The sequence below is a fragment of the Manis pentadactyla genome, chromosome 7 (assembly GCF_030020395.1).
Source record: "Manis pentadactyla isolate mManPen7 chromosome 7, mManPen7.hap1, whole genome shotgun sequence".
NCBI lineage: Eukaryota > Metazoa > Chordata > Mammalia > Pholidota > Manidae > Manis > Manis pentadactyla.
The window spans coordinates 29848384-29992562 of NC_080025.1; the positions used below are offsets into that span (position 1 = coordinate 29848384).

General features: G+C 43.3%; 1 pseudogene; it reads left to right on the forward strand.

Moving 5' to 3' along the window:
• Positions 1-12113: 12113 nt before the first annotated feature.
• On the forward strand, positions 12114-80252 carry LOC130684341 (contactin-associated protein-like 5; annotated as a pseudogene).
• Positions 80253-144179: the final 63927 nt, after the last annotated feature.

Sequence of the window (144179 nt, forward strand, 5' to 3'; positions counted from 1 at the left end):
TGTCAGTCTTCTCAAAAGTGCACCATGAGCCCATTTTCTCCTCCATCTCTGCATTCTCGGTGCCTATCACAGGGCCTGGCTCGTCAAAAGCCCACTGAAAGGCTAAGGTGCCCTCAGCTGTGTCTTGAGTCCTGAAGGAGTAAAGAATGAGAGAAGATTTTTTCCAGACAGTTGGGGGAAGGAAAGGCCAGAGGGTAGATTTACAAAAGAGCTGATTCTGCCTCAGCACAGAGTTCAGCTTCCCCATCCAGGGCTGTTGGGTTGTGTCCATCCCGCTAGCAAATGGGAGCTCGCTTATATTTGTCCCACCCATAAAGTCACTATTCAAGCTGGACATAATATCCATTTACTTAACATTTTTTTTTTCGGTCAGGTCTTTAATCACCTGAAATTTTATATTCTAGGTTTAACTGCCCAGAGAGATTACATGTATTTTGGGGATGAAGATTCTGTCTCAAAAAAAGTGGATTTAATGGTGAGCTCCAGAGACACAGCACCTGGGCTGGAGCAACTTAGCAGCTGTCTGTGACTCACTTCCTCTGTGAAATATTACCTGTCTCAGAAGATTATAGTAAGGCTTAAGTGACTTGAATCATGAAACATTCTTAGCAGAGTGTTAGCTTGTTTTAAGCACTCAATAAACATTAGTTTATCTTTGCATTTCACTGATTCTCCCCCAGTCTTAGGAAGAATGGGCTGAGCAAAGTAGGTGTTTAATAGTGACTTGAATAAAGTTAAATAGTAATAATTTAAAAATATTTTCCAAGAAACCTGTATCTTGGTATAAAACTAAAAATAATTCAAAGAAAATTGCAAAATTGCATTTAGTATGTGCAGTGTAACATTTTAATGAATGAACCTTTGATCTGATGAGTGCTTCCTGTGTGCAAGGCCTGGTGCTAGGTTCTGGGTGTCCAGTAGATGAGGTGTCCTCTAGAGTTTACAGACTAGCTGGGCAGACAGACCATAAGCAGATCATTATGCAACAAGGGGATAATGTTTGAGCAGCGATGAGCACAGACAGGAGACCTAGCATGGAGGTGGGGGTGGCAGGGGGCCGTGGGCACAGTGGGGCAGGAAGCCCTCCACAGAGACGTGCTGTCTGCAGAGAACGTGACATCTACAAGACCAGCCTTGCAGAGAGGCTTTTGGCAAAACCTTTAGCTTCCCTCCCCTCCATTTCTCACCGACCTTTGCCTGTGTTCAACAGAGAGAAGTAAATTTAGGTTCCAGTCATCCTCACGAAAGTGTTTATTTGATGTCAAGATGTGCAGGGCTGCAAGACGGCATCAGTGACCTGGATAAGAAACAGGAAGTGGCTCAAAGAGCCAACTTCACTCTTATTTAATCTTTTAATTGCTGAGCTCGATTCATTCTTTAAATTCTGTTTCCTTTAGTGAGTGGGTTTATGATCCAAGGCCAATGTACCTGGGCTGGTGAACCGTGCCACCACGGCGACAGTAACACCCACTGCCACTCATTGAGAACATCCTGTGCGCCAGGCACAGTTCCAAGAACTTCCTCAGGATTAATTCATAAACAACCTGACAGATAGGCACTGTTTTATTTCCATTTCACAGATGAGAAAACTGAGAGGTGCCAAGATAGAAAACTTGCCTTAGGTCATGGTGACCCCAGAGTCTGTGCTCTCACACCCCATTTTTATTTAGGGCCTCTGCCTGATCATCTCTCCTGTGTGTCAGGCCTCACGTTTGCTGGAATGTAAGACAATTCAAGCTCTCAGTTACTTGAAATTTCACATCTGAATATCTGAGGGCCTCCTTATGCTGAGGAAGGCTTTGTGTTAGGGTTTATTTAGGCTGAGTTGGGAGGGGGTATCCAGGGTTCTGTTTGGCCTCTGGTGTCACTGATAATGGCAGGTGACAACTTTGTCAGGGAGATGCATCCTGACTGGGGGCTGAGGGGCGGGGCTGCCACAAGAGCTGAGAGGGAAGGGACGGCCCAGCGGGCGAAGGTCCACATCCTGAAAGGGGACTGCCATCTCCTCAGACCCAGTTTCAAGTTCACCTCTTACATCCTTCAGGTTTGGAAGACTCTTAGCTAATACTGGTAAATACAGGAAGATATACTAAATAGAGAAAAATGGTGAAAAATTCTACTTTTCAAGTTGTATTTTACTTACTATGTGGAACACAGGCGAATTGTGGATACATCTCTCAATTTTCGCTTTCTCACCCACAAAATGAGAATAAACATGAGGCCTTTCTCCCATGGTCATTCTGAGGAGTAAACTGAGAGAATCTATGTCAGTGCTCAGTACAGTGATCAGCAGAGTTCACAGCACCTACGTGCTGCCACTTGTCTTGGTCTTAATGGCCACATTACCACCACCACCACCACCTTTACTACCACCACCTTTACCTACACCACCACCTTCACTACCACCTACGCCACCACTGTCATCACCACCACCACCTTCACCACCACCTACCCCACTACAATCTTCAACACCACCACCACCTTCATCACCACCTTCATTTCAACACCACCACCACCTTCAACAACACCACCTACACCACCACCACCTTCACCATCACCACCACCACCACCATCATCACCACCACCATTATCCCCACTACCACCATCATCTCCACCATAGGTATTCTTGCCCCTGACTAGCTGACCCTGGGTAGTAGGATATGCAGATCCTTTAACAGCAGAAAGAGTCATAGCAGTAGCCCAGCATCAGGGTGGGGTGGGGCCTGTGTGAGGCCCAGGCACTGCCCTTGTGCTTACATCTCCTCACAAAGCACTTCAACCTTCTGCATCTCCTTAAGTAAAATAGAATACCAAGGTCACTGAAGTAGCATGAAGGCTTGTGTCACATGTGTTAGTGGAACATCACAGAAGAGAACACTGGGCTTGCACAGCATGAATCTTCTCCCTGCAGGAGCTGAGCTGCCTAGCTAACCCAGTATCTATGTACTTTGAGGAGGGCACATTTGAAGCTAGAATAACCCCCAAAACCCAGAACCTTGGCCCCGATGCATGTTGACCAGATGGTCATCAGTGACCCTAGTTCCCATCCTATTTCCTGTATTCTACAATGGTATCAGCTGGGCCAAGGAAAGAGCTTGGGGCTTGGCATTTGGGAGTTATTACTACTGATGGTGATTTCAGCCGCAGGCCTCTGAGCACAGTGGCTGACTCACAGTGGTGTGCACCCATCGTCAGGACATGCTTGTGCCCTAAATGCACTGACAACGCCTTCATCTCTACCATCTCCCTTCCTGGTTTCAGCTCCTTCTGAGATCATGTTTGCCATCGATGTGGGGACTGGCCCCGTAGAGCTCATAGCCCAGTCTCCTGCTCTTCTGAATGACAACCAGAGGAACCTCAAGGAGACCTCACTGCAGGTGGACAGCCTCCCGAGGGTCTCCAGGGAGACTTCAGATGAAGGCCATTTCCAGTTGCAGCTGAACAGCCAGTTGTTTGTAGGTAGGGGACGTCTGAAGGCATCCTTTGTGCTAAAAACCCTGAGACCACTGGGTGACCAGGCTCAAAGAAAATTGGTTCTATTTTAGGCCTGGGAAATGATTCAAATGTGTCATAAAGCATTTATGATTATAAATTTAAGTTTATAATTTCTTCCTGAATTCATTAGCAATAACAATACCAGATTATGCCACTCTTTAGCAAATTCTGAGGTGGTCTCAGACCCTTCCTGTATCTTTTTTCCTTGTACATATTAACTTTAGATGTCCAGAGACCCCTATTATTTGTCATTCTTATAAATCAAAATCTACTCTTAGAAAATGGGTACATCAGCTATTTATACCTTAGTAGGTATCAGCTCTAAGTCACTGGGCCCCCCTCCTGACCCCTGCCCCTGATAATCACCGCTAACAATGGAATGAAATATAGCAGGTCAAAGGCATTTCAGCCATAAGAGAAATGGTGGGGAAACGGCCTATTACTTCTTAAACCAGGGGCCTCTGTGATACTCCCTGAAATCATCACATAGGTGGTGCCTGCACTGCACCGAAAGCAGCCCAGGACCCGAGCAGACAGCGCTCCCCTGCCTATTCCCTCCGTGAGACTCAGAAGCAGGCTGTAGACGAGCGGGTTATCAGAAGTGGCTGCCGCTGTTGGTAGTGGGCCTGGGACAGCTCAGCCATCACCACTGAGCCATTTGTCGGTTCATTCATTCATTCATTCATTCATCCATTCCACCTCTTGTCACTGAGCCCCTGAACACAGGGTGGGCCCCTTGTTGGACAGGGGACATTGAAAGATGAATTGTGCAGTGACACTACTTTTCAAAGAACTCACAGTTTTGTGAGTGTGTGTGTGTCCATGTGTGTGTCTGTGTGTGAGACAGACAGACAGACAAACAGAGAGGGAAAGAGAGAATTCAGCCACATTAGTCCAGGTGAGAAATGTCAGCCTCATAGTCATAATTCAGAAAGGTTTTTTTTAAAGTAAGCTGGGCAGGGCTTGAAAAGAGTTAAAGTACAAAACAGATCTGTGAATATTAGGACTGTTGTAATATCAGAGCCAAGAGGCAGCTCTTCTGTAAAACTTGAAGTTCTGATGCTTGAACAGTGATAAAATAAGTTCCAAAATTGCCGGTTGACCCAGATTTAATTTCCTTTCCTTATTTATTTTCACAACACTCACACTCCATAGCTTTACTGGATTAGTGACATGCCATCAGCAGTCAGTGGGTGCTTCGTACCTGTGTCCTTTAAATTTGAGTTTGTACAAATTCTGACTCAGAAAAGTACCCACTAGAACCATGCCAGTTAAAGGGAAGAAGTCACAGAATATGTCATATTCTCTCTTTTCAACAGAAATCATATTTCTGTCTTCATGTGTTTTTCTACATATCTAGCAGAAGCTAAGATATAAATGATCAAAAGCATTTTTATGATTATGAGGCATTTACTTAACAACTTACACAAGTGATATGATTTACTCTTAAAATATTTTTAAAAATTTATATTGCTGTTTTAATTCTATTTAAACATCACATTTTATTTATCTGACGAAGTTTGCTAGGCATCAAGATTTAATGTCTTTTTTGATGGAATCAATTCAAGTAGTTTGCAATTTTCATAAATTATAATCAGCCAAAGTTTAAATCTTCAGGCAGCATTTATGAATCTTTCTAGCTGAAAGGTGTGTATAAAAATGGAATTTTTTTATCCTTTCATGCAAATTTCATGTAGCTATGAAGTTATCATATAGGCTGAATATGTGGTAAACTCTGTGCAAGTCAAGAGGGAAAGAGACAGCTGTATCTCAGGGCAGGTTTCTCCTCCAGACATTTCGGGACACGGGTCACAAATGCAGCGCGCTGGGAGAGCGCGTCGGGGGCCCGGGGAGGGGCTCACACGGGCTGCAGCCAAGGTCGGCTGCGGGAAGAGCACCAGCCTCTCCTGCAGCTGCCGCCGTAGGTTCCATCTCAGCTGTTACTCGCTCGGGTGACTTTGTTTTTATGTACGTGGAGAAGAAAAAAAAATTGCTATTGCAGGTAATTTTTGCCTGTTGGTTTGAATTCTGTTGTTCAGTGTTCAAAGATATGCCCATTTAGAAATTTCATGCAGCCAAAAGAGCTGAACTGCCAGTATTCCCACTTTGCATGATCTAATGCCCCTCCCCCAAATGAAAAACAAAATACACACACAAAAAAAAAAAACTCAAGAAACTCTATTTGGCTATAGCAGCTAAAATGAAAATTTGCATTCCCAGTCATTCAGAAATGTAGAAACACTGGGTATTTGTATTTGGTGGTCAGAAAAAGATATCATTGGTATGGACTTCTTTCGTGGGATAGACTGAATGTGGCAGCTGTTGCATATTAATTTGCATATGTCCATCTAGACACCTTTGGCCACTGAAAGATCTGTCAATCAAAGCAGTGTCATTCAGCCTTGTGACCACTGGCCTGGCTTCTGGGCCCTTGAGTGCTTCCTGGGTGTCAGGAATGGGTGGGATTTTATAGGAGAGAATGTGCCTCTCAGCATTGCCCCTGTCACTGGGATGTGACAAGTTGAAGTGTTTATACATGAGTCAGTGCATGCTGGATTCCCAGAATCAGGACTGCACCTTCAGGCCTCCATCCCCAGGTGGGTAAGGGGCATGTGCAGCCGTCCATCTCACTGGCCACTTTTCCTTAACAGAGTACAAGAAACTTCCTAACACAGAGCTTCTGAAATGCATGCTGCAAGTTTCATGTTGTCTCCTCTCTGAAATTCTTAGTTTGGCCCCAGCACTTCTGTTCGCTACGAATGTGCCAGTCCATAGGATAATGAGCAAGAGAAATCCAAGAACCAGCATCCATTGCCAGAAGTGAAACGAAGGGACCTGGGTGTGCGTGTCCAGGTTAACTGCCAAGAAGCCATGGGATCTTGCTAGGAAAACTGCTAACCTAAGTGACCTCATGGTCTTTATCTGCAGAGTAAAAATGAAGAGTAGTAACTGATCGTGCATGACTTGAGGATCTCCTGTCTCCAGGTGTATATTAGGAATGACAGTCACCCTTATCTACATGCCCATGTGAATGTAACAGCAAGGAATATGTCTCATTCTCCCCAAATCTGACATCACGTCTTTACAAATGTGCTACAATTACAGAGTGCACATTTTGTAAGGAGGTGGGACTGTGAGTCTCATTTTTGTGTTACTGTACTTCCTTTTCTCTTGTTTTGTCTTGATTTCTGAAGTCCCATAATAGTTAAATAAGACTAATTGCCCTGATTAGTTTGAGAAATTGGGGGAGAGACCTCACAATGCTAGAAGGCAAGTTCCATGGGGCTTTGATTTGTGCCTCGTACCAAGTACCCAGAGGAGCACCCGGTAGTCACTCAATAGCTGCTCTGCAATGAAGAAAACAGTGCAGGCCACCTGGTTCCTCGTGGATTGCTCTTCCACAGCACCAATGCTGCACAAAATCTAATTGTTACAGCTTCAAAGTCTTTTGAAAGAACATTGGTTCTGTTTGATTTTGAGAGAAGTAAATGATTAAATCATCCCTTTTGCAAAATGGTATCTCTTCTTGAGCAGGTTGAGAATTGAATATATTTACCCAATCTCAATAGTCCGTTTAGTGTTTTCTGCCTCCTAATATTCCAGAAACTTTCTTTTGACGTCTTTATCGGCTACTTCTTCTGTTTTAGCTGAAGCTCAGTGCACCATATACCCGGTCCACATCGAATAGATAATGAGCAACTGAAGGAAAATGCAGTTTTCTTGTTGTTATTTCTTTAGTGCTTGCCTTGGCAAAACCTACCATGAATCATACTGTCTTTTTTTAAAGGAAGATGCCATATGGCACCGAATTTTCCTGCAGCCCAGGGGCATAGACCACGCAGATCCTCAGCGTTAGAGGCAGCCATTCTGACTCCTCTGGCACTGCCAGTCACCTGAATTTATAACTCAGGAAAGAAATAAAAAATTAGGACAGAACTGTTTAGGTACAGCTGGAGTGACAATTATAAAAAGAAATACAAGCCAGATCTTTTTGGAAAATAAAACAGTGCTCTGTGGGTGCTCAAGGACCCAGTCTGAGGAGTGGGAAGTTGCACCTTTTCCAAAGGCAAGAGGCCCTTGCGCCCATGTGGCCAGGACAAGCGGGATCAAACTCCAGGCTGGAAAGCAGAGCACCCAAGGGGCAGGGCGATGCCGGGAGCTTACCTGAAGCCCGCGGCACCTGTTTCCATATCCCCAGGGATTCAGGGCAGAGTCACCTGGGGGATTCAGGGAGGAGGTGAGAAAGCTCTTGAGCAGAGGGACAGGGGAGACGGGATATGATGAAAATTCTCGGCCAAGTGTGACTGGCAGATTGGCACTCTGCTCTCATTTTGTCACCATGTTCCTCTGATCCAGGGGACAGGGATTTGGCTGCAGAGCCTCTTGAGGAGGGAAGAGAGGTTGTAGAAGAGGAGAGAAGTGCTACGTTAATTCAGCTCCCGGCTTCTTAGTCCACATCTCAGGCTAAAGGGTCAGGGGCTGCCTTGGTGTATGGAGGCTTGAGAACCTGTGACAGATGGTGGGATTGCTGACCAGGGTCCCTCTCCAGACAGACTTGTCGCCCTGCCGCTGGGAGTCTGTAGGAGGCTCTCTGCCCCCCTGGACGGAGCAGTGCCTCACAGCCAGACCCTCCCCAGGGGTCGCATGCAGTGCCAGCAGAACCCAGGGCATGCGGGCCAGCATTTGGGCCCAGCTCGGGTAGTGGTCCTGGCTCCCGTACTCCCATGGGCTGCACAGCCGTGGTCTAGCCTGTGCCCAGCTCACCCTCCTCTCTTGCCCTCTTCCCCCCTCCCATCTCGGGGTGCATTCCCAAGGCTCCCCTCCAAACCTCCTGCCCTTTAACTCCATCCCGTAGCCTGCTTTCTGGGGAACACAACCTGAGGCCAAATCAGGTGGGTTGTTTTACAACATACACACGTGCACACACACACACACACTTTTTGAAATCAAAGTAACTTTCTTAAATGACATTTCTTCTTCCTCCCTCCTGAGGAGTAGCCGTAGAAGAATGCCTCCTCTTCTCCCACCTTCTCCTCCAGGACTCTCTGTAAAGTCAGTGGGTTCCTTGGAGTTGGGTCTGCCCTGTTCGGCTCAGCCCCTTCCGGGGGTCCTCCCCCACTAACTAGGATGGGAACCCCAGCCTGGCAGACCATGTTCCTTGAGGATATAGCCTTTTGCTCATTCAAATTAGCTGTGTTTCCACAGGGGTGTTTGTTCCCCAGCCCAGCCCTCCGCCCTTGTGAGGAGGCCCATCGTGCTGGATGGTAACCCCCTGATCATGCCTCTCGGCCCTCCACTGGTTTCCTAGTGGGCACACATAGCCTCGAATATCTTTAGTCCAGACCCCCGTTGTAGGTTCTCTGGTGTATTTAGTGTTCAATAAATGTCCAGTCAGTTAATGAAAGTGATCAGATGCAGCGCTCCAAACGCTGGCCCTTCCCTTACCAGATAATTCATAGTCCAAGTCATGTCCTTTACCTTTTCTGGCCTCAGATTTTCCGTCTGCCCTTGGGCTTCATACTCAGTGCCTCCCAAATCAGTTGAAAGTTGACTATGGCAGAGGACGTTTCTCCTCCCAACTGGAATTTCCTATGAGGAGTTATTAGAGTGGAGTTGCAAGCAAAAGATCCTTTCAAATGGGAGATTGTGTTTCTGGCTTGGTGGGATAACGAGGCACTCCCTCCCCTAGAAATTTGTGATATTTGACATTCACAAACACAGTCACCTGCTGCAATAGCTCTCAGGGGAGGCATCCCGCCCCACCCTGGACGCTGTCCTTTTGCACAAGTCAGAGAAGCGGCCCCCCACGGCGGCGCGTCGGATGCGGGATGTGCCGCGGCCGCAGCTCCAGAGGCAGAGGTTCCCCCGCCACAGTTCCGGGCGGCGCACGGCACCCCAGGCTTGCTAATGAGCTGTCCCTGCGGACTCAGCGCCCGCCCCACTCAGCCCCCGGCTCCGGCTCAGGAGGGTGGGCTTCCTTTACGCGGGATGGAGGAGGAGGCCTGGCAGTGACGGCCTTGCCCAGGCAGGAGAGGGCCCTCCCCGGGGAGGGGGTCCCGCCGCCAGCGCCAGGGTGCCCCCTGCGCGCCCAGTGCTCTCCCCTCCTGGCCCTCCCTCGGCCTGCGGCTGGGACGGAGCCGTGGCAAAGGCCAAAGGGCCTCCCAGCCTTCCTGACCCAAGTGCTCAGTTCTCGGGTAAGACGCCCCCTTCATTCCGCCTGGCATCAGCCGCGTCCCCTTCTTCCTCGGCCGGAGTCTCCCTAAGGCCGGGAGTGGGCCCCTCACAGCCCAGCCTGCACCATTTTGCTGGACTGGCAACTGCACGCGGGCTGGGGCGGCTCAGGGGGAGGCCGCTGCCCGCTGGCCAGGCCGGCGCAGGCCCCGGAGGGCTCGCCACGCAGGCCTGGGTAGGAAGCGGCTCGCGCGCGGAGGAGCCCCGCTCCGTTCCTTCTCACAGCCCCTCGGTAGGCTGGAGTCCCCGGCCTCCGAGCTCCACTCCCCTCCAGAGCCGCTGCCTTCGTGTTCCCTCTGGATCCATCATTTTTTGTGCCTTGTGTGCTCACTCTCATTTTTCACCTCCTTCCTTTTCTGCAATGTCACGTCGCTTCCTTCCTCTTCGTCCTGAAGGCCCTTTAAGCTCCGTGGGCACCTGGCGTTCCCAGCAGGAAAATGTAGAGGATAGTGTGTCTGGCTTGCTGCAGCTTCATGTTTACAAAGGACTAAACACTTCTATTTTTACTGTTATTATTATTGTCTCTGTAATGGTGCATATGGAATCAAGAGCTTTCCATCACAGTTTTATACTTTCTAATAATAAGAAACACTGTTTTAATTGATACAGTCTATATTCAAATATAATCTTCAAAAAGGCAAAATCATGAGTCTCAGGCAAACAGAAAATGAACATGTGTTTAAGATTTTATATAACTTGTTAATTAATGAGGGTGTCTGTAAGATGTTACGACCAGGCCAGAGAGCATCTGAAAAACTAGGTATGTAGAGGCAACTTAACAACAATGAAAATGTAAGGATTCAGTTGTCAGGTTAAACACAAAACTGCTGTTCAACAGGCCATCTTTAGAATTATAAATTGTTTCCATCGTAATTATCCTTCTATTTTCCTGCTTTGTTTCCAAGTTGTAGGTAATTTTTCTGACAAGAGTTGCTTCTCACTTTTGACTATGTGTCCCTAGTCACACTGCAGCCATCAGCTGCAGGAAGAAAGCTCAGAATAAGAAAAGCCGCCAAGTGGCTGTGGCATAAATGCATCCCGATGTCGTGAGGGCACTAATAGTCTGGACTGTGAGATCTGGCCAGCCCTGGCCTGCCACAGATGTTTCCTTTTAGTGAATTGTAGGCTCTTCTTACAGTTCAGGGTCTCCTGCGTTCATCCGTAAAATCACTCTGGGTCATGTCGACTGTTAGGGAAAATTCTTTAAAGCTTGTAATTAGAGGCTTTTACTTTATCTGGTTGTTTCTTTGAATGAGTCTGTGGGTTAGCTGCTGGGCAATACCTTTGCTCAGCAGGGCCACCCTGAGGAAAACTATTCAGAGTGTCTGTCAGGACCCCAGTGCCCAGGAGACACTGGCACTCCTCCCACTGGGCAGCAAGCTGGCAAGGCAGCCAGCCTGGAAGGTGCCAGGTCTTCTCCTGATGCCAGAAAGGACCTGCGGCTCAGCTGTATTTCTCATCCAGTTGCTCTTGCAGGCGCCACAGTCTCTCCTCCTTCACAGGAGTTTGTCTTTTGCCCTTTAAGGCTGTTTGGTCATCACGCAGTTTCGTCCCATCCCCTAGACCTTCGGCAGGAGGGAGCGCCCGGGAAGCGCCGTGCATGGAAGGTGGCTTCTACGCAGGAAGCTCCTGGCTCACACTGACTATCGCTGTCACCACTTTGCCTCTTAAACATCCCGTGAGTGTCATCTGTGTTGTCAGACATTGTGTGTTTGTTGACTCATGAGTAAGAAATCACTCTGTATGGCAACACTCACCAGATGCGTACTTTGTCCTTAAGGAAATCACATTTTGAACCAAAGTTTCCACTAGAATTTCCTTCTGGTTAAAGACTCTGCCGGTCAGAGAGGCCAGGCAAAAACAGAAGGTAACGGATGGTGAGGGTGTCTGTCTTTATCCCTCGTATACATGCCAAGCCTGCTGCCACTTCAGATTTGGAAATCTAGGTGGTAAATATGCCTGTACTTCAGCTGGCTGAAGACTTCAGACAAAGTAGTTCATGTAGAAAGCAGTTACTGACTGTTAAATGAGGAAGCAATAGGCAAGCAACAGAAAGAAAGAAAAAAAGAGGAAGGGAGGGAGGAGAGAAGGGGAGGGAAGGGAAGGAAAAGGAAGAGGAGGGAGGGGAGGGAAGGGAAGAAAGGAAGTCACACTGCTCGTTTCTGTGCAACAGTGGCCCGAGGTGGCACATTCAGTGTTTTCCAGGGAAAGGGCCCTCCACGTAAAAGTATGGCTTGCGTGCGGCCAGGAAGGCAGGCAGGCCCACAGGAGAGAAATACGGGCTCTTGCACTTGCGCTCAAGAAGGGCCCAAGGAACTGAGATGCTCTCTGGAAGCAATGAGCGTGTGTCGAGCTGACACGTGGAGGTTTTCTGAGACGGGCGCAGAATGATGATAGTGATGTTTTTAACAGTTGATTCATACTCAGTCCAAGGAAACATCATCATCATAAACACGCTGGATGCCAAGGGCCAGCTGAAGAGCTTCATGCAGAATTGCTTCTGGCTGGGTGAGCCGACTAGTGGTGTGAGGTGTCAGGAAGAGTGATGGGGAGCTGAGAGGATAAACGCACACGTGCACGTTGCCTGGCAGGAGAAACCATCTGAAACCAGAGGAAGGAGGCAGATCATCCCTGCCGATGGCGTTGTGTCGTCAGATCGTTTGTTTTAGTAGGATTTTAGGGCTCCTAAGGTGTGCACGCTTGGAAGGCCAAGAGATCCCAGCCTGACTCCTGATTTTCAGCTTTGGAGAAGCAATCTTTCTGACGCTGCTTCCTCATTGTGCAACATGAGTAATATGAACGACACCTTCTTTCCCGCTGAGTATTCAATGCAGAATTAGCAAGTTTCGGCATACCAATATATTTTTTTAGAATTAGAGGTACAGTTCTGATTTTCAAGCAGCTTGCAGATTAAGTAGGAGCCTCAAAAAACATGACTTCCAGTTGCTCTAAGAATAATGTCACATTTCTGTTGTTGCTTTTCCAGCCTTACAGTGAACTCTGGACAAGATGCAGACAAGTAAGGAGAAAAGCCATTCTATTAGAGCAGCAGTTGCAAAGTCACAGGAAGGCCATGTCCACTGGTTAAGTGGTCCTGCTGGGGGTGTGGCCAAGCACAGCGCACACCTGTCACCCCAGCTGACCCTGGTGCAGCTGAGGCTGAGCTCTGCCATGCAGGACAGCGGCGTGAGCAGTGGAGGGCTGGGGGAAGACAACACGCCACCTAAGTGGGGCACAGGAAGAGCCCAAAGCCAAAGCTGACCTGGGGCTTGGTGGGGCCATTAGTTCAGGGTGCCCGGGGCACTGAGGTCAGAGCAGAGAGTGTGGGAGGAGGCCAGATCTATCACGCTCCATCAGCTCTGCTGAGAGAGCTGAGCTCACTGCTCCAGACAAGGACTAGTCACTCCAGGACATTAAACAGGAAGGACAGAATCAAATGTTCACACTCAGTTGGTTTTCTGATTGCAAAGTGGCACATGATGAGAAGTCAGGGTAGAAGATGGTTTACAGGGTTGCTGAGGGCTCCAAGGAGGCCTGAGGGGGTTGCACTTTGACCTCACCTCTGGGTGTGGGAGGAAGCAGAGATACCCCAGAAAGCAAATGCCCAGGCTGGGCAGGCCAGGGAGAGGGGCTGTGAGCCAGGGGGAGGGAAGGCTGTGGCTGCCCTGCTCTGCAGAATTCAAGTTTCAGACAAAGAGTCATGCCTCCAACTACAAGTAGTAGGTAGCGTCAGGAAGTAGAGACCAGGTGTGAGTGTGGGCGCCAGGGGCACCTTTTCAGATTATTCTAGCCTCAGTCATGTGCTACCTCTCCATAAAGGAAAAGGAGCTGGACCTCTAATTTCTCCTTTGTAAAGAATAAAAAACAGCCTGGTGAAAACTAAAATACAATTCATTGTGCAGTTTAGTTCATAGTTCGTTGTGTCATGGTGTTTTGTCAGCGACTGGGATTGAAAGGATCCCCGAGTTTTGGGTCATTCTCACTGTACTTTAAATGTCTCAGACCTCAAGGGGTACATCGCTGCCAGAGAAAATGCCCCTGCCACCTTCTGCTCCTTTTCTAAACGTGTTGACTGTCACCTGTGAGAAAATGTGCAGCGGAGTTTGCATTTTCCACATCTGCTGGAAGAAAAATGCCACTAACAAGATATATGAAGAATTATTCAAATCTACCACAGGGAAAGACTGAAAAATAAGGGAAAAAATATTTAAAAAACATTTGACTCCATAAATCCTCCCCTCTTTATTCTACACAGTCTCTGGAAAAGAAATAATGAACCTTACTTTATGATCTGCTTGTATTTGTAATTGATTTATCTTGTGGTTAAAAGGAGATTTACTCACCAAAACTGAGACAGACAGGAGGATATAATTTGGGTTTGACCTCCTGGCCTGCTTGGGTATCACTTATCAGAACAGAAAATTCAGTGGTGTTTTAGCATTACTTTAGAATAAGGGATTCGATTAATTCTTTAGGAATGGCCTTTCTCATTTTTTTGGTGCAGACAGTAACTGTTATACATATATGTACAGGTCCAATGACCTGGTATGATTCAGGGAAGACGGAATACCTCCTGACCCCCTTATATCCACCCTATGCCCTCACCATCCCCATTTCCAATTATTTCCTTGTCCACGTTGCTAGGGTGACTGATGCCGGAAATCTTTTGGTCACCCATTTATTTCTTTAACTTAGACTTAGTTTCCTGTTTAACATGGAGACTCCTGGTCTCATATAAATCCTTCGGAATTCTCATCTGTTCCCACCTTGCTAGGACTGTATTTTTATCTGGTAGTTTTCTAGGCCAGGATTTAATAAAGTTTCAGGCTGATGACCTAGAAATGACTGAGGCTAAGAAAGGCCTGAGGAAGGAGATGACAAATGACAAGAGGGTCCTGCTCCAGACATCTTCCAGCACCTCTCCTCTCCAGGGGTGCCCTTTGCAGCCTTTAGGACCACAGTGTGTCCCTCAGTTCTTCAGGAATGTGGACCTGAGCCCACGCAGTTGGATTTGTAATAGAACTTAAAGGCAGGCTGGACCTGTCTTCTCTGGATCACTCAGCATTCCCAGAACCCAGTAAATATCTGCAGATGGGATTCGGCTTAATTTCTTGGCTGTCATTTCTCAGTACACATCATTTTACCAAAGGGCTAACCTGGTGGGGTCCTGGCTTTCTAACAGTTATGGCTTCAAGCCTCCTCTGTTCTTGAATAATTTGCTAAGGTATGTGAATCTCTCTGGAAACTTCAAGGTGTGCCCTGGGCAGGAAGTTGGGTTACAGTCCTATTCTGTGTTCCAGAAGGAGAACCTTCCCTTCTAAATAAACATTTGGACCAATTCATCTGCACAGCTACATTGACAACCTCTGGTCCCAGCCGTTGTGAGGGTTCAGGAGAAGGGACGTGTAGAGCGATGGTTGAGCATGCACTGTAGTCACGGTCTAACCGAATCTGTAGCATAAACACACGAAATAGACTCATTCTTATTTTACATCTCGAGTAGCTGGGGCTTGGGGATGTGGTGGCCAATGTGGCTAATCAGCCAGTGACACAGAGCTTGACTCCCTGCTCTCTGGCCATGAGGTCCGCCCTCTGCACAGCACACCGCTCTGTGTTCCATGAGCTTTACAAAACTTATCGCAGTTTCCTAACTTGGTGCCCCGAATAGTTTGCTTCTGACTTTGCCATGAGGGACAATCTGCATGTGTGTTCCACTACCAAAAAGTCTGTGACAGACTGTGCAAGAGCATATTTTATCTCATTTGCAAGGAACATGGCCATCTGAAGTTTCATTCTTAACCATGTAAAGTTCAGGATTCTGCATGAACTAGATAGTCTTTTACTATTTTTTCAGTAGCAGGATGAAGAGGGGGTTTCCCAGTCTAGAAAGACATACTCTTTCCAGGGCCCCTGAATTCCTAATGGGGAATTCCTAACTGGGAACTTTAATAGAGAAGTTCAATACAGCATGACAACAGGACACTAATTAGCTGTTACCAATGTCAACATTGAACTAAAGGCATCGAACCCTGTGAGACCTGATGTGTATTCCTTGTATTTTTCAGGGGGAACATCATGAAGACAGAAAGGCTTCCTAGGATGCATACACTCCCTGCACTTGAATGGGCAGAAACTGGACCTGGAGGAGGAAAGGGCAAAGGTCACACCCAGCGTGCGGCCAGGATGCCCAGGCCACTGTAGCAGTTATGGCCACACCTGCCACAACGGGGGCAAGTGCGTGGAGAAGCTCAGTGGGTACTTCTGCGATTGCACCAACTCGTCCTATGAAGGGCCCTTCTGCAAAACAGGTACGATAGGCACTATGGTTTCCACACATGCTGTCATGTGGTGCCTGCAAGCCACGGTCAGGCTGTGCCCTTAGTCCCATGATGCATCACCTCCCTCAGTCTCCTGGGTGAGACGGGCAGAGCTCCCGGCCACGATGACAGACACTCATCACAGTTGTCGGGCATGGCACTGCCGCTGAGCTGGATGGAGGGTAACAGGATGCCATCCTAGTGCCAGGAGCCAGCTGCCCACTGGGAGAGTGGACTCATTTCTGTCAGCCAGGCAGTGAGGGTTGATCTTCTATTTCCAGTTCCATGACTCAGTCCACAAGAGCAATCACAGAGCCAAGACTACAGCCCTGGAGGGGCCTTAGAGATACACAAGCCACCTTAAATCCTTTTTTGGTAGGGAGTATGTAGTTAAGTTAGTGACACGTATCAAGCATCTAGTAAAATCGGTTCTGCAGGTGACACAGGTGGGGTTGGAAGATTTAAAAGCCCTGCTCAGCGATTCACTTCAGGTCATGGGGGGCTGGAAAGGGATGGAACAAAGAGCCAAAATTCCTGCCCCAGTGTCTTTCCACACCCCTCCTGACCTATGACTTTGTTGCCTTGACCAAAGCTGACCCTGAGGGTATCTGCCTTGGGCCAGGAGTGATAGTCATGGTGTGAATTCTCTAGATAATTTCATGATGACTCTGTAAACTATAAAATTTCATCATTCAGTATAAATGCTCAGTGTTTCTCAAATAGAAGGGCAAAGATGAGGCCCAGTATCAACCTGAATTTTTAAGTTTACTTTGTTGATGTAAAAAAAAAATGTTTGTTGACCAAAGAATGTAAACGGTATTTCAAAAGCAGCATTTAAACTATCAAAATGTTTTCATCACTTTGGAACACCATTTACATACAAACAATGATGGCAATTATACATAACTCTTCTCAGTCCACTAAAACACATTACCTAACACCTCTCCTAGATGCTTTGTTTAGTCCACGTTACCATTGGAACTTTAAAGCACTGGGGAAAAAAGAGCCCCCAAAAAAGTGTTCGCCTTGAAGGGCACGTAATCGAAGCTCTTCATTCATTCATGCTGGTCTCCCCAGTTAGACTGAATCACTTGCTGCTTATTGTGGAGAAGCATTGTGCTTCTTGGAAGGAAGCCGCACAAATTCTAGGGCCAGTTGTATGTTGGTCCCCATGTGGGAGCTTAAAATAAAGTCGTCCCACCCCAGTAGGCTCTTACAATGAGCTAAGACCAGCAAAGCACGACTTGATTTTCACACGGGGAGGTCTGAATAACTTGCCTTGAAAACATTAAATGCCGCCCTTAGTCTGGTCCCACAACCCAGGAGGGGCAAATGCAGAAATAAACCCAACCAGGCCCATCACTGAAGGACGCTAGCATTGTTTTGCAGGATCTATACCCAGCTCTTCTGTTTGGGAAGAACAAAAACAAAAAAAGAACAGTGGACCTCTGCATTTCTCCAGGGACATGATTCAAACATCTCATAGATCATGTTGTTGTAAGTTTAGCCTAATTTTTCACTGGCTCCTTTCTCCGCACCAACCCCTATGAATTATCTTCTGTCCCTGGCGCCGTGTCGTCTGATTGCTGTGTTGAAGTATCCTCTGTGCCCTCTCCCCACTTTTTATTTTGATCTATATGTGACACAGACAAATATGTGCTTAGCCTTTTCAGCTTGCTTCATGATTCAGTTTCCAAACTTCTCCCTCTTCCTCCGACCCCTAGGACATCATTCTCTTTGTATTCAGCAGCTACAGAGAGTCTAAGATGAACCTGTTAACCAGGTCTCTGGCCATGCCAGCTGCCGCTGGGAAACGTACTTTGGGAGCACAGTGGGAGACCTTAGCCCCAGGCCGGCCCTGGACAGGCATGCTCTCTGGTGGGGCAGTCTTCCCTGTTAACTTGCTATGGCATGGGCGCTTGAGGGTGTGCAGGTACCGGAAACATCTGGAGTGGGATTAGGGACATACGCCCCTTACCAGTGCCTGGGCCAGAACCACGGCCCAGCGAGGTGATCCGCATTCTTTTGATTATGGTACAAAGGAATAATGATCACAAAATTAGCTAGTAATTGTTGACTGCATCAAATAACCCCTACCCCCAGCATAGTAGGGAAAATATTAATATCTGCATTTAACATGTGAAAACACTGACATTCACAGAGGCTTAGGGACTTGCTAATAAATGTCAGGCCTGGAGATCCATCCAGCAACTGTCTGGTTCCTTTTTCCCCTTAGGACCCCAATTCCAGTCTGTATAGGAATATAGTGATAGGATTCAAATAGGTATTTTTTGTTGTTTTGTGTGTTTCCTCTTTGTTTTATTATTGAAATGTAATTTATATACCATAAAATCCACCCTGTTAAAATATACAGGTCAGTGGTTTTTAGCATATAAATATAGATGCACAACCATCACCACTAATTTCAGAATATTTTCCTCATACCCAAAAGAAATCTCATGCCCATCAACAGTGGCTCCCCATTCGTCCCTCTCCCCCAGTCCCTGGAAACCACCAATCGACTTCCTCTCGCTGTGGCTTTGCCCCTGAGGACATGTCATATGCATCAAGTCATATACTATGTGGTCTTTTGTGTCTGGTTTCTTTCACTTTGCATAAAGTTTTCAAGGTAGCATTTTTCATAATTTATTCCTTTGTATTTCCAAAGATTATTCCATTGTGTGGATGCAATATATTTTGTTTGTTCATTCATCTGTTGATGGACACTGGGATCAATCCTCTGGTTTTTATGAGTAATGCCAACACTCTTGTGCGTGTTTTTGTGAGGGCCTGTGTCTTCGTTCCCCTGGGTGTACCCCTGGGAGGGGGACTGCCGGGTTGAGCGGTACCTGTGTGTTTACTTTTGGAGGAAACTAGCAAATTGCTTTCCAAGTGGCTGCTCCGTTTTACATCCTCGCCAGCAAAGCAGGAGGATTCCAGCTTCCCCACATGGCCGCCGGTACTTGTTCTCTGTCTGCCCGAGCCATCTTCCCGTGGGTGTGCGCTCTGGGCTTCTACTTCCCTGACGACTAAGGGCCTTGCACGTCTTTTCGTGTACCTGTTGGCAGTTCATATGCCTTCTTTGGTGAAATGCCTATCTCAATATTTGCCCATTTTTTTGGTTGAGTTATTTTTTTTCTTTTTTTTGTTCCATTGTAGGAATTCTTTGCATATTCTGAATATAATTCCCATATTAGATACATGCTTTGTAAATATTTTCTGTCCTTTTCACTTTCTTGTAGTATCTTTTGAAACACTAAAGTGTTCACTTTTGGTGATGTCTTATTTCCTATTGATTCCTTTCTGTCCTGCTTTTGGTGTTAGGTCTAAGAAATCCTTGCCTAGCCAAAGGTCATGAATATTTATTGCCAATGTTCTCTTCTAAGAGTTTTGTAGTTTTAGCCCTTACATTTAGTTTTAAGCCATTTTGAGGTAATTGTTGTGTACAGTATGAGGTAGGGGACCAGCTTCATTCTTGTGCAGGTGGACATCCACTACCCCAACACCACTTGTCTTTAGTCCACCTCCACCTTCACCACTATACAAAGAATCTGGGTAGGACTGTCATGGTGTTAGCATTTAAATTACTTTTTAATTAAACGTTAGATAATCAATTTGGAATTATATTTGGAAATACAATTGGAAGTCTAGAAAAGTAAAAACCCAATCCAATTACTCAATGACAAGCATTAAAAAGAAAATCTGATTTCCTTCTTCCTCTTTTCTTTCCATTTAGTAGAGTTGAGGTAATTCTGTTGGCTACATCTCATAACCTGAATTGTCTTTATTTCAATGCATAGACATTCCTATTGAACTCACCAGTTGTAATGATTGCAATATATTCCATCTGGTGGAGTTGCCTACTATTTAACCCATTCTATCACCAGAACACTTAAGCTTGGTAGGGTGGTGGGACTCGGCCTGAGTTCAGACCCTGGCTCACCCATAGTCTCTAGCGCGTGACACTGATTATGTAACTAAGCCTCATGATTCCTTCATTTTCTTGTCTATAAAATTTGAACAATTCAGGAGTATTTCACAAAAGGATTATGGTGGGCATCCAGTGAGCACTTCACAAAGACCTTGGGAAAATGTCTGCCAAGGTTATCATTGCTCTAATTATTCCTTTGGAATTTTAGATTGGCCCAGATATTGCATGCAAGTAATGTGGTGATAGACACATGCACTGTTTATTTCCTTAGCAATGAAATATCTGTGAAAAAGATATATTGTATATTTAAGTACTCTTTGCCAATTGCCAAATCCTGTCAAAAACTCTGTAATGTTTTCTTCCTGCCAACTAATACATATATACACACACACACATATATACATATATATATATATGTATGTATTTCACTTTTTACTACAAAAAAGTCAATCATGTGCCGTGGGAGAGAGAAGGACCTCAGAAGCCCCTGGATCTACTGTTTAGCTTCAAAAATCATCAGCTTATGGCACTCACGTTACATTGACAGTAGCCCTCTCCTCTCCTTTATTACTTTGAGTCAGTCTTGGAAGGTTGTATTTTTCTAGGAAGTTGTCCATTTCTCCTAGGTTTCGCAGTTTGTTAGCATATAGGTTTTCATAGTAGTCTCTAATAATTCTTTGTATTTCTGCGGGGTCCGTCGTGATTTTTCCTTTCTCATTTCTGATACTGTTGATTTGTGTTGACTCTCTTTTCCTCTTAATAAGCCTGGCTAGAGGCTTATCTATTTTGTTTATTTTCTCGAAGAACCAGCTCTTGGTTTCATTGATTTTTGCTATTGTTTTATTCTTCTCAATTTTATTTATTTCTTCTCTGATCTTTATTATGTCCCTCCTTCTGCTGACCTTAGGCCTCATTTGTTCTTCTTTTTCCAATTTTGATAGTTGTGACATTAGACCGTTCATTTGGGATTGCTCTTCCTTTTTTAAATATGCTTGGATTGCTATATACTTTCCTCTTAAGACTGCTTTTGCTGTGTCCCACAGAAGTTGGGGCTTAGTGTTGTTGTTGTCATTTGTTTCCATATATTGCTGGATCTCCATTTTGATTTGGTCATTAATCCATTGATTATTTAGGAGCGTGTTGTTTAGCCTCCATGTGTTTGTGAGCCTTTTTGCTTTCTTTGAACAGTTTATTTCTAGTTTAATGCCTTTGTGGTCTGAAAAGTTGGTTGGTAGGGTTTCAATCTTTTGGAATTTACTGAGGCTCTTTTTGTGTCCTAGTATGTGGTCTATTCTGGAGAATGTTCCATGTGCACTTGAGAAGAATGTGTATCCTGTTGCTTTTGGATGTAGAGTTCTGTAGATGTCTATTAGGTCCATCTGTTCTAATGTGTTGTTCAGTGCCTCTGTGTCCTTACTTATTTTCTGTCTGGTGGATCTGTCCTTTGGAGTGAGTGGTGTGTTGAAGTCTCCTAGAGTGAATGCATTGCATTCTATTTCCTCCTTTAGTTCTATTAATATTTGTTTCAGGTATGTTGGTGCTCCTGTATTGGGTGCATATATATTTATAATGGTTATATCCTCTTGATGGACTGAGCCCTTTATCATTATGTAATGTCCTTCTTTGTCTTTTGTTACTTTCTTTATTTTGAAGTCTGTTTTGTCTGATACCAGAATTGCAACACCTGCTTTCTTCTCTCTGTTGTTTGCTTGAAATATCTTTTTCCGTCCCTTGACTTTAAGTCTGTGCGCGTCTTTGGGTTTGAGGTGAGTCTCTTGTAAGCAGCATATGGATGGATCTTGCTTTTTTATCCATTCTATTACTCTGTGTCTTTTGATTGGTGCATTCAGCCATTTACATTTAGGGTGATTATTGAAAGGTATGAATTTATTGCCATTGCAGGCTTTAAGTTTGTGGTTACCAAAGGTTTAGGGTTAGCTTCTTTACTATCTTACTGTCTAACTTAACTCGCTTGTTGAGCTATTATAAACACAGTCTGATGATTCTTTATTTCTCTCCCTTCTTATTCCTCCTCCTCCCTTCTTCATATGTTGGGTGTTTTGTTATGTGCTCTTTTTAGGAGTGCTCCCATCTAGAGCAATCCCTGTAGGATGCCCTGTAGAGGTGGTTTGTGGGAGGCAAATTCCCTCAACTTTTGCTTGTCTGGGAATTGTTTAATCCCTCCTTCATATTTAAATGATATTCGTGCTGGATACAGTAGTCTTGGTTCGAGGCCCTTCTGTTTCATTGCATTAAGTATATCATGCCATTCTCTTCTGGCCTGTAGGGTTTCTGTTGAGAAGTCTGATGATAGCCTGATGGGTTTTCCTTTGTAGGTAACCTTTTTTTTCTCTCTGGCTGCCTGTAATACTTTGTCCTTGTCTTTGATCTTTGCCATTTTAATTATTATGTGTCTTGGTGTTGCCCTCCTTGGATCCCTTGTCATGGGAGTTCTATGTACCTCTGTGGTCTGAGAGGCCATTTCTCCCCCTAGTTTGGGGAAATTTTCAGCAATTATTTCTTCAAAGACATTTTCTATCCCCTTTTCTCTCTCTACTTCTTCTGGGATACCTATGATTCTTATATTGTTCCTTTTCGTTTGGTCACTCAGCTCTCTTAAAATTCTTTCATTCCTGGAGATCCTTTTATCTCTCTCTGCATCAGCTTCTCTGCGTTCCTGTTCTCTGTTTTCTAGTCCATTAATGGTCTCTTGCATCTCGTCCATTCTGTTTTGAAGTCCTTCCAGAGCTTGTTTTATTTCTGAATTCTCCTTTCTTAGTTCTTGCATATTTCTCTGCAAGTCCATCAGCATGGTTATGACTTTTGTTTTGAATTCTTTTTCAGGAAGACTGGCTAAATCTATCTCCCCAGATTCCTTCTCAGGGGAAGATGTAGCAGATGCTGAAGCTGTCTGGGTTAGTCTTGTCTGGATCATATTTTTTTGCCTTTTCATGTTGACAGGTGCTATTGACTGTCAGCTGGGAGGACCAAAATTTTCACTTGCTACTGGCCTTTCTTTACTGGGACAACTGCGACCCCTAGTGGCTTGTGTTGGGTAATTGCGTGTAGAGTGGGTCTTTGTGTCTTGCCTGGCCGGGAGGGAGAAATTTCCCTTTCTGTGGGCAGAATTTGTGTCAGGCTGCTTCTGTGCTTTTGCAGCGCCCGGTGGGGTAATGGATGGGGGGGCTGCTTGACTGTTTGCCTCCGTGAGGGGTCTCAGAGCTGTTGCCCAGGGGGTTAATGCACCCGGTTTTCCCTGTAATTTGCAGCTGCTGTACTGTGACCTGGGTTGTTTCCGTCAAGCTGTTAAGTCCCTGTCCCTTTAATACTTTCAAAAAGTCCCCGCTTTTCTTTGTCACAGGGGCATCAGCTTCGGCACCCGCTCAGAGGTCTTACTCCCTGTTCCCCCAGTATCCAGGGCCCCCTGGGCACGTACTGTGTCTGCGCTCTGGCCCGGATGGCTGGGGCTGGGTGTTTGGCAGTCCTGGGCTCCGTCTCCCTTCCGCTCTGCCTATTCTTCTTCCGCCGGGAGCTGGGGGGAGGGGCGCTCGGGTCCCGCCGGGCCGGGGCTTGTATCTTACCCCTTTCACCAGTCGCTGGGTTGTCGCTGGTGTAGCTGCAGTCTGGCCACTGTCCTGCGTCTTCTGGTCTCTCTTTTAGGGCTAGTTGTGTTTGCTGTATTTTCAAAAGTATATATGTTTTTGGGAGGAGATTCCCACTGTCCTACTCACGCCGCCATGTTGGCTCCGCCCCCTCCTTTATTACTTTGAAGTAAATTTGAAATATCACAACATTTCACCTATAAATATTTCAATATATATTGGTAAAAGATAGAGTCACTAAAAACACATATCCCAGGAATAACACTCTAAGAAGAATTTAATAACCCTTCTTAAACTATTATAAAATGTCCACTCAGCATTCAAATTTCCAATTGTTCCATTTAGTTTTGATGGATGTTTTTCTGAATTAATAGCATCCTGTCTGATTCTAGGCAGCCAGTATCCTTATCACCCAGGCCTGTCTAAACCCTTACTCTAATTCTAAATCTAATTCTACTGTTATTATTAAGACCAGCTTTGTTTACTGCGTCCCTCTTACATCCCATGATTTGACATAACTTCTTCCAGTCGTCCTACCCACCACAAGACCGACTTCATTTCTGCCTTCCCTTGAATGGCCTGCGGCTTGGTGGCATGTGCGAGGAGGCTGGAGGCTGAGACATGCACCCCTGCAGTGTCACCGTGTTTCTTAGCGACGCCTCCTCCTTCCTGCTGGCGGGAGGCCCAGCCAAGCCCTCCGCAGGGTGTTCTCTGGCTCCTCGGGCACCTGGAGACATGGCTGCCCAGTGGCTCACATATCACACCCTGGGGCTTTTCCACTGGGTTGTTAGAATTATTTTTGATGTGTGTCCTGTCTCCTCAGACTGCACCCAGCCAGCCCTTCTGCCAGGCAGGCCCTCAGGGGACGCCTCTGGTACTGGTCCCAGCCCTGCAGTAGCTTCATGGTTCTGCAAGATCACCTCCATGCTAAGGGTTTTCTCCCATTTAGCCCAGTGGTTTTGGATGTTCTGAAAAATCAGTCAGGGACCTGAAATACCATCAGTGAGCTTAACCTCTTAAATTATAAAATATAAGAAATTGAGAGAATAAAAGAATGCAGGTGTTTTGCCGAACTGAGCTTCTTGAAATTTACAACATCCAAGCATTAAAAATAATTAGAACTGAGACTAAGGGAGGAGGGAAGACAGGAATTCTGTAGGACATTTCTGGTTTAAAAATTCCTTTCATTTTAATTTCCTGTCCAAAGTATAAAGAAGAAAATATAATATATATGCCCATATCTAATGTGCTATTCATAATAAATGCTCTGAACTGTAGTTACATTTGAACACACACCAACCTCAAATAAAAGCCATCATTCTGTTAACTGGGAGATAGTGTGGCTCAAAATGTGGACCAGAAGGTGGCAAGGAAATTCACATGTAGAACGTGCTTGAATCAAACTGATGATCCCCGGCAATCCTCGGTCAGGAGTCTCTGCATCTCTCTGTAATCAGGAGCTCTGATGTTGGAACCTGAATGATAAATGCAGAACACTTTCTCTGAAATGTTAGTAGAAAGCAGCTGGTATTCCCAAACTGCTGAGCAGTATACATGAATATGCAATGTTAAGTTTTTTGGCATTGGTACAGGCTGTTGCAGAATTTTCACAAAAGTAGAACCAATTCGCAATGGAATTAGGGAGCTAAAGCCACATTTGGTTATGTCCTGGGGGCCACCAACTCAATAGAGAATTTCCTAGGGAATTGGGAATATTCCATATATCCTTCGGGACAAAGAGGAACTGTGGCAGAGCGGCCTCATATTACTGCCCGGTCTGTATGTCAGAGGTTCTCAGTATGTTGCTGACAGAAGAAGCTTTCCCCCTACTCTGATACTGTACAGCGATAAAGGTGAAAGTGAGCCTTGAGTGAAAGAGAACAGCTTAGTATTTGGACAGATGTGCATCATTAAACAGATATATTTTGTGAAGAAAATTGGAATGGGTTCAGGGCAAATTCTCCAATCTGGAAAGTGCATGATTTCAAACTTGCGACTAACCCTCGTAAGTGCTGCGTGCACATCTTCTCATCTGTCCACGGGGAAGCACTACCGAGGCGAGTGTCTTCTCTCCATCTGTCAGATGAGGAAACGGTCCCCACAGGCCCTGTCACTTGCCTGGGACCACACAGACAGGGAGAGATCGAGTGAGGCTTCCGAGCTAGTGCCTCTGATTTAGTGGCATGGAATTAAAATGATGACAGCTGGAGTGAAGACACTACCCAGGTGGGCTGGGTGAGGCGTATGCTCCTGATGATTGAACAGCACCAGCTCGCAGGTGCCACCTGTCTTCCCGGGGGCAGCAGAACCCTATCTGTTGTTGCCCTAACAGCATTATTACTCTCCATAGAAAGGCCGATTTGCCCAAGTCTTGGCTTTTTTTTTTTTTCTTGGAAAAGAGTATCAATTCCTAGACCTCTAAAAACTTGAGTACCAAAATGTTTTCTAATGTTTCCACAGATTCTCTCTTCTGTTTCCACGAGTCCTCACACTTTGCCTAACACCACAGGGAAGTGCTGCTGGCCCCAAGGGTCCTGTGCTCAGGAGTTTAGGGACCGCTCACAGTCCTAACGCACCAGGCAAACACAGAGCTGTTAGGACTGCAGTTTGGAAAGTAAAAGGCTGTAGTAAAATTCTCTGTACTATCCTGGAGGCAGGGACATTTTCTCTTTGCATCTCGAGAAATCAGCCTGTCCCATGGTGGTTATTCTGCAAATGTATATTAAACTGGATGTGAACTTCTAGATACAAATCTGAGCTCTTTTATCAGCTGTGCAAGGTACTTAACCTCTGCAAGCCCCATGCTTTGTCATTTGAAAATAATAATAACATCTTCTGCTTCAAAATGATCATGGGAGGCATGTGATTCCTGCAGTTTCATAGTGGGGGAAGCCTATAATTCAGGTGCAAACTCTCATACAGAGCTCCATGGGTCACCAACAATACACAGTTACAGCTCTTCTGAATGGCCCACTGAAGGGTTCAGGGTGCACTTCCCCCTCTTGTGTTTTGCAGAGGTTTCTGCTGCATTTGTTTGAGGCTGGCACTTCAGTTACTTACATGTTTCAAGAACCGTACCCGGTGACCAAGAATGAAAGCCTCCCATCCTCAGTGATGTATGCGGATGCAGCTCTATCCAAGGAAAACATTGCAGTTAGCTTCGTGACAGCCCAGGTGCCCAGCCTCCTGCTTTACATCAGTTCTTCTCAGGATGCCCTGGCCGTCCTGCTCTGCGACAATGGTGAATGCCGACAGCAAGAAGCCCAGGCATTTCAGGTGGGCTGGGGAACAGTGCGAGCGTCCTGGAGCCCCACGTGACTGCCACCTAGATTGGGTCCCACTGGGCAGCTTCTCCCACATGTCCAGCCAAACCCTAGGTCGTATTTACGTTGGGAGTTGGTATCGATGTTCAGAGCCAGTGTCAAGTCATGGCCAGTCTCAGACGTATGCACTTGAATTTGTCTCACTGTGTAATGTAACTCTTTGCTATTTATTTGGTGCTGGAATCCACAAGTGTAAGGGAGACGATCGTCAGCCACCTGGATTTCAGAAGGACACTCGTCCCATGTATCGTGTCACCTTGCTGCAGTCTCTTTCCCGAGGGCTGTTGAACCAACCCGCCTAAACCCAGGCTTCTTTAGCAGAAGCTGAGTGCCTGGGCCTTAGATAGGTATGTGAGTCATAACCTTGTAGAATATGGGGCTTGCTTCTGCAAGTCAGATTTTGAAAGGACTGTGCAAAAATGGACCATGGGGAGGTTAAGAGTGATACGGCGTGTCCAGGACACAGAGAATGGGGAGGGCTCCTCATTAGACAGCTGTTGGGAGGAGCTGGTGCTTCTTCCCTCACTGCTTCATCCCACCCTGCAATGGTAGGCTGTCGGTACAGTCACGGCCACGAGCTCTGAAACGGAAACCCAGGGGATGGAACAACGTCTGACAGGCAGAGAGGGCACGGTCTGGTCCCAAGGACCCTTGCCTGTGATCAAGGATATGTGATTTCCTGATAGGATGGGGTGAGTCTGGGCTTTGGAAGCATCCACCGCAGGCTGGACTGTGGGGGTGCCCAGGAGAAAGGGGCCCAGATGCCCACACACACTGTGCCACCCCTGGGCCTCAGGCAGACTTGGCCACTGCCCCTGCTTGCCTGTCCTCGAGGTTGTTCTTCCTGACTTCATCTTGCTTTCTGACTGCTTACAGCACTGAAATTAAAGAATGATGGGAAGGCCTAAATCAAGCATCAAAAGTAGTGGGCCTGGGAGTGGAGTCACAGGGAATCATCAAAGTACAATAATAATAATGCAGTAACAATAGTGACGTCCTGCTGGGCAGAGAGAGAGCCTGGGATGATGACTGGTCACTCCCAGACGCTCTGGTGGTGAAGAGCCTGCAAGAGAGAAAGGCTGCATTATGGGTCATCAGACCTCGTATTTATCGGCAGACATCTGTATGATTGGCACCGTTATAGTGCCCTGTCAGTCCCTGAGCTCTGCCCTTGTACTGCCTCTGTGAGGCTGGTAAGGCCGCCTGAGGGCTCTGAGGCACTAACAAACTCACTGACACGGTCCAGCGGCCAGTTCATGACCCGGCTTGGGCCGGACACTCAGCCCAGCAAACTTCCCCTGCAGTGGTGCGGTCCGACTCTGATCAGGTGGACCACGGAGGTGAGAGTGATTCCCGACAGCCCCTTGTGGGCATGGCCCCTGCCAGGCTGTGCCTGCAGATGCAGTCAGCACGTAGGAGTGACTTCGTCAAACTGTGTGTATGTAATTACTCCATATGCTGTTATTATGTATAATTATATTAATATATCTATTTATTAATGTATCTCTCTAGATAGGTATATTACTCTGTGCTGGGCACTGTTCTAATTAATGTACACAGCACTTAATCCTCACAACAGCCCTGTGTCATCGGTGATATTAATATATACCCAGTACCTTATAGTTGTAGGAATTAAGATGCTATATATGGAAGTTAAATAACTTGCTTAAAATCCCACAGCAAGTAAGGCAAAGAGCTGGAATTCAGTCCTCCCCTGCAGAGGCTGGTGGCTTATTCTGTATTCTTGCCTAATTAAGAGAGGTCCTGACTTCTGCCCTCCCCCCAGTTTTTATGCACTGCCTGCTTGGCGACCCTGCAGGCACCTGCACCTGAAACTCCAGCCCAGTGCAGGAGATTCTTGTGCCTTGTTTGCTCATCTGTGTGAAGCTTGGATCTCAAGGCAGGTGCAAAAGGGCAGGTCTTGCAGCTGCTCTAACTCTTGGGAACCAGGTGTCCAAGCCGTGGTGAGCAAGGAGGGACCCTCCCTCCCCCAAGTGGCCCCAGGGGATCAGCACCTCACCACTGGTTCTGGGGACCTCTCATCGCAGTAGGCAGGGCTGGTGACCCAGGGTCTGGGGCCCTGGGCATTGCTTGCCACCTCCTGAGACCACAGAGACACAACTAAGCGGCCTGCCATTGAGTCATTCTCTTGCTGACTCACTGCATGTTTACTGAACCCACTTCACAGCACCCGGAACTGTGGGGACAACAAAGAAAAGTAGGATGCAGTTCTGTCTAAACATGAAAAGAAAAAGACTCAGAAAATGCCCTCTCCATTTTTGAAAAACAAACTAGACACATTAGGACATCAGGTTGCCCAGATTTCTCAAGCAGTCTAACCAGCCGTTAGACTTTGCCTAACTTTAAGGATGAGTCTCCTAGGAACTCAGGAGTCATAACAATAGAGGAAAATAGCTTGAGTGGCAGTTCTTGCGATGGAGGTCATCAAGTAGTAATTAAGTGATGATTTTCAGAGAAGTTGTAACTAAGAATTTGAGAAGTGGACAGTGGAGAAAAGTAAGGTCCGAGTTTCTTCCCAGGCTATGGAATTCGTGATTCTCTAGCCCTTTCCTGGCAGTGTCCTCTGCTAGGGCTCTACCTACACACATGGAGATGCTTCCCTGGGAATTAGGAACTGCTGTCTCCTTAGGTTGTTGCCAGCAGGTTTGTGGCAGAAGGCCACTGGCCCGCCTGTGGTGAGTAGCACGGGGACACTGCATCACCAGGACATAGGAGTGTTGTTAGTGTGACTTTGATACATTTACCACGGAAATGAAACATATGTCACTGAAAATACTAATGGGAGTTTAGAAGACTTACAGATTGAGAACAAAATTCGGCAAGCAAAGATGGTAAAGGTCTAACTTAGGAGAGTTTACCTGGAAGGATTTTCTAAGACTGGTTCACCTCCCTGAAATGGAGTTAGGAATCTTCTGTTCATACAGGTTTCTTTTTTTTTTTGTAGATAACTATTTTTTATTGAAGGATAGCTGACACACAGTATTACATTAGTTTCAGGTGTACAACACAGTGATTCAACATTTATATACATGATAATTCTAGGTACCAGCTATCACCATACCAAGTTGTTACAATATTTTCACTATATTCCTTATGCTATATATTATATCCCGGTTACTTATTTATTTTACAATTGGAAGTGTGTTCTTTTTTTTTTTTGTGTGAGGGCATCTCTCATATTTATTGATCAAATGGTTGTTAACAACAATAAAATTCTGTATAGGGAGTCAATGCTCAATGCACAATCATTAATCCACCCCAAGCCTAATTTTCATCAGTCTCCAATCTTCCGAAGCATAACAAGTTCTTACATGGAAAACAAATTCTTACATAGTGAATAAGTTACATGGTGAACAGTACAAGGGCAGTCATCACAGAAACTTTCGGTTTTGCTCATGCATTATGAACTATAAACAGTTCAAATATGAACACTCATTTGATTTTTATACTTGATTTATATATAGATACCACATTTCTCTCTCTATTATTATTATTTTTAATAAAATGCTGAAGTGGTAGGTAGATATAAGATAAAGGTAGAAAACATAGTTTAGTGTTGTAAGAGAGCAAATGTAGATGATCAGGTGTGTGCCTGTAGACTATGTGTTAATCCAAGCTAGACCAGGGCAATAAAACATCCAGGTATGCAGAAGATTTCTCTCAGAACAGGGGGCAGTGAGGTTCTAAGCCTCACCTCTGTTGATCCCCAATTTCTCACCTGATGGCCCCCCTGTGACTGTGCCTGTCTTAGGTTGTTCCTCCCTTGAGGAATCTTACCCGTCTCTGGCTAACCAGTCATCTTCCGGGGACATACAGGGAAATGTAAAGTAGGTGAGAGAGAAGCCTTATTGTTTGAAAAGGTTAGCTTTTTTACATCTTTGCATATTTATGCCCTGTGGCTTCTATGTCCAGCATTTGTTTTGAGGTATCTTTACCACTTGGAAAAATTACGATACTCGGTAAGTTTGATATGAGGCACGAATTCTACTTAAGGGTTGTAATTACGAAGGAAGAAGAAAAGCTATAGAAGTAGTAGGCGGCAGAAAACATGGGAAGATTGATTATTTCTTTGACATATCTTCTTGTAGAGTAACTTCAGCATGTATAAGTTTTAAACTACTAATTGAATTGCGCACACACATTAACATAATAGGAGTACAGTTACATAACCAAAGCATACCTGTAATTACCAGCCATCTCCAGTGAAACCAAGAAAACCAGTTAGGCACCTTAGGCATTTGTGAAAACTTATCTATGATATGGTGGATATTGTCCAACTGAACTTGAACAGTCTGAGAGAAATCAGACAAATTAAAACAACACATTCCTGGGGACTGTTCACATCCCATATGTTCTTTTAACAGTAAATAGTCTGTAGTTGTAAGATTTTGGAGCGCTACAATTTGCACTTCTCCTAATTCTTGGTTGAGTTCCAACAGTATAGATCCAGTCAAATTTGTTGTTTTACTGTATGCACAGGCCAGCTTAGATATCTCCTTCCTCATTCCCATGGCAAGTCCAGGAACTGGTGGGATGAGTCCATCTACAGCTGTAGCAGTGCGTGGATCATTGTTGGGGTTTTTTGATGATCATCTTCTGGCATGAGTCTTCCCGAGAGTGCTGATGTTGGAAGTTCTCTTTCATATCGTATCTTAGTTCATTTTCGGGGTAGCGAAATTATGCTTTGATCCTCTGTATAAACACAAACAGACCCTTTGCCTACACTTTTATATGCCCTTTATACCCTTGTGTAGAACTCATTGGAGGTCACCACACAGGAATTGCCTTTTTTGTGTGTGTGGTATCATTAATCTACACTTAAATGGTGAATATTATGTTTACTATGCTCTCCCCTATACCAGGTCCCTCCTATAAACCCGTTTACAGTTACTGTCCATCAGCATAGCAAAATGTTTTACGATCACTACTTGCCTTCTCTGTGTTGTACAGCCCTCCCTTTTCTCCTACCCCCCCATGCATGTTAATCTTAATACCCCCCTACTTCTCCCCCCCCCTTATCCCTCCCTACCCACCCATCCTCCCCAGTCCCTTTCCCTTTGGTACCTGTTAGTCCATTCTTGAGTTCTGTGGTTCTGCTGCTATTTTGTTCCTTCAGTTTTTCCTTTGTTCTTATATTCCACAGATAAGTGAAATCATTTGGTATTTCTCTTTCTCAGCTTGGCTTGTTTCACTGAGCATAATACCCTCCAGCTCCATCCATGTTGCTGCAAATGGTTGGATTTGCCCTTTTCTTATGGCTGAGTAGTATTCCATTGTGTATATGTACCACATCTTCTTTATCCATTTATCTATCGATGGACATTTAGGCTACTTCCAATTCTTGGCTATTGTAAATAGTGCTGCGATAAACATAGGGGTGCATTGGTCTTTCTCAAACTTGATTTCTGCATTCTTAGGGTAAATTCTTATGAGTGCAATTCCTGGGTCAAATATAAGTCTGTTTTGAGCATTTTTATGTGACTCCATACTGCTTTCCACAATGGTTGAACTAACTTACATTCCCACCAGCAGTGTAGGAGGGTTCCCCTTTCTACACAGCCTTGACAACATTTGTTGTTGTTTGTCTTTTGGATGGCAGCCATCCTTACTGGTGTGAGGTTATACCTCATTGTAGTTTTAATTTGCATTTCTCTGATAATTAGCGATGTGGAGCATCTTTTCATGTGTCTGTTGGCCATCTTATTTCTTTTTTGGAAAACTGTTCAGTTCCTCTGCCCATTTTTATTGGGTTATTTGTTTTTTGTTTGTTGAGGCATGTGAGCTCTTTATATATTAAGACGTCAAACCTTTATCGGATGTGTCATTTTCAAATATATTCTCCCATACTGTAGGGTTCCTTTTTGTTCTATTGATGGTGTCTTTTGCTGTACAGAAGCTTTTCAGATTAATATAGTCCCACTTATTCATTTTTGCTGTTGTTTTCCTTGCCCGGGGAGATATGTTCAAGAAGAGGTCACTCATGTTTATGTCTAAGAGGTTTTTGCCTATGTTTTCTTCCAAGAGTTTAATGGTTTCATGACTTATATTCAGGTCTTTGATACATTTTGAGTTTCCTTTTGTATATGGGGTTAGACAATGGTCTAGTTTCATTCTCCGACATGTAGCTGTCCAGTTTTGCCAGCACCATCTGTTGAAGAGACTGTCATTTTGCCATTGTATGTCCATGGCTCCTTTACCAAATATTAATTGACCATATATGTCTGGGTTAATGTGTGGATTCTCTAGTCTGTTCCATTGGTCTGTGGCTCTGTTCTTGTGCCAGTACCAAATTGTCTTGATTACTATGGCTTTACGGTAGAGCTTGAAGTTGAGGAGTGAGATCCCCCCTACTTTATTCTTCTTTCTCAGGATTGCTTTGGCTATTCGGGGTCTTTGGTGGTTCCATATGGATTTTTGAATTATTTGTTCCAGTTCATTGAAGAATGTTACTGGTAGTTTCATAGGGATTGCATCAAATCTGTATATAGCTTTGGGCAGGATGGCCATTTTGACAATATTAACTCTTCCTAGCCACAAGCATGGGATGAGTTTCCATCTGTTAGTGTCCCCTTTAATTTCTCTTAAGAGTGACTTGTAGTTTTCAGAGTATAAGTCTTTCACTTCTTTGGTTAGGTTTATTCCTAGGTATTTTATTATTTTTTTGATGCAATTGTGAATGGAGTTGTTTTCCTGATTTCTCTTTCTGTTGGTTCATTGTTTGTGTATAGCAAAGCCACAGATTTTTGTGTGTTGATTTTGTATCCTGCAACTTTGCTGTATTCCGATATCAGTTCTACTAGTTTTGGGGTGGAGTCTTTAGGGTTTTTCATGTACAGTATCATGTCATCTGCAAATAGTGACAGTTTAACTTCTTCTTTACCAATTTGGATTCCTTGTATTTTTTTGTTTTGTCTGATTGCCGTGGCTAGGACCTCCAGTACTATGTTAAATAACAGTGGGGAGAGTGGACATCCCTGTCTAGTTCCCGATCTCAGAGGAAAAGCTTTCAGCTTCTCGCTGTTCAATATAATGTTGGCTGTGCATTTATCATAGATGGCCTTCATTATGTTGAGGTACTTGCCCTCTATTCACATTTTGCTGAGAGTTTTTATCATGAATGGATGTTGAACTTTGTCAAATACTTTTTCAGTATTTATGGAAATGATCATGTGGTTTTTGCCTTTCTTTTTGTTGATGTGGTGGATGATGCTGATGGACTTTCGAATGTTGTACCATCCTTGCATCCCTGGGATGAATCCCACTTGGTCATGGTGTATGATCCTTTTGATGTATTTTTGAATTTGGTTTGATAATATTTTGTTGAGTATTTTTGCATCTACGTTCATCAGGGATATTGGTCTGTAGTTTTCTTTTTTGATGGGGTCTTTGCCTGGTTTTGGTATTAGGGTGATGATAGCTTCATAGAATGAGTTTGGGAGTATCCCCTCCTCCTCTATTTTTTGGAAAACTTTAAGGAGAATGGGTATTATGTCTTCCCTGTTTGTCTGATAAAATTCCAAGGTAAATCCATCTGACCTGGGGGTTTTGTTCTGTGGTAGTTTTTTGATTACCGCTTCAATTTCATTGCTGGTAATTGGTCTGTTTAGATTTTGTTTCTTTCTGTGTCAGTCTTGGAAGGTTTTATTTTTCTAGGAAGTTGTCCATTTCTCCTAGGTTTCCCAGCTTGTTAGCATATAGGTTTTCATAGTATTCTCTAATAATTCTTTGTATTTCTGTGGGGTCTGTCATGATTTTTCCTTTCTCGTTTCTGATACTATTGATTTGTGTTAACTCTCTTTTCCTCTTCATAAGTCTGGCTAGAGGCTTATCTATTTTGTTTATTTTCTCAAAGATGCAGCTCTTGGTTTTATTGATTTTTGCTATTGCTTTATCTTCTCAATTTTATTTATTTCTTCTCTGATCTTTATTATGTCCCTCCTTCTGCTGACCACAGGCCTCATTTGTTCTTCTTTTCCCAATTTTGATAATTGTGACATTGGACCATTCATTTGGGATTGTTCTTCCTTTTTAAAATATGCTTGGATTGCTATATACTTTCCTCTTAAGACTGCTTTTGCTGTGTCCCACAGAAGTTTGGGCTTAATGTTGTTGTTGTTGTTTGTTTCCATATATTGCTGGATCTCCATTTTGATTTGGTCATTGATCCATTGATTATTTAGGAGCATGTTGTTAAGCCTCCATGTGTTTGTGAGCCTCTTTGCTTTCTTTGTACAGTTTATTTCTAGTTTTATGCCTTTGTGTTCTGAAAAGTTGGTTGGTAGGATTTCAGTCTTTTGGAATTTACTGAGGCTCCTTTTGTGGCCTAGTATGTTTTCTATTCTGGAGAATGTTCCATGTGCACTTGAGAAGAATGTGTATCCTGTTGCTTTTGGATGTAGACTTCTGTAGATGTCTATTAGGTCCATCTGTTCTAGTTTGTTGTTCAGGGCCTCTGTGTCCTTACTTATTTTCTGTCTGGTGGATCTGTCCTTTGGAGTGAGTGGTGTGTTGCAGTCTCCCAGAATGAATGCGTTGCATTCTATTTCCTCCTTTAGTTCTGTTAGTATTTGTTTCAGGTATGTTGGTGGTCCTGTATTGGGTGCATATAGATTTATAATGGTTATATCGTCTTGTAGGACTGAGCCCTTTATCATTATGTAATGTCCTTCTTTGTCTTTTGTTACTTTCTTTATTTTGAAGTCTGTTTTGTCTGATACCAGAATTGCAACACCTGCTTTCTTCTCTCTGTTGTTTGCATGAAATATCTTTTTCCATCCCTTGACTTTAAGTCTGTGCATGTCTTTGGGTTTGAGGTGAGTCTCTTGTAAGCAGCATATGGATGGATCTTGCTTTTTTATCCATTCTATTACTCTGTATCTTTTGATTGGTGCATTCAGTCCATTTACATTTAGGGTGATTATTGAAATGTATGAACTTATTGCCATTGCAGGCTTTAAGTTTCTGGTTACCAAAGGTTCAGGGTTAGCTTCTTTACTATCTTACTGTCTAACTTAACTGGCTTGTAGAGCTATCGTAAGCGTGGTCTGATGAATCTTTATTTCTCTCCCTTCTTATTCCTCCTCCTCCCTTCTTCTTATGTTGGATGTTTTGTTCTGTGCTCTTTTTAGGAGTGCTCCCATGTAGAGTAGTACCTGTAGGATGCCCTGTAGAGCTGGTTTGTGGGAGGCCAATTCCTTCAACTTTTGCTTGTCTGGGAATTGTTTAATCCCTCCTTCATATTTAAATGATATTCGTGCTGGATACAGTAGTCTTGGTTCGAGGCCCTTCTGTTTCATTGCATTAAGTATATCATGCCATTCTCTTCTGGCCTGTAGGGTTTCTGTTGAGAAATCTGATGATAGCCTGATGGGTTTTCCTTTGTAGGTAACCTTTTTTTTCTCTCTGGCTGCCTTTAATACTTTGTCCTTGTCTTTGATCTTTACCATTTTAATTATTATGTGTCTTGGTGTTGCCCTCCTTGGATCCCTTGTCATAGGAGTTCTGTGTACCTCTGTGGTCTGAGAGGCCATTTCTTCCCCTAGTTTGGGGAAGTTTTCGGCAATTATTTTTTCAAAGACACTTTCTATCCCTTTTTCTCTCTTCTTCTTCTTCTGATACCCCTATAATGCGGATATTGTTCCTTTTTGATTGGTCACTCAGCTCTCTTATAATTCTTTCATTCCTGGAGATCCTTTTATCTCTCTCTGCATCAGCTTCTCTGTGTTCCTGTTCTCTGTTTTCTAGTCCATTAATGGTCTCTTGGCATCTTGTCCATTCTGTTTTGAAGTCCTTCCAGAGCTTGTTTTATTTCTGAATTCTCCTTCCTTAGTTCTTGCATATTTCTCTGCAAGTCCATCAGCATGGTTAAGACTTTTGTTTTGAATTCTTTTTCAGGAAGACTGGCTAAATCAATATTCCCAGGTTCCTTCTCAGGGGAAGATGTAGCAGATGCTGAGGCTGTCTGGGTTAGTCTTGTCTGGATCATATTTTTTTGCCTTTTCATGTTGACAGGTGCTATTGACTGTCAGCTGGGAGGGCCAAACTTTTCACTTGCTACTGGCCTTTCTTTACTGGGACAACTGCGACCCCTTGTGGCTTGTGTTGGGTAATTGCGTGTAGGCTTGGTCTTTGTGTCATGCCCGGCCGGAGTGGAAGTATCTCCCTTTCTGTGGGCGTGGTTTGCCTTAGGCTGTTTCTCTGCTTTTGCAGCGCCCGGAGGGTTAATGTATGGGGTGGTGCTGTTTGGCTGTTTACCTCCGTGAGGGGTCTCAGAGCTATTGCCCAGGGGGTTAGTGTGCCCGGTTTTCCCTGTAATTTCCAGCCACTGGGCTATGACCTGTGTTATTTCCATCCAGCTGTTGTGTCCCTTTCCCTTTAAGACTTTCAAAAAGTACTCACTTTTCTTTGTCACAGGGGCATCAACTTCGGAACCCGCTCAGAGGTCTTGCTGCCCTATTTCCCTAGTTTCCAGCCCTCCACCCATGCACTGTGTCTGCGCTCTGGTGTGGGTGGCTGGGCCTGGGTGTTTAGCAGTCCTGGGCTCCTTCTCCCTCCCGCTGGAAGCTGGGGGGAGGTGTGCTCGGGTCCCGCCAGGCCGGGGGTTGTATCTTACACCTTTTACCAGGCGCTGGGCTCTCGCATGTGTGGATGTAGTCTGGCTGTTGTCCTGTGTCTTCTGGTCTCTCTTTTAGGATTAGTTGTATTTGTTGTTTTTTCAAAAATATATATGTTTTTGGAAGGAGATTCCCACTGTCCTACTCACACCACCATGTTGGCTCCGCCCTCCTGCATACAGGTTTCTTAACTTTTCTTTGATTTACAACATCTTTGGGGATCTGGGAATGTGATGAGAGGGTCACTTTTCGAAAGAACCCTTTTGGTTGTCCCCAGGAGAAGGAAAATGCCCCAGCCAGCCACGTCACATGGCTTGGTTCCAGGCTCTGCCCTCTGGGTTTGGATGCCTCGTGGAGGACCCGGCTGGGTGAATGCTATGAACACTGAACAAAACTCTTGGCTTCAAAATGGGTCTCATATGGGTCTCCAGGCCAGGGGAGAAGAGCAATGTGATTCCAAGTCATGCCTCCAAGTCTCTACCTGGCAGGGCTTTGATTTGCCAGGTCTGCTATTCTTTGCCCTTCATTATTTTTCATGAAATTTCTCCAATTGGAGACTTACTCAGGTTAAGCTGCTCCTGTCTTTTCAATGTTTTCAAAGGAAAAATGATCCCTTTTCCTAAAGGAAGAAAAGAGATTTAATTTCTGGGATGGAAGATGAGAGGCAGGAAGGCATTTGGGGTCAGAGAGTCCTTGGGTAAGAGAAGGCCTGCATTTCCATGGCCTGGGGTGGTGTCTCAGAATGGGGCTGGTGGGGCAGGGGCATCTGGGGGAGCTGCTGAGAGCACCCCAAAGAAACACCTGACTTGCACAGCACTGTTGGGGGGTGGCTCTGCCTTCTCCACAGTACAGTGAGCTCTCAACAATCTTGCCCTTTGCCACAGACTCAGAGCATCCACCATGTGTCAGAAATACTTCCCATCTGAGAGACAGAGATAGACAGGATCCTGCCCTGCCCCAAGGATGTGGTCTGGGGCTAGACACAAGGTCACAAGTAGATCCACAGCAGGTCATAGACACTAGGATAGGGTCTGTTCTAGGTGGAGAGAGGCAAAGAAACAAAAAGTAACTAGTTCCTTCTAGGAAGGAGGGTGCGGAAGACTTCACAGAGCTGGTGACCCTGGAGTCAGGCCCCGAAAGATGTCAGTATTCTCCAGGCAGACATTTTTTTAAAAAAATAAAATGTGTCTTTGATTGGTCCTCATTTTCTCCATTTTATTCCCATTGCATATGAAATACATATTTTCCTCAATGAATTTCCTTCTCTATTCTTTTGTCATCTGCCTTTCTTGTCTCCTTGACGGTAGACATAGAAGAGTCAAATTTAGACACGTACTGACTCTGCGGCCTTCAGTCTATGCCGGAGTCATTTGGGCCCAGAGTCGGCACAGGGTTTACAGGTCACCTTCCACAGCAGCTGCTCAGCTGCCCTCCAGCACCAAAAGGTTTGTCCCATTTGCTTCAGAATTTCCCTTAATCGGTCTTTTCTTAAACATACGCATTCATAAGATGCACTGCGATTACACACACCTTGGAGGGGGTATGGATGAGCTCAGACACCACATTCCCAGCTGCCCAACTCCAGGGAGAAAGCATGAAGTAGAAAACCAGAAGGGGAGCGTCTTCAGTGGGCAGACCTCGTGCTAGCCAGGCTGAGGGGCCCTCAGACACGGGCCACCTCCACTGCTTCCTCACAGACGACCCTCACACTTTAACTCTGTCCCCTGACATCCCCTCTCTAACTCCACCATATGCTGGGGTTCCTCAGAGCAGCAGGAACCCTGCTAAACAGCCAGAGAGGAGACAGGGAAATGCCCCATGTCCCCTGCCTTCTGCACCCTGACCCCTTCAGTCTCCAGTCTTGTGTCAGGCAAGATTTTGGTGCTTTGGAACGACTGACCACTGTGGGAGACCCCAGGCCCTGCTGGGTGCCGGCCTCCATCCCACAGTCATGTGGTGGTGACCCACTGTGGCCTCAAGGGGCAGCCAGGAGGACTCCCTCCTGCCTCCTCCCTCTGGGATAGGACGGTGAGATGGGTGGGAACAAATGGCGCCTCCGGTGTCACACAGTCAGTCCACTGCGGGGCTGGGAGGAAAGGGGGAGGCGTGATGAGTGACAAGGGGTCTGGGCCACCTCTCCGGTTTCTCTTTGTCGTGCATTCCTTGTTTCATGGTGTGCCCGCGGGTCCGGGATTGCTATGGGCTGGGCTGTGTCCCCTCACATCCCGATGTTGAAGGCCTGACTGAGTGAGGCTGTGTTTAGACCAGGAAGGTAATCCAAGCTAAGTGAGGTCACGGGGGGGAACCCTGCTCTGACAGAGACCTTGCTAAAGGGGACTCTTGAGCATGCTCTGTCCCCCCGGAGACGGGGCTGGCTGGCCCCCTGATCTCACCGGCGTCCAGAGCACTGGGAACGTCTGCCGTTTGGGCTGCCCAATCCATAGTATTTTGTTCCAGCGGCTCAGTCAGCTGACACAAAGATCCAATGAGATAATGCAAGTAGACCGGCTTCGCAGACTGTAACATACTAAACAGTGCGTGTTGTTATTGACAATAACATGAATTATCTGCATGCTTGGGTTATCAGAACACAAATGTGAAGATGAGGGTTCAGGTTAATGGGATTAAAATGAATACAAAGGGTATGACAACTGCGCATTGCTATAGGCAGAGTCCCTGCAGGTTGGACATGACCTCAGGAAGGAGGAAGATGAGGCACAGGCAGCTCGCTGGATATGCCAAAGCTTGAAAACAAGACTTTAAGAATGTTGTTCTCAAACCTGCTGTACAGCAGGCCTTTGGGGAGCTAGAGTGACGTCCCTGAAAGGCAGACACACAGGAATATGAAACCAACTGATCAGCCGACTCTGCAGGACTAATGCTGAGCTCTGCTCCCTGCCAGGCCCAGCCAGAGTGGGGCCGATGCCTCTGCATCCTGCACACTAGGGCTGTGGAGCTGGCATGTGCCCCCACCAGGGAGACCAAGGATGGGTGCCAAGGACACCAGAATGGGGGACTGGCAGCTCCTGAGTCGGCTAACCCCCTGGGCAAGGAGCAGTCATCAGAGGCTGGTGTGGAAATGAGACCAGAAGATAACAGACCACAATGAACTCTACAAATAGCTATGTCATACCTGCTGAGTCGTCTGCTGGGGCTGCCATAACAAACTACCACAGCCTCAGTGGTTTGGTCTGCAGAAACGTATTTTCTCATGGATGTGGAGGCTGGAGGTCGGTGGTCAGTGTGGGGCAGGGCTGGTGGCAGCAGAGGCGCTCGCCTTGGGTTGCAGCTGGCCCCTTCCCACCGCACGCTCACGTGGCCCTTCCATGCTGCCTGTGCGGACAGGGAAAGCACTCTCTCCTCTTGTCCTCTCTGCAAAGGCCGTGCATCCTATCAGCTCAGAGCTTCACCCTTCATGCTTATTTAACCATAACCACTTCCTTAGAGGCTCTGTGTCCACGTGGAGCCACAGTGGGGGCCCAGGCATCAACATAAGGCTTTGAGGGGGACAGAAACATCCTCGCTGTGGTGCCTGCCATGTGGCAGGTGCTGGGCCACACACTCACAGCTGGAGAATGGAAGTTAGGTAGGAGCATCTTACGGCTACGTTTCCTATGCATTTCCCCTGTGAAATGTCAGCATGTAGCAGAGTTCCCAGAGCACGGTGGGCCCTGGTGCTCTTGGACTGTAGGAGGAGGTCTGCACCCAGCAAGTGTGGGATCTGCCCACGCTGTCCATGGGAAGACTCCCTAGGATTAGTGGGGTCTTCTGGGAGAGACGGCAGCCCCTCTCAGCACATCGCAAAGGGCTTCCCAGTGAAAGTGGGCAGGCAGGTAAGTTCCCCTGCCGAGTATGAATGATCTTAACTCTTCCTCCAGAGGACCATCATATTATCACCGTTAAGGCGCGTGTAAGAGGCAGTGTGCTTTGGAAAGAGGGACTCTATGGAGCTGGCATTCTTCAGTTTTATTTTCTGAGGGCCTTTGCGGTTGTCTCGCTTCGTACTTCTCCAGTTTAAACAACTCTTCAGAAATTTTCCAAGAGTTGAGCAGCTGCTTGTGTTCTCAAAGGGGCTGCTTGCGTGCAGCGGTAGCATGACAATCAGTTACCACCCACTCGTGTATCTGTAAACACGGGAGAGGCATGCATGTGCCTGCGTTTCTACCTCTGTAAATCTGGCATAATCATGATGGTTGAGGGCCTCACAGGAGTGCTGAGGGTTAATGAGATCCTATTTGAAGGAACTTGATGAAAGATGTGGGTAAATAAAAAAAAAAAAGGTTATTACAAAACAGAGCAAAGACCCGGCTGGGTACCGAGCTGCCTTGATTTCTTTTTTTAAGCCAGGGGTGGAGAAAGTGGGGTCTGAATGTAGCTTTTGGCCTAGAACTCTAATTAGAGGCTTAAGGATTAAGAAAGTAGTTGAAGTCTGTGTGAAGAAAGCTTTTCTCAGAGAAAAGACATGGTTTTATTCTTCTTAGACCACTTGATCTTATAAATACTCAGAGCTTGAGATGTGGTAGCGAGTCAGCAGAGCCCCGGGCTCAGGGTCTCTTCTGCTCTCCATGTAGTTAATCACCTTTCGTGCAACAAGGAGGCCTTTGTTATTGTGGGTCCTCCTCATTCACAGTTACTGAAGGTGTGTTTCCAGTTTAATAAGTAGTCTGACCTCTCAGTGCTTAGACATGAGGACTGAAAACTGAACCCCCTCAATTCTAAAGCTGCAGTAGGGAGAGGGTGAAGGGCTTCCAGCCTTACTCCAACTGAGTCCAGTTCAGATTCCTGCCCCCACCGGCGGGAGACCCTCCTCGGTCTCCCAGTGGGCTGGTGGAGGCTGACTCCTGGAGGTGCTTCCCATGTGCCGAGGTGCAGGTGAGCGCTTTGTGCGTTTGCTCATTCAGTGTCACACGCACGGTGGCTGTGGGGTTAGAATGGGCAGGTCAGGAGACAGGCTGGCCGGCAAGTCCACGAACACATAGCAAGGAACCGTGTGGCCATGGTCAAAACCCACGACTCACTCTGTCACTCGCAGGCTGTCGGGCTTCCGTGTCCAGCCTCTCGTGTCATTCATACTACCTGGTAAGTGCCTGTCATTTCCCTCCATTTGCTTCCCTGGAGGGTGTGCGCTCTGCCATGGCCTGTAGTTCCCAGCAGTACCTTTCTGCAGAACTGCCTAATGGTGGGCCGTGCGGAATGATGGGGTGCTGAGGGCACCGAAGGCATAGCCAAGGAGAGGGGCTGCCAGCTATTTCCTTCTATTTGGCCAGTTGTATGTTGGTGCCCAGAGAAGCCCAGAAACTGCCTAGCAGGAAAACCCTGTTGCTGCCAGTGTCTGCAGTGCTAGTCGCAGGGTACAGCGAGAGCCCCCAGCTCAGAGGCCGGGCAGCGTCAACTAAAATTTCAGAGTGAAATAAATAGCACTGGGGAAGGGCTACTTTCCTGAACAAGTAATTTTAATGTTATTAATAGGGCTCGAAGAATGTTTCAGGGGTTCAGAAAAATCACATGTAGTAAATGCATGTTCTTATTTAAACATGGAGGATGGATGCACAAGGCTGTTGTCACTGTTCTTAAACTCCTCACAAGGACATAAAGAAACCAGGGAAAGGAGAGTAGAAACCCAGAGACAAAGAGGAGCGCACCGAGCATGGGTCAGGTGAGTATCCACACGTTGGAAGTCTGGCCACAGGCAAGGAGTGGAGCTGGCCCCGGGCAGGGCTCTGCACGGTGTGCCGAGGGGCAGACATCCGGGAGGGGCTCAGCCTGGGCGCTCCGTGTACCATGGAGTCTGGATGGAGCAGGAGGCAGAGGCACAGGTGGTGACATTCTTACAGGAAGCCATTTGCTGTCGGCTGCACCAGACCCACCCTCCCCTCTCCAGGCAGATAAGCCAGTTCCTTTCCGCCCCAGCCCAGAAGACCAGAGCATGAAGAGATGGAGCCAGCTTCCGAGGCTGAGGACAGGTGGAGCTATGCGGCTGTGGACAGGAAAGGGGCGACATCTGCACACCCACTGGCCTGTGGTGTCCCAGCCTGTTTTCCTGCCTGCCTTCAAGAACTCGTACAGGGAGCCTTGCCATTCCTCATGCAGGAGACAAGAGGGTTTTCCCAGAGAAGAACTGAATAACCCCACAAAAACTATACCTGATAACTAGAATTTTAGAGGTGCCCCGCTGAAAAAAATTGTTTTACCCCTACGATCAGCAGTACATCCCTTCTGTCGACAAACTCAGCCTACACATGGGATCTCAGTCCAGTCTGTAGGGTCTCGGTGGTGTAAACAGGGAACCAGGCCCACCAGATAGTCCCCAAAACCTCCAGAATGAAAGGCAAGGATCGAAGCAAATGAGCAAATCAAGTGGATAGAACTCAGATAATGTAGGAGGCAGGAGAAGCATTGCAACTATAAACTTCAGAGACGTAGAATATATCAATGCATGGAACAAAGACATGGTTCTTCACTAAACTACCAGACAATAATAAAGAACTCTTGGAAATGCAGAAGGGGAAATTACTGAAAATCTACAAAGTTGAAAGACAAAATGTGAGAAATCTAGAAAGTTGAACAAAAACACAAAAAACTGGACAAAGAAGAGAAAATCAGAGGGTTGAAACATGATATACAACATGGAGCAGGATTTACAGAAGAAGAAAACAGATGGGAGAGGATATGATCAAAGATATAATGGAAAATTCTTCATAGAATAAAAGAAGTATGACATAAGAGTGTATGTCCCTACCCAGCGCAGTGAGCAGAAAAAGACTCATTCAGCAACAAGGCAAAATCCTGACTCTGCTACAGATGGGGCCAGGACACAGGCTAGCACAGAACTTACCAGAAGCACTGGAAATCCTGACTCTGCTACCGATGGGGCCAGGACGTGGGCTAGCATAGAACTTATCAGAAGCGCTGGAAGTTTGAAGATAATTGGAGCATCTTGACAATTCCAAGGGAAAGTGGTTTTCAAATTAGAGTTCTGTGCTTAGCCAAATTATTGGTCATGTGTGATGGAGGAACAAAAGCAGTGCCCTACATAAGGGGCAGAGGTATCTCAGGTCATCATTTAAGGTCCCAAACACCTTTATTAGGATGCTGCTTGGTATGCATGCATTATTGACTTAATGGTGTATTTAAAAATATCCTAAAAGTTAGCACCTTAAAAGAACATTCTCACCTACACAATTCTGCGAGAGTTCAGGATTCTGGAGTGGGTTTGTGTGCATGATTTCAGGCTCTTGGAGAAGGTCACACTCTCAGCCTGGGCTGCAATCACCTGAAGGGACTCCACACCTGCTTCAAGCTCCATGGAGCTGTTGACAGGAACTTTCAGCCTTTTATCCTTTGACGTCCAATAGGGCTGCACAGACAGCATGTCAGTTGTCTTTCCCCAGAGACAGGGTGAGAAAGGCAGGGAGGAAGGACAAGAAAGGGATGGAGGGAGAGAGATACACAAAAACAGAGAGTGCCCAAGACAGAAATCAGAATCTTTTAGAACCTGAACTCAGCAGGGACACCTGGTGCAGTGTTTGGTGGGAGGAAATTAAACAGTGTTATGCATAGAAGGCAGGGGGCTTCCTAGAGCCCCCCTGCCACAGTGTGCATCACCCAAAGACATGTATAAAAAGGAAAGATAGAGTATCCAGGACACTGTTTCCCACTGCAGATCAGGCCACATAACTGCAGGATAACAGCGATGCAGAAGTCCCCAGAAGCAGCCAGTCTTGGCCGGTGACCCTCAGCTGGCGGCATGGTCCCCCACCCCACTGCAGGGGACTGTTGGCAACCTCTGGAGACATTTTTTGTTATAAAGATAAAAAGTGCTACTTTTAAGTAGTGGATAGAAGCTAGGGATGCTGCTAAACATCCCAGGGACCCCGGGCCGCCCCTCCGCCCACACACAGACACACAGAATAATCTGGCCCAGAATGTCAGTAGTGTTGAGGTTGAGAAAACCTGGCTTAGGAGGCAGCACACTGACAAGGGGTAGATGCCTGAAAAGGGGGGTGTTTACAAAGGACATGGCAATATAGTCTTTGGAAACCATCCTCACCAGGACTGCCCTGCACTCATGTCAGAGGCACAGGATGGGTGGCCATGTGTGATGGGGTCCCAGGAAGGTAATCCTTCACCTGTCACTGTGGGGAGGCAAAGAAGAATACCTACACTTGATAAATTAGGGAACAGCAACATATTTAATAAAGTTGAAGGGAAATGACAGAAAGACTAATAGGACTCGCTAGATGTAACGCACATGAGGAGGAGGGTACTGGGGGGGAGGCTACCAATAGGGAGGAGTTGCTTTCTCCTGTTAAGTTTTTCTACAGTATTTGACTTTCAAAATGTATTGTTTTTAAAAAAAAAAAAGTAATAATTGGATGCTTGGGAAGATGGCGGCGTGAGTAGAGCAGCGGAAATCTCCTCCCAAAACAACATATATCTATGAAAATATAACAAAGACAACCTTTCCTAGAATAAAGACCAGAGGACACAGGACAATATCCAGACCACATCCGTACCTGAGAGAACCCAGCGCCTCACGAAAGGGGTAAGATACAAGCCCCGGCCCCGCGGGAGCCGAGCGCCCCTCCCCCCAGCTCCCGGCGGGAGAAGAATGGGCAGAGCGGGAGGGAGACGGAGCCCAGGACTGCCGAACACCCACCCCAGCCATCTGGGCCAGAGTGCAGGGCCCTGGATACTGGGAAAACAGGGCAGCAAGAACAGTGAGCGGGCACCGGAGGCCAGGCACTGGAGGACATAAGAAAAGTGAGCGACCATTTTTTTTTTCTTTCTGTTTTGTTTTGGAGAGCGCTTTTTGGAAGTCTTAAAGGGATAGGGACCCCAATACTAGGGAAACAGGGCAGCAAGACCGGTGAGCAGATGCCTGAGGCTGGCGCCAGAGAATAAAGAAAAACAAGCGGCCACCTTTTTTTTTTTTTTTTTTTAAATTTTTTTTAAAATTTTTAATTTTCATTTTATTTTTTTTTGTGGTCGTTTTGTTTTGGCAGGAGCTTTTTGGAATTCTTAAAGGGGCAGGGCGGGACACTTAATACAGAGGTAGGGAATCCAGGGATCTCTGGGCACCCTAACCCCTGGGCTGCAGGGAGCAGGGAGGCCCCTTACAGAGATAAATAGCCTCCAGGCCGCTCCTGCTCCAACGCGACTCCACCACTTTGGAGCAGAGGCACGAACCAGGCCACGCCCACAGCAACAGCAGAGATTAACTCCATAGCAGCCGGGCAGGAAGCAGAAACCCTGTCTGCGCGCAGCTGCCCAGCACAAGCCACTAGAGGTCGCTGTTCTCCCAGGAGAGGAGGGCCACAAACCAACAAGAAAGGAAGTCCTTCCAGCCGTCACTCGTCCCAGCTCTGCAAAATATTCCTATCACCATGAAAAGGCAAAACTACAGGCAGACAAAGATCACAGAGACAACACCAGAGAAGGAGACAGACTTAACCAGTCTTCCTGACAAAGAATTCAAAATAAGAATCATAAACATGCTGACAGAGATGCAGAGAAATATGCAAGAGAAATGGGATGAAGTCCGGAAGGAGATCACAGATGCCAGAAAGGAGATTGCAGAAATGAAACAAACTCTGGAAGGGTTTATAAGCAGAATGGATAGGATGCAAGAGGCCATTGATGGAATTGAAATCAGAGAACAGGAACGCATAGAAGCTGACAGAGACAGAGACAAAAGGATCTCCAGGAATGAAACAATATTAAGAGAACTGTGTGACCAATCCAAAAGGAACAATATCCGTATTATAGGGGTCCAGAAGAAGAAGAGAGAGGAAAAGAGATGGAAAGTATTTTAGAAGAAATAATTGCTGAAAACTTCCCCAAACTGGGAGAGGAAATAATCGAACAGACCACGGAAATACACAGAACCCCCAACAGAAAGGATCCAAGAAGGGCAACACCAAGACACATAATAATTAAAATGGCAAAGATCAAGGACAAGGAAAGAGTGTTAAAGGCAGCTAGAGAGAAAAAGGTCACCTATAAAGGGAAACCCATCAGGCTAACAACAGATTTCTCAATAGAAACCCTACAGGCCAGAAGAGAATGGCATGATATATTTAATACAATGAAACAGAAGGGCCTTGAACTAAGGATACTGCATCCAGCACGACTATCATTCAAATATGATGGTGGGATTAAACAATTCCCAGACAAACAAAAGCTGAGGGAATTTGCTTCCCACAAACCACCTCTACAGAACATCTTACAGGGACTGCTCTAGATGGGAGCACTCCTAGAAAGAGCACAGCACAAAACACCCAACATATGAAGAATCGAGGAGGAGGAACAAGAAGGGAGAGAAGAAAAGAATCTCCAGACAGTGTATATAACAGCTCAATAAGCGAGCTAAGTTAGGCAGTAAGGTACTAAAGAGGCTAACCTTGAACCTTTGGTAACCACGAATTTAAAGCCTGCAATGGCAATAAGTACATATCTTTCAATAGTCACCCTAAATGTTAATGGGTTGAATGCACCAATCAAAAGACACAGAGTAACAGAATGGATAAAAAAGCAAGACCCATCTATATGCTGCTTACAAGAAACTCACCTCAAACCCAAAGACATGTACAGACTAAAAGTCAAGGGATGGAAAAACATATTTCAAGCAAACAACAGTGAGAAGAAAGCAGGGGTTGCAGTACTAATATCAGACAAAATAGACTTCAAAACAAAGAAAGTAACAAGAGATAAAGAAGGACACTACATAATGATAAAGGGCTCAGTCAAACAAGAGGATATAACCATTCTAAATATATATGCACCCAACACAGGAGCACCAGTATATGTGAAACAAATACTAACACAACTAAAGGGGGATATAGACGGCAACGCATTCATTCTAGGAGACTTTAACACACCACTCACCCCAAAGGATAGATCCACCGGGCAAAAAATAAGTAAGGACACGGAAGCACTGAACAACACAGTAGAGCAGATGGACCTAATAGACATCTATAGAACTCTACATCCAAAAGCAGCGGGATATACATTCTTCTCAAGTGCACATGGAACATTCTCCAGAATAGACCACATACTAGGCCACAAAAAGAGCCTCAGAAAATTCCAAAAGATTGAAATCCTACCAACCAACTTTTCAGACCACAAAGGCATAAAACTAGAAATAAACTATACAAAGAAAGCAAAGAGGCTCACAAACACATGGAGGCTTAACAACACGCTCCTAAATAATCAATGGATCAATGACCAAATCAAAATGGAGATCCAGCAATATATGGAAACAAATGACAACAACACTAAGACCCAACTTCTGTGGGACACAGCAAAAGCAGTCTTAAGAGGAAAGTATATAGCAATCCAAGCATATTTAAAAAAGGAAGAGCAATCCCAAATGAATGGTCTAATGTCATAATTATCGAAATTGGAAAAAGAAGAACAGATGAGGCCTAAGGTCAGCAGAAGGAGGGACATAATACAGATCAGAGAAGAAATAAATAAAACTGAGAAGAATAAAACAATAGCAAAAATCAATGAAACCAAGAGCTGGTTCTTTGAGAAAATAAACAAAATAGATAAGCCTCTAGCCAGACTTATTAAGGGGAAAAGAGAGTCGACACACATCAACAGTATCAGAAACGAGAAAGGAAAAATCACAACGGACCCCACAGAAATACAAAGAATTATTAGTGAGTACTATGGAAACCAATATGCTAACAAGCTGGGAAACCTAGGAGAAATGGACAACTTCCTAGAAAAATACAACCTTCCACGATTGACCCAGAAAGAAACAGAAAATGAAAAAAGACCGATTACCAGCAACGAAATTGAAGCGATAATCAAAAAACTACCACAGAACAAAATCCCCGGGCCAGATGGATTTACCTCGGAATTTTATCAGACATACAGGGAAGACATAATACCCATTCTCCTTAGAGATTTCCAAAAAATAGAGGAGGAGGGGATACTCCCAAAATCATTCTATGAAGCTAACATCACCCTAATACCAAAACCAGGCAAAGACCCCACCAAAAAAGAAAACTACAGACCAATATCCCTGATGATGCAGAAATACTCAACAAAATATTATCAAACCGAATTCAAAAATACATCAAAAGGATCATACACCATGACCAAGTGGGATTCATCCCAGGGATGCAAGGATGGTACAACATTCGAAAGTCCATCAACATCATCCACCACATCAACAAAAAGAAAGACAAAAACCACATGATCATCTCCATAGATGCTGGAAAAGGATTTGACAAAGTTCAACATCCATTCATGATAAAAACTCTCAGCAAAATGGGAATAGAGGGCAAGTACGTCAACATAATAAAGGCCATCTATGATAAATGCACAGCCAACATTATATTGAACAGCAAGAAGCTGAAAGCATTTCCTCTGAGATTGGGAACTAGACAGGGATGCCCACTCTCTCCACTGTTTTTTAAGATAGTACTGGAGGACCTAGCCACGGAAATCAGACAAAACAAAGAAATACAAGGAATCCAGATTGGTAAAGAAGAAGTTAAACTGTCACTATTTGCAGATGACATGATACTGTACATGAAAAACCCTAAAGATTCCACCCCAAAACTACTAGAACTGATATCAGAATACAGCAAAGTGCAGGATACAAAATCAATACACAGAAATCTGTGGCTTTGCTATACACAAACAATGAACCAACAGAAAGAGAAATCAGGAAAACAACTCCATTCACAATTGCATCAAAAAAAATAAAATACCTAGGAATAAACCTAACCAAGGATGTGAAAGACTTATACTCTGAAAACTACAAGTCACTCTTAAGAGAAATTAAAGGGGACACTAACAGCTGGAAACTCATCCCATGCTCGTGGCTAGGAAGAATTAATATCGTCAAAATGGCTATCCTGCCCAAAGCAATATACAGATTTGATGCAATCTCTATGAAACTACCAGCAACTTTCTTCAATGAACTGGAACAAATAATTCAAAAATTCATATGGAAACACCAAAGACCCCGAATAGCCAAAGCAATCCTGAGAAAGAAGAATAAAGTAGGGGGGATCTCACTCCTCAACTTCAAGCTCTACCATAAAGCCATAGTAATCAAGACAATTTGGTACTGGCACAAGAACAGAGCCACAGACCAATGGAACAGACTAGAGAATCCACACATTAACCCAGACATATATGGTCAATTAATATTTGATAAAGGAGCCATGGACATACAATGGCAAAATGACAGTCTCTTCAACAGATGGTGCTGGCAAAACTGGACAGCTACATGTAGGAGAATGAAACTGGACCATTGTCTAACCCCATATACAAAAGGAAACTCAAAATGGATCAAAGACCTGAATGTAAGTCATGAAACCATTAAACTCTTGGAAGAAAACATAGGCAAAAACCTCTTAGACATAAACATAAGTGACCTCTTCTTGAACATATCTCCCCGGGCAAGGAAAACAACAGCAAAAATGAACAAGTGGGACTATATTAAGCTGAAAAGCTTCTGTACAGCAAAAGACACCATCAATAGAACAAAAAGGAACCCTACAGTATGGGAGAATATATTTGAAAATGACACATTTGATAAAGGTTTGACGTCCAAAATATATAAAGAGCTCACACGCCTCAACAAACAAAAAACAAATAACTCAATTAAAAAATGGGTAGAGGAACTGAACAGACAGTTCTCCAAAAAAGAAATAAGATGGCCAACAGACACATGAAAAGATGCTCCACATCGCTAATTATCAGAGAAATGCAAATTAAAACTACAATGAGGTATCACCTCACACCAGTAAGGATGGCTGCCATCCAAAAGACACACAACAAATGTTGGTGAGACTGTGGAGAAAGGGGAACCCTCCTACACTGCTGGTGGGAATGTAAGTTAGTTCAACCATTGTGGAAAGCAGTATGGAGGTACATAAAAATGCTCAAAACAGACTTACCATTTGACCCAGGAATTGCACTCCTAAGAATTTACCCTAAGAATGCAGCAATCAAGTTTGAGAAACACCAATGCACTCCTATGTTTATCGCAGCACTATTTACAATAGCCAAGAATTGGAAGCAGCCTAAATGTCCATCGATAGATAAATGGATAAAGAAGATGTGGTACATATACACAATGAAATACTACTCAGCCATAAGAAAAGGGCAAATCCAACCATTTGCAGCAACATGGATGGAGCTGGAGGGTATTATGCTCAGTGAAACAAGCCAAGCGGAGAAAGAGAAATACCAAATGATTTCACTTATCTGTGGAATATAAGAACAAAGGAAAAACTGAAGGAACAAAACAGCACCAGAATCACAGAACTCAAGAATGGACTAACAGGTACCAAAGGGAAAGGGACTGGGGAGGATGGGTGGGTAGGGAGGGATAAGGGTGGGGGAGAAGTAGGGGGGTATTAAGATTAGCATGAATGGGGGGGTAGGAGAAAAGGGAGGGCTGTACAACACAGAGAAGGCAAGTAGTGATCGTAAAACATTTTGCTATGCTGATGGACAGTAACTGTAAAAGGGTTTATAGGAGGGACCTGGTATATTGGAGAGCCTAGTAAACATAATATTCGCCATGTAAGTGTAGATTAATGATACCACACACACAAAAAAGGCAATTCCTGTGTGGTGACCTCCAATGAGTTCTACACAAGGGTATAAAGGGCATATAAAAGTGTAGGCAAAGGGTCTGTTTGTGTTTATACAGAGGATCAAAGCCTAATTGGGCGACCCCGAAAATGAACTAAGATACGATATGAAAGAGAACTTCCAACATCAGCACTCTCGGGAAGACTCATGCCAGAAGATGATCATCAAAAAACCCCAACAATGATCCAAGCACTGATACAGCTGTAGATGTACTCATCCCACCAGTTCCTTAGACTTGCCATGGGAATGAGGAAGGAGATATCTAAGCTGGCCTGTGCATACAGTAAAACAACAAATTTGACTGGATCTATACTGTTGGAACTCAACCAAGAATTATGAGAAGTGCAAATTGTAGAGCTCCAAAATCTTACAACTACAGACTATTTACTGTTAAAAGAACATATGGGATGTGAACATTCCCCAGGAATGGGTTGTTTTAATTTGTCTGATTTCTCTCAGACTGTTCAAGTTCAGTTGGACAATATCCACTATATCATAGATAAGTTTTCACAAATGCCTAAGGTGCCTAACTGGTTTTCTTGGTTTCACTGGAGATGGCTGGTAATTACAGGTATGCTTTGGTTATGTAACTGTACTCCTATTATGTTAATGTGTGTGCGCAATTCAATTAGTAGTTTAAAACTTATACATGCTGAAGTTACTCTACAAGAAGATATGTCAAAGAAATAATCAATCTTCCCATGTTTTCTGCCGCCTGCTACTTCTATAGCTTTTCTTCTTCCTTCGTAATTACAACCCTTAAGTAGAATTCGTGGCTCATATCAAACTTACCGAGTATCGTAATTCTTCCAAGCGGTAAAGATACCTCAAGACAAATGCTGGGCATAGAAGCTACAGGGCATAAATATGCAAAGCAGTAAAAAGCTAACATTTCAAACAATAAGAGTGATACACACTCACTCTGCTGCTGTTTTGTTCCTTCAGTTTTTCCTTTGTTCTTATATTCCACAGATAAGTGAAATCATTTGGTATTTCTCTCTCACCAACTTTACATTTCCCTGTATGGCCCCGGAAGATGACTGGTTAGCCAGAGACGGGTAAGATTCCTCAAGGGAGGAACAGCCTAAGACAGGCACAGTCGCAGGGGGGCCATCAGGTGAGAAATTGGGGACCAACAGACGTGAGGCTTAGAACCTCACCCCCTCTGTTCTGAGAGAAATCTTCTGCATACCTGGATGTTTTATTACCCTTGTCTAGCTTGGATTAACACATAGTCTACAGGCACACACCTGATCATCTACATTTGCTCTCTTACAACACTAAACTATGTTTTCTACCTTTATCTTGTATCTACCTACCACTTCAGCATTTTATTAAAAATAATAATAATAAAGAGAGAAATGTGGTATCCACATATAAATCAAGTATAAAAATCAAATGAGTATTCATATTTGAACCGACTTTTTATAGTCCATAATGCATGAGCAAAACCGAAGGTTTCTGTGATGGCTGCCCTTGTACTGTTCACCATGTAAGAACTTATTCACTATGTAAGAATTTGTTCTCCATGTAAGAACTTGTTTGTTATGCCTCAGAAGATTGGAGACTGACAAAAATTAGGCTTGGGGTGGATTAATGATTGTGCATTGAGCATTGACTCCCCTATACAGAATTTTATTGTTGTTAACAACCATTTGATCAATAAATATGAAAGATGCCCTCACAAAAAAAAAAAAAAAGTATACACTTCCAATGGTAAAATAATAAGTAACCGGGATGTAATTAATATAGTCAAGGTATTGTAACAGCTTGGTATGGTGATAGCTGGTACCTAGAATTGTCATGTATATAAATGTTGAATCACTATGTTGTACACCTGAAACTAATGTAATTTAATACTGTGTCGACTACCCTTCAATAAAAAATAATTATCTACAAAAATAATAATAATAATAATTAAGCACATGAAATAAGTCCACTGTTTGAATACGCAGTAGAAAATGTATGATTCTGTTAGAAAACTCACTCCTCCCCCACCAGTGAGCTCACACAAGCAGGTGAAGGATGGTCGCCAAAGCACATTAGGGGATCGTGCCGAGTCGCACACCTCCCCAGTGTCCGTGTCCTTGGGCAGTGTATCGAGTCCCTCCATGAATGAATGGAGAAATGAGTGGATGAAACAGTTTAGTTGGGAATATTCAATATAACAAATAGATATTCTACTTCCTCAGCACTTTGGCGCACTTCATTCAAACAGTCCATGTGGAGTCCGCCAGGATACGGCGCCGCTGGCAGGTCTGCCCGGCCTGGGCCCCGGGGCCTGTCACACTGCTGGCTGCTGCCACTCAGCCCTCCATCGGGCACCGCATCCTCAGCCTGCTGGCTTTCTCAGGGCACTTCTGGCTCTTCCGAGGGAAAGATACACCCGCCCTGAGGTGCATCACCCATTCCCATGACTGCACTTGGTGACTAGGTAGACCTGTGCCGCCTTAAGGAACCTGTCCTATGTGAGGGGACAGCTTCACTTCACTCCACATCTCAGACTGGCCTCAAGCTTCATACACACACACACACACACACACACACACACACACACACACACACACACTCACACACATACACACTCACACACATGCTCTCACACACTCACATACACACAAATCACACACACTCACATAGTCACACACATACACACATGCTCACACACTCTCACAGTCACACACTCACATACACACACGCTCTCACACACACTCACACAAACACACACACATACACACTCACTCTCACACAGTCACCTACACATACACACTGACACACACTGTCTCACACACATTCACTCACACACATACACACTCACACACACACGCACACTCAGAGCCAAATCCTCCCTTACTTGGGTCCTCCTCACCCAGGGCAGGACTCTGCGCCCACCCAGATGCCCACATCAGAAGCATGTGTCAACACATCTCCCTGACCCTCCAGGGTCCATCTGTCCCCTGATTTCATCAGGCCTCCTTCCCCTGCATCACATCCTCTCCCTCCATCTCTCCTGTCTGTCCAAATGTTTATGCGCCCAGGGCAGTTCTTTGTCCTGGACATCTGACTCTCAGCAGATTAGTGCAATGGCGCCCAATATTCTCCTGACCTCCCGGCCTGTGCCCTTTAACTCATTCTCCCTTCTGACCAGGGCCATCTTTATAGAATTCAAATGCATTCAAATACATTCTTTAATACATTCCTGTACTTGAATTTTCCGATAGCTCCCATGGCTCTTGGGCTAATTTCCAAATTCTCTTCAATCCTGGTTGCTTGCTTCCCTGTGAAGCTTCAGGGCTTATTCACACACCCCACTGTCCCTCACCCATGCCGAGTCATGTTCAGACTTTTGAACACGTCACTCATCTCTGGTGCTCTGTGCGTTTTGTTACCCTGGCTTGAAACATTCTTTCCCTTCCTACCATCACTTCTTCCCCTCCCAGTGGGCGCCTGCGGCAGCCTATGCAGAAGTGGTCCCAATCTGTGCCGGCCTGGTGGATGCATAGCTGTGATGCTGATTTGGAGACTCAGCACTGGTCTAGTGCCATTTGGGGGCCCAGTGTCTACGTATGATAAATACTCCACCATTATAGACAACATTTTTTAGTGAAATTGCTTAGAAGCTTTTAACAGCAACAGGACACTTTTTTTAAGCAAAAGAACGTTTTTAGAAGCATATTCTAGTGGTTTATCTTTAAAAGAGTTAGTTCACTGTCATATCTTTGTGTTGCACTAAAGCACAGCTAAGAATCAGGGAGAACAAATTAAAGTGGATAACAACGTAACAGCATGGAAACTAACATGAGAAACTTTAAGAAGTAGCATATAATAAAAATGGACTGCTCTTATCTTCTTATCTCAATTTTGATAGGCATTTTTCCCTCTCAAAGTATTTTAAGAGTCTGCGGAAAAATATCTTCAAAGAGAGGCAATCTGAAACTGATAAATCACTGCATTTAAAAAACTGAGGGAAAAAAATGTTACCGAGTCATCAGCTCCATAAAGGAAACCTGCTGGGTGTCGGCTGTTTGCGTTGCTATCCTGAGGCGGGGCCTCTAAAAAGACAAATGAGAGTAAAGATGAGTCCCTGGTGGTTCAGATGAAAGCCCAGCAATGGAAATCAAAGAGACAGCACACACGTAAATCCCCCTGGAAGGTCCCGATCTCCAGCTCCCTGTAGCAATCGCTAAGTAAGCCTGGGCGACCTGTACCATAGGCCCCGACGTTTGTCAGGCTGTTCGATAAATTGGCAACGAAGGGCCAAAATCCATGCAAGGTGGGAGATAAATTAGCACCCCGCCAAAGGTACTGAAGAAAAATGCACTAGTTTCATAGTGGAAATATTTTTTGATAAAGTAATAATCCCCCATAATCTCTCTGCAGCTCTAAATAACAGCCGGTCTTCGTGCCAGCAGTTTAATTTTCTCGGCTGCCCTTGTCTTACAAATATATTTAGTGGCGTCTGGAAAACCATTTTGTGTTCAGAGCTAAAGCCTCTGTCATGCTGTCGCTGGACACAGGCAATAAATCAAGGACAGAGTGAAAAGGAATAGAAATGGGCCCTCGGGAACTCACGTCCCCGGAGGGAGCAAGCTTCCTCCCAGTGCCAGTGGGCGGGCGGCCGCAGCCTGTCTGCCTGGGAGGTGGCTGCGCGGGGACGGCACTGACTCGGGTCTGCACCGCACCCTGCTCGGCACAGCTCCAAGGTGTGTCCGTGGGAAGCACGTGACGCAAATGGCATCGTGAAGATATACAACCCGTTTTCTTTTCTTTTTTTCCTTTTCTCCCCTAAGATGGTTCTTCCCAGGAAACTGTCCTGAAATGTCCAAACTCAGCTTCTCCCCCTTGTTCCCCATTCGTGTCTGACCAGTCAACCGATGACTTTTTAAAGGTTTATACATTTAAAATGATTAAAACTTGCCTAACAAACTTCATCATCTCCGTTTGCCAAAGTGGTTGTTGCTGAAAATGGATCACGGAGGCAGTGGGATGGGGAGTATGCAGGGAGTTTGTTCAGCCTTCAGCAAAAGGAGGAACACAAATCCCTGTTCCTGGGAAGCCAGAGAGCTGGTCCCTGCACGGGCGGCCCTCTGCCGAGTGACTCCTTCCCACCGACTCCGTGGGCTGAAGGAGCGCTCGCTCTCACCGCACGGTTTCCGGGGTCCAGGAGTCCAACACTCGCTCGGCGTCTACACCTTCTGCTCAAGGTGTCCAGAGGGCAGTGGTCTCCTCAGGGCCCCACTGGGGAAGGATCAGCTTCTGAGCTGCCTCGGCTTGGTGGCTGAACTCAGTGCCTCCTGGTTTTAGAACTGAGGTCTGGGTTCTTGTTGGCAGTCCACCAGGTACTGCTGTCAGCCCCTGACAGCGGCCCACCATTCCTGGCCACATGGGACCCTCCACAGGCCGCACAGCTTACTCCTTCAGACGAGCAGGGGAGCACCCACAGGTGTCTGCTGGATCATTCCGGACCTGCAGTTACAGGAGTGCCAGCCCATCACCTTCACCACATTCTGTTTGTTAGAAGTGAGTTGCAGGTGCCCCTGCCCTCCAGGATGGGGGCTGTGTATACAGGGCATGAACGTGAAGCCCAGCCTAGAGGCCCCTGCTGCATTTCTGGTGGTTCTTGGTCATGAGAAACTTGGCCCTCGTACACATCCACTCAGTGCACAAGAACAAGTGGTTCACATACACATAAAACAAAGGGAAACATCCCACAAACTTGAGACCAGACATAGAAAGTGTATTCTCCATAATTTCAATTTTTATAAATTTCAAAAACATGCAAAATGGAGCAATGCTATTAGGAATCATAACAGTGATTACCATAAATAGGGGGTCACTAGATATGGGGGAGTGACATTACAGAGACGTGAGGGAGCCCCTGAAATACCATCTCCTGAGCTAGGTATATTCCATTTGTGAAGATGTGTGGAGCATGATGCCATATGAAACACGGCTAAGTATCTACACACAGCACAGTTATATGTTATACTTCAAAACAAGCTAAAACAGAACCAAACAGAAGTCCTGGGTGACCTTGGTCTACTCACTTAATGTCTGTGGGCCTCAGTTTTCTGATCCTGACTGTGAGGTTGGCCTTGATGATTTTTAAGGCCTTCTGAGTACAGTGTAGTTACAGTTGTATGAAAGATTGAGGGGCTATAAACTCACTGGATGATTGTGAAGTGCACAGAATTCCTATTGTCTCAAATACGGTTCTTTCACTGCAGGAAAATACCATTCAGTGTACACATTCTTCCACTTACAAAGTATTGGCCTTGGAACGAAAACTAATCCCAAAGATTTTGTGTTTTCTTAAAGTCTCTCTTTTAGCTCAGGAAATACCTGTGGCCCTTCGATTGAGCACTTTCTTCAGACCTGGCATAGTTAGCTATAGTGGGTGTAGGGAGCATGGCTAGGGTGGGGCATGGACCATGGGAGGTCCCTCTTGTGGGGGCAGGCATAACGGGGGTGCCTTGTAGGGAACTTAAAAGAATAATGCAGCTGCGTGGAAACCCATCTGTTTGCACTGGCACCCTGCCCCTGCCATGCCAGAGGATGCCACTGATCCCACATGCCCCTCACTTCCAGGGACCACCCCTCCCCACCCCCAGCTGGGCGGGCCACTGCCAGGAATCAACGCTAAGTGCTGCGCTGCAGGAATAGCTGAGGCATGACTCTCTGTGATGAAAACTGGGACCAAGCAGCTGAGCAGATGCTATGCACCCAGTCAGAACTGATCTACTCCAAAGCCCCTTTGCAAAGGAGGGGCTGGATTTTCAAACAGGGCAGGACGCTCACTGTGTGGCATCCCCATTTGTCACTGGGCTTCCTCCTCCAAACACCACTGACCAGCCATGACCTCTGAGGTGTTAGGTGCCTGTTGGCTCCCCAAGATGCGTAAATTAAAATTAACGTGAACTCATGTCGTGCATTTTCACTTTGACCATTCCCTCATAATTCCCTATCTGTGGCTGCAGAAGAGATTCGGAGTCAAACACTGCTGACCACTTGCACCCCTCCTGGCTCATCCATGCTCCCCACACCTCCCGTCTGCTCAGCCACCGTGGCCACCTCACTGTCCTTCCTCCCGGCTCTTCCCTGCGGCAGCCCGTCCTCCACACGGCGCCCAAAGAGGCCTCCCCCACACCAGGGGGCTGGGCCCGCTCAGCAGAGCTGTGGTTCTCTGGTCACTCCAAAGGGACCCAGGCTCCTTCCTCCCTGGAGGCTGCAGGCCATTCGCCGTCTGGCCCCGGCTCCGTCCTTGACCCCTCACCTTGTCTCCCAGGCCTGCCCGCCTGCCCCTCAGGGTCCCTGGAGGGTGCCTGTAGGCTGAAGCCTCAGGCTTCATGTTAACCTTCGCTCAGCCTGCAGCCCTCTCTCACCAGATGCCAAGTGGCTGTTCACTGAGGCCGCATGCAGATGCCGCCTTCTCTTGAGAGTCCTCCCCTGACCCTGGGAACGAGGGGTGCACGTGCCTGGCTCTACCCCAGACCCACTGCCTCCTGACTTCTGGGGACAGGCTGTGGGTCCTGCATTCTAACCTGTGACCCAGGGGATGGTGGAATGTGCTGAACTTTGAGTACCCAAGGTTTGGGGCTCCAGGACCCTGTGGCCACGCAGAAGGGGTCCAGGGCTCATTCGCCTGGCTCCTGCTCCTCCATGTGTTGTCCGCAGACCAGCGGTGTCTATGCAGGGGCCTTGTGAGAGACGCGGGCTCGCAGGCCCCCTCCAGACCTACTGATCCCTTCTCACGTTCTGGGTTTTCTTCTACTTGGGGAAGACCTGGCTTCTGTCTTATAACCCAGTCATCCAGTCTGTGACAGATGACTGTCTACCTGACTTTCAGTTATGCCTTTACCCTCATGATCATTGGTTCTACGCTCTGTAGCCTCAGGGTGAGCCCTGACTCATCTTCCTGGCTGATCTGGTTCTCAGAACCTTAGCCTAGGTACAGCTTCCAGGCCTGTCCCTGCTGGGGTGCTGTGGGGCTGGGAGAGGGGATCTTGCTATGAGAGCCTCTGAGACTCCTGATTTGTATTTTTCTAGTGAAGTCCTTCGCCTTTCGTTTTTGCCTTGTCCTACTTAACTCTTCTCCTCATCCTTTGAGAGCAGCGTTATGAGCAATTCAACTGATCTATTAAGCAAGCAATTATGTTATTGTGTATTTACAGACACAAATAATCCCAACAAGGAACATGACTGACTTTGCATGAATTGTTCATGAATGTTCATGTAACATTATGTGATTTGCAGCCCCTTTCCAGCTAGATGCATTATTGCCATTTTGAAACATATGTATTTGTGTTTCCAGAAGTTATTTAGTTTTTGCTTTAGACAAGGCTGCAGACAATGAAATCACAGGAACAACACAGATCAACAACTTGAACGATTTCTAGGCTAACTGAGTCATTTCACTCCATATATGTGATATTTATACAGCCAATGTAAATGTGTTTACTCACTTCTAGAGATTTGCTAAAAGTATTAGCTTGTATGGGCAACTTGTGGGATATTCTGTTAGATTGTGCTTGTTTTTCCTGCTGAGAGAAATTTTAAATTAAAACTAGGTCTCTGGCAGAAATTGAGCTAGGTGCATCTTAGGTGAGAACTTGAGGTAATCTTGAGTAACAGGTTGAAATTCACTGAGCCCAAACTGTACCTGCGTGCCCAACATGGTGCTGAAATGTGTGGGTACAGGGCAGGTGGGCATGGAGCACTCTTTCTGTCCTTGAGGAGCCCATGGTCTTGCAGAAGGAAAATAACTCAGAGAAAGAAAATGCAATCATTTATTATAGTCACTGCCCTAATTAGTGCAATCAATACTTTATCACCAGTACAGGGAAACTTCTGACAGTAGGAAGGGGTGTTAATTATAACCTCACCACTGTAACTGTGTCATTCAGGGCTGTCCTGGCATGCCAGTCACATGGCCACCCAGACATAATGGGCAGGCTCTGTGGGGTAAGCTTGGAAACACCCATTCTTGGAGGATGATTGGGGGCCCTGGGCCTGAGACAGCAGATGAGGTGCTAAAGGAGCCAGCTCTCATCAGGGCCACACGGGTCTCCGGAGGCCTCTGGCTGCGTGCTTAGGAGTTGCTGTGCTGGGTGTGGGCACCCCTTTCTAAAGCGGATCCATTATCAGATGCTCAGTGTCCCAGACCCACCAGCAGCCCCTGCAGCTCCCATCGCCACTGCACACTCCACCTTGACAAAGGCCTTCACCACGCTAACATGTCCTGTTGATGAAATGCAGGAATTGCCGAATAAGAGTCACAAGGGTCTGGGTTGTAACTCTGACTTCACTGCAAACTAGTCCTGCTTCTTTTTGCAAGTCAGTGAACCTCTCCATGTCCACAAGTGTCCTCGCTCACATTGCTCTTTGCTGCCCCCATCAGAGAAGAGAAGCAAGTAGATAGAAATGGGGCTTAGGGACAAATCCCAGCTCTGCCACTTACTGGGTGACCTTGGGTAAATCCCTGGACACATCTGAAGACGGACCCCCATTGTCCAGCAGAGCCACAGAGGACGCTTGTGGAGACAGCGGTGGTGAGTGCAGCTTGCCCCACGCCCAGTGGCTCCCGCACGGGGAGGACACGGTGACCAGCTGCCGTCATTACCACTACCACTGAGGAGGCTGCTGACTGCGCCGGGCTGGCAACGGGCCACAGGGCCAGTGTGCCTGCACACAGGCGATGGTGGTGCCCTTTCGCAGACCATCTGGGGGTGGTCATTCCTTTTCCTCCATCTTTGGGTGTCACTTTCAGTTTTCTTGCTAAAATGCCAGGAACAGTCTTCTGCTTATCCCTGCTGTGTTCCCAAATGGCAGGTGGCCTGCTTGCTGGACTGAAAGGAAAAGCACAAGACTGTGATGGCAAGTCTGCCAGGCCGTTCCGTCCATCATGGGCAGCAGAAAGGCCTCATGCATCACCAGCATATGCAGCAGGGTGCCCGAGGCAGGGCACTTGGGAGTACTGGGGCCTGAGAGGATGGGTGTGTGTCCGTGACTTGAAACAGAGTCCAGGCATGGCGACTCTCCTGGCAGCCCCATCGATTAGTGGCTGTCCTGGGAACAGCTGGGAGATGCTTGGCCCTGGCTTGAGAGAGGAAGTGATGAGTGGTGCCCGCCTGGGATGGAGTGTGGAGGGCACAGACGTGCCTACCGGTGAGCCAGACCTCCTCCACGAAGGAACCACCACCTGCAGGCTGTCATGCAGGCAGCAGAGCTGGTGCTTCCTTATTAAGGTATCCGCTTTCCGGGAGTTCTTGTATACCTGGACTTCACACACTTTTACAAGATCTCAGAGATGAAACAAAGGTTAACTTCAATTCATGGTGTAATGCTCCTTAGCCACCCACCCCTTTTTTTCTTAGAAATAATAGGCTTCTACTCATGCAGACATTATTGTCACTCATATATTCTTAACCATTGTACAAACTGGAGAAGGGCCAGCAAAGAAGATAAATGAAGATAGTAATTATTTAAACCACTGATATTTAGAGCTCTTCATAAAAATGCCATGTTCTGCTAATAAGGTCTATCTACTACCCACTTTCACACAGAGCATAGGATATGTATCTCTTCTTAGCCAGAGTTAGGGTAGTAAATGTATACTCTTAAAATCATTGGAAAACAGTAATTTATTTGCCTCCAATAGGAGTTACTTCCTATATTTTTCTCACCTCCACCAAATACTTGCCTTTGTCCGCAGACAGGTATGTTAGCATTGCACATGCTTCCATGTCATTGTTGGTGTGAAATCCATTTAAGCCAACTCTTCTCAGGAAGGGCCCCAGAGGTAAGAAGGCAGAGCTGTGAGAAGCCGCCACAGCTGTTTGATGTGGACACTAGAAGAGCCGCTTGCCCTGTGGTAGAGCAGAGAGAGTAAGGACATCAGAGGACCAAAGGCGGAGGGTTCCGGGGCGAAGCAAATCTGTCATAAAGGCTCCTCCTTGCTCTAATGCCAGCCTCTTCCAAACAGGACAGCCTGAGAGATGGAAACGCTTGGGGGAGTTAGGTTCCAGGGTGGCTGCTGGGCAGAGGTCTCCTGTTGTTCTGGAACCTGGGGCGGAGGAGGAGAGGAGGTGTGTTTTCTGCAGAGGACCTGCTGTGCTACCTGTGCTGGGTGTTTCTGGAGTGGGGCCCAGATGGCGATCCACGAGCGATGTGTGGGAGATTTCTCGGGGGACAGGATGCCCAGCTTTCATTAGAACCTCTAAAGTATCTTTAAATGTAGAAACGTAAGAAGGCTCATGAATCTTTCCAAATCACATTGGCTTATTTAATAAAAGACAGTGAATTAAGGGATTTAAATCTCTATTTTGGGTGTACTTGTCTTTTAGTATACTTTGCTATTTTTACATAACCAAAATACTTGCATAATTATGTTAATTTAGCCAACATATTATTTGCAAATGATATTTTTAAAAATCTGAATCATTTGGGTTTTGGGACACTTTACCCAGAGGTTATGACTGTATTAAATATTAACTGAAAGAGGTACCTTCATTCAGAAAACTTGATGACCATTTTCCTACCTGTTCAGAACATTTCCAAAGTATTTGATAGTGTTTCATCTCATTTCCTGAGTTAATAGTCAAGCTAAATATCTTGAGTTAGTTGGCTGGCTATTTCTCAGGGTCATTTCGGGCCCCTTAGGTGTTCAGATTTGTTGATGGAGGAGGCTTAGACTTGGGAGCTGGGGAGGCTGAGGAAACCAAGAAAGGTGTGTGGTGGGAGGTGACAAGAGAAGTTGGGATTAGCTGGTGAGTAGAGCTCCAGGTCCGAACCCCAGCCTCTCCCCAGACCCTGGCCCTTCCTTCATGAATGCAACCAGGTCTCCTGCTTCTCTCCTCCCCTGTTTTGCTCCAGGGTTAAATTAACCCCATAGGTTCTCAAAGTGTGTGCTCTGCACCAGCCCAGGTCAGCATCACTTGGGAATTTGTTAGAAATTCAAATTCGGATGCCCCCCGGGGCATACTGGAGACTTTGGGGTGGCGCCCCACCTAGTAATCCCCTTTAACAAGCCTCCTGGTGATTCCGATATGGGCTCCAGTTTGTACACCCTACCTTAACTGGAAAATGTTTAACAGCCCCTTGCGATAGGATTCACCTGGGCAGGTGGTTAAATGCATACCTTCCCAGGTCTCTTCCTGAAGACTTGGATTAAGTGGGTCTGGAATGAAGCTCTGGAAATGTTCCTGTTAATGAGAATCTAAGGGTTTTTTTTAATCATCAGGAAGCTGTGACACCATCAGACACGGTTCCCTGCCATGTCCACAGCTCTGAGTTCGGGCAGGTCCGGGGCGGCTGACGTCCCTGGTCCAGTCATCTTGGAGCAGGCCCATGGGGCACCTCAGCATCTCTCCCAGACCTCGCCCGTCGGCCCAGGACAAGTCACCCACAGTGACCAGGCTGCCCCTCATGCTTCTGGGATAGGCTGAAGCCCCTGGATGGCAGCACCTCAGTCCTGGGTCTCCCGCAGATGGAGCGGTATCTGAAGACAAAGGGAGGAAGCCCACTTACATCCAGATTTGATTTGCAAATAAAACCACCACTATTTCAGTATCTGTTTTGTTTAATACACTTTGGTTCTTTATTGCGATTATCCCCTGCATGTAATGCATCCCTTTGCAAGTGGTCGGGATGGTGAACACTGACGTGCCTTGTACGCCGTCACCCAGCATCCTGCAGGCAGCCAAACTGTGTGGCCTGTCTCCTGCCTTCCCTGCTGTCACCTGTCCCAGGTGAAGGGTCTCCCTGAGCAGGTGGCCTCTCGCTGCTGCCTCTAACTGTGCTGCTCTGGGTGAGCCATGCCCTGTGTGTTGGGAACGGATGTGAAGTAGAGTAAAATAGTTTCCTACCCTTAAGTCTGATGATGCTCTCCCCATCTCATTTAAAGAAATACTGTGATGAGAAAGGAGGAACACACAGGGCACCTAAAACCGTGCCTGCCGCAGCACAGGTGGCACAGATACAGGCCCCTGTCAGGCTCTTCTTAGCCGTGTTTCTGTAGCTGGGACTGAGAAGGGGCTTCTCTGTACCGTGTGAGTGTTTGCTTAACAGATGTTCACCAAAGACCCAGTATGTGCCTCACCCAGAGACTCAGGGATAAAGAAGGATGGGAAGGGAGCCAGCCTGGGTTGCACTCCTGCCTGTAGCCACTCACCCTCCCTAGGCCCACCCTGGTGACATGTAGAGAGGCCTTGGGGTCTGACTCAGGCAGGCTGCAGAATCATTAAGGACTGCTCTGACCTGCCACTAAAGGCAGTGTGTGAGTGTGTGTGTGTGCATGTGAATCTGTGAGTGTGTTTGTGTGTGTGAGTGTGTGAGTGTGTTTGTGAGAGTGTAGGTGTGTGAGCTGGAGTGAATGCGTGGGTGTGTATACGAGTGTGTGACTTTGTGTGCGTGTGTGTGACAGTGTGTGAGTGTGTGTGAGTCTGTGAGTGTGTGTGGGTGTCTGTGTGTGTAGATACATGAGTGTTTGTGGCTGTGTGAGATTGTGTGGGAGTGTGTGTGAGTCTGCGTGTGGGTGATTGGGTGACAGTGAGTGTGTGTGAGGGTGTGAGGGTGTGTGTCAGTATGTGTGAGTGTGTGAGTGTAGGTGTGTCTGTTAGAGGGCCTATGTGATTTTCATATGTTAGTGTGTGTCTGGGTGTGTGATGGTGTCTGAGTGTGTGTGTGTAGATGTGTTAGTGGGAGTGAGTGACACCATGAGAAAAGGTGTCAGAGCTATAATGCGAGCAGGACTCTTGAAATCATCTTTGTAAATAGCATTTAGGAAAAACAATGAGAGGAAAATCATGGCCCCACAGGGAGCGGCATCCTTAGGGCACATGCTTTGGTTCCCTTACCCACACTTGTATGAAATATTGCCCTCTGTTTATTTTCCAGGCACCTAGAATCTTCCACTGAACCACAGACATGGACTCCATCCTCTTCAGCAAAGCCTCCCTGCCTCTGACACACCATCTCCTCTAATAAAACCTCTTCTTCCTCTTGTCCGTGTGGCTAATTTTGTGTTCTTCACGACTCTCGTTCAGGGTTTATCGCCCCTGCAAAGTCTTCCCAGGACCTGATAATCCAGTTTCCTTACCTGGGTGTGTCCTCTTCCGTATTTCTCAGTATTGGGATGGTCTTACTGTTCTGGGCCACTCGGCTAGGCTGAGTATGTTTCTCTCCTCCACACTGGCATCCACAGTCCCGTTCCAGGCACATCTTGGGTGGGCCGCCCGCCATCCACATGTGGATCGTATTGTCGGAGGGGCCGCTCTGGCTGAGCCCTGCCTGGGCACCTCAGGAAGGTGGGGAAGTGAACTGGGCTCTTTATTAGAGAAGCACTGGCTCTCAGCGGCACTTGGCCAACCAGGGACACGTTGCAAACCGATGCCCAGGATTTCTGTGCCTTTGCACTGCTTTATCCTCTCAGTATCTGTGGTCATCAAAACTCAAAAAAAAAACGTTCAAATACATACAACCAGCATTAGCTCCAAATATTTGAAAGTTGTGTCATGATCAAAAAATCTATATTCAAAAGCAGTCAGATCATAAAAAGTAAGTATGAAATTTACAAAGCCCACTTTACAAAGACTAATTACTACATTGAGTTCTAGTGACTATTGCTTCAAACCCCATAAATCATATGCACACAAGAGATGAGAATTTTTAAATGTGAGTGAACTCTAGTGGGGTCTCAGAAGAAAGAGAAATCAGTCTTTAGTAGCTCATTGTAACACCTCAACACATGAAACCCCAGCCGGGCTCCCCACAGCTTTTGTGGACAGCCTTGTAGATGTGCTGCAAAGCCCAAAACAGAAGACCAGCCTGAGCCATGGGCATCTGTTTGGTTGCATTCATACATATCAACTGAAAATCTTTAAAAATTTAAAGTTCCTAATTCCCTAAGTCAAGGTATTTTTCTCTTGTTGGAAAAAAGGCTGACATTCCCTATGGCAGATCGTAAGGAAACAATGCAATCTGGGAATCTGGACAGAGTACCGTGGAATGGGGGCCCTTAATCTCCAATTACCCCCAGTGATGGGACTCTTCCTCTATGCAAATGATTTTTGAGTTAAAGGTAAGACAGGTTGTAGGATATTTTGTGCAAACAGAAACAGAGCACTGGAATAAAAGATATTCGTTGCCTATTAAGGTAGGCAGAGAGGCTGAATGAAGTCGCCCAGAACCCAGCACCAAATAGGCAGGAGGATTTAGTATGCTTATTACAACCTCTGAGAGTTTTCTAGATTGTTTTGGAGTAAGAAATGAATTGAGCCCTAGAAAACCACCATAGCTGAGCGAATCTGGGGATGCTCAGTGCACTGCGGTTACTGACGCAGGAGAAATTCTCAAATCACTCAGGATATTTTCTTTAGGACAGTGGATTCTTCTCGGTCTGATCTGCCCTCACCTTGCCCAAGATTGAAACTCAGGAGGACAACTTTAATGTTTAACTTTATCATGAAAATTAGCTGTATCTTCCACGGAGTTTGCAGTTATTTTCAGTGTAAACTGTCTCTTTATGTCCCAGAGAGCTTAAAATATATAGTATTATTTTAAAATTTGGTGCTATCTCATTAAATTTAGCATTCAGTTGTTCAGGCAATGACTTGAGGGCACATTGTGAGCAAATGAATTTAGCCTCAGAATCATCCCAAATTGGAGTTTAGTGTTTTCTCTGTGAAGTCTGGCTACATGGAATTATCATGCAGACATATGCCTTCACCCAAGGGCTTTGATAAAATGCCTTATCTTTGTATGGTTGGTGCTAAGGAGGAGATGCTATTCTTTGGGGAAATGCAGGTCACAGATAAGAGAGAAGATCTGTGGGAAAAGACAGACATGTAACCAGATTTGTCCAACAGATCTGACAAACTTTAATTTCTTCATTTGTAAAATTAGCATCAAATAGCAATTTGTCTGTCATAAATTTTTAAGGTCTAAAGACAAAATGTGAGAAAAACACTTAAGATAGACCCTAGAACAAAATGGGCAACTGATATTTTAATGATACTGATTATAACAATAACAGTGTTAATGTTTATAACTGTAACAATGATAATTATTAAAATTATCATCAACCCTTAAATAATTGCTTGTATTATATATGTCTAAGCATGGGTAAGATAAGAGAAATATTTTTCATATATCACTGAAACTATCTATTCACCCATTGATTCTGTAGAAAAATTAGAAACACTTATTGACCCCATCCTATATACTACACATTTTTCTTTATGCTGGGAGTCCCCAGGAGAAGATAAAAGTAAAAGTTTGTTTTCATGGAGCTTACAATTAAATGGGGGATGAAAATCACTGAACACATTTAAAAACATAAAAATTAAAAAATGACCACATTGGTGATAAGTACTATAAAAACTAGTTATTTGGAAGACCAGACCTTTCCAACAATGTCTGACTAAAATATACATAAAGAAGTGTTTTTACAGTGTCACACCATGGGTTTGTATGACTAAAACAGTATTTTCCCCAAGTATGGTAGAGCATATTCATGTTTTCCTTTCCAGTCTCTTGCATTTTATTAAATCTCTGCCCTTATGAAGCTTACCTTCTAGTGAAGGGTGATGGGCAATAAATAATAAGCATAATAATAAGGAAAATTTTACAAGATTATGAGTTCCTTTGGGAAAAAGAGCAGGGTGAAGGCTTAGGAGTGTGTATGAATGCAGTGGGGATCTTGCAGTTTTTAACATGATCATCAGAGAACTCTTGTAAAAAGTAAGATTTGAGCAAAGAATTGAAGGAGTTGGAAGGGGGATACATTCCAGGCAGAGAAAACAGGAAATGCAAAATCCTGCAATAGATCTGTGCTTATTGTTTGAGAACCGATGAGGGAAGCCTTGTGGCTGAAGCCCAAGACAAGGGGGGGAATGTAGTAGGTAATGAGGTGACAGGTAATGAGAGCCTTAGGACCCTAAAATCACAACAAAGATAGTGCCATCTGCTCTGGGTAGGATGGGGAGCCCCTGATGGGCTTTGAGCAGAGAAGTGAGTGATCAGATTACTTTAAGAGGATTTCTCTAGATGCCCTGGAGAGAATAGCCTATAAAGGACTAAGGGTAGAAGAAAGTTGGTTAGGAATCTATTGAAATAGTCTGTATGAGAAATGTGGGTGTTTGGATGATGGCTGTAATAGTGGAAATGGTGGGAAGTGAAAGAAATGTTTGGACTCAAGATGTATTTTGAAGGGGGGGTGGTTGAAAGTATGTCCTTCCTATTGTACATAGGGTATGAGAAAAAGAGCCATCAGGGACGATTCCAAGATTTTTTTACTGATCACTTGGTAGTATAGGATTTCCAACACTTGAGATGGGAAAAGTTATGAAAGGAACAGGTTTATAAGAGATCACAAGTTCAGTCTTGGACATATCAACTCTGACGTTATCAGGGCAGCCAGGTAGAGGTGTTGGGAAGGACATTGTACAGAGGAGTCTGAAATGGAGGTAAGAGAAACCTGGAGATACAAATTTGGAAACTGCTCTGCACTTAGATAGTATCCTGGGTTCAAAATGTGCATCCACTCAGAACCTCAGAATATGGTCTTTTTGTAAATAAGGTCATAATAGATATAATTAGTTAAGATGAAGTCATACTAAACCCAGTGAATGGAGTCCTTGTAAGAAGAGGGAGATAGTGATACAGAGACTCGGAGTCACACAGACACACAGAAGGCAGGAGGCCACGTGACCTTGTGGGGCAAAGGTTGGGGTGATGAGGCTACAAGCCACAGGGCACCAAGGATGGGCAGGAGCTCCCGGACACTGAAGAGACCAGGGAAGGTTCCCCTAGAGTCACGAATGGGCATGTGGACCAGCTCACACCTTGGTTTCAGACCCCGAGCCTCCAGCCCGCGTCACAGCAGCCCCAGGAGACCCCTTGGGCAGGGGGCCACAGCGCAGCGCCGATGAGCCCATCAGGGCAGCGGGTGTGGACAGGGAATCCCCAGGCTGAGCCCCGGGGTTCAGCATTAGGAGGAGAGGAGAAGTGGGGCAGACAGCAAAGTGGGGAAACTAGGAGAGAGAGGTTCTGGAAGCTAAGCAAAACTTTCATAAAGAGCAGAGAGTGACTTGTGGAATAGTGACGCGTGAGATGCTCACTGAGTAGAAAAGCAGACGTAGCAGGATGACCTTGGGGACAGACACTTGGTGGGGACCCGGAGCTGAGATCTTACTGGCGGGCATTTAGGAGAAAATGGGAAAGAGGCCCCTGGAAGGAAACACAGGTGACACCTCGGGGGTTAGCGTGGAGCCGGCGGGAGCAGATACGGCCATTGCAAGGGCTAAGAAAGCCGAGGCACTTCCCTTTATCATTCCTTTAAAACAGGAAAAGTGTCAATGAGAATAATGCAGATGAGGGATGAAGTGACCCACCGTGAGGAAGCGGGTATTGTCTGAGGGTGTCTGCCAAGAGGCAGGAAGGGTGGGAAGGATGCAAGACTGACGTCAGGTGAGAGCAGGGCACCCCATCTGAGTTAGTGGAAAGGAAGAAGGAACATCTGGGTTCAGAAATTAACAGTCCAGTAAATATGGTGGCAGGCGTTTGAAGCTCTTTTCTGATTGCTTTAGTTTTCTTAGGGAGGCAGACGGCAAGGTCATCAGCAGAGAGTGGGGAGGAAGGCACAGTTGGAGGCCTGGGCAGAGAAGAGGAGACAGTAAGTGGGGGTCTGCGCCAGTGGGTGGATGGGCGTAGGAAATACACTGAGGCGGAGCAGACGGAACAAAGGCCCGCCTGAAGTTGGTGGTGATGAACTCGGAGCGGCTTGCTAGCAGTCTGCACAGCTTGCATTTTTCTTCTGCCAGTGAACCTGTGCAGAAGGCAGGAAGTGTGGGCTGGATCTGAGCGCTCGCGGTTCTGCCAAGCAAATCCCTTCACTCAGTGAAGGGAGAATGGGTCACGGGAAGTAAGACTATCCAGGAGAGTCCACAGGCCCAGGGCGGGCAGCCTGAGCTGTCAGATCGGGAGGACCGAGGGCATGAGGGGGTTGAGGAACATTGCTTGGCGAGATTGATTCTTTCACTAAGGACTGTGGGAGTCTGGGCATTAGAAGAAGAGGACCAGAGAGGGAGGAGGGTGCAGTCAGAAAAGGTGGTGCTTGTAACTGGAATTACGGAGGAGCTACATTGATTTGTAGTAACAAATACTGACTTCTGGCACTGACTCCCCGACACACCAACAAGCCATTGTTTCCTGGAGGAACCGAGGCAGGTGTGCACGCATGGGAGGCGTCAGTACATGGATCACATCTGATCCATGTGGCACAGAGGCTTCTGGCACATTCCAGGGGAGAGAGAAGCTGGGGCAGGGTTCGCAGGCAGCAGTGAACTCGGCTTCTCAGGTACCACAGCGGCTGGAGCCCAGTAAGTGAGGCAAATGTGCAGTGAAAGGAGATCGAGGAGGTGCAGGGGAAGATGGTACCGAACCTCACCAGCCACGGAAGAGAATTTGGGTTTTATTCCAAGTGCACCAGGAAGCGGTTAAATCAGTTCACTGTGTGGCATCGGATTGTAAAGGCTTATTCTGACTGCTGGGGGGAGAACAGATGGGTGCGGGGCAGAAGGTAGGACCTGGAGGCCAGGTCAGATGTGCTGTCGTGCCCCCAGGGGATGGTGGTGATTGGCTGGCTGACATGGGAAGATAGGCAGCAAGGCAGGACTTTGGAGCCCAGGGGCTGGTGACTTGGATATGCAGCCTGTGTGCAGGGGTCCTGGTGCAGGAAATGGGCAAAACCGGGATGACGCCTGCAGTTTGATCTACACAACCAGTGGAGCTGGAATAGCAGCTAGTTGGTGGGGACAGTCGGTTAGTGGCAACTGAAGGGTGCGTGGGGGGCGGCCTGTGTGGGGACGGATGTGGATGGGTACTGTGTGGGCCAGGGTTCCACGGGTAGAAGAGATCCTTTTTTGACATAGGATGATTAAGCAAGCGGCTGCCAAACCCTGTCACCCGGAATGCGGGCTGGTGAGCCGGCACCTTCCCTGCCTTCCCTTGCCTCTGAGTGATGGGAGCCCTCCACGGCTCCCTGTTTGCTCTGACATGCACACTGGGTACCCAGAGACATTTTCTTAAAATACCACTGTGTGCGGCAAAGCCCAGTCAGGCATGTCTTTAAAAATCCTTATGAGATCCCTTTTGTTTTTACCTGTGTTTTTTTACCTCTCTGGAGTTCTATGTCCTCCTCTGAGGATTTAATGGAAAACATTTCATTCCCAGGTTAAATCCCTACACAGGTCAGGAGTATGGTAGTAGGCCAGTATGACATCGCTTCATCCCCTTCGACTAGGTCATGAAGTCTTTGAAGACAGAACTTCAGGATTAGAACTGTTTTTTTTTTGTATCTGACACACCATAGGCATTGAGTAATTATTAGCTCATAATTTTGGTGAGGTGGTGATAACATTGTCTGTGGATATTATATTCCATAAATGTCCCTGGAGCCTGAAGATAGCTGCCCTGTGCTATTATTTGCAGACACAGGATGAATAAGCTGCTGTTCCTCCCAGGGGAGCCAGAATTCAAGAAAGAAAAAGATAATGATAAATAGACCCGGTCACCAGGAGTGAGCATGGTGACTATACAGTAAGAGGAAAGATCATATCAGCCTAAGGGGCAAGTGGGGACGCTGGTCTCACCAGATGGGTCTGGATGAATGATGAGAGGCTTGCAAGGCAGGTACGGAGGTAGGGGGTTGTTTCCTGCTCAGGAAAGAAAACACACAGAGACAAGGAGGAGCATTATTTGGGGGGATTCTGAGTGTTCAGATATCATTAACATATGAACATTATGTATGTGATAAAGCTGGAAAGGTGAGACACGGGCTTTCTGGGTCAGGCAGAGAAGCGGGAATGCATGATGGAGAGTCACGGACCCGGGGAGTGCTCGAGTGCCGGAGTCACGTGGCCAGATACTCCAGGGCCGCGTGGAAGGCGTGTAGAGCAGCACGGCTGGAAGGTGGGGGCACGAGAAATGAGACAAAACAAAACGATGTTCTTGAACGACCTCAGTGCAAGAAGTCACCGAACTGGATTTATTGGAACATTTCAATTCTGAGTGTCTAGTCCATATTTCCCTCATTCTCATGAGCAGGGGACTGTCAGGCAGGAGGAGAACAGTAAAATGTCTTGCTAAATGATATTTGGTTATCGTCTGTTGAGTTTAGAGCAGCCTGAGCACAGGACCAACAGACGCACCTGGGGAGACGGCCTTGCAGAGACAGAGAAGGGCTTGCGGGGCGCCAGGACGCAGCCACCAGCAGCTGAGAGGAGGCCAGGAAGGATCCTAGCCTCGAGCCTCTGAGAGAACACTTTGGGTTTCTAGCCTTCAGAACTATTGTCCAGAACAATACATTTCTGTTAAGGAAGTAGGAAGGAAAGAAAAGAGAGAGAGAGATGGAGGGAGGTGGGCAGGGAAGGCAAGGAAGGATGAAGCAAGTGCTGTATCTCCAAAGGAGAGCTTGGCTTCTCTTAAGCCCAAAGAAGATGCCTTCCCTGGGCAGTCACATCTACATAGGTGTCCAGAGAGAGTCTAGGACTGATCACTGAAAGCCAAATGCAGGGGCAAGCTTGTCAGATGCAATCTCCGGGCACTTGGCGTGTGGGGTCCCCAGGGCCAGGACGGCAGGAGGACACTGCTGCATGGGCTGAGGGCCACCGTCCAGGAGATGTGACTGAACCCTGGAGGCTGAGCTGTCACTTTGCAGGGGCAAGGGTTCCCACTACGCTACTGGGAGTCTGAGGGTTCTGCTGGCCAGTGTGACGCTGTGGGGAGAAGGTGGGGGGGGAGCAGAGTCCAGAGAGAGCCTCCCTCTCCTAGGTCACTTCAAGCAGCTCCACGTTTTCCTCTTCTCTAGAATAGCCTTTGCTGTAGGTATCATTTGGACAGAGCACTCTAATTGAAAACCACTGGACCAGTCATATAAGGCAAACCGAAATGGAAAAGAGATGATCCCTGAACACTAACAAGAAGCAGAAGGTTCAAGGCAGTGGGTGGAAACCCAGACCTGAATGCATCCTCTGGGACATCCCTGACATGAGCCCGGCAGTGAGAACCTAAGGGTGGGTAAGGTATTTCCAGATCCTCAAGTAGTTTACGGATGTGTGAGACAGTCAGCAAGCAGGCTGCACAACCCCATCTGCGTTGGGATAGAGGTGGGCCCAGAGCAGCAGCAGGAGAGGGCACCTTAGAGAAGCCACGGAGGGCTGCCTGGAGCGGGTGACTGAGTTCTGGAGGGGGAGGAGTAGGCTCGCTGAGAAAGGCTGGAGGAGAACTTTCTGGGCTGAGATGATCACCTGGGGTCCCTGTGGCCCACAGGGAAACTGTCCTCCCTGGAGCGAGCTGGACTGCTTCTCTGGAGGTGGGATCTGTACTTCCACGGCTCTGGAAGAAGTGGTTGAGGTCTTTTAGGCATAAAGTGGGATGCTGAGGAAGCTTCTGGAAACTTTCACAGACAGGGTCCCTGTTGAGATTATATCTAAGAGGGATGGTCATGAGGCCGGTGTCAGTAAAGGTGTGTAAAGTAGAAATGATTTCTGAAATGGACAAATACATACAGAATATGTACACAGAATATGCACGTGTGTTGGAATGCACAAGTGTGAGAAGACGGCAAGGCTGTCAGCCCCTCAAGGAAGGGGTGCTCACCACCATGCGTGGGGCCTGGTCACCACACACTGACTCGGTTGTTGGGTTGAACCAAATGTTACATGGAGGGTGGAAGAGGGTGCCACGCTGGGCCCCCCAGGGCACGGGATGGGCCTTTCCCGCCCACGGCCAGTGGGGCTCCTGGCCACGTCCACACTTCTGCAGCGCCGCCCTGCCCAGCCCCTCTCAGCACCAGCCCTGCTAGGCTGGAGAGCTGGTAGGAAGTGTTAGGTGACAAAATAAACATTTGGGAATCTGTAATGGTCACACCCAAACGAAGAATGAGTCAGGACAACCAGGGTCCGCTGTAGGAAGTTCCTTCTGTTTCCTGACTGTTGAATAATGGCCTTACATTCCACTCACAGTTCGACTGTTTTCTCCTCCCAAGCTGTGTTCTCCTGTTCTGCCTTAGATTACATTATGATCTTATTTCACATTCCATATTCTGAAATTCCACGAAGGCAGTTAGGAAGAAAGGCAGATACAGGAAGCAGTAGGGAACAAAGTGAGAATGGCAAAGTATTTAACTCTATATTGGTAAAGTTTTCAGAATCCAATTACAAAATCGACTTGTGGTGGTTTTATTTTCCAGGCTGGTATCTCGGTTCTGCTAACACACATACACATGCACACATGCATGTATATATGCACATATACATGTGCATGCACACACACACACTTATTTCACAACTATTCAGGGTTTTCTGCAGAGAACCAGATGCTACAATAACAGTGTATCTGTTAAACTTTTACATGATGGAAGGGTCGAGACAGACTTAGGTTCCTAGAACACAGTGACAATCAAAAGACAACCTTATCATATTTTTGCATTTTATGGTTCCTATTTTTAATTCTAATTTCTGATATTTTTGTTTCAAGGAAGCTTACAAGTTGGTTATCAGCTAAACAAGGAAGAAACCCAGGTGCTCACCATCAATGCCGAGAACTTTGCCAACAGAAGGATGCACCACTTGAAGATTATCCAAGAGGGAAGAGAGCTTAGCATTCAGGTACCCTACTTCCCTTCTTCTCCATCAGCCAAATGTGCCCTGGTGCACAACAAAACATTCTTGGGCTTCTACCCAAAGCCAAGTGTGGTGCTGAGATCAGGGGATAGACATGAACTGAACTTGGCTGCAGCCTTTGGGCACTAGACAAGGTGAACTGAAGGGTGCTCCCCTCTACCCTCCAGCTTCACCATCTCCCGGGACCTTCTGAGAAACGAAGATTCCCACATCTGACCTACTGAATCAGCAGTCCTTTTTGTGGGGAGTTAGCAGGTGATCCTGATGCCTGCTCAGGTTTGATAACTCCTGGGCTGGTGTATGACAAGGGAGACACACAGCTGGGGAGGAAATCATGAGAGGCTGGCCAGGGCTCGGGAGGAAGTGTGCCCAGGCAGTGCAGGGGCGCAGGTGGAGGGGACGCTGCTCTCCCCGGGGCATCCGTGCTTGATTCCCAGACGAAGTTGGGAGTCACCCGAGTGTGGGAGGGGAGGAGCTGGCTCAGTGGGGAAGAGAGGGAAGTGGGCGGGTGGCGGGTCCATGTGAGCGTCATCCCAGCCGTGGAGGAGCACGGCAGGTGCCCCGTGGGATTCCAGTGGTCCTGGAACAAAGGGCAGGCAGCAGGCGCGGGCACATCTCGGAAGGGAACTGGCAGAGTTCGGCTCATCCTCTTACAGTATGACCCCGATCGAGTCAGCCCTTATGGGGCAGGCACTCAGTAAATACTTATGAACTGAACGAATGACTTCCACGGGCTTACTGTACCCTGTGGAGAAGGTAAACCAGCTCTGTGGCGAGTGAAGGGAAACCTTTGGCTTTTGGGCAGGGCAGAAGCATGGGCAGATCTTCATTTCTCAGGGGTGCTCTGTGATCTCTGCCCAGAGATGCACACCTGGGGGGTGAGATGTCAGACAGGGACCACTCGGGAAGAGCTGAGGAGGCTCGCTGGCGCCATGGGGCAGCCGTAGTGGGGGATTTGAGAAATGGTTCAGAAGTAACATCAGTGGCCGTGGGTGAACTTTTGGATGTGGGCTGTGGGCAAGTGAAGATTGATTTCTAGTTTTTTTTTAAATGGGTGGAAATCAGAAATAATTCTCAGCTATATGGGACAAATAACAATTTCTGAGTGATTATAATTTAATGGCCTTACCTCTAAAATTTACTCTTGAAATAAGAGGAAAATCTTTGGAGCAAGTGTGGGCTGGGCCGGAGTGGAGGGTGGAAGGGATGGGAGGACGGCTTCCCGTCTGCACAGGTTCTGCTAATGGCCCATCTGGACGCACTCAGGTGAGCGTCTGCACATGGCCCCTCCTTTCTCTCCCACCGTGTTCCTTCCTTCCCCATCTAAAGTGTTCCCAGCAGTCGTTAGTTCATGGCACTGGTGAGCATGTATTGCCAGAGCACCGCAGCATGCAGGCACTTTTTATTTATTAAGTTTTAATCAGTTTATGGGGACAGCCACACAGCACGGTTGCTTCCTTGACACGCCCATCCCCTCACCCTATCTAGAATTCTCCTCCCTCCCCACCCCCAGCTTGGGACAAGCCATTCAGTCCAAACAGGAAAGGTTTGGCTACAGCTCCATCCGCAGCCCCCCCGGCCCCCGGGAGCAGGGTCTCAGGTGTTACTCAGGACCAGGGACAGAAAGCGGTGGGCAGTGACCACTGTACTCAGCCAGCAGGGGCTCTGGGACCTAAGAACAGATCCCTCCCACCCACGGCTTGAATTACTTTCTCTGCTTCTCTTTCCTTTGTGGCTCTAGGAAGGAGACCCTGGGGGACTGACCTGTAGCCAGGGGCAAAGACTCCGGGTGATGATTTGAGAATTGAAACTTGGTTTGTGCTTTTTAAGGCCCAGGTGTCTCCAGAAATGTCCGGGTGGTGGGGGTGAACTTCAGTGTCCTGTGTCAAATGCATTGATGACATTAAACCGATTTAGCCAGTTTACCAAATGCCAGCATAACAACAAACTATAAAGAAGGAGGTTCTGTGCATTTTTTTAATTAAGCTAATTATGTCCTTGGAGATGGCTTTGGGTGTGAATCTTGGCTCTCCTACTTACACCGTGCCAAGTCACTCACATTTCTGAGCTTCAGTCTACTTGGTAAATACCAAATGCAGCTGAGCCCAGACAGTTCTTGCAAAGATCATAGGAAGAAACACAGCTGAAGGAACACGCGTGAAGCCTGGCATCTAGGGCTCTCTCAAAACAGCTGTGTTCTGTTTTCTTCTTTTCCATCTCATTTAATGACTTGAGAAGACAAGTGGGAATCGTAGATTCTGAGGTCAGCAAAATATCACTAGGCCAGATTACGAACTTCACACATCCGGGGGGTTTAAAGGACTATGATGCTTCACCCGGAACACCTCACTCACTGTACTTGAAAACAAAAACACTACTAAACCACAAAACTAAGTTAAGGAAGTCTAGTAACCAAATGAATCTCTCACTGAATACAGAGTCCTAAAAATAAATATTTATGCTACCCCCATGTTCTTTCTGTTCTGTTCTATGCCTTTCCTAGGATGTCCACATTGGCAAGCCAGCCCCTGAACCAGTAGTGGTGCCCCTGTCAGGCCAGAGCTCATGCCCCAGCCTCCCATAGCCCTCTAAGAGCATCTCTCCTCTGAGCCTTAAACAGACTTTACATGGGGACCCAAGGCCCAAAACCCTATGTTACACCTGCAGGTGTAGGACCCTCCAGGGCAGCCGAGGCACCCTGGAGATGTGACGGCCCATGCCTTCACAGCCACAGATAGGAAGGGACTCTGTGCAAGACGTGCACCCATTCACTCGGCAAACCCACAAGAAGAGTTACTTTGCCAGTTTCTATAGTAGGCCCCATGGAAAACATATATTCATAAGATGTCCATGTTCTCAAACAGACAATAGTTTTGTGGCAGGGGGAAAGAAAAGCACGTCATCATTTTGAGGCATTTTAAATGCAACATTAGAGACAGAAAAAGTGGCATGAGGAGATCAGTGAAGAGGGCCAGCTGACCTGCCTGAGCCATCGGGGGCATCATTGGGGGGCGCGTCCTGGAGGGGGTGGGCTCCGGGGCCATGGGACAGGGACAGGCACGCCGTATACACTCAAATAACTGTTGAAGGAGTTTTCTAGACATTCAAATAAAAGCATAAGTGATTTATTTATTCATAAATGAAATAGTCATAAAGTGTATGATTACGCTCCACCAGTCATGGCCAGGGACTTGTCCCCCAGTGGAAGCCCCTCCAGGCTGGGGTTTCCGGAGGAGGGTCGGTCTGTGGAGGTGCAGAGGGAGGCGTGGAGAACCAGTGTCTCTCAGGGCCTGGGCTGGGCACACAGCTGAAGGGGTCTTGGCCTCCTGTCCTTCCAGGTGAAACTGTGATAACGAGGATCCTTTTCAAGGATAGCCTCACATGAATATGCAGAGCAGAGCCTGGAAGAAACTGGTTTGACTGGATTGAAGAATGTGGGCAGGGAGGGAGGACTGGGCCTTGGAGTGAAGAGGAGGGGCAAGAGAGGGCACGGGCACTAGCAGTGGGTGGGAGAAGGGTGCTTCCTGGAGGAAGGGCCTGGAAAGGAAGCCTGGGGAGCCCCGGGGGTGGCTTTTACTCCCACTGCGAGGCAGGGTGCCAGCAGCTTGGGTGGGTGGCAGCTGTGAGGTAGCCGGTCCTCCGGAGGCTCAGACCGAAATATTCGCTCCGGAACGGCCTCCCAGGGCCACACCTGAGTGAGACCCGGTCAGGGTGGGCATTGCTGTGGCAGAGGGGCCAGTGATGGCTCTGCGGACGCCTGGGAGGAGGGGAAGATGGGAGCCGGCGTCCGTTTCCCATTTAATGTTCATCCTCTGGGGCACTTCCAGAGAAGGCTTCATTTGTTTTTTTGTTCCCAGCAAAGAATTTGGTGAGATGTCAGTGGGGAGATAAATACGGTCGAAAGTGGTACAGAATTTCCAAGGGAGAAGACTTGTGTGAAGCCTTTATTTCACCAAAAGGAAAGAAAAGGGTTTTCAATGTACATTGTGGGAAAATTAGCAACACATCTCTCAACATCCTGGAGAGAGGATCGCAGAGAGGGGCCCGCTTGCATGCGCTTCGCAGCTGTTTCCAGGTGGGGTCCTTGGGGGCTCTGCAGGCTCCACTGACGCGCTGTTTTCTGTTTTCCTGCAGGTGGACCAGCAGCTCCGACTCAGTTACAACTTCTCCCCAGAGGTCGACTTCATGGCTGTCAGGTCGCTCACCTTGGGCAGAGTCACAGGTGTGTCCCTTGAGTCCGTTCCTTTCACGTGGTCAATGTTAGAATAAAGGACTTTTCTGGAGCCACTTGCTCCCATCACATCCAAGGTCTAGAACCAAGAGTTCTGGTGCAGTAGACGCTGAGACGCATGCCTGGCAGGGTCGAGAACCAGCATTTACATCTACATTACAGAAGCTTGAGTCAGGAACATTAACGAAGAAATGAAGAAAATAAGTTTTAACATATTTTCTAATTAATTTCAAAGGTTTCCTTAATTTTTTTTCTTAAATTTACTTACTTTTTACTTAAAGACATTAGGATTTCAAAAACCAATTATTGGATTGCTCAATTCCTTAATGCCTTCATTTATTCATCAACAATTGAAAAATGGACAACTTTGGATTTTCCCCTCCTCTAATGGTGGTTTTCTTTTTTTCTAACTGCAAGTTCGATGAATTTTCATTTTATATATGATGAAGGTATTTATCAGGTGCAGGCTAGGTTGAAATGCTTGTATCTTCTCGATGAATTGAAAGGTTTTTGTAAATTTTTTTATACCAAACTGATATTCTAACTTTTTAATATCTGTGCTCTAATCGATTCTGCCTGTTATTAACACAGCTAATTTAGTTTTGCCTTATTTATTATTTACCAGGTCTGCCTTTTCCCATATTTTTCCTTCCAATTTTTTTTTTCAGGGCATCTCTCATATTTATTGATCAAATGGTTGTTAACAACAATAAAATTCTGTATAGGGTACTCAATACTCAATGCACAATCATCAATCCACCCAAAGCCTAGTTTTCATCAGTCTCCAATCTTCTGAAGCATAACGAACAAGTTCTTACATGGAGAACAAATTCTTACATAGCGAATAAGTTACATGGTGAACAGTACAAGGGCAGTCATCACAGAAACTTTCGGTTTTGCTAATGCATTATGAACTATAAAGAGTCACCTCAAATATGAATACTCATTTGATTTTTATACTTGATTTATATGTGGATACCACATTTCTCTCTATATTATTATTTTTAATAAAATGCTGAAGTGGTAGGTAGATACAAGATAAAGGTAGAAAACATAGTTTAGTGTTGTAAGAGAGCAAATATAGATGATCAGGTGTGTGCCTGTAGATTATGTGTTAATCCAAGCTAGACAAGGGCAATAAAACATCAACGTATGCAGAAGATTTCTCTCAGAACAGGGGGCGGTGAGGTTCTAAGCCTCACCTCTGTCGATCCCCAATTTCTCACCTGATGGCCCCCCTGCGACTGTGCCTGTCTTAGGTTGTTCCTCTCTTGAGAAATCTTACGCATCTCTGGCTAACCAGTCATCTTCTGGAGCCATACAGGGAAATGTAAAGTTGGTAAGTGAGAGAGAAGCCTTATTGTTTGAAAAGGTTAGCTTTTTACTTCTTTGCATATTTACGCCCTGTGGCTTCTATGCCCAGCATTTGTCTTGAGGTATCTTTAGCACTTAGAGGAATTATGATACTCGGTAAATTTGATATGAGGCACGAATTCTATTTAAGGGTTGTAATTAGGAAGGAAGAAGAAAAGCTATAGAAGTAGCAGGCAGCAGAAAACATGGGAAGATAGATGATTTCTTTGACATATCTTCTTGTAGAGTAACATAAGCATGTATAGGTTTTAAACTACTCATTAAATTGCACACACACATTAACATAATAGGAGTATAGTTACATAACCAAAGCATACCGGTAATTACCAGCTATCTCCAGTGAAACCAAGAAAACCAGTTAGGCACCTTAGGCATTTGTGAAAACTTATCTATGATATGGTGGATATTGTCCAACTGAACTTGAACAGTCTGAGATAAATCAGACAACTTAAAACAACTCATTCCTGGGGAATGTTCACATCCCATATGTTCTTTTAACAGTAAATAGTCTGTAGTTGTAGGATTTTGGAGCGCTACAATTTGCACTTCTCCTAATTCTTGGTTGAGTTCCAACAGTATAGATCCAGTCAAATTTGTTGTTTTACTGTATGCACAGGCCAGCTTAGATATCCCCTTCCTTCATTCCCATGGCAAGTCCAGGAGCTGGTGGGATGAGTGCATCTACAGCTGTAGCAGTGCGTGGATCTTTGTTGGGGTTTTTTGATGATCATCTTCTGGCATGAGTCTTCCAGAGAGTGCTGATGTTGGAAATTCTTTTCCATATCGTATCTTAGTTCATTTTCTGGGTAGCCAAATTAGGCTTTGATCCTCTGTATAAACACAAACAGGCCCTTTGCCTACACTTTTATATGCCCTTTATACCCTTGCGTAGAACTCATTGGAGGTCACCACACTGGAACTGCCTTTTTTTTTTTTAGGTATCATTAATCTACACTTACATGACGAATATTATGTTTACTAGGCTCTCCCCTATACCAGGTCCCCCCTAAAAACCCCTTTACTGTCACTGTCCATCAGCATAGCAAAATGTTGTAGAATCACTACTTGCCTTCTCTGTGTTGCACAGCCCTCCCCTTTCTCCCACCTCCCCATGCATGCTAATCTTAATATCCCCCTTCTTCTTCCACCCCTTATCCCTCCCTACACACCCATCCTCCCCAGTCCCTTTCCCTTCGATACCTGTTAGTCCATTATTGAGTTCTGTGATTCTGCTGCTGTTTTGTTCCTTCAGTTATTCCTTTGTATTTATATTCCACAGATGAGTGAAATCACTTGGTATTTCTCTTTCTCCGCTTGGCTTGTTTCACTGAGTATAATACACTCCAGCTCCATCCATGTTGCTCCAAATGGTAGGATTTGCCCTTTTCTTATGGCTGAGTAGTATTCCATTGTGTATATGTACCACATCTTCTTTATTCATTCATCTATCGATGGACATTTTGGGTTGCTTCCAAATCTTGGCTATTGTAAATAGTGCTGCGATAAACATAGGGGTGCATTGGTCTTTCTCAAACTTGATTGGTGCATTCTTATGGTAAATTCCTAGGAGTGCAATTCCTGGGTCAAACGGTAAGTCTCTTTTGAGCATTTTGATGTACCTCCATACTGCTTTCCACAATGGTTGAACTAATTTACATTCCCACCAGCAGTGTAGGAGGGTTCCCCTTTCTCCACAGCCTCACCAACATTTGTTGTTGTTTGTCTTTTGGATGGCAGCCACCCTTACTGGTGTGAGGTGATATCTCATTGTAGTTTTAATTTGCATTTCTCTGATAATTAGTGATGTGGAGCATCTTTTCATGTGTCTGTTGGCCATCTGTATTTCTGTTTTGGAGAACTGTCGTTCAGTTTCTCTGCCCATTTTTTAATTGGGTTATTTGTTTTTTGTTTGTTGAGGCGTGTGAGCTCTTTATATATTCTGGACGTCAAGCCTTTATCGGATGTGTCATTTTCAAATATATTCTCCCATACTGTAGGGTTCCTTTTTGTTCTATTGATGGTGTCTTTTGCTGTACAGAAGCTTTTCAGCTTAATATAGTCCCACTTGTTCATTTTTGCTGTTGTTTTCCTTGCCCGGGGAGATATGTTCAAGAAGAGGTCACTTATGTTTATGTCTAAGAGGTTTTTGCCTATGTTTTCTTCCAAGAGTTTAATGGTTTCATGACTTACATTCAGGTCTTTGATCCATTTTGAGTTTACTTTTGTATATGGGGTTAGACAATGGTCCAGGTTCATTCTCCTACATGTAGCTGTCCAGTTTTGCCAGCACCACCTGTTGAAGAGATTGTCATTTCGCCATTGTATGTCCATGGCTCCTTTATCAAATATTAATTGACCGTATATGTCTGGGTTAATGTCTGGATTCTCTAGTCTGTTCCATTGGTCTGTGGCTCTGTTCTTGTGCCAGTACCAAATTGTCTTGATTACTATGGCTTTACAATAGAGCTTGAAGTTGGGGAGTGAGATCCCCCCTACTTTATTTTTCTTTCTCAGGATTGCTTTGGCTATTTGGGGTCTTTGGTGGTTTCATATGAATTTTTGAATTATTTGTTCCAGTTCATTTAAAAATATTGCTGGTAGTTTCATAGGGATTGCTTCAAATCTGTATATTGCTTTGGGCAGGATGGCCATTTTGATGATATTAATTCTTCCTAGCCACGAGCATGGGATGCGTTTCCATCTGTTAGTGTCCCCTTTAATTTCTCTTAAGAGTGACCTGTAGTTTTCAGAGTATAAGTCTTTCACTTCTTTGGTTAGGTTTATTCCTAGGTATTTTATTTTTTTGATGCAATTATGAATGGAGTTGTTTTCCTGATTTCTCTTTCTGTTGGTTTAGTGTTAGTGTATATGAAAGCTACAGATTTCTGTGTGTTGATTTTGTATCCTGCAACTTTGCTGTATTCCGATATCAGTTCTAGTAGTTTTAGGGTGGAGTCTTTACAGTTTTTTATGTACAGTATCATGTCATCTGCAAATAGTGACAGTTTAACTTCTTCTTTACCAATCTGGATTCCTTGTATTTTTTTGTTTTGTCTGATTGCCGTGGCTAGGACCTCCAGTACTATTTTAAATAACAGTGGGGAGAGTGGGCATCCCTGTCTAGTTCCCGATCTCAGAGGAAATGCTTTCAGCTTCTCGCTGTTCAATATAATGTTGGCTGTGGGTTTATCATACATGGCCTTTATTATGTGGAGGTACTTGCCCTCTATTCCCATTTTGCTGAGAGTTTTTATCATGAATGGATGTTGAACTTTGTAAAATGGTTTTTCAGCATCTATGGAGATGATCATGTGGTTTTTGTCTTTCTTTTTGTTGATGTGGTGGATGATGTTGATGGACTTTCGAATGTTGTACCATCCTTGCATCCCTGGGATGAATCCCACTTGGTCAAGGTGTATGATCCTTTTGATGTATTTTTGAATTCGGTTTGCTAATATTTTGTTGAGTGTTTTTGCATCTACGTTCATCAGGGATATTGGTCTGTAGTTTTCCTTTTTGGTGGGGTCTTTGCCTGGTTTTGGTATTAGGGTGATGTTAGCTTCATAGATTGAGTTTGGGAGTATCTCCTCCTCCGGTCTTTTTTGGAAAACTTTAAGGAGAATGGGTATTATGTCTTCCCTGTATGTCTGATAAAATTCCGAGGTAAATCCATCTGGCCCAGGGGTTTTGTTCTTGGGTAGTTTTTTGATTACCGCTTCAATTTCGTTGCTGGTATTTGGTCTGTTTAGATTTTCTGTTTCTTTCTGGGTCAGTCTGGGAAGGTTGTATTTTTCTAGGAAGTTGTCCATTTCTCCTAGGTTTCCCAGCTTGTTAGCATATGTTTTCATAGTATTCTCTAATAATTGTTTGTATTTCTGTGGGGTCCATCGTGACTTTTCCTTTCTTGTTTCTGATACTGTTGATTTGTGTTGACTCTCTTTTCTTCTTAATAAGTCTGGCTAGAGGCTTATCTACTTTGTTTATTTTCTCGAAGAACCAGCTCTTGGTTTCATTGATTTTTGCTATTGTTTTATTGTTCTCAATTTTATTTATTTCTTCTCTGATCTTTATTATGTCCCTCCTTCTGCTGACCTTAGGCCTCATCTGTTCTTCTTTTTCCAGTTTCGATAATTGTGACATTAGACCATTCGTTTGGGAATGTTCTTCCTTGTTTAAATATGCTTGGATTGCTATATACTTTCCTCTTAAGACTGCTTTGGTGTGTCCCACAGAAGTTGGGGCTTAGTGTTGTTGTTGTCATTTGTTTCCATATATTGCTGGATCTCCATTTTGATTTGGTCATTGATCCATTGATTATTTAGGAGTGTGTTGTTAAGCCTCTATGTGTTTGTGAGCCTTTTTGCTTTCTTTGTACAGTTTATTTCTAGTTTTATGCCTTTGTGGTCTGAAAAGTTGGTTTGTAGGATTTCAATCATTTGGAATTTACTGAGGCTCTTTTTATGGCCTAGTATGTGGTCTATTCTGGAGAATGTTCCATGTGCACTTGAGAAGAATGTATATCCTGTTGCTTTTGGATGTAGACTTCTGTAGATGTCTATTGCGTTCATCTGCTCTACTGTGTTGTTCAGTGCTTCCGTGTCCTTACTTATTTTTTGCCCGGTGGATCTATCCTTTGGGGTGAGTGGTGTGTTGAAGTCTCCTAGAATGAATGCATTGCAGTCTATTTCCCACTTTAGTTCTTTTAGTATTTGTTTCACATATGCTGGTGCTCCTGTGTTGGGTGCATATATATTTAGAATGGTTATATCCTCTTGTTGGACTGAGCCCTTTATCATTATGTAGTGTCCTTCTTTATCTCTTGTTACTTTCTTTGTTTTGAAGTCTATTTTGTCTGATATTAGTACTGCAACTCCTGCTTTCTTCTCGCTGTTGTTTGCCTGAAATATGTTTTTCCATCCCTTGACTTTTAGTCTGTACATGTCTTTTGGTTTGAGGTGAGTTTCTTGTAAGCAGCATGTAGATGGGTCTTGCTTTTTTATCCATTCTGTTACTCTGTGTTTTTTGATTGGTGCATTCAGTCCATTTACGTTTAGGGTGAGTATTGAGAGATATGTACTTATTGCCATTGCAGGCTTTAAATTTGTGGATACCAAAGGTTCAAAGTTAGCCTCTTTAGTATCTTACTGCCTAACTTAGCTCGCTTATTGAGCTGTTATATACACTGCCTGGAGATTCTTTTCTTCTCTCCCTTCTAATTCCTCCTCCTTGATTCTTCATATGTTGGGTGTTTTGTTCTGTGCTCTTTCTGGGAGTGCTCCCATCTAGAGCAGTCCCTGTAAGATGTCCTGTAGAGGTGGTTTGTGGGAAGCAGATTCCCTCAGCTTTTGTTTGTCTGGGAATTGTTTAATCCCACCATCATATTTAAATGATAGTCGTGCTGGATACAGTATCCTTGTTTCAAGGCCCTTCTGTTTCATTGCATTAAATATATCATGCCATTCTCTTCTGGCCTGTAGGGTTTCTGTCGAGAAGTCTGATGTTAGCCTGATGGGTTTTCCTTTATAGGTGACCTTTTACTCTCTAGCTGCCTTTAAAACTCTTTCCTTGTCCTTGATCTTTGCCATTTTAATTATTATGTGTCTTGGTGTTGTCCTCCTTGGATCCTTACTGTTGGGGGTTCTGTATGTTTCCGTGGTCTGTTTGATTATTTCCTCCCCCAGTTTGGGGAAGTTTTCAGCAATTATTTCTTCTAAGATACTTTCCATCCCTTTTCCTCTCTCTTCTTCTTCTGGTACCTCTATAATACAGATATTGTTCCTTTTGGATTGGTCACACAGTTCTCTTAACATTGTTTCTTTCCTGTAGATCCTCTTATCTCTCTCTAGGTCAGCTTCTATGCATTCCTGTTCTCTGGTTTCAACTCCATCAATGGCCTCTTGCATCCTATCCATTCTGCTTATAAACCCTTCCAGAGTTTGTTTCATTTCAGTAATCTCCTTTCTGGCATCTGTGATCTCCCTCCGGACTTCATCCCATATCTCTTGCGTATTTCTCTGCATCTCTGTCAGCATGTTTATGATTTTTATTTTGAATTCTTTGTCAGGAAGACTGGTTAGGTCTGTCTCCTTCTCTGGTGTTGTCTCTGTGATCTTTGTCTGCCTGTAGTTTTGCCTTTTCATGGTGATAGGAATAGTTTGCAGAGTTGGAATGAGTGATGGCTGGAAGAACTTCCCTTCTTGTTGGTTTGTGGCCCTCCTCTCCTGGGAGAACAGCGACCTCTAGTGGATTGTGCTGGGCAGCTGCACGCAGACAGGTCTTCTGCTTCCTGCCCGGCTACTATGGAGTTTATCTCCGCTATTGCTGTGGTTGTGGCCTGGCTTGGGCAGCTGCTCCACAGTGGTGGAGTTGCATTGGAGGGGGAGCGGCCAGGAGGCTATTTATCTACATAAGGGGCCTCCGTGCTCCCTGCAGCCCAGGGGACTAGGGTGCCCAGAGACCCTGGATTCCCTACGTCTGGATTCAGTGTCCTGCCCTGCCCCTTTAAGACTTCCAAATAGCACCCTCCAAAACAAAATGACCAAAAAAAAAAAATTTTTTTTAATTAAAAATATAAAAAATAAAAATAAAAAATGGCCGCTCGTTTTTCTTTATTCTCCAGCGCCAGCCTCAGGCATCTGCTCACTAGTGTTGCTGCCCTGTTTTCCTAGTATTGGGGTCCCTATCCCTTTAGACTTCCAAAAAGCTCTCGCCAAAACAAAACAGCAAAAAAAAAAAAAAATTGTCCGCTCACTTTTCTTTTGTTCTCCGGCGCCAGCCTGTGATACCCACTCGCCGGTCTTGCTGCCCTGTTTCCCTAGTATTGGGTTCCCTATCCCTGTAAGACTTCCAAAAAGCACTCGCCAAAACAAACAGCAAAAAAAAAAAAAAAAAATGGCTGCTCGCTTTTATGTCCTCTGGTGCCAGGCCTCCGGTACCGTCTCACCATTCTTGCTGCCCTGTTTCCCTACTATCCAGGGCCCCCTGGGCATGTACTGTGTCTGCACTCTGACCTGCATGGCTGGGGCTGGGTGTTCGGCAGTCCTGGGCTCCGTCTCCCTCCCGCTCTGCCTATTCTTCTCCCGCCGGGAGCTGGGGGGAGGGGCGCTCGGGTCCCATCGCGCAGGGGCTTGTATCTTACCCCCTTTACGAGGCACTGGGTTCTCGCAGGTGTGGGTGTTTTCTGGATGTTGTCCTGTGTCCTCTGGTCTTTATTCTAGGAAGAGTTGTCTTTGTTATATTTTCATAGATATATGTGGTTTTGGGAGGAGATTTCCACTGCTCTACTCATGCCGCCATCTTGGCTCCACCACCTAGACACACGTCTTTAAAATCAATTTGTCAATTATTCTAATTTTATTATATGAATTTGATAATTTGATTCCTTTTGAAATTTATGCACATTGTTCAAACTCCAAAATGTCAGGGTTTTTTATTCTTTTAATATTTTCACATTTATTTTAACGTGGCATCTTTATATGTGATTGCATTAATGCAAATGTATGACATTTATATCAATTACTGGTCCTGTAGCAATCAACCAATTGCTATACCAAACATCTAGTGCAGGCAAAGCCTCTCAGGAGTAATAATAATCATATTTTTACTTATATTCATATTGGCTCATCAATATCTATTATGCATGTAATTTATTGGAACACTGTCTGAAGGTATATGATCAGAAATATAGCTAAGATTTTAAATAATGAGTCATTTTATATGGGTTGGTACCAAATACGGCTAATTAATTTAAAGGCAGTATCTTCAAAGAGCTTGTTAAGGGATATTTTTTGACACCCAAAATACACATCTCCTTTTACTGTGATTCATATAAATTGAACATTTATATCCTATCTAAAGCAATTTATCCCCAATCCCAAGTGGACGAGGATCACTGTTACTTTCTTTCTTTTTTTTTTTTTTTGGTATCATTAATATACAATCACATGAGCAAGTTTATGGTTACTAGATTTCCCCCATTATCAAGTCCCCACCACATACCCCATTATAGTTACCATACATAAGCATAGTAAGATGTTATACAGTCACTACTTGTCTTCTCTGTGCTATACCGCCTTCCCTGTGCCCCATGTTATGTGTGCTAATTGTAATGCCTCTTACTCCCCCTATTCTGCCTCCCTTCCCACCCATTCTCCCCAGTCCCTTTCCCTTTGGCAACTGTTAGTCCATTCTTGGGTTCTGTGATTGTGCTGCTGTTTTGTTCCTTCAGTTTTTTCTTCGTTATTTTGCTCCACAGATGAGTGAAATCATTTGGTACTTGTCTTTCTCTGCCTGGCTTATTTCACTGAGCATAATACCCTATAGCTCAATCCATGTTGTTGCAAATGGTAGGATTTATTTTCTTCTTATGGCTGAATAATATTCTATTGTGTATATATACCACATCTTCTTTATCCATTCATCTACTGATGGACACTTAGGTTGCTTCCAATTTTTGGCTATTGTAAATAGTGCTGTAATAAACATAGGAGTGCATATGTCTTTTTGAAACTGGGATCCTGCATTCTTAGGATAAATTCTTAGGAGTGGAATTCCTGGGTCAAATGGTATTTCTATTTTTAGTTTTTGAGAAACCATCTTACTGCTTTCCACAATGGTTGAACTAGTTTACATTCCCACCAGCAGTGTAGGAGGGTCCCCCTTTCTCTGCATCCTCACCAGCATTTGTTGTTCCTAGTCTTTTCTATGTTGGCCATCCTAACTGGTGTAAGGTAATATCTCATTGTGGTTTTAATTTGCATTTCCCTGATGATTAGTGATGTGGAGCATCTTTTCATGTGTCTGTTGGCCATCTGAATTTCCTCTTTGGAGAAGTGTCTATTCATATCCTCTGCCCATTTTTTAATAGGGTTATTTGCTTTTTGGATGTTGAGGCATGTGAGTTCTTTATATATTTTGGATGTTAACCCTTGTCGGATATGTCATTTACAAATATATTCTCCCATGCTGTAGGATGCCTTTTTGTTCTGCTGATGGTGTCCTTTGCTGTACAGAAGCTTTTTAGCATGATGTAGTCCTATCTGTTCATTTTTTATTTTGTTTCCCTTGCCTGAGGAGATGCGTTCAGGAAAAAGTTGCTCATGTTTATATTCAAGAGATTTTTGCCTACGTTTTCTTCTAAGAGTTTTATGGTTTAATGACTTACATTCGGGTCTTTGATCCATTTTGAGTTTACTTTTGTGTATGGGGTTAGACAATAATCCAGTTTCATTCTGTTGCATGTAGCTCTCCACTGTTACGTTTACAACCCATTTCATTCTTGTCCACAACCTTCATTAGTGGCTGAGTTTGGAAAGTAGCAGGTGTACGTTAAGACACTAAAGAAACTCCAGCTAGTCTGCCTAAGTCTTCAACTATATACCTGAAAAATCTGGTCAGAATTGGTGTGTGTATTGGCTGGTATCTGTGTAAAGGACATTGCATTTTACTGCAGCTCTCTCCAGTCCTCTGCTTTCTGCCCTCAGAGCAAGAGTAAGTTTCTTAGAACTAATTTCTCTGTGAAGAAAAACACTTACACATGTTAAAAGTGGGCCATACTTAACTTTATTCTTGAATTTTAGCAAATCTTAGCATTTTCTTAATTCTTGCCTCATAGTTTTCAAAGACCCAAGTAAACTTCTTGGGTCCTGGTTTAATTTCTTATGAAAGTTCAAGTTGGCCTGGTTTCCTATTTCTTTTAAGAGTTCTTTTGTAGAACAAATCCAGAAGAACAGAAAAAGATCCCCTGAATTTGTCAAATTGAAATGAACCTATGAAAAAAGGTAGAAACACTTGTGCAACTGAACTCAAAGTCAGTCTCCCACATTCTAAATCCTGGTGAGCACTCAAAACACTGATGGCTAAGCTCCGGTCTTTGCTTTAGCATATTATCATTTTCTGAACTGACATTTGGAATAACTTCACTGATCTGTAAAGATTCCATTTTCCTCTTTGAGAACTAGATGAAATTCTTCTGACAATAAGGAGCAGAATATTAACACACCTCACAATTGATTGTTTTCCTTTTGGTAAGTGATGTGATTTGAAAACAATACTGGCTAATACTGAGATCGGTCAGTATTCCTGGGTTTTGAGGCTGCTGGCCTTCATATTGGAAGTACACCATCAGGTCCCCTGGTTTTCCAGCTTGCTAACTCACCCTGCAGATCTTGAGACTTGCCAGCTTCCATAATTGTATGAGCCAATTCCTTACAATCTTTGAATAAACATCTGGATATCTGAATGCTCATCTCTATGGAATTTTGAACATGGCCCATATTTTCATGGTGCTAAGAGAAAGATACGTACCAAAATTCTATCTTTTCAGAGCATATAGACAAAATTGGAGTTGTAGAACATAATCTTGGAAGAATGCAGGTCAGCCTCAGTAGATACAGCTGTAGGAAAGGGAGTGGCAAATCTGTTGATCTCAGAGCATTTGGGGCAGAGGGACAGGCCCAGTGCCTAGGGAACTATACAGTTTGGTATAGGGCTCTCTTCCTCTTATTCTTTCTGACTCTACAATTGCATCTCAAGCCTCTATTCCATGACTACTTGTTCACAGGCAAGCTTCTGGTGTAACATCAATGAAAGCAGGGGTTGGCAAACCATGGCCCATGAGTCTAATCTGGCCCACTGCCTGTTTCTGTAAATAAAGTTTTATTGGAATATCACTATGTTCACTCATTTGTAAATTGCCTATAGGTGCTTTGGGGCTACAACAGCAGAGTTTAGTAGTTACAGCAGATATCATATGATCCACAAGGCCTAAAATATTCCCTATCTATCCTTTCACTGAGAAAATTTGCTAACCAAACAGAAGTATCAGCTGATAACTTTGCATTTGCAAGCATTAAGGTATTTGCTGGCTCACAAAACCAGCACTGATCATATACATCACATATACCTTCACTGAATAATACAGCATTTCCAGTACTAGACCATTTTCTCAATTTCACTCCACAGCGGGAACAATGTGAAGCATGTTCAGGAAGAAAATAAAGAGCCCAGCAGGAAGGAAACTCAAATACTTTCTCTCTACATGAGTGACTTGGAAACCCTGAGAATATCATGGATAGCAGTATTCCATGCTTCCTTTCAGCTCATCATTACTGGTGTCACAAGAAGGCACAGACTTTTTGAGACTTGACAGCAGGGTTGGGTCCTTTTGGACACATACACACACACACAAACACACACCTTTGCTGCATGGACATCCAGCTCCTTCCTTCATTTTTTATGTCCACTCAAGTGCTGACCGCCAGCTGGCCTAAGTGACAGATGATGCTAACTTTCAACAGATGTCTTTCTGACCCCAAAGATAATGGAAATGACAAATAATAACTTTGTAATTACCTTAACTTCAACCAAAGTGTAAGCTGAAAAATAACCAGATGAGAACTACAGAGAACATGTGGGGCCGACTTCCCTATTAAGCATGTTTAAGTATCCCCCGTGCTGTGCTGCTCAGGAGCTGTGCCAAGAGAGTGGGGTAGGCAGCCGAACATGCACCCAACCATAAATCTTCTTGGCCCCATGATAAACAAACAAGATTTCAGCATCTGCACGCACAGCTGATGAGAAACAGAGAATTGAAGATTAAATGGGAGCTAGGGCACTGTCAGAGCTTGGCGTTTTACAGTGCTTTGGATCAGATGAAAGTCCTCTAATTAAAAATATATTTTAAAATGCTGCTTCTTTCATCTGTTTGCTGGCTCTGGTCTTGGAGAAGAAAACAATAGGAAAGACAAAAAAAAAAAAAGGCAAACAGAACTTCGAACTGATGAGAGGACAGCTGACATTTTGCTGATACTGTTGGTTTGGGAAGTAGGTCAGGCAGTGATTGTGAGATGCAGGGCACCGCTTCTAACCCTGACCAGTGGCATGGCTGTCTGGGCTTCACGCTTTAAGGAGAACAGAGGGACCTTTGAGCCTGGTGAGACTTTATTTTCAAGAATCTGGAGTTTGTTTGAATGAAGTCTTTTTATAAACATCCAGAAGTGAATTTGTTTAGTTAGACTAAATAGACCATGTTGTCTATTCCTAGATGAAGACCGACCAATCCCCACGTAGAAAGAGCTCTCACTTGTGATGGTTAATCATAAGTGCCAATCTTGACTGGGCCATAGGATGCCCAGATATTTGGTCTACAATTATTTTAGGAATTTCTTTTGGGGGTTTTGGATGAGAATAACATTTAAATCAGTAGACTGAGTAAAGCAGACCGCCCTCTCTAATGGGAGGGGCCACATCCAATCAGTTGAAATCCTGAACAGAAAACAAGGTGTCTGATCCTCTCCTATTAAAGAGAATTCTTTCAGTCTGATGGTCTTCAAACAAGGACGTAAGAACTTTTCCTGCCTGTAGAACTTAAGACTGAAATATCTGCTCTTCCTGGGTTTTGAGCCTGCTGGCCTTCAGACGGGAACTACACCATCAGGTAGTTTTGCAGCTTGCTAACTCACCCTGCAAATCTTGAGACTTGCCAGCTTCCATAACTGTATGAGCCAATTCCTTACAATCTTTTTATGTATATATGTGCATGCACACACACACACACACACACACCTATTGACTGTTTCTCTAGATAACCTCACACATCACTGAATCTGAGGCTAAGCATCTTAGGACATGCATGAATGACAATGATCTTACTGAAATTCTCCCTGTAACTTCCTCCCATTGATAGTAGCTATCTTCCTTGTATTTCTAACAGATTTAACTATATGAAGATAATTGGCATGATCACCTTCTACCAACTAAACATCTCTACTAGATCTAACCACTCCTCATTAGACATAGTTTGAGTTCTTCCTCCTCACAGCCATTCTTCTCCAAATGCTCTGTAATCAGCCTGCCTGTACCCCACATAATGCGTGGCATACAGCCTCCATCACACACAGAGGAGCATTATCACCCCCTACATTTCAGTGCTATATATCCACTAATGCAGCATCTACTGGCATTAATTTTGTTATGATTATATTAGTTTTGACCTACATTAACCTAAATACCTCTGCTCTATTAAATGATTCTGCTAAACTGCATCTTTACCTTTGTGTAATAAAAAATTCCTTCAAGAACAGAAACTTATTAAGCATAGTTTTAACTGTTATCAATAAGCTGTTCTGCCTTGGATCAACATTTCTAGACCAAATCTTTCATCTAAGCCCCAGCCCCAATTCAGTCACTTACTGGGATGTCCAGAGACACCCTACTAGATGTAAACTCCACGAGGGCAGAATTTCTACTTGTTTTATTTGCTGTGTATGCCTAGTACCCAGAGTAGCATCTGGCATCTAGGAAGTAAGTAGGTTTTCTAAAAATATTTTTAAATGAATAAGTAATTGTATCTTAAAGTTAACATGTTCAAATACAGCCTCATCACCTTATCCCATTTCCTGTGAACCCTCAGGAGAATAGTATACCACCTATGCAAGTACCAGAGCCAAAAATTTGAGAATCACTCTATATTCCACTCCTACCTCATCTCACATATCCACTTCAATTTCAAAGAAAATTGATCCCCTTTTCTCTTTCTCACCATCACTGCCTTAGTTTAGGTCCTCATCTTCTCCCTGTTGATATTTTTCAGCAGCTTCCTAAACAAATTAGTGACTCCATGGCAGCCCCTACTCTACCAATCCATCCAATCCTCATACTTCTGCCTAAGCGGTCCTCCTGAAATGCAAATCTGATCAAATTATTATACTGCTTGAAATCCTGTAGTGGCTTCCCATTATGGCCACAGTAAACTCCAAATCCCTTAGTGAGGCGTTCAGCATTCTAAGCTCCCTCATAATCTGACCCATTACTGCTGTGTAGCTTCATTTGTATTTACCTGCCTGCCAGGTGCCCTCTTGCCCAGCTATAATGAGCATGCCACACACTCCCCTCTGACCTGTGCATGTGTTACTGCCTTTGCTTCTTCGCTTTATTTACAGAGTTAACTACAACTCACTAAACCATCCAGGAGGTGCCTGTTGGTCATCCCCAGGCTGGGTAAGACATGGCATCTTCATTCACAGAATACTTGTGCCAGCCTTGAATACAGACCATCACAGTAAAGCGTGATGAAAGCACCCTCTCATGCTTGATTTTAAAACTGTGTGAATTTGTATCCTCAGTGCCTATCCCAGTGCTCAGGACTAATTAAGTGTTTGGTGGAATGAACTGCACTGTATTAAGCATGTTGCAAATGGTGGGAGAGGAAAAGAACCAAAAGGAGGGAATCATTCCAGAACGAGTGATCCACATGAGCAAAGGCACAGAGAAAAGGGAACTGAGCTTTTGTCCAGAGGGTCAGGCACATGGAGTTCAGGAAGGGACGTTGGGAGCAGAGGGTAGGAAGAAAGCCGTTCTTTACAGAGAGAACTTCTGCGGTCAGTGAGTACCCATCTGGCCATCCTGCTGACCTAGTGTTCCATTTCTTGACTTCCAGAAGCAATAAATTAAGAGCATCACACAGACTTCCCTACGGGAGCCCCACACCTCACATTTTGCACGGTCTCCCCTTCATCAGCAATACCAGATGAAGCTGCTGAGGTCAGCACCTATTATCTTGCTGGTGAGTTTTCCCTCCCTGCGGCCTCGTTGCAACTCCATCTCCCTAATGCTGACTGCGAACATGGCATGATGTCCAGATGTAGGTTCAACATCTGAGTCAGGAGCTCTAAAATCTGTTCCAGCATTGTGGAAATGGGCTAACACATGCGTGATAATGACTTATCTCTAGCACATTTATTAGAACATTCCAAAGCCATGAACAAAAATAATTCACATTTACAGAGTTCTTGCCTTGTGCCAGGTATTGCCCTAAGTATGCTACATGCATTACTTCACAAAGTTCCTATGAGATACATATGTTAGCCCCTTGTATGCATGAGGTCACTGAGGCACAGAGAAGTTAAGAAAACTACAAAGTCACACAGCTGACATGAGAATTTTTTAAATGTAGCTCCTAGTTCCATGGACTTAATTATTATTCTATGATACTTCTTTAAAATGAACAATACAGGACCAAGAAAGAGAGTACAGCTTCTAATATTGCCTTTGCTATATATACACTGTGATTTCAGGTAAGTCAGAACCCCATGAAACTTAATTTATTTCTCTGTACAATTAGAGAATTTATGTAGAAGAGATTTCAAACTTTTTCACTTCCACAGCCCCTAACAGAATTTAAAAAAAAATACTATATCCCTTGTACATTTTAAAAGGACATCTAGATTTCCAGTAAGTATAAACATTTGCAAAAAAAAGTACTTTCGAGCACATTAGAAACATAAATTTTGAAATAAAATCTTTCCCTTACCTTCCTACTATGGTACTTCAGCTGCCTTCCAGTTACTGTTTGCACTGTATTTTCCCATTCTTTGCCTTTCAACCTATGTCTTTGAATCAAAACTATGTCTGTTGTGTAAAGTATATAATTAAATCTTGCTTTTTCTTATGTAGATGGATGATTTGTGTCTTTTGATTGGAGTCTTTAGTGCATTCATACTTAATGTAATTATTGATATGTTTGGATTTATGTCTGTTATTTTGCTGTTTGTTTTCTATGTCTCATGGATTTTTGTTGTTGTCATTGTTTCACTGTTTCTTCCTTACCAACTTTTCTTGTGCTAAACCACTATTTTTTAGTGAATCATTTGAATTGCTCCATCAAGATTTTACCTCTGATTGTTTTTTGCTTTAACTTTCAAAGTGGTTTACATTAGAGATTACAACTTGCATTTTCTTTTAATAGAAACTGTATATATTTAATATTTAAGGTTTTTGGTATGTTTTGATTCATACATACATAGGGAAATGACTACCGTAGCCAAGTTAATTAACATATCCATCTCCTCACACAGCTGCCATTTTTTGGTTTGTGGTGAGAGCACCAGAGATCTACTCTCTTAGCAGATTTCCAGGACGGTATTTACACTGCACTAAACATCACTGCACATTAGTTCTCTAGAATCACTCATACTACATAATTGCAACTTTGTATCCTTTGACCAACATCTCCCATTTCCTCCACTTCCCCATCTTAATTTAACACAACCCTCTTCAGATTTTACTCGCCTAATTCTAGTAAAATATACCTCCATTACCCCATCCTTTGTGCTACTATTGCCACATATAATACCTGTACACATGCTATAAACACAGTAATAGTGTTATAATCATTGCTTTAACAATCCTGTGGGTGTTTTTAACAAGTCAGGGGAAAATAAATATATATGTAAATAAAATAGATACAATGTACATAAAATGTATGTATGCCTAGAGAGTCTTCTATATTACCACACATTTATCACTTCTCTGCTCTCATTCCTGCTTTTGTATTTACTTTACACCTGGTGTCATTTCTTTTCAGCTTAAAGGACTTTTTTTGCAGGACAGATGTGCTAGCAAAAAATTATTTCAGTTTTTGTTTATCAAGGGATGTGCTTTTGCCTCATATTTGAAGGCTATTTTTGCTGGATAAAGACTACTTGACTGACAGCTCCTTTGTGTCTACAACCCACTAAGTGGGAGGAAATTAGGACTTGGAGCAGCATTCCCCAGAGAAGTATACCCTGTGGAAATTCAGTTGCTATGGAATACCCATGCTTTTTTTTTTATTAAGGTATCATTGATATACACTCTTATGAAGGTTTCATATGAAAAACACTGTGGTCACTACATTCACCCATATTATCAAGTCCCCCCCAACCCACTGCAGTCACTGCCCATCAGTGTAGTAAGATGCCAGAGTCACTACTTGTCTTCTCTGTGCTACACTGTCTTCCCCCACCCATGGTCTTTTCTAATTGGAAAACACTGGTATCTTCATAACAGGGATATTCACAGTGTTTCAAATGCTAATACAAGTCTTGACTCTTGAAGGAGGAAGTAGAGCTTGAAATGTTTCCAGAACTTTTTTGACAACAGGGAACTTTACCTACTTCACATCTCACTTTATTAGTGCTATACAAACAATATGTTAGAAAAGGTTAATCCGGTTTAGATAAGTAAACCAAGGCACAGAAAGGGATTGACTGTGGCCCAGTAGGATGAGGCAATGGCATAGTGAATAGAAGAGAAGAATGATTATATTTCCACCCTATTCACACGTAGCAGCCTCACAGCAAGGATCAGTGTTACTGGAGAAACAAGTGTTATGACCTTTATTGACAGTCAAGGCAACATGCTGTGATTTATTCTGCGTTTTCACTGTTGCTAACTATTGCCTTTTAATTCACCATACAACTTCATAAGGGATCTGGAACTTAGATTATTATCTTCACCTTAATGCAACTACATGCTTGACTATTATTATATTCCATCCTGATTAGAAAAAAAGAAAAATTTCTGCAGTTGAAATATCCCTTCTTTGTAATTACATTTTGATTGCTGAGGCATTATCAGGGCATCATGCAAAGCTCAACTAATTTAAATCTAATTCTCTTTAAAGCCAGACCCAGGAAGAGTTTAACTTGAAAACAATTTGATTTATTTTTTGAATCTGTAGATTATTTAAAATACTTAGTTGCCATATTTTATGCACTGTATACAAGGGAGAAGACAGATAATTGGAAAGTTCTATGTTTCTTCTCTTGGGAAGGGGCCAAGGAAAGGCACAAAGTGCACACTGGTCAGATATGTAGTCTGGGAGATGACGGCAGAGCAAACGGGTCTACCATTACAAAAGCATACAGAAGCCCCTATAAGATACATGAAAATAGCACTATGCGATATTCCTATAGATCTAAAATTATTAGTATGCTTAACATTTAGTGAGCTCTTGCTATATATCGTTTCATCCACACAACAATCTGATGAGGTAACTAGTATTAATTATCTTCATTATGACGAATAGGAAACCAGCCTAGGAAGATTTAGTAACATGTTTAAGATTCACCCTTGTGCCTTGTCTATGACCCCATATCTATGCTTTAATTACTTTGTTTACATAGCGGTTCTCAAAGTTGGGTCCCCTTTGAGAACCACTCAACAAGACCTATCAAACAGATCAACAAGACCTGGAAACTTGATAGAAATATAAATACTTGGGTCCCACCCAAGACACACTGAATCAGAAACTCTGAGGATGCGGTCCAGCAATTGTGTTTTAACCAGCCCTCCGGCTGATTCTGAGGCTCTCTAAAAGTTTGAGAACTACTGCTCTTTAGCATGATGCTTGGTAAATGTGTTTTTAGTTGAGGTATGTTTTAAGAGACAACGTAAAGGATTTTTTTTACTACACATTAGAAATCCACCTCAAAATTTTAGTGTCAACCTACAAAACACATTATAGCATACATTATAAGTTTTATTTATAAAAATGCAGTGCAAGATTTTGTTTGGTTTCTCTTTGTCTTTCCTCGATCAGCAAGTGTTCTCAGTGCCACTGCATTGTACGGACATCTGATTCTACTGTCCTTTGGAGAAGGCAATCCTACTTCCATTCAAGTCTTCTGAGCTTTAATCTCTTCATGTATCTACCTCACCTATTTACCAGAATTCATCAGTACCCAGCATAGTCTCTGGCACACAACAGATAATTAATAATCATTAATTAAATAACGTTTTAAATTGCTATATTCTAACTAGATGGGCTTACCAGGTGTCACAGGGAAGGCTCCAGTTTGGAAGGTGTAGTGTGTGTCTATCTGGCTCCTTGAACAGCTGTCGTATGATAACTGGGTGCTAATTCCTATGATGCAAATCTTCACAGCTTTCTGGAAACAGTACCAGTCAACATTTAGTCACTTTTCTTAGGCTGTATTAGGAACTTATCTACTTAATGTACAGTGTAACTCAAGTAATAACATTTTAAACAGGATACAAATTTTATCTTTTTTTCTTTCATGGACACTCATAAACATGTTCCCTGTGTTGTTAGTGAAATTTGCAGATTTTAAATGATTATTCTAAGTACTCTTTCCAAAGCAGATTCTTAATACTTGTTGACTATCTGATTGATTTGGGTATAAACAGAGTCTACCAAAGCCAGCCATCATCATATTTCAATAAGGTATACATGACAATTGTGATCATTAGTCTTCAAAGACAGATTCCCCAATGGACTATGCTTCCCAGGAATCATGTCCTGTGTAGTGACATTGTGTTCATTGCAAAACTATGTCATTAAAAACTTGCTGCACTGATGGGCAGTGACTGCTTTGGGGTATGGGTGGGGACTTGATGATGTGGGTGAATGTAGTAAACACATTGTTTTTTCATGTGAAACCTTCATAAGAGTGTATATCAATCATACCTTAATAAAAAATGTGAAAAGAAACTATGTCATCAAAAAAAACAGAGTGTCTGCATTGGTCTCTTAGCATATGGGATCAAGGGAAAACCAGCTGCCATATAAGAAGTCTATTCTGAGATCTTCATGCTGTAAGGAAGCCCAAACTCTCTAGCTAGATGGGAGGCTCTGTGGATAGAGAGAAATGCCCCAACTGTTCTTAGCTTCACAGGTGAGGCATAAGACTTGTGAGTTTAAAAGCTATGATGGACATCAGCTCAACTGAGCCTTCATTAGGGCCCCATTGGCCTTTTGACTACAACTATGTGAATGATCTCAGGCAAGAATAGCCCTTGTGGGCATAGTTCCTTACAAAACAGTGAGGACCAATAATAAATCATTGTTTTAAGTCACTATATCTTGGGATTTGTTATATAGCAATAGATAACTTAACACCAGGTCAGGGTTTAAAGTATTCCATATGTTGAACACATGTCATGCTGCCTAAATATAATACAATGAGCTAAGGGAAAATGATCAGGTCTCTGTATAATTCATTTCCTTTTGCTAGCTTTAGAAACACATTAGTGTTGCTTAAATGTGGGCTGTAAGTGCTCTTATTGTAGGTATAAAAGCTAAATTTGCATGGCAGGCAGTGTTGCATATTGCATATTTTCAGTTGAGTTAGAAATTTCATTAGCAGCACGGGGACTATTTTTAAGAGTGTCCATGAAAGAAAAAAGGATAAAATTTGTATCCTGTTTAAAATTTTATTACTTGAGTTACACTGTACATTAAGTAGATCAGTTCCTAATACAGCCTAAGAAAAGTGAGTAAATGTTGACTGGTACTGTTTCCAGAAAGCTGTGAAGACTTGTATCATAGGAAGTAGCAACCAGTTCTAATACAATAGCCAATTCAAGGAGCCAGGTAGACACACACACCTTCCAAACTGGGGCCTTCCCTGGGACACCTGGTAAGCCCATCTAGTTAGCATAATACAGCTTAGTATTTGTCAAATTTCTGACCTAGCAAAAACTATCTTTTATATTAAAATTCTTTCTTTCTTCCCCACTTCCCTCCTTCTCCAATATATAGAGGGTTAAATGCATACTTTCATATACCACTTACCATTTATCACATAGTATATGTACTAGTTTTATTCTATATACAACTAAATCATACTGTATCTATAGACAATGATGTTTTATCTTTATTGAGATATAATTGACATATAATATTATGTACATTTAAGGTATACAATGTGTTGATTTGATACACATATATCACAAAATGATTACCACCATAGCATTAACTATCACATGATATAATAACCATTTTTTTTGTGGTGAGAACATTTAAGATCTACTCCCTTAACTTTTCATCAATAATACAGTATTATTAACTATAATCACCATGCTGTACATTAAATTACTAGAATTTATCCATTTTATAAATGGAAATTTGTACCCTTTGACCAACATCTCCCCATTTCCCCCAACCCACAGTCCCTGGTAACCATCACTCTACTCTCAGTTTACATGATTTCTCAGATTCCTTGTGTAAGTGAAAACATAAAATGAATGTCATTCTCTGCCTGAAAAATTTTACTCAGCATAATGCCCATGAGGGTCATCCATGCTGTTGCAAAAGGTAGTACTTCCTTCTTTTTCATGGCAGAATAGCATTTTATTATGTATATATACCACCTCTTCTTGATCAGTTCATCTATTATTGACAGACACTTAGAACTGTTTCTCTATCTTGGCTACTGTGAATGCTGCTGCAATGAACATGGGAATGCAGGTGACTCATCAATATCCGGATTTCAGTTGCTTCAAATATACTCCCAGAGGTGGAATGCTGGATCATATGGTAGTACTATTTTTAATTTTTTGGGAAAACTCCATCCTGTTTTCCATACTGACTGCACCAATTTACATCTCCACCAACAGTACATTAAGTGCACAGGTTACCTTTTCTCCACTTTTGCTAATACTTCTCTCCTGCCTTATTGAGAATAGCCATTATACCAGGCATGAGGGGATATGACACTGTGGTTTTGATTTGTATTCCCTGATGATTAGTGATGTCTATGCACATCAGCCATTTGTATGTCTTCTTTGGAAAAATAACTATTCACTTTCTCTGCCCATTTTTTAATCAGATTCTTTTTTTTTTTTTTGCTGTTGAGTTAGAAGAGGTCTTTATATATTTTGAATATTAACTCTTTATCAGATAGATGATTTGAAAATACTATCTCCCATTCCATAGATAGCCTTTTCATTTTGGGCACTGTTTCTTTTTTCTGTACAGAAGCTGTTTAGTCCCACTTAATTTTTGCTGTTGCTGCCTATACTTATCCAAAAAATAATTGCCAAGACTAACATCAAGGAGATTTATCTCAATGTTTTGTTCTTGGAATTTTACAGTTTAAGTCTTTAATCCAGTTCGTTGATTTTTGTGATTGGCATAAGGCAGGGTCCAATTTCAATCTTCTGCATGGGATTACCCAGTTTTCCCAACACCATTTATTAAAGAGACTATACTTTCCTCATTGAGTATTATAGGCTCTTTTGTCAAATATTAGTTGACCTTATATACGAGAGGGATTTTTTCTGGAGTCTTGTGTTTCACTGATCTATGTGTTTGTTTGCCAATACCATACTGTTTTTATAGTTTTGTAGTGTATTTTGAAATTGAGAAGTGTGATTCTTCCAGTTTTGTTCTCCTTTCTCGGGATTGCTATGGCTATACAGAGTCTTTTGTGACTCAATGCAAATTTTAGGAATTATTTTTCTCTGTGAAGATGTCATTGGAATTTGTATTGGGATTGCATTGAATCTGAAGATTACCTTGTTTGTGGACACATTATAATAGTATTCTTCTGATCCATAAAAGTGGGGTAGATTTCCATTTATTTGTGTCTTCTTCTATTTCTTTCATCAACATCTTGCAGTTTTCAGCATACAGATCTTTCACATCCTTGGTTAAATTTATTCTTCAGCATTTTATTGTTTTAGATGGTACTGTGAATGGGGTTGTTTTTGTTATTTCTTTCTCAGAGATTTCCTTGTTAGTGTATAGAAACACAACTGATTTCTGTATGTTGATTTTGCATTATGCAACTTTACTGAGTTCATTGATTAGTTCTCAGGTTTTTGATGGAGCCTGGATTTTCTCTGTATAAGATCTTATCATCTGCAGAGATGATTCTACTTCTTCCTGTCTGATTTGGATGCCTTTTCTTTCTTTTTCTTGCCTAGAGGCTCTGGCAGGGACTTACAGTAGTATATGGAATGAATGGTGAGAAGGGCACCTTTGTCTTGTTCCTGATCTTAAAGGAAAAGCTTTCAACCTTTTTCAAATAGTTGCAGGGGCTCTGGCTGTCAGTGTGCTCTCCCACCGCTACATAGTCTCCCCTGGTGTGTACACTGCAGTAAAGATCAATTGCATGCCTATGCAAACAGCTAGCTCCAAACATGCGCAAAGGAGTGGGGGAGTCAGACGCAGGGGTCTAGGCTGACATCCTGCACTCTCACAGCTGCAGAGGTCCAAGCTGGTTGCAGTTCCTGGGCTCTGGAAGGGGCAGGGGTGGGGAGAGAATGAGGAGAGGCTCAGGCAGCTGGCATTAATGGCCACAAATACCTGTGGAACCAAAGTTGGTGAAAGCTGCTGGGAGCCCAAGGTGGCTATACTGGCCACTTGGTCTGACTGCAGAACAGGGCACTGTGAACCACAGTTATTCCCAGTGCATGGCTGCTACTAGTAGTTCTGCTTTTCTTCCCTCCCCCTAGCAAATTCTACATGTATCAGCTTTATCAGTCTGTCTGAGGAGAAACCAGAAACAGGACCTTTGTTCTGTACCTCAAAAGGCTGGAGAAGCTGGTCCCTGTCCTCACTTTTCCTTTTCTGGCAAGGGGACTCCTTCTAGCTGAAAATGTCCCTCTTGGCATTGAGCAATGCCAGCTTGGGGAGTGGGATGATGTGGGCTGAAGGAAGTTGTCTGACTTGTCTTCTTGTGTGATTATTCTCAGGTTTTTTGTTCCACTGTGTGGCAAAAATTCTTCAGGGGGCTCCAGAGCTCTCCCAGAGCTGTTATTATTTGTGGATAGCAGTCTATTTGTTGATTTTTGATGGAAGTTGGGGTCACCTGTGTTGCCATTTAGGTGTCCTCTAGCAAAGGTTATTTCTGAATTGCCTTTTGTATCCCCGGTAGTACCTAGCTTCATATATTAGAAATTCTTTAATAAGTAATTATTAAATGAAGGAATGGAATTAATGCATGGTATACTTGAAAGACACTGAATTTATTTTCCAGACTGAGATACTTAAAGGATTGTTGTGTCTATTAATTGCTTTATTCTCAATCTCTGGTTTGTCTGCTGAACTCTACACTCTATTTTCAAATTCTATTCAGTCTATACAGTGGACTGACTCTTTTACAGACAAGCACTGATTTTTAATCCTGTGATAGAGCTGTGATCACCTCCACTCACCAGTCCCAGCTTACCTTTTGCCTTAAGTAACAAATATTTCCAACACCCATTTCATCAGTGGTGAAGTCCTCCCTTAGAGGAAACATTGGGGAAATAACATGCAACATAATGTGCAACTATTCAACCCTTCATAAAATATTAAATCAGTGTAATAGGTGACCAGATAGTGACTGACATTTACATGCTTTCTACCCACTTTAAAAGAATCTTAGCATAATGTTTAATCCTGAGCTAAGGGAGAGGTGTTTTGAAACATCTTCTAAATTATTCCCAGAACTTTGCCTCTCAGGTTAAAATGCAAGAATGTTTTCCTGTGAATAACTTATAGAGCTCAGTTCATATGGTGCTGACAAGCCCACCAGCAAAGAAAGGATACCACACAGACAGGTGCTCTGCAATATCTCAGACACTGCATATCCACACTTTGAGATTCACCACCACTAAATAGCTTAATGCTTACAGTTTTGAAATAAGAAATCTCTCAGAAGGTCTCCAACTATTTGAGCAAGTTTTACCAAGTTCTGCACACACACTCTGCTCTCTATAGTGGAGAAGAGAGCCCACCTGACCATGGAGTCTCCTTCCATGCTCTCTTCAAATAGTTTAAGGTCCCTTCATTCCCTCTTGCTTAAATATCACAATGCTAAATCCTCTGTCCTCCCTCCTTGCTATATTCTCACTAATACTTAAAAGGATTCAGAAAAAAGGAATTTAAAAAATCCCTCTTCATTAAAAGGTAGGAGAGACCCAATATACACTTAATTGTAGACCATTTTCCACCAACCCAAAAGAGAGAAAAAGAGAGGGTGGCATCAAGAATGTGTTGAGGGAGCCAAGATGGCGGCGTGAGTAGAGCAGCGGAAATATCCTCCCAAAACAACAGATATCTATGAAAATATAACAAAGATAACCCTTCATGGAATAAAGACCAGAGGACACAGGACAATATCCAGACCACATCCACACCTGAGAGAACCCAGCGCCTCGCGAAGGGGGTAAGATACAAGCCCCGGCCCCGCGGGAGCCGAGCGCCCCTCCCCCCAGCTCCCGGCGGGAGAAGAGCAGGCAGAGCGGGAGGGAGACGGAGCCCAGGGCTGCCGAACACCCAGCCCCGCCATCCGGGCCAGAGCGCAGACACAGTGCGTGGGTGGAGGGTCCTGGATACTAGGGAAACAGAGCAGCAAGAACAGTGAGTGGGTACCAGAGGCCTGGCGATGGAGGACAAAAGAAAAGCGAGCGGCCATTTTTTTTTCTTTTTTTTTTTTTTGCTGTTTTGTTTTGGCGCGCGCTTTTTTAAAGTCTTAAAGGGATAGGGACCCCAATACTAGGGAAACAGGGCAGCAAGACCGGTGAGCAGATATGCCTGAGGCTGGTGCTGGAGAATAAAGAAAAACAAGCGGCCATTTTTTATTTTTATTTCTTATATTTTTAATTAAAAAAAATTTTTTTTTTTTGTGGTCGTTGTTTTGTTTTGGCGGGTGCTTCTTGGAAGTCTTAAAGGGGCAGGGCAGGACACTTAATACAGAGGTAGGGAATCCGCGGATCTCTGGGCACCCTAATCCCCTGAGCTGCAGGGAGCAGGGAGGCCCCTTACAGAGATAAATAGCCTCACAGCCGCTCCCCCTCCAACGCGACTCCACCACTTTGGAGCAGAGGCACGAGCCAGGCCACGCCCACAGCAACAGCAGAGATTAACTCCATACCAGCTGGGCAAGAAGCAGAAACCCTGTCTGCGTGCAGCTGCCCAGCACAAGCCACTAGAGGTCGCTGTTCTCCCAGGAGAGGAGGGCCACAAACGAACAAGAAGGGAAGTTCTTCCAGCCGTCACTCGTTCCAGCTCCTCAAACTATTCCTATCGCCATGAAAAGAAAAAACTACAGGCAGACAAAGATCACACAGACACCAGAGAAGGAGACAGACCAAACCAGTCTTCCTGACAAAGAATTCAAAATAAGAATCATAAACATGCTGACAGAGATGCAGAGAAATACGCAAGAGATATGGGATGAAGTCCGGAGGGAGATCACAGATGCCAGAAAGGAGATTACAGAAATGAAACAAACTCTGGGAGGGTTTATAAGCAGAATGGATAGGATACAAGAGGCCATTGATGGAATTGAAACCAGAGAACAGGAATGGACAGAAGCTGACCTAGAGAGAGATAAGAGGATCTACAGGAAAGAAACAATGTTAAGAGAACTGTGTGACCAATCCAAAAGGAACAATATCCGTATTATAGAGGAAACAGAAGAAGAAGAGAGAGGAAAAGGGATGGAAAGTATCTTGGAAGAAATAATTGCTGAAAACTTCCCCAAACTGGGGAGGAAATAATCGAACAGACCACAGAAATATACAGAACCCCCAACAGAAAGGATCCAAGAAGGACAACACCAAGACACATAATAATTAAAATGGCAAAGATCAAGGACAAGGAAAGAGTTTTAAAGGCAGCTAGAGAGTAAAAGGTCACCTATAAAGGAAAACCCATCAGGCTAACATCAGACTTCTCGACAGAAACCCTACAGGCCAGAAGAGAATGGCATGATATATTAAATGCAATGAAACGGAAGGGCCTTGAAACAAGGATACTGTATCCAGCACGACTATCATTTAAATATGATGGTGGGATTAAACAATTCCCAGACAAACAAAAGCTGAGGGAATCTGTTCCCACAAACCACCTCTACAGGACATCTTACAGGGACTACTCTAGATGGGAGCACTCCTAGAAAGAGCACAGAACAAAACACCCAACATATGAAGAATCGAGGAGGAGGAATAAGAAGGGAGAGAAGAAAAGAATCTCCAGACAGTGTATATAACAGCTCAATAAGCGAGCTAAGTTAGGCAGTAAGATACGAAAGAGGCTAACCTTGAACCTTTGGTAACCACGAATTTAAAGCCTGCAATGGCAATAAGTACATATCTCTCAATACTCACCCTAAACATAAATGGACTGAATGCACCAATCAAAAGACACAGAGTAACAGAATGGATAAAAAAGCAAGACCCATCTATATGCTGCTTACAAGAAACTCACCTCAAACCCAAAGACATGTACAGATTAAAAGTCAAGGGATGGAAAAACATATTTCAGGCAAACAACAGCGAGAAGAAAGCAGGAGTTGCAGTACTAATATCAGACAAAATAGACTTCAAAACAAAGAAAGTAACAAGAGATAAAGAAGGACACTACATAATGATAAAGGGCTCAGTCCAACAAGAGGATATAACCATTCTAAATATATATGCACACAACACAGGAGCACCAGCATATGTGAAACAAATACTAACAGAACTAAAGTGGGAAATAGACTGCAATGCATTCATTCTAGGAGACTTCAACACACCACTCACCCCAAAGGATAGATCCACCGGGCAAAAAATAAGTAAGGACACGGAAGCACTGAACAACACAGTAGAGCAGATGGACCCAATAGACATCTACAGAAGTCTACATCCAAAAGCAACAGGATACACATTCTTCTCAAGTGCACATGGAACATTCTCCAGAATAGACCACATTCTAGGCCACAAAAAGAGCCTCAGTAAATTCCAAAAGATTGAATTCCTACCAAAAAACTTTTCAGACCACAAAGGCATAAAACTAGAAATAAACTGTACAAAGAAAGCAAAAAGGCTCACAAACACATGGAGGCTTAACAACACGCTCCTAAATAATCAATGGATCAATGACCAAATCAAAATGGAGATCCAGCAATATATGGAAACAAATGACAACAACAACACTAAGCCCCAACTTCTGTGGGACACACCAAAGCAGTCTTAACAGGAAAGTATATAGCAATCCAAGCATATTTAAACAAGGAAGAACAATCCGAAATGAATGGTCTAATGTCACAATTATCGAAATTGGAAAAAGAAGAACAAATGAGGCCTAAGGTCAGCAGAAGGAGGGACATAATAAAGATCAGAGAAGAAATAAATAAAATTGAGAAGAATAAAAACAATAGCAAAAATCAATGAAACCAAGAGCTGGTTCTTCAAGAAAATAAACAAAGTACATAAGCCTCAAGCCAGACTTATTAAGAAGAAAAGAGAGTCAACACAAATCAACAGTATCAGAAACGAGAAAGGAAAAATCACGACGGACCCCACAGAAATACAAAGAATTATTAGAGAATACTATGAAAACATATGCTAACAAGCTGGGAAACCTAGGAGAAATGGACAACTTCCTAGAAAAATACAACTTTCCCAGACTGATCCAGAAAGAAACAGAAAATCTAAACAGACCAAATAACAGCAGCGAAATTGAAGTGGTAATCAAAAAACTACCCAAGAACAAAACCCCCAGGCCAGATGGATTTACCTCGGAATTTTATCAGACACACAGGGAAGACATAATACCCATTCTCCTTAAAGTTTTCCAAAAAAGACCGGAGGAGGAGATACTCCCAAACTCATTCTATGAAGCTAACATCACCCTAATACCAAAACCAGGCAAAGACCCCACCAAAAAAGAAAACTACAGACCAATATCCCTGATGAACATAGATGCAAAAATACTCAACAAAATATTAGCAAACCGAATTCAAAAATACATCAAAAGGATCATACACCATGACCAAGTGGGATTCATCCCAGGGATGCAAGGATGGTACAACATTCGAAAGTCCATCAACATCATCCACCACATCAACAAAAAGAAAGACAAAAACCACATGATCATCTCCATAGATGCTGAAAAACCATTTGACAAAGTTCAACATCCATTCATGATAAAAACTCTCAGCAAAATGGGAATAGAGGGGAAGAACCTCCACATAATAAAGGCCATCTATGAAAACCCACAGCCAACATTATTTTGAACAGCGAGAAGCTGAAAGCATTTCCTCTGACATTGGGAACTAGACAGGCATGCCCACTCTCCCCACTGTTATTTAACATAGTACTGGAGGTCCTAGCCACGGCAGTCAGACAAAACAAAGAACTACAAGGAATCCAGATTGGTAAAGAAGAAGTTAAACTGTCACTATTTGCAGATGACATGATACTGTACATAAAAAACCCTAAAGACTCCACCCCAAAACTACTAGAACTGATATCGGAATGCAGCAAAGTTTCAGGATACAAAATCAACACACAGAAATCTGTAGCTTTCCTATACACTAACAATGAACCAACAGAAAGAGAAATCAGGAAAACAACTCCAGTCACAATTGCATAAATAAAAATAAAATACCTAGGAACAAACCTAACCAAAGAAGGGAAAGACTTATACTCTGAATACTACAAGTCACTCTTAAGAGAAATTAAAGGGGACACTAACAGATGGAAACTCATCTCATGCTCGTGGGTAGGAAGAATTAATATCGTCAAAATGGTCATCCTGCCCAAAGCAATATACAGATTTGATACAATCCCTATGAAACTACCAGCAATTCTTCAATGAACTGGAACAAATAATTCAAAAATTCATATGGAAACTCCAAAGACCCCGAATAGCCAAAGCAATTCTGAGAAAGAAGAATAAAGTATGGGGGATCTCACTCCCCAACTTCAAGCTCTTCTATATAGCCATAGTAATCAAGACAATTTGGTACTGGCACAAGAGCAGAGCCACAGACCAATGGAACAGACTATAGACAATCCAGATATTAACCCGGACATATATGGTCAATTAATATTTGATAAAGGAGCCATGGACATACAATGGCGAAATGACAGTCTCTTCAACAGATGGTGCTGGCAAAACTGGACAGCTACATGTAGGAGAATGAAACTGGACCATTGTCTAACCCCTTATACAAAAGTAAACTCAAAATGGATCAAAGACCTGAATGTAAGTCATGAAACCATTAAACTCTTGGAAGAAAACATAGGCAAAAACCTCTTAGACATAAACATGAGTGACTTCTTCTTGAACATATCTCCCTCGGCAAGGAAAACAGCAGCAAAAGTGAACAAGTGGGACTATATTAAGCTGAGAAGCTTCTGTACAGCAAAAGACACCATCAATAGAACAAAAAGGAACCCTACAGTATGGGAGAATATATTTGAAAATGACACATCCGATAAAGGCTTGACGTCCAGAATATATAAAGAGCTCACACGCATCAACAAACAAAAAACAAATAACCCAATTAAAAAATGGGCAGAGGAACTGAACAGTTCTCCAAAAAAGAAATACAGATGGCCAACAGACACATGAAAAGATGCTCCACATCACTAATTATCAGAGAAATGCAAATTAAAACTACAATGAGGTATCACCTCACACCAGTAAGGATGGCTGCCATCCAAAAGACAAACAACAACAAATGTTGGCGAGGCTGTGGAGAAAGGGGAACCCTCCTACACTGCTGGTGGGAATGTAAATTAGTTCAACCATTGTGGAAAGCAGTATGGAGGTACATCAAAATTCTCAAAACAGACTTGCCGTTTGACCCAGGAATTGCACTCCTAGGAATTTACCCTAAGAATGCAGCAATCAAGTTTGAGAAAGACCAATGCACCCCTATGTATATCGCAGTGCTATTTACAATAGCCAAGAATTGGAAGCAACCTAAATGTCCATTGATAGATGAATGGATAAAGAAGATGTGGTACATATACACAATGGAATACTACTGAGCCCTAAGAAAAGGGCATATCCTACCATTTGCAGCAACATGGATGGAGCTGTTGGGTATTATGCTCAGTTAAGCAAGCCAGGCGAAGAAAGAGAAATACCAAATGATTTCACTCATTTGTGGAATATAAGAACAACGGAAAAACTGAAGGAACAAAACAGCAGCAGAATCACAGAACTCAGGAATGGACTAACAGGTACCAAAGGGAAAGGGACTGGGGAGGATGGGTGGGTAGGGAGGGATAAGTGGGGGAGAAGTAGAGGGTTATTAAGATTAACATGCATGGGGGGGTAGGAAAAAAAGGGAGGGCTGTACAACACAGAGAAGGCAAGTAGCGATTCTACAACATTTTGCTATGCTGATGGACAGTGACTGTAAAGGGGTTTATAGGGGGGACCTGGTTTAGGGGAGAGCCTAGTAAACATAATATTCGTCATGTAAGTGTAGATTAATGATACCAAAAAAAAAAAAAACATGGCAGTTCCTGTGTGGTGACCTCCAATGAGTTCTACACAAGGGTATAAAGGGCATATAAAAGTGTAGGCAAACGGTCTGTTTGCGTTTATACAGAAGATCAAAGCCTAATTGGGCTACCCTGAAAATGAACTAAGATACGATATGAAAAAGAACTTCCAACATCAGCACTCTCTGGAAGACTCATGCCAGAAGATGATCATCAAAAAACCCTACAAAGATCCACGCACTGCTACAGCTGTAGATGCACTCATACCTCCAGTTCCTGGACTTGCCATGGTAATGAGGAAAGAGATATCTAAGCTGGCCTGTGCATACAGTAAAACAACAAATTTGACTGGATCTATACTGTTGGAACTCAACCAAGAATTAGGAGAAGTGCAAATTGTAGCGCTCCAAAATCTTACAACTACAGACTATTTACTGCTAAAAGAACATATGGGATGTGAACAGTCCCCAGGAATGGGTTGTTTTAAGTTGTCTGATTTATCTCAGACTGTTCAAGTTCAGTTGGACAATATCCACCATATCATAGATAAGTTTTCACAAATGCCTAAGGTGCCTAACTGGTTTTCTTGGTTTCACTGGAGATGGCTGGTAATTACAGGTATGCTTTGTTTATACTATTATGTTAATGAGTGTGCGCAATTTAATTAGTAGTTTAAAACCTATACATGCTGAAGTTACTCTACAAGAAGATATGTCAAAGAAATAATCAATCTTCCCATATTTTCTTCCGCCTGGTACTTCTATAGCTTTTCTTCTTCCTTCCTAATTACAACCCTTAAATAGAATTCGTTCCTCATATCAAATTTACCGAGTATCATAATTCTTCCAACTGGTAAAGACACCTCAAGACAAATGCTGGGCATAGAAGCTACAGGGCATAAATATGCAAAGAAGTAAAAAGCTAACCTTTTCAAACAATAAGGCTTCTCTCTCACTTACCAACTTCACATTTCCCTGTATGGCCCTGGAAAATGACTGGTTAGCCAGAGACGGGTAAGATTCCTCAAGGGAGGAACAACCTAAGACAGGCACAGTTGCAGGGGGGCCATCAGGTGAGAAATTGGGGATCAACAGAGGTGAGGCTTAGAACCTCACCCCCCCTGTTCTGAGAGAAATCTTCTGCATACGTGGATGTTTTATTGCCCTTGTCTAGCTTGGATTAACACATAGTCCACAGGCACACACCTGATCATCTACATTTGCTCTCTTACAGCACTAAACTATGTTTTCTACCTTTATGTTGTATCTACCTACCACTTCAGCATTTTAATAAAAAATAATAATAATAGAGAGAGAAATGTGGTATCCACATTTAAATCAAGTATAAAAATCAAGTGAGTATTCATATTTGAACTATTTATAGTTCATAATGCATGAGGAAAACTGAAAGTTTCTGTGATGACTGTCCTTGTACTGTTCAGTATGTAACTTATTCACTATGTAAGAATTTGTTCTCCATGTAAGAACTTGTTCGTTATGCTTCAGAAGATTGGAGACTGACGAAAATTAGGCTTGGGGTGGATTAATGATTGTGCATTGTGCATTGACTCCCCTATACAGTATTTTATTGTTGTTAACAACCATTTGATCAATAAATATGAGAGATGCCATCAAAAAAAAAATTGCTGGCTGCCAAATGTGAGTTACTCACATTCATAGCTCAGATGCAAGGGAACACTTCAACAGTATTAAATGGAAAGTCCTCAAGAAAAAAAAAAAAAAGAATGTGTTGAAATGCAGCATAGATGAGGAGGAGTCAAAACCTAAGGGGTTGGTGGCTTTCTTAGCCTGCTTGAGCTGCTATAGCAAAATCTCACAGACTGGGTGACTTAAACAACAAACATTCATTTCTCACAGCACTAGAAACTGTGAAGTCCAAGATCAAGATACCAGCAGATTTTCTGTCTGGTGTCATCTTCCTGCTTTGCAGTCCAACACCTTCTTACTGTATCTTCACATGACAGAGATACCTCTCCCACATCTCTTCCTATGAGGGCACAAATCTCATTTATGAGGGCTTTATCCTCATGACCCTATTACCTCCCAAAGACCCCACCTCCTAATACCTTCATATCAGGAGTTAGAGCTTCTATAAATGAACTAACAGAAATATTCAGTCCATAGGAGGGGCTACCGTGGTGTATGGAAAATGGAAGTTATCATAGCCAGGATCCTCACCTGACCCTAATCTACTTGCCCAGCTGCAATGTTCACAGGCAAATGCTTGCATACTGGTTGCAGGTGAGCCACAGTTGTCTGTGTCTGTATAAGAAGGTTTTCCCAGCACTCTGCCTGGAAGTTGTGCAGAGGCAGAGAAGTCCAGAGACAGAGATGGAGATAGATCACAAACTTGCTGGAGGCAGACATAATTCTAGCATTTGACTCGCCATCATGAGAATAAAGCTTTGCATAAAACCCTTTTACTCCCAATGTTCCACTGCTTTTATTCAGTCTCACTGAATCCAGAGGGAACTTGCCAGGAATCCTCCTCAGGCAAGGTACATGGACACAAAGGAAATATGTATAGAAGGATAGCAGATTAGAGGGATGTGTTTTGTTTTGAGATCTGGGACACAGTAACAAAATCCTTAAAAATATGGAATTCTATTTTCATTCTACCCAACTTCTTTCCTCTTTCCATTCCACCCTCCTCCTCAGAACTGATTTTTGAAATTTGTATGTGCAAATTCTCACGGTACATATTGACAGCTCTGCCTAAGATATTAAAGTTGTTATAATGGCAATAATGCTACCAAAAAACAATTAAGTCAGCACTTTCTCAGTCACCTACAACTCCCAGGAAAGCAGCACATCTGTGCAACTGCTTGAAATATTTTTGTGTTTTTCAAGCCAGTAAGCCTTAATTCTTTCCCAGAAAATCACTGGTGAGGCTTTTTGAGATGGGAAACGGCAAAGAAATACTGTTAGCACCCTTACATTTCAAATATGTTAGCTATGAAAGTCATTTCCATTTTGTTAATAAGTACAAGCAGCTCAGACATCCAGATACAATAGACACTGGAGTTTCAGTGATGATGAGGCAACCGATACAGTCGTCTGTGTTCTTTTTTCCCTCGTTTCATCTCAGCCTACCCTCCCATCTCAGATGCTCAATCATGAGCCTTTCTTCCTCCTCGAATCAGATCTGCCCTGCATCTCCATCACCTGTGGCATTTACTGCATCCTGCCTTATTAGATTCTACTAATGAGTCTGTATCCTAGCTCCCTTGGTAAACTATCAACTCTCTGCAGATGGGGATTAGAGCTTATTAGATTTTGTATTACTCTTAGACTTTAATATACAATGGACTTTGTGATAGACACTGCAGTATACCTTGTAGTGCATTATCTCAATGCTTAAGCCTCCACAATAGTAGCTATTGGTGTCCTTCCCATATGTCCTTGGTCTGGACATTGTAATACACCTACAACTTCCAGCTGCCAGGAACATCTCTTTGCCAAGAGTTGGCTCCAGAATCCATTCTGCCCCAGGGCACCACAAGCAAGAGCGCTAGGGAATTAATATTTATGTCCTACACCCTCTTTCAGCAGTCCTCAGTAATGATGGACAGGAGGTGGTGTATAAATATCCCAGCTAACACTTCCCCCATGGGATAACTCAGAAACAGTTGTTCTGCATCTGTCTCAAAGCTCCCTAGCTCATCAGTTCTCAAATTTGAGTGAGCATCAAAATCACCTGCAGAGTTTGCAAGGACAGATTTCTGGGCCCACATGCAGAGTTTCTGATTCGGTGGGTCTGGAGTGGGACCTGAGAATTTGCATTTCTAACCAGTGCCCAGGGGATGCTGATGCTGGTCAGCCATGAACTATCCTTTGAGAATCCGCTCTCACTCCAGGTGGCACAGTGATAACTTGTGTCTTAGCCTCTCCTTCACTGGATGCCTTATCTTCCCTCTTTTCCTTGCTCCCCCACCAGTGTTTCTGGGATCATCTTGCAAGCAAACTATTTGTACTCAATCCTTGTTTTGGGGCCTGCTTCCAGGGAATCACATAATAAGACAACCACTACCTAGACAGTTATTCTTGCTATGATACACGAGAACCTCCTTGCTTAGAGAGATTAGGCTATTTGTCCCAGGTAACCCAAGTGGAAGAGTCCAGCTGTTACCCATTAAATGATGCTATCTCCTTGGCATAATGCTTTCCCCCTGTAAAGTGCTTCGTAAATGCTAGTAGAATTAAATTCAATGGTGTTGATCAACTATGTCACAAGTGTTAGAATCAGAACCTGCTTGCTGTTTGAGATCTCAAAGGTATCACTAGGATTATTTCATGTTTTAGAGAAGAGCCATATATATGGAAAGGTGGTCAGATTTATATAAGCAAGTCTCCCGGCACCTGAAGAGTGGCACTAGCGTGGCTCTGCATTGACACTGTGGTCTTTAGGTGAAAGAGGTCTGCTGTTGCTCTGAGGTCAGCCATTGCACTCTGAAAACTCAAACTCTAGCCTGGAGAACCTTCAGCTTCTGAACATCCTAATGCCCCCCTCTGGAGATAATTAAGCCCCACTGTCTGCTGTCACTGCTATACTTGGAGTCATTGTTTTATATACTGCCAGGAGCCCAGATCTCTCTCTTTCTCCAATACGTATTATCTTTGCTTCAGCTCACCACTCTTAAGGAATTTTGTTGTGTTTTTTCCCTTTCCTCCTTTCATGGATGATGGGCTGTTTTTCCCTACACAGAACAAAGCATACGTTGCAGTTTTTGAGTGGTCTTACAATTTCAATCACACCGCTGTTTAAACACCCTTGGCAAAAATTTAGAGGTGGTTGAATACTCAAAGCTTAAAATAAGACAGGACTCTGGCTCCATAGATCAGTCAATCACTGAGCATTGGGCACCCAGAGAGAATTGTACATAACAGGAAAACAATATGTATTTGCATGAACAATTCACTTTATTAGTTTCCTTGGGATTAAGCTTGTACCGTCTATAGTAGTTTTGAGAGCAAAGGAAGAATAAAAGAGAAAACTATGTGCAGTTTTCATAACTTATTCTGTAATAGAATGGAATTTGAATTGAATTGCATGATAAGCTTAAAAAAATTCTTCAAGTGAGTGTAAGTTCAAGTTGATTTATTTTTAATTAATTTCAGTGATGGTGAAACAAGCCAAATTTCCAACTTGGAGTTAGACAATACCCAGAACAACAGAAAAAGTAAATAAAGAAGAAAGTTTTGCATATTCTGTGTAAAATATCAAAATCACATCCATCATGAGAAGAAATACTTCAAGCCAGTGGTTTGGAGTTACAGACAGCCATTTAGAACAGCCTCGTTGAGTATAAGATGCCTCTGTATTGGGCCTGGTTTCTTAAGTCCATTTGTACAAAAGAAGAATGAGAGAGGTATTTTGAAGCAATAAAGCATTTTGTCTACTAAATGTCTCAGATCCACAAAATACGACTACTATCACTAAAAAAAAAAAGTTTCAAACACACATACAGTGCTTATTTCCAGGGCCAGTTTCATAGCATATGATCACTACGGTCTCTGAGGGTCTCTCAATGAGAAGACAGGCCCCTGCTGGGGTTTAAGATTCTGCATCCAACATCTTACAATTCCTCAATTTTATTCTTGAATCTGTGTTCTTTTTGTAAGTGAAATCCAATGGGACAACAGAGCATGGCTGGAGGCCCTGAGTCCCGACCTATGTTCTGGGGCCCCCCACTGCCCCGAGGCTCTAGGACATGTGCTCAGCACCTGCTCTTCCTGGCACTGGATGGAGCCCCTCTGCTGCTGTCCGGTGACCACCACCACTCCCTGCAAGGCCTAAGTATGGATGCAGGGAGGGTTGAGCCCTAATCCCTAAAGCTACAAATATGGTGAGATTTCTTGCTTGTGATTATCTTATGCTACAGGACCCAAAGGATTTTGAGAGATCATTAAGGTTACTAATCAGTTCACTTTGAGTTCATCTAGAGGGAGATAACTCAAGTGGGCCTAATCTAATCACATGGGACTTTTAAAAGCAGTAAGTATTCTCTGACCTGGGGCAGAAGGAGTCAAAGACATTCAAAGTGTGGAAAGGACTTGTGAGTCACTGCTGTACTAAAGACGGTGTAGGCCATGCAAGGAAGAATGTCCGGGGGGCCTTTGGGAGCAAAGAGCCACCCTGCCCTAACAGCTCACAAGGAAACTGGGACCCCAGACCTTTAGTCACAAGTAACTGGATTCTGAAAAACAACCTGGCTGATCTTCGAAAAGGAGTCTCCTCAAAGTCTCCAGATAAAAGCTCAACCTGACCTTAATTTTGACAGTCTCAGAGCCCAGCCAAGTCAGCCTGGGCCTCTGACCTTTAAAACTCTGAGCTAATAAACGGGTATAGTTTTAAGATGCTAAGTTTGTGGTAATTTGTTGCACAGCTATAGGAAAGTAATACACCTCCATTCTTCCTAAGTGGCCCTCTGGCATTATATATTTTTTAAGAGGAAGCCAGTTATTATGTGAAATTAATGGCTGGTTAAGGTAGACTCTTCAAAGACAGCTTTCCTGTGTTTACATATGCCTTAAACAGTATTCTCCAATGAAATAATTTATGACAAGGCTGGATAGTTCTGTGAGCGATAACATTTATAGTCACATTAAATAAAGATAATCAAATATGCATAAAAACATAAGAACCCTGTGGTGCTCTGAAGCAAATTCCTGGCCTCAATCATGTCCAGCACATGTTTTATAAAACCTAAGTTTTATATCATCTTTCAGTAAGAACTGAAAGATGATTTTCTACCACGTTGAGGGTCAAACTTACTCTAAAAAAAGTCAGTGACACAGAAAACAGAAGTGGTAGAGAGGAGTATATCATATTCCTTTACCTCTGCTTTTTATCTTAATCTGGTTATTGTGTCTTTTGATGAACATAATTTTATTGTGAAGTTAGAGGGGGATCCTTAACTTTCAGCTCCTGTGAAGAACATGCTGGTGATTAAGAGGGGTAAGCACCGAGGAGGGAGGGTTTTGCTGCACCAGAGGGAGCCTGTTTCAGGTGCCCAGGACTCAGGCTGGACCAGTCAGACTTGGCCCCATTCACCAGCTTACCTTGATGCTCAAGGTCACTCATTTCCCTTCTCTTTCTGCACATCCATCTTTCCTCCCTAGACCTCAATGCAGGACCCTCCAAAGACCGACTTTTGAAATGTTCAAAAAAAATAAAAGTAAAATGGTTTCATCTATCCCCTGAACTGTTAGCCACTCACAATCCAAACAGCAGATGTCCATCTCTTTGTGGTAGAGTGTAACCCTCACACCGTTAGAATTCAACTTTCAAACTCCTCTCCTGAAGTATCGGAATCATCCAGAAAAAAAGTAATTAAATCAACGATCCATTCTGAATAAATGAAATTTAAATCAAGACCCATATTATTATTTTACATTTAGTCTCCAATGGGGGAAGATTGATTTCACTTTTTTGGGGGGTGTTATTCAGCTAGGAGTCTCTTAAACACAGCTTTCTACCAACGATTATTTATGCTCCTTTTCTGAGCAGCACCTAATAACTGCTACTTAAGTCTTTTATGCCTGACTCTGAACTAATTAGGGTTAATTGAGCCTGCTTGTGCATTAGCTATTCAAGCGCTTGTCCTGATCATCAGGATTTTGGAGCACATTGAATATTTAGTCAGCCTCTTAGCTTAGACTTCTCTTGACCGGACATTCTGCAGCAGGCCTTTGTCATATGTTCATGGACAACCACCTTGCTTTCTGGTGTGTGTGTGTGTGGTGTGTGTGTGTGTGTGTGGTGTGTGTGGTGTGTGTGTGTGTGTGTTAACAGCTGTGTGTGTGGTGTGTGTGTGTGTGTGTGTGTGTGTGTTTTAACAGCTGTGTGTGTGTGTGTGTGTGTGTGTGTGTGTGTGTGTGTGTGTGTGTTAACAGCCAAGGAAGGTGAGAGAGGAATGAGTCCCAGAAGAATGAACAAACAACCACATTGGTGTCTTATTACTTCAGCTTTGAGTTTTAATCATTAAAGGGAATCACTAAGGGCTATCTCTCCTCAGAAAATGAGAATGGGGTTTCTTAGTTCTGTGGCTGTGGTCCATAAATAGGGCTTTTTAAATGTTCCTTTCTTGTCTTATTCATTGGTTAGATAGCCATAATCTTTGAACTGATTTTGGACTGTGGTTACTGAGGGACCAGGATACATATTATTACTGTTATCATCATTAGTATTTTAAGCATGATGATTTGATTTGTATTACTAGCCTCCATGAAAGTCAGCTCCATATCTCATCATTTCAGACCACCGACAGCCCAATATGCTTTTGAAAGGTCAATAAAAGATTTGATCATTTAGCCTGGAATCCCATTCAATTATTCAGCCATCTTCATCATAAAAACAATTATACATAAAAACAAATTTTAAATGTATCTCCTCTTTAGTTTCTCATGGTTGTAGTTCCCAAGGAAATTGAGCTGAACAGTAAGAACTGAAAGATGATTTTTAATATCAATTAACAACTTTTCTAATCTCACCAAGATGACTACTTATGTAATCAACAATTTCTTTATGTGTGTTTTCTGATGAGCCCAAATTCAAAGCAAAGAATCTGGCTGTAACAAATATTAAAACAATTATTTCTTTAATGAACCTCTGATGGGGAGGTAGAGAGAGCTCATCCTTGAACAAGGAACCAATCTTATTTTTCTTTCATATCGAATACATACTTAACAAGTGTTGGTTGAATAATGAGTGGCTGAAGAAATGAGTTAGTGAATGAATGTTTACAAAAAAAAGTAATTCATAGTTACCTTCTCCATTTATATGTATAATCTAGATATTTATGTTAGCAGTTGAAAAGACCTTAGATATCTTTAACTTCTCCCTTTACAGATGATAAAACTAAGAATATTAGAGAAGTCAAGTAAAGGACCTAAGTTCACTCACAATTAAATAATGGCAAAGCCGAATCCAAACTCAGGGGCTAAGTCAGCTGATATTATCTGCATCTGGCCATTGACTGGAAGCTCCATTACCTTCAGAAATATGACCAAGCCAGTCACAAAGGCCTGAATGCCAAACCTCCATCTCTGCAAGAATGCCCACAGAACATCACAGAGCAGCAGCTCATTTAAAAGCAAGCTACTCAGCGAGTATTTATTTTACTTATGAAATTTACATAAATGTGTTCAAAGAAAATTCTCTATTACAAAGCTTTTTATTTAGAATAGAAAACTCCCTTTAGAAACATAACCAAATAATATATCAAAATAGTTAGCTTTATATAGATGTGCCCATATGTGCAAAAGCTCAAAGAAAGTTATATATAAATCAGAGAATATATCTTCATATGCAAAGACTATGGATAATTTTTGTTCCTTTTTAATTGAATCTAAAATTAATCAATACTTAATATATTGCCACTGAGCTCTCAGAAACCTTGTTTCAACAACTTTAAACCAATGATTCTTTCACATTCATTGAAAAAGTTTGGCCAACAATTGGCAGTGCATTGAAATAATATCTAATAACTGCATTAGGGAAGGGAAAGAACAGAACCTAATTGTGGACTTAACAAATGCAGTTTAAAGCATGCATGCTGCTGTTAAGATTTATAATCATACTAATCAAGTTGATGTCAGGGCTTAGTTCATAATGGGAATTTCATGATTCAGGAAAACAACTATGCTGGCTGGGAACAAGCGGGCTTCGTCCCCAGCATCGTTTCAGAGAAGGACGGGAAAGTGCACTGCCGTGTTTCCCGGGAGATGCCTCCCTTTGTCTCTCTCATAGCACCCTGCATCCTGGTGTGATTAAAATTCCAGGACATTCTTGATTTTTCTAGTATTATTACTACAGCGGGCAGTTCTTGGGGGAGAGGGGCATGCAGAGACCTGATAATTAGAATTAATCAAATGATTCAAGGATTCATCACTAGCTCCTGTTCATCTAGTGAACCATTGTCATGACTGGACCCGATACTGAATTCACAGAGATCGACTTGAATTCACTGGGGTGATGACACATCGCTTGCAGAAGCTTTATGACTTTGAGAGAAGAGGGCACGCTACGCCTTGGGGGTTTGTATGGGAAGCCGCAGGTTGGTTGGGAGGCAGAAGGGGCAAAGGAGAAAAGCCCAGAGCTTTATTGTGGTTTCTAGGGAAGGAATGGGTGCAGTACAGCAGGCAAATTTGAGCAAGTTTAGGATTGGACAGTTTAAATGATTTCAGCAGGCTCTGGCCTATAGGGTGGCCCCTAGTAACCAGACCCCGGGATGACTGAGGGCAGGGCAAACACCGCCTTGGTGTGTGAGTTAGATAGAGGAGGTGCTGGGGTATGGGCTTTAGACTCGTTGGCCTGCATATAAAAGCTATGCTCGCAGGAAAACCACTTTCTGTTTCGGAATTAACTAGTCCTGGGATGGCCAGTCTCTCCCCATTGGGCAAGGCACCAAGATGTCAAAGCATCATAAAATACAGAGAAAAAAAAGCAAGCCCATGATTAATACAACCATCCCTTAAGTTTTCTCTCTACTGTTCACAGTCTGTTCAACTTCAAAAGGAAAGATCAGTCAAGGAAGGAATCAAAGTGAAAAGAGGAAAAATTGGGAGTTTTACTGGGTGTCATACATGAAAAGGGTTATTTTCACATTTGTGCTTTCAATGCATTTCCCTTCATTTGCCCAAAACAGAAGAGAATTGGTTCATTTATGCTGAACATCACAGGGATGAGTGTTAGCATTTGCCAGTTTTTAAACCTGTTGTGGGTTTATATGCCAACCACTGCTTAACATTTATGCAATCCTCCCCTTTCCCTTCAGAAACACACACACGTGAGTGCATGCACACACACACGCGCACAGGACGGAGGAGGAGTTTGGAAATCCTAAATGTAAATTAAGTTTTAGATTTAATAGCTACGAAAAGGCATGAATTAACTTAGGTTATTTTACTGAGTCCTGGACTCTGCATTTGAGGAACAGAATTCAAACCTTCACATTTTCATTATCTCAATATCTGTTTCATTTTTCTTTTGCAGCTTTTCCCATTCCTTCTTCTCTCCTTCCCTACCTCTTCCCTCTTTTGTTTTCTGTCTTCTTTTAACAATGCTGGTTAGCAGAGCAGCAAGAATATTGAGCTCAAATTATTCAGTAAGCTGGCATATATGAAAAAATGTAAATATCCCCAAAGAGCTCAAGTAATGGTAGAGAAACATTGCTGAAACATGCATGTTTATTGCTTATCCTAGGAGCTATTCTAAGAAGAGTGTGTGGAGGAGGAGGCATGGAGCAGGGAGATTTAAGCGTGTTGAAGGAGTCAGGGAGATATTCAGAGGGAGAAACTCCAGCTGAGAGTGGACGAGCACTTGAAATGTAGGAAAAGGACACAGACATTCCAGGAACAATGAGAATATGTGTTCAGCCAGGAAGGGAAATCTGGTGTCTTTAGGACGCTACAAGAAGTAGCTACGGGATGTGGAAAATGTAAGTGAAAAATAAGGCAAGGGCCAGATCAGAAAGGGCCTTTTATGTCATGCTACAGGGTCCAGATTTTATCTCCTCCAATCACAAATATTGTCTGAGAACCTATTTTAGACACCACTGGACACGTGGGAATATGCAATCAACAGGACATACAAAGTGCTCTTACGTTCCATGGCAAACACAGAAAGAAGCAAATGTAAAAGGCTGTGTCAGACGGGCATACCTGCAAGGGGGAGGACGGAGATGGGGTGCTGCTTTAAACAAAGGGGGATCAAGACAGCTCCCCTAAGCACAAGTCATTTAAACAAAGGCTTACTGAGCTCTGCGGAAGTGGTGTTTGAGCAGACCCGAGGAGGGGAAGGAAGTAATGAGAATGTTCTAGGCAGAGGCAGAGAAGACCTTGGGGTATTTGAGGCAACTCGGAAAAACCCCGAGGCATGAGCCAGCCGTGTGAGTGAGGGGTGGGTGGCGGGAGGGAAGTGTGGATAGCACGGCTCCACCTATGTAATTACACAGGTGAGAAGGGGAATTGAATTTCATTTGTGATGGGAAACTTCTGAGTTATGACAAGCAACATAACATGCCTTATGTTTTAAAAGATGACTTTGAGGTTTTATATCTGAATTGGATGGTGGTTTCACAAATATATATATATATATACATATTTGATGAGTCAAAAGCCAGGTAATGGAAGTAGAAACTGAATGGCCAGATATTTTTCTTAGCATCAACTGAGAGTCATTACAAAGTAGAGAGAGACAGGATCTGGTTTATACCTTTGAAAAATAACTTGAACAATGGAGGGCAGGATGGACTGGAGAATCTAAGAATAGGAAACCTGAGTAGGAATGTACAATTGCTGGAGTCCAGCTAGGAAATAGGGCCAGGGATAGCACAAAGAAAAGATGAGTAATTACAGTGTTCAGGACACAGAACTGACATGATTTGGCCAGCTGGATCAGGGAGGTCAGAGGGAGAAAAGTCTACAATAAAGGATCTCAGGTTTCTGGCTTGGCAGACTGGGGAGCACGTGATACATTCATTGATCGAGAAGTTATAAAAGGAGGGCATGGGAGGCAGAAGTGCAGTTCCATTTGCAATGTTTAATTTGGGATGTTTAGGTAACGTGTAAGTGAAAATGACCGGTGTACAGTCGTTGAGAGAGGTCCAAGAGTTGACAGTGGTCTGGTTTGTAAATAAAAATTTGTGAGTTGTTAATAAGTGAATATTGGTTAAAACTATAAATATGACTATAAATGCCCTGAGAGTCCTGAATCATGGCCTACAGTCTGTAAAATGTCAATCTGACTCCTTGGTGTGAAAGGACAAGTTGCCTCTCCAGTCATTTAAACAGTCTTTACTAAGCACTTATCATGTGCGTGGTGGTAAGCTAAGCAGTACAGTTGATAAAAGAACTATAATTTATGTGGAGTTTTTCTCTTAATGGGGATGCACAAAATAGTTACCAGAATTATCATACCCCTTAAAATCTATAAAATCTCAAACCCATTTTATAGAGGAATCACCATTTACTGTATGTCAAGTATTTGCCTGGAGTGGGGAGATTTTCACATAAATTCTCACTTTGTGATAGGTTGAATTCTAAGGTGTCCCCAAGATTTTCTGCCAGTTATGTACATACTCTGCCTAACCCTGGGTCTGAATGTGATAGATTTTGCTCCTGTGATTGGGTTATGTTTTATGGCACAGTTGGTCCAAAAACAGGGAGAGTATCCAGGTGGGCATGAACTAAAGAGAAGAACCAATTGAAAGCCAAGACTCTTCTCTGGCTGGTACCAAAAGAGGCTATCAGACATATGTGCCCCCCCATCCCAGAAAAATGCAAACATTCATCTTGTGAACTGCCTGGGGGTAGGGGACACAAGGCAGGGAACTGCAGGTAGGTTCTAGTTGCTGAGAGCAGGTCCTGGCCAAAAACTGGCAGAAAACAAGGGCCTCCGCGCTGCAGCTATAAGGAAGTCAGTCTGCCAGTCTGCGAGCTTGGAGTAAGTGCCAGATGCCAACACCTTGGTTTCAGACCATGAAACCCTGAGTAGTGAGGCCAACCATTCTGTGCCCAGGCTTCTGATCTACAGAAACTGGGAGATAGTAAATGGGTGTTAAATTGGTTTTGTTAAGCAGTGGTAGAAAATTGGCACATGCTTAATACCCAGCAATCCTCCGTGCCCAGGCTCAGAGAAGTTAGGCAACCCTCCCTCGCTCCCAATGCTGGTTAGCAGAGCAGCAAGAATGCAACCTGGTTGTGTCTGACCCCTAATCTCCCGTGTCCCTCACTCAGCTCAGGCAGTGAAACACTGAGTCAGCACAGGTCAGCTGGTGGCGTGGGCAGAGCTGAAGGCTGGCGTCCTCGCTGTGATCCTTTGGTTTTCGTCTCTGAGCTACGCTACCTCTGCTCATTTCTATGACGTAGAGCCAGCATCCTCTACAGCGACCATCTACCTGACTCCAGGGAGACAGGTAACACTCTGCTCATGAACCAATTAATCTTTGACCATTCAGCCTGCCTAACAGAGGTAGGAAGGGTGAAATGCACTCCTGTTTTTAGGAACTGAGCTGAGACCCTTGATGTATTTTACCTTGTGACACAGCAGCTAATGATTTGGGTTCACGACCCACCCGGACTAGCTCCAGGGAAAGTTGCTGGGGTGGAATCGCAGGACAGCAGCACAGTTAGAGCACGAACCAGTGCGCTTCTGTCTTGCTGTAATTCCCCTGCCCTCAAAAGGCTTGGGCAGCCAGGCAAACATTTACTGCGGTCTTATAAAAAGGTGGCAATATCTTCATGACTATTCGTGCATGAACAGGTATATATTTCAGCTCTTCTATACTCCAGATAAACCCAAGAAATATTCCCTTTGTGTCAATAACAATATAATATTAAAACTCCCTTGTCCTTAGATTCCTAAACTTTAACATGAATACAGCAATACCTTATGTCAATATTGTAAATATCAAATGTGATAATGTTTAGGAAAATGCATTAAAAACCATAATGTGCTATCCACACTTATGATGCTGTTAGATTAGGCTCAAGGTAATTATCTATAAAAAGCAAAAAATTTTTAAATATTTGAAACTTTAAGCATGTAGAAAGTACTAAAGATGAATGGTTGAGAGCTGTCTTTTCTCTGTTAAACCTCTCCCTACACTCAAACACACACACACACATTATTCTGAAATAGGGTGATCCATTTTAACATCTTCAATGCATTCTTCCATCACCTCTGTGTTAAACCTCTCTATCTTTGCACACACATGCATGCACACACATGAATTTTTGTGAAACAGGATGATCCATTTCAACATCTTCAATGCATTCTTACATCACCTTGAAAAAGGCTCAGGTTATATGTTAAGATGTTAGGACTCAGTTATGCTCAGTCCCATGCCCCTGACCTCTTAGAGACAAGGGTGGACTTACAGTTGAGCCTACATTTCTCTTGATGTTGAGTGTTTCTGCCTGGGATGATGGAGTCATACTGGTACCAGCTCTATCAGAACCACAACCTAGGCTAGAGAAAACTGCCTAGTTTTGAGATGCTAAAAATGGTAGGGAAAAGAAATGAAATGTTTCAGCTGCTAAAAGGAAATTACCCTCCATCTTGGGTGAGGAAGAAGAAAAATGACTGAGGGAGTGTTGGAGAGTTACGTAAAACACATTTTGATGCATTGGACAATGGCTGGCAAGACGTTTGTCAGCACTGGGCAGCATTACAGTTTGCCACATCTATAAAAAGGCTGTGCAAACAGTAACCCAAAAGGAATAGAAACACATTACAATTTATAGGCCTAAATTGCTCACTATGTAAATGAAGCTTTCAAATATATATGGTTTATGGAAATTAATGCTCCAAGATAAAACTGGAACCACACTGATTAGGTAACATTACAAATCAATCCCCATAGAGAGAAATAATAATAATACATCAAAGTACAAATGCTCTGATTAAACAAGTTGATATAGAAGAAGGAAAAAGATGTGTGCTTTTCTTGACTGCTGTTCCTGAATGCTAGTCACTTTTCTCCTTAGTCTTCCCAAAACAACAGGCTGAAAGTAAACAGACAAGCTGGTTATGACACTTCCTATTTCAATAAACACACAGGGAGGAAAGACAAAGATCTGGACTCCCTTCTTGCAAGTCAAATATCAAATCATGTGAAGCTTGTATTATTGAATGTGGTAACATTTCAAATGCTACAGTCAATGTAGCATTTAGCCAAAGAGAAGACAAGAAGGCAAACAATGTAGTCCTGGACTACGTTTAATTCACTTCTATCAGCTTCCTTTAGTTCTTTCACACAGGGGAGGAGGGTTACAGAGTGGAAAGCGTCTTACTATGAGATGGAAGCATCTATTTTTCAAATTCACTTTGATGTATTAATGACCTATGAAAACTGTTAGGATCCCTCATGTCCAAACACATTAGAACATTCTATTCCTAAGTGGGGAAAACAGATTTGACTAAAAGATGGCAGAACGAAAGTAAATTTAAATCTCAGTTGCCTTTCAGGGTGCCACGGGAGGAAGGAGAAACTTCCAGAAACATGTTTTCAAAGCCTTTCACAAAAAAATCCTTAAACACCAACAATGTTGGTTGAAGTACAGGGACCAGTGAATAGGCAGAGGGACCCTGCTAGGAAGGGGGACTCATGAGGAAGAGACCAGTACAGCACCCGGCCCTTGAAGGACAGAGAGAATTTGGTCATGTGGAAACAAGTATGAAGGGAGACGACCGTCCTGCAGGAGTGTCATGAGCCAAGAGGAAAGGGAACAGCCTGGCATTTGGTCATCTCACTTGGCTGGAGCACAAGGGGAATAAAGGTGACACATGGGAGATGAAATTTTAATAGTTATGTTAAAGTTCACATGGAAGATTTCAAATATCTTAGGCATAAGGACTTGGAATGGGAAAAGAGGAAAGAATTTTGAATGAGCAAGCCCAAGATCAGAGATCCTCTCAGGGAAGAGTAATTTGGTAATTCTGTATGGAATGCTTTAGAATACAAGGATAGAGAGGAAGAAAATCAGGGAGAAGGTAAGTATAACAGTTCCTGAGGCACTGTACTGATCTAGATGAGGACCACAGGAAAGAGGGGACTCATCACCACGGCCTCCAGGGAGGTGTGGCAGGACCAAGGAGCACAGGCAGCCCGTATCTCATCTTGGGTTTCCTTTCCCATCACTTAGCCCCACAAAATACCTTATAAAGCTTGTAGGAACCAAAAGGGATGGGGAAGCAGAGTGTGCCTGAAGAAGTAAGAGGGAAAGAAATACTTGTCCAGACTGTAAAAGGTGTTTTGCTGGACTGTAAGGGAGGGAGAGGTCTGTGGCTCATAGAACTAAGGGACTAGGACCCCAGGAAGCCTGCTAACAAGGTCCAAGACAAGCACATAAGCACCAGAGGCCCCAGCCTCATAAGATTCTTTCCTCCCAGGACCTAAGGCAGGGCCCTAGAAAGCATGCAAACACAGAGAGATACATCTCATCATCACGGATACCTAATAAATGGGGGCTCCCTCCAGCACCCCCTCATCATGGATGCCTTGGACTTGAAAATGGCATGAACTGTGGGGTGGGATAGAGGAAAACCCTGAACCTGGGAGCAGGATAGGGGAAAACCCAGACACACTGACCTGGAACTTCGTGCCAACATAGCAGGAATGGAACCCAAAAGAGAAACTGATTCAGAGAAAATAAAAATAATGTCCTATTTTTTGTCCACCTGGGTTTGTGTATTAAAATTCATATACTCTAAACATCTTATTTTTGCATTGTGGGCATATAACACAGCCTGTGCTAAGCAGTCTATACTCAATAAACAGGGGTACATATAAGTGGATGAGATTCAAAATAAATTCAATTTACAAACATATTTGCCCTTATGTACTATAATATAGAAATATCTGTATGTATTTTCATGACTGAAAACTGCCTACTTTTTCCTCCAAATATCTGACTACTTTGTTTAGAAAATCAAATTATCACACTGCATACAAATAAAATACCATTTCCTTATCTGAAAATTCCTGAATTTTGTTTATTATTTTGTTTTCCTTCTCTTTTCTTAACTCAAGGTAAGCCTAATGTTGTTTATACATTGTAAAATCCCAAGAGATAACAATTGTTCTATTTACTTATGACATCAACTATGAAAAAAACAAGAACTATTCTGCAAAAAATAAATTTAATTATGGCTTTAACAGCAACAACTTAGTTTAAAAAAACAGGTAATCACTTGCTTTCCTTGCCATATTTTGCATTTTTTAAATTAACAGTTTGTATCAATTCACATCAGAATTGAGAACATTTGCTGACAGAGCCTGACCCCGCCCTCCACCCATGTGGGTTTGTCGAAACTTCAAAGTCATATAAAGGCCAGTCTATGTGTTAATTCCTATGCACTGAGAAGATCTGGGGAATCTCAAATGCGGGTGCAGCTAGGAACATCCTTTCCCCTGCTGCTTCCCATTTACAGGTGGGGCCAGGAATTTTTCAATCCCTACAATGGCAATTGAGAACTCCTTATTCTAAATACTGACCATCATAGAAAGTCTTATTTTTTCCCCCAAATTGAAATTTGGTTTTGTATTATATTACAGTTCTACTCGTCTTATAATAGGATTAGTAGACAAGATTGTTTAAAGAATCTGGCAAGTTTTTATGCCAATGGTTTTTACCCATGTTTCTATGGCACAAAGTTTTCTAAATGTTTGGGGGTCCTTTACCTCATATTTATCTTAAACCTTACAGGGACCCATGAGATGAACAGACATGCAAAACAAGCTGAGAGATACAAAGGGACCTACTTAAGGTCATGAGGGTAACTTGAGGCACAACAGAAATGAACACATAATTCTTTATACAATGTCAGTCACTGATTATACTACCAAGGCTTAGAAGAGCCTTTTACATTCCTGGTGCTTGGACTAAGAATGTGAAAAAGCTATTCTTTGTCCTCAACAATTATAAAATAACCTAATAGATATAGTTTTCAGGGCTGATTTTACTTTCTGAAGTGAAGCATAATAATTAGAACTTAACACAGGTATTCTACCTCGTTTTTCATTGATCTACTACACTCATGCTTTCCAGAAGCAATACACCAAGAATATGCACAGCTGTGGAATCTTATCAAGGAGTGATCTGGTCACAGAACAGAAATCATCTTAAACTACTGAAGTATAGGGGGAATTGTTTTAAGGGTACAGAAGTTAAGTCATAAAAGACGAAAGCAGGAAACTCAGAAGGGCCTGATTAAAAAGTAGGATTAGACCATGGAAGTCTTTGAAAGCTGTCAAGGACAAGGACTGTTTCTCTCCATCTCCCTATCTCTGATTTCACTAGATCAATCTCAAGGCCACTTTTATCTACACTTTTGCTCTGTTTTCCTATGTGAAGGACAAAGTGCACTGGATAATTCAGATGATTTTATTTAGTATATTGCCATAGGAAGAACACTCATTAGTGAGGCATATCTTAAAGAAAGATGTTGAAAATGGGATTTTATGAAACAAGAGAATCATTGAGGAAGGCTGGAGGTGGCTCTTTTATCAGAAAAGCAAAGTACGATTTTTTTAAGGTTAGCTATTTATCCTAACACAAAAGGGTCACAAAGGGTGGGAATTTGTCCACTGCTTTACAGGATTTCTGTTTGCAGAGAAGCTTGCCCTGTTTGCTCACCAGCATACATGACCCAAAAATGGCCACTCGGGACCCAGGATCTACCTGGTCTCCTATCTTCAAAAACAACCACAAACCAATTCCTGATTAAAATGCTCAAGAGGAAGAGGATTAGAATCCTGAGTCAGCTATTTACCCATAGTCCAATTATTCAGTAAAGGTTGGATTAGAGAATCAAAGCAGAGAAACCCACCTCTTCTATTCTGTTGGTGGGGATGGAGGACAAAGTTTTGTAAAAAGAAATTATGAGCAAAGAAATGCACCAATAAATATCAGTTACTTAGACAAATGTGGTGCAGCTTCATGGAATGTCAATACTACTAGATATTTTACAGGGAAAAAAATGTTATTTATATTAAAACAGATAAGATACTGAGCAAAATGGTAGATTTTGTATATATGCCTAATTTCATTTCTACTGAAAACTTACAGAAGTGACCAAGAGATATAAAAAGTTTTAAAACTTCTACCAGCATTGGAAATCAAGAAAGTGTGCCAATAGCAATTTTGAGAACTTCCTAGAAGAAAAGAGCATGGCTTTCAGTCAACCAATTAAGAAATAAAGTTGATATTTGGAAAATATCCAGGAATATAAGGAATCCAGGAATTGAAGGATGATTTGACATTAGTCAATCTACCGATACATCTCACAAAAGAAATTTCTAAAGAGGAAAACAGTAGAAACTAAAAAATAAATAAAAATTCAATTTTCATTCTCTATAAATATTCAAAACAAGCTGGGAGTAGAATAATTCAGCCCTAATTCACTTAAAAGTAAAAAATTTCACTTAATGCTTCCTATAGTAAGCATTATTCTTTATTTTGAAAACAGAGAAAAATTCCCAATGTAGCAAAATAGCAATTTTTGTATGTTTTTTCATTTCTCCAAAACTCCTTTGACCTCTATTTAAGACTCCAATTAATAAGCAGCAGGAACTGAAGGCCTTAGTTCAGTCCAATTTAACATACATATAATATGACCCAATAATGTAAACAGTTTCTGTAGGGACAATTATATATTCTATGATATGTTTACTCAATTTTTTACTTTCCTCCCCTTCTTCCCAGCCCTTCAGATGGCATCTGAGATATGGAGAGGGCCTTAATAACTGTGACATTGTGGAAAAGGGAACTTCTGGCTTCCTATGAGCCTGTGGATATGCACTGTCTGCCATCTGAGGTATGTACATTCTGTTAGTGCCTGCATTTGCACTCACAGAATGGTGGTCTCTTCTTCCTTGGCTCTGTCAGGACCTAATGACCTCTCCACACTTAATCAGTATTCCAGCAGGTCTTTTGGTATAGCTTCTCTCTATGAGCTGTGCTTTTCCACAATAGACTCAAGCCCAGGAAAAAATCAGTGAGCCTGAAGACAACTAGTGTGAAATAACCCCATCAGAGGAATAAAAAGAAAAAGGAATGATAAAGAATGAAAAAGGCCTACATAACTTATGGGACATTGTTAAGGAAAAATATATTTATGCATTATGGGAGTCCAAAAGGAATGGGGAAAGAGAAATAAACAGAAAGCTTATTTTAAGAAATGACAGAAAACTTCCCTAATCTGGAGGGAAAGAAATAAACATCTAGATTCATGGAGCGCAAAGACCCCAAATAAATTAAATATGAACAGATTTTTAACACAGACACAATACAAATTTTCAAAAGCAAAAGATAAGGAATTCTAAAATCAGTAAGAGAAAATTAACTCAGCAAATACAAGGAAACCCCCATAAGACCATCAGCAGACTTCCCAACAGAATCCTTGCAGGCCAGGAGAAAGTCGGATGATGTTCAAAGTGCTGAAAGAAAAAAACCTACCAACCAAGAATACTATATCCAGTAAGGCTGTCATTCAAAAACAGGAAAGATTTTCTCATATAAACAAAAGCTATGGAAGGTCGTTACCACTAAACTTGCCCTTACAAGAAATGCTAATGAGAGTTCTTCAAGTTGAAATGAATGGACAAAACGAATGTGAAAACATGAAACTAAAAACTCACTTTAAACATAAAAATATAGTCAAATTCACAGCACTCTAATACTGCCCTGGTGGTGCATACATCACTTTTAACTACTATAAACATTAAAAGAAAAAAGTATTGAAAATGGCCATAGCTCTTCATAAGAGTGTGTATCAATAATACCTTAATAAAAAAAAAAAAGAAGTCTGAAGGAAAAAGGAAAACAAAAAAAATGACCATAGCTGCCATAATTTTTTAATGGTAACACCATATATATGAAGACATAAATATTGACATCAATAACATAAAATATGGGGAAAGAAGTTAAATTGTGGAGATTTTATATATGGTCAAATTAAGTTGTCAGCTTAAAATAGACTCATAATAATAAGATATTTTATGTGAGCTTCATGGTAACTACAAATAAAAAACCTGTAGTAGATACACAAAAGACAAAGGAATCAAAACATATCAACACACATGTACACACACACATACATCAAATCATAAAGAAAGAGAGAAGGATAGGAACAAAGGAACTACAAAGTACTCAGAAAGCAATTCTTTTAATGTTAAGAGTAAATTCTTATGTGTAATGACTTTAAAGGCAAATGTTTTAAATTCTCCACAAATTACATATGGTAGCGGATTCAGAGGGAAGATGGCGGCATGAGTAGAGCAGCAGAAATCTCCTCCCAAAACCACAAATATCTATGAAAATAAAACAAAGACAACCCCTCCTAGAATAAAGACCAGAGGACACAGGACAATATCCGGACCACATCCGCACCTGTGAGAACCCAGCGCCTCGCGAAGAGTGTAAGATACAAGCCCCGGCCCCGCGGGAGCCGAGCGCCCCTCCCCCCAGCTCCCGGTGGGAGAAGAGCAGGCAGAGCGGGAGGGAGACGGAGCCCAGGGCTGCCAAACACCCAGCCCCAGCCATCCGGGCCAGAGTGCAGGGCCCTCGATACTGGGAAAACAGGGCAGAAGAAGAGTGAGCGGGCACTGGAGGCCGGGCGCCGGAGGACATAAGAAAAGCACGTGACCATTATTTTTTTTGCTTTTTTGCTGTTTTGTTTTGGCGAGTGATTTTTGGAAGTCTGAAAGGGATAGGGACCCCAATACTAGGGAAAAAGGGGAGCAAGACTGGTGAGCAGATGCCTGAGGCTGGCACCGGAGAATAAAGAAAAACGAGCGACCAACCTTTTTTTTTTTAATTAAAAATTTTTTTCTTTATTTTTTTAAATTTAAAAAACTTTTTTTTTTTTTTTTCTGGTGGTCGTTTTGTTTTGGCGGGTGCTTTTTGGAAGTCTTAGAGGGGCAGGTAGGGTCACTTAATCCAGAGGTAGGGAATCCGGGGATCTCTGGGCACCCTAACCCCTGGGCTGCAGGGAGCAGGGAGGCACCTTACGGAGATAAATAGCCTCCCAGCCGCTCCCCCTCCAACGTGACTCCACCATTTTGGAGTAGCTACCCGAGCCAGGCCACGCCCACAACAACAGCGGAGATTAACTCCATAGCAGCCGGGCAGGAAGCAGAAACCCTGTCTGCATGCAGCTACCCAGCACAAGCCACAAAAGGTCGCTGTTCTCCCAGGAGAGGAGGGCCACAAACCAACAAGAAGGGAAGTCCTTCCAGCTGTCACTCGTCCCAGCTCTGCAAACTATTCCTATCACTAAGAAAAGGCAAAGCTACAGGCAGACAAACATCACAGAGACAACACCAGAGAAGGAGACAGACCTAACCAGTCTTCCAGAAAAAGAATTCAAAATAATAATCATAAACATGCTGACAGAGATGCAGAGAAATACGCAAGAGAAATGTGATGAAGTCCGGAGGGAGATCACAGATGCCAGAAAGGAGATCACAGGAAAGAAACAAACTCTGGAAGGGTTTATAAGCAGAATGGATAGGATGCAAGAGGCTATTGATGGAATTGAAATCAGAGAACAGGAACGCATAGAAGCTGACATAGAGAGAGATAAAAGGATCTCCAGGAATGAAACAATATTAAGAGAACTGTGTGACCAATCCAAAAGGAACAATATCCGTATTATAGGGGTCCCAGAAGAAGAAGAGAGAGGAAAAGAGATGGAAAGTATCTTAGAAGAAATAATTGCTGAAAACTTCCCCAAACTGGGGGAGGAAATAATCAAACAGACCACAGAAATTCACAGAACCCCCAACAGAAAGGATCCAAGGAGGACAACACCAAGACACATAATAACTAAAATGGCAAAGATCAAGGACAAGGAAAGAGTTTTAAAGGCAGCTAGAGAGAAAAAGGTCACCTATAAAGGAAAACCCATCAGGCTAACATCAGATTTCTCAACAGAAACACTACAGGCCAGAAGAGAATGGCATGATATATTTAATACAATGAAACAGAAGGGCCTTGAACCAAGGATACTGTATCCAGCACGACTATCATTCAAATATGACGGTGGGATTAAACAATTCCAAGACAAACAAAAGCTGAGGGAATTTGCTTTCCACAAACCACCTCTACAGAACATCTTACAGGGACTGCTCTAGATGGGAGCACACCTCGAAAGAGCACAGCACAAAACACCCGACATATGAAGAATCGAGGAGGAGTAACAAGAAGGGAGAGAAGAAGAGTATATAACAGTGTATATAACAGCTCAATAAGTGAGCTAAGTTAGGCAGTAAGATACTAAAGAGGCTAACCTTGAACCTTTGGTAACCACGAATTTAAAACCTGCAATGGAAATAAGTACATATCTCTCAATAGTCACCCTAAATGTTAATGGGCTGATTGCACCAATCAAAAGACATAGAGTAATAGAATGGATAAAAAAGCAAGACCCATCTATATGCTGCTTACAAGAAACTCACCTCAAACCCAAAGACCTGTACAGACTAAAAGTCAAGGGATGGAAAAACATATTTCAAGCAAACAACAGCTAGAAGAAAGCAGGGGTTGCAGTACTAATATCAGACAAAATAGACTTCAAAACAAAGGAAGTAACAAGAGATAAAGAAGGACACTACATAATGATAAAGGGCTCAGTCAAACAAGAGGATATAACCATTCTAAATATGTATGCAGCCAACAAAGGAGCACCAGCATATGTGAAACAAATACTAACAGAACTAAATGGGGATATAGACTGCAATGCATTCATTCTAGGAGACTTCAACACACCACTCACCCCAAAGGACAGATCCACCAAGCAGAAAATAAGTAAGGACACAGAAGCACTGAACAACACAGTAGAGCAGATGGACCTAATAGACATCTATAGAACTGTACACCCAAAAGCAACAGGATATACATTCTTCTCAAGTGCACATGGAACATTCTCCAGAATAGACCACATACTAGGCCACAGAAAGAGCCTCAGAAAATTCCAAAAGATTGAAATCCTACCAACCAACTTTTCAGACCACAAAGGCATAAAACGAGAAATAAACTGTACAAAGAAAGCAAAGAGGCTCACAAACACATGGAGGCTTAACAACACGCTCCTAAATAATCAATGGATCAAGGACCAAATCAAAATGGAGATCCAGCAATATATGGAAACAAATGACAACAACAACACTAAGCCCCAACTTCTGTGGGACACAGCAAAAGCAGTCTTAAGAGGAAAGTATATAGCAATCCAAGCATATTTAAAAAAGGAAGAGCAATCCCAAATGAATGGTCTAATGTCACAATTATCGAAATTGGAAAAAGAAGAACAGATGAGGCCTAAGGTCAGCAGAAGGAGGGACATAATAAAGATCAGAGAAGAAATAAATAAAATTGAGAAGAATAAAACAATAGCAAAAATCAATTAAACCAAGAGCTGGATCTTCGAGAAAATAAACAAAATAGATAAGCCTCTAGCCAGACTTATTAAGAAGAAAAGAGAGTCAACACAAATCAACAGTATCAGAAACGAGAAAGGAAAAATCACGACAGACCCCACAGAAATACAAAGCATTATTAGAGAATACTATGAAAACCTATATGGTAACATGCTGGGAAACCTAGGAGAAATGGCCAACTTATTAGAAAAATACAACCTTCCAAGATTGACCCAGAAAGAAACAGAAAATCTAAACAGACCAATTACCAGCAACAAAATTGAAGAGGTAATCAAAAAACTACCAAAGAACAAAACCCCCGGGCCAGATGGATTTACCTCGGAATTTTATCAGACATACAGGGAAGACATAATACCCATTCTCCTTAAAGTTTTCCAAAAAATATTGGAGGAGGGGATACTCCCAAACTCATTCTATGAAGCTAACATCACCCTAATACCAAAACCTGGCAAAGACCCCACCAAAAAAGAAAACTAAAGACCATATCCCTGATGAACGCAGATGCAAAAATACTCAACAAAATATTAGCAAACCGAATTCAAAAATACATCAAAAGGATCGTACACCATGAAAAAGTGGGATTCATCCCAGGGATGCAAGGAGGGTACAACATTTGAAAGTCCATCAACGTCAGTCACCACATCAACAAAAAGAAAGACAAAAACCACATGATCATCCCCATAGATGCTAAAAAAGCATTTGACAAAGTTCAACATCCATTCATGATAAAAACTCTCAGCAAAATGGGAATAGAGGGAAAGTACCTCAACATAATAAAGGCCATTTATGATAAACCCACAGCCAACATTATTTTGAACAGCGAGAAGCTGAAAGCATTTCCTCTGAGATTGGGAACTAGACAGGGATGCCCACTCTCTCCACTGTTGTTTAACATAGTACTGGAGGTCCTAGCCACGGCAATCAGAAAAAACAAAGAAATACAAGGAATCCAGATTGGTAAAGAAGAAGTTAAACTGTCACTATTTGCAGATGACATGATACTGTACATAAAAAACCCTAAAGACTCCACCCCAAAACTACTAGAACTGATATCGGAATACAGCAAAGTTGCAGGATACAAAATCAACACACAGAAATCTATGGCTTTCCTATACACTAACAATGAACCAACAGAAAGAGAAATCAGGAAAACAACTCCATTCACAATTGCATCAAAAAAAATAAAATACCTAGGAATAAACCTAACCAAGGAAGTGAAAGACTTATACTCTGAATACTACAAGTCACTCTTAAAAGAAATTAAAGGGGACACTAACAGATGGAAACTCATCCCATGCTCGTGGCTATGAAGAATTAATATCATCAAAATGGCCATCCTGCCCAAAGCAATATACAGATCTGATGCAGTCCCTATGAAACTACCAGCAACATTCTTCAATGAACTGGAACAAATAATTCAAAAATTCATATGGAAACACCAAAGACCCCGAATAGCCAAAGCAATCCTGAGAAAGAAGAATAAAGTAGGGGGGATCTCACTCCCCAACTTCAAGCTCTACTATAAAGCCATAGTAATCAAGACAATTTGGTACTGGCACAAGAGCAGAGCCACAGACCAATGGAACAGACTAGAGAATCCAGACATTAACCCAGACATATATGGTCAATTAATATTTGATAAAGGAGCCATGGACATACAATGGCGAAATGACAGTCTCTTCAACAGGTGGTGCTGGCAAAACTGGACAGCTACATGTAGGAGAATGAAACTGGACCATTGTCTAACCCCATATACAAAAGTAAACTCAAAATGGATCAAAGACCTGAATGTAAGCGATGAAACCATTAAACTCTTGGAAGAAAACATAGGCAAAAACCTCTTAGACATAAACATGAGTGACCTCTTCTTGAACATATCTCCCCGGGCAAGGAAAACAACAGCAAAAATGAGTAAGTGGGACTATATTAAGCTGAAAAGCTTCTGTACAGCAAAAGACACCATCAATAGAACAAGAAGGATCCCTACAGTATTGGAGAATATATTTGAAAATGACACATCCGAAAAAGGCTTGACGTCCAGAATATATAAAGAGCTCACACGCCTCAACAAACAAAAAACAAATAACCCAATTAAAAAATAGGCAGAGGAACCGAACAGACAGTTCTCCAAAAAAGAAATACAGATGGCCAACAGACACATGAAAAGATGCTCCACATCGCTAATTATCAGAGAAATGCAAATTAAAACTGCAATGAGGTATCACCTCACACCAGTAAGGATGGCTGCCATCCAAAAGACAGAGAACAACAAATGTTGGCGAGGCTGTGGAGAAAGGGGAACCCTCCTACACTGCTGGTGGGAATGTAAGTTAGTTCAACCATTGTGGAAAGCAGTATGGAGGTACATCAAAATGCTCAAAACAGACCTACCATTTGACCCAGGAATTGCACTCCTAGGAATTTACCCTAAGAATGCAGCAATCAAGTATGAGAAAGATCAGTGCACCCCTATGTTTATCGCAGCACTATTTACAATAGCCAAGAATTGGAAGCAACCTAAATGTCCATCAATAGATGAATGGATAAAGAAGGCGTGGTACATATACACAATGGAATACTACTCAGCCATAAGAAAAGGGCAAATCCTACCATTTGCAGCAACATGAATGGAGCTGGAGGGTATTATACTCCGCGAAACAAGCCAAGCGGAGAAAGAGAAATACCAAATGTTTTCACTTATCTGTGGAATATAAGAACAAAGAAAAAACTGAACGAACCAAACAGCAGCAGAATCACAGAACTCAAGAATGGACTAACAGGTACCAAAGGGAAAGGGACTGGGGAGGATGGGTGGGTAGGGAGGGATAAGGGAGGGGGGAAGTAGGGGGGTATTAAGATTAGCATGCATGGGGGGGTAGGAGAAAAGGGAGGGCTGTACAACACAGACAATGCAAGTAGTGATTCTACAACATTTTGCTATGGTGATGGACAGTGACTGTAAGGGAGTTTATAGGGGGGACCTGGTATAGGGGAGAGCCTCATAAAGATAATATTCGTCATGTAAGTTTACATTAGTGATATCGAAAAACAAAACAAAACAAAAAGGGCAGTTCCTGTGTCGTAACCTCCAATGAGTTCTACACAAGGGTATAAAGGGCATATAAAAGTGTAGGCAAAGGGTCTGTTTGTGTTTATACAGAGGATCAAAGCCTAATTTGGCTTCCCCGAAAATGAACTAAGATACGATATGAAAAAGAACTTCCAACATCCGCAGTCTCGGGAAGACTCATGCTAGAAGATGATCATCAAAAAACCCCAACAAAGATCCGTGTGCTGCTACAGCTGTAGATGCACTCACCCCACCAGCTCCTGGACTTGCCATGGGATGAAGGAGATATCTAAGCTGGCCTGTGCATACTGTAAAACAACAATTTTGACTGGATCTATACTGTTGGAACTCAACAAGAATTAGGAGAAGTTCAAATTGTAGCGCTCCAAAATCTTACAACTACAGACTATTTACTGTTAAAAGAACATATGGGATGTGAGCAGTCCCCAGGAATGGGTTGTTTTAATTTGTCTGATTTCTCTCAGACTGTTCAAGTTCAGTTGGACAATATCCACCATATCATAGATAAGTTTTCACAAATGCCTAAGGTGCCTAACTGGTTTTCTTGGTTTCACTGGAAATGGCTGGTAATTACAGGTATGCTTTGGTTATGTAACTATACTCCTATTATGTTAATGTGTGTGTGCAATTTAAGTAGTAGCTTAAAACCTATACATGCTGAAGTTTCTCTACAAGAAGACATGTCAAAGAAATAATCAATCTTTCCATGTTTTGTGCCGCCTGCTACTTCTATAGCTTTTCTTCTTCCTTTCCTAATTACAACCCTTAAATAGAATTCGTGCCTCATATCAAATTTACTGAGTATCGTAATTCTTCCAAGTGGTAAAGATACCTCAAGACAAATGCTGGGCATAGAAGCCACAGGGCATAAATATGCAAAGAAGCAAAAAGCTAACCATTTCAAACAATAAGGCTTCCCTCTCACTTACCAACTTTACATTTCCCTGTATGGCCCCGGAAGATGACTGGTTAGCCAGAGACGGGTAAGATTCCTCAAGGGAGGAACAACCTAAGACAGGCACAGTTGCAGGGGGGCCATCAGGTGAGAAATTGGGGATCAACAGAGGTGAGGCTTAGAACCTCACCCCCCCATTCTGAGAGAAATCTTCTGCATACGTGGATGTTTTATTGCCCTTGTCTAGCTTGGATTAACACATAGTCTACAGGCACACACCTGATCATCTACATTTGCTCTCTTACAACACTAAACTATGTTTTCTACCTTTATCTTGTATCTACCTACCACTTCAGCATTTTATTAAAATTAATAATAATAAAGAGAGAAATGTGGTATCCACATATAAATCAAGTATAAAAACCAAATGAGTATTCATATTTGAACTGACTGTTTATAGCTCATAATGTATGAGCAAAACTGAAAGTTTCTGTGATAACTGCCCTTGTACTGTTCACTATGTAACTTATTCATTATGTAAGAATTTGTTCTCAATGTGAGAACTTGTTTGTTATGCCTCAGAAGATTGGAGACTGACGAAAATTAGGCTTGGGTTGTATTAATGATTGTACATTGAGCATTGACTCCCCTATACAGAATTTTATTGTTGTTAACAACCATTTGATCAATAAATATGAGAGATGCCCTCACAAAAAAAAAAAAAAAGTACAGACTTCCAATGGTAAAATAAATAAGTAACCGGGATGTAATGTATAGCATAAGGAATATAGTCAAGATATTGTAACAGCTTGGTAGGGTGATAGCTGGAACCTAGAATTGTCATGTATATAAATGTTTTATCACTGTGTTGTACACCTGAAACTAATGTAATGTAATACTGTGCGTCAACTACCCTTCAATGAAAAATAATTATCTACAAAAAAAACAAAAAACAAAAAACATATGGTAGCTAAGTGGATTTTTTTTAAAAATGATCTTACAATATGCTCTGTACAATCTCATTTTAGCTTTTAGGACACAAAAAGGCTGAAAGTGAAGATATGGAAAAAGGTATCTCATGCGAATGATAACCAAAGACAACAAGGGTGGCTATACTTACATCAGACAAAATAGACTTTGAGATAAAAACTCACACATACAAAAAAATGTTAGTATATAAAGATAAAGGGGTCAGTTCATCAAGAGGCTATAACAATTTTAAGTATATATGCACCCAACATCAGAACATGTAAATATATAAAGCAAATTTACTGTCAGAACTGAAGGGAGAAATAGACAGCAATAAAATAATAGTAGGAAAGGTTAATACCTGACATTTAACATTAGAAGAATCACCCAGAAAGAGAATCAATAAAGAAACAGAAGGAATAATACTACATACAGATTAATGGACCAACAGACATATACAGAATATTCTACCCTAAAGCAACAAATAAACTTTCTTTTCAAGTGCACATGGGACATCCTCCAGGGTAGATTATATGTTAGACCACAAAACAAGTCTTAACAAATTTAACAATATTAAAATCATATCAAGTATCTTTTGTGAGCACAGTGGTATGAAGCTAGAAATCAGTAATATGAGGAGAGCTGGAAAATTCACAACTATCTGGAAATTAACACACTCCTGAACGAGTGAGTCAAAGAAAAACCAATGAGTTAAAGGAAATTTTAAAATATCTTGAAACAAATGAAAATGGAAATACAACATACCAGAACTTATAGGATTCAGGAAAAGCAGTCCCAAAAGAGATGTTTATAATGATAAATTCCTACATAAAGAAAAAAGAAAGATCTTCAGTATATAACCTGACTTTAACCTCAAGGAACTAGAAAAAGAAGAACAAACCAAACCTAAAGTTAGCAGAAGGAAGGAAATAATAAACATTGGAACAGAAATAAATGAAAGAGAGACTAGAAAACAATTGATCTGAGCTGGCATTTTTAAAAGATAATCAAAATCAATAAACCTTTAGCTATTCTAAAAAGGACAAAGACAAAAAAATTATATATGATAGAAGAGACATTATAGCTGAAACCACAGAAACTAAAGGATCATAAGAGACTTATGAACATTTACATGCCAACAAATTGAATAACCTAGAAAAAATGGAGAAGTTCCTGGAAATACACAACTTATCAAGATGGAAACAGGAAAAATGGAAAATCTGAACATATCAATAACCAGTAAGCAATCAGTAATCAAAAACCTCCTAATAAAGAAAAATGCCAGGACCTGATGGCTTCACTGGTGAAGTATACCAAATGCTTAAAAAAATGTATCCTAGTCCTCAAACTCTTCCAAAAATACTCCCAAACTCATAAGACTACCATTACTGTGACACCAAAGCCAGACAACAAGAAAAGAAAATCACAAGCTGATATCCTTGATGAGCATAGATTTAAAAAAAAAAAACTCACAGCAGCAGACAGTAGAGCAGTGTTGAGGGGGTTGCTGGGAATGGGGAGATGTTGGCCAAAGGATACATAGTTGCAGTTATGAAGGATGAATTCTAGAGAACTAATGTACCGGCATCATGTACTGAATCCTGGAAATATGTTAGAAGAGCAGACTTCAGATGCACTAATCACCAAAAAAAGTAACTATGTGAGGAGATGACATGTTGATTAAACATACTGATCGAGATTAAGTGTCCAGGGTCTATCACAGTAACATTAATTCCAAATCTCACCTGCTCACATTAGTTTCTTTCCACAGTGACTTTTCCATAGATAGCCCACTCGAGAGGTTATTCCAGGGTTTTTGATCAGTCTGCGGTTCCATGAATAAAAATTGGTATGAAATACTCATGAGAAATAAGCAGGGGGCACCAAGGCTAGAGGAAGAGCCAAATCCCTTTCAGTGGAGAAAGTCAAGATTCAAATACTAAACAGCTAAATTCAAACTCCAAAATTAGGACAGAAGCCAAAATTGTGCTGAGAGATAAAGACAATAGATAAGAGTTACAGTGGCCAAC